This window comes from Fringilla coelebs, assembly GCF_963513975.1.
Source record: "Fringilla coelebs genome assembly, chromosome: 6".
In the NCBI taxonomy this organism is placed as follows: Eukaryota; Metazoa; Chordata; class Aves; order Passeriformes; family Fringillidae; genus Fringilla; species Fringilla coelebs.
The window spans coordinates 21840757-21975018 of record NC_140034.1 but is presented as its reverse complement, the minus strand read 5'-3'; the positions used below and the strand labels follow the sequence as shown (position 1 = coordinate 21975018).

General features: G+C 43.0%; 3 protein-coding genes across 6 annotated transcripts; 1 reads left to right on the top strand and 2 right to left on the bottom strand.

Annotated features, from left to right (window-relative positions):
• Positions 1-16395: 16395 nt before the first annotated feature.
• On the bottom strand, positions 16396-31040 carry ALKBH1 (alkB homolog 1, histone H2A dioxygenase; the record flags this gene model as incomplete). Its single annotated transcript, XM_084208486.1, is given in 7 exon segments — positions 16396-18089; positions 18699-18892; positions 19972-20062; positions 23519-23681; positions 27936-28044; positions 30782-30980; positions 30982-31040. Coding segments are annotated over 7 exon segments (1236 nt in total). The 3' UTR covers positions 16396-17668.
• A 3797-nt stretch (positions 31041-34837) lies between these two features.
• Positions 34838-53073, bottom strand: SNW1 (SNW domain containing 1; the record flags this gene model as incomplete). The annotated part of the gene is made up of 14 exons (XM_084208485.1): positions 34838-35592; positions 35669-35832; positions 36847-36964; positions 37782-37878; positions 39566-39707; positions 40060-40176; positions 41439-41504; positions 42287-42356; positions 42456-42560; positions 43384-43490; positions 43580-43675; positions 49281-49442; positions 51827-51980; positions 52991-53073. The coding sequence occupies 14 exons, from the start codon at positions 53071-53073 to the stop codon at positions 35388-35390; spliced, it is 1686 nt and encodes a 561-aa protein (XP_084064611.1). The 3' UTR covers positions 34838-35387.
• Positions 53074-62505: 9432 nt separating this feature from the next.
• ADCK1 (aarF domain containing kinase 1) lies at positions 62506-134016 on the top strand. Of its 4 annotated transcripts, none has more exons than XR_014616217.1 (12): positions 62506-62548; positions 65390-65527; positions 69832-69915; positions 90583-90786; positions 111158-111316; positions 115128-115286; positions 118504-118620; positions 127351-127500; positions 127731-127928; positions 131538-131731; positions 133051-133799; positions 133901-133970. XR_014616217.1 is itself a non-coding variant. In XM_084207483.1 (12 exons), exons 3-12 carry the CDS (start codon positions 65402-65404, stop codon positions 133220-133222), a joined length of 1563 nt encoding a protein of 520 aa, XP_084063609.1. In that variant the 5' UTR covers positions 62510-62548; positions 64162-64278; positions 65390-65401; the 3' UTR covers positions 133223-134016. The 4 variants fall into 4 exon arrangements, 3 of the variants coding, with proteins under 3 accessions (XP_084063608.1, XP_084063610.1, XP_084063609.1); XM_084207483.1 differs by adding an exon at positions 64162-64278 and having other exon boundaries at positions 62510-62548; positions 133051-134016; XM_084207482.1 differs by having other exon boundaries at positions 133051-134016.
• The last annotated feature ends 246 nt before the right edge of the window (positions 134017-134262 follow it).

Below are 134262 nucleotides of genomic sequence, written 5' to 3'. Positions count from 1 at the left end.
GGACTACCACTGAAGCAGGTGTGCACTTGCCTTAGCAGCAAGCTTTCTTCTCCTGGTTTTGACATGCAGTGAGAGAGAGCCACCAGATCAGATGGGCTGGGCCGTGTCCCATCTCTTGTCTTGCAGGCTGGGACCACGGGGGAGACTGGTGTTACTAGGAAGGGCCTTGGGATCAAAGCAGCAAACACCCCTGCTGAGCACTCGAGTACTTGTGCAAGTGGCCTGGCGGTGGTGTAGGTGCAGTGCGTTGCCTCCCCGAGGCGTGGCGACCTGGTTCAGGAATGGCACGGCGGCCAACCCCGGGCTGCTCAGGCTGTAAGCTCACAGACACCAATGTGGTGGACGGCAAAATGGCGTTTATTAACTGGTTGCATGGGGTTACGTAGCCTGGGTTCACTGCGTCACTTCCCTCTGCTTGTCATAAACCAGGTGTTGCTGGCTAACAAAGGGGGGTTGAGTAACTTTAACTGCTGAGGGGAGGGGTTCTGTCTGCCCCTAAAACATGATATCTTCTGATCGCTTGTCCCTGATTTCCCACAGCAGTGAGGAGCACTGATGGGGAAGAGGCACAGGTGATTTATTTCTGGATGAGCAGGGGAGGGCTTTTGCAGAGTTGAAGTAACCTATGAGGAAACTAATAAATACAATTAAAAAATAAGCAAGAAAGAGAAGTGTATGAGGGGACCACATACTGTAGACTTCCTGAAGTATTTTTTCCCCTGTTGCCATAGTTGGCTCTAAGCATTTTCCTCCTGCTTCCTCTCCCTTTGAACAGAACAGATTGAATTGTACTGACTAGTTTTTGCCATGGGGTGCAGATGGTCCATCAGTCTGCACTCACGAGGCATATGTAGGGCAGCACCCTCCACTGCATGCCTGCCCACCTGCACAGGGATGAGTTTCACCTGCTAATGCTTTACTTCTAGAGAGGATAAGCTGCTTCACCTGCCAGGCATAGAATCTCACTGCTGTGTTATCTGTTAAAGCACAAACCCTTTTCACGTGTAGTACCTACAGACCACTTCATCTGTCCTTGAACCCAACTAACATGAACCCTTTGAATGTGATGGTTTCAGTTTTGGTTCAGGAAATGTAAATAGCATTAAAGGACCTACTGGTTAGCTCATGCAGGACTGTACAGTCTTACACAGCAGCTGCAGTGCTCCCCTACACAGAGGGACCTCACCCTGCCCTGAGCATGGGGCCAGCACAGCCTGGTGTTTTAGGGGCATCTGGTCCCTTCCAGCACAGCGCAGTGGATGTGCTCGCACTGGGGCTGCAGTGACAGAAGAGTCCAGGATATCCATGGAGACAAGTCACAGCACAGGGATGCCATCCCAAGGCACATCTACTGCCACAGGCAGCACCGAACAAATCTCACAAAGCTCCTGGAATCACACCTGCAGGCAACTCTGATATGGCTCTGTGTGGTGCACAAGACACTGTACACAGGTGGCGGCAGCTTGTGCCTCTGGACTAGGCAGTTGCAAAATAGGGAAACCAAAAGAAATCTGAAGAGCAAATTCCAGTTTTAAATTACATTTGAAGTCTCAAGGATACTATTCCAGTGAACTGGCAGAGCAAACTGCCTTTCTCTGTCAACTGAACGATATCAGTATCACCCAATATGAGTGTCAAAAAAGGCAGAGATCCTGATCATAGTTTACAACCATGGGATTGCTTTTTTGCTGTAGAGGTGGGGGACAAATGAGTCATCACTTGGCTCATAGAAGCCTCATCTTTATTTGAGGTCAAATTCCTGGCATGTTCATGTTTGAGTTTGAGATGGAGGCATGAGGAATGAATGCACCAGGAAGCCCTGATCACCAGGCATGAATCAGAGAGGTGAGTTGTGAACTTTGGAGACAGCAGAAGAGCACGTTCCGGAAGGAGTAATTGGGCAGCAGACTTGAACATTTGTGAGCTCTGAGAGAGATTCCACTCAGAACAAGATTGCTGGTCACAGCCTACTGCAGTCCTGGAGAGCTCCAAGGGTCTCACTTAGGACTGCACTTTGTAGGGTCACAAGAGAGTTGGCTTTAGCCATAGTAATTTTCCATCCTGGCTGCAATTCTAGTTACTTTTGCTGTCAAGCTTTCAAAGAAAAAATCACTTGGATTGTTATTCAGGCAAGAAAAGTAAGTTTCCAAAGCTCTTTGTTGAAAAGCAGGAGCTGATTAGATGGTTCCTGGGAGCAGAGAGACTTTCTGATATGCTCAAGAGGAGCTGAGCCCAGGTGCTGTTCATCAAGGCTGAGGCCTGACAAGCATTTCTTACACTGTAGTGCATCCAGAGGTGGGGAGGAAGGGAGCATGCACCACCAGACCTTTCTTCAGACTATTCCAAAGAGCTGTTTTTCTCTAGGCTTTAGTCAGGGCTGACTACCAAGATTGTCCTAGCTTTGCTTGGAGCCTCCTATGCTTTACTTGCTTTTACTTATGTTCCCTGTCCCCAAGACTTCTGTACAAAACAGTACTTACTTAGAAACTGTCATATCTGTTCCCATCCCACCCTCATCAGTTCCATTTTCTGGATATTTAGCCCTCCTTTGGGCAGTGACTTGTGCAGTGTTTTGGAATGGAGATGGCTGTTTCTCTGCAATGGAACCAGGCTGTATCTTATAGCCAACTTAAGACCAGCAGTAACATCCATCCACTTTCACTGCATTTCACCAAGCTGTGGAAAGACGACTGGGGGCAGTATCAGAGGAAATGGAGAGGTTATATTCACAGCCTAATAGAGGTTATAACAGTACAGAAATTATAGAATAAAACACAGTTGCTGCTCCCTGGATGGAATGTGGTTGGTGTGCTCAAAACCTATTCCACGATGATTTCCCACACCCACAGTCTGCAACCACAGCACCTGCTAAGGGGGATGAAGCAGAGGGTGGAGTGGAGACACTTCTTTTGGGCTCTGTTGAAATCCCTCCGGGGTGGGGGTAACTCGATAGCACTTGGCAGCTGAGAAACTGCATAAAACCTGTCAGCCAAGGGAGACAGGAGATGTCCTGCTGCTGAGCCAACAGCTGTGGTGAAATCATGCTCCTTGGATGAACTTGGTTCATTATAGCCTAACTGTAACATTAACACACACCTCCACCCCCAAGTTACCCGCCCCCAAGGTACAACCACCTCTCATGGGGCGTGTGCTCTGTATTTTTGACTGTATGTTTAAAAACAAAGTGAGAGAATTTTACACCAATCAGCAACAAAGATATTGTATGACTGTTGACACCCAAGCTCCACCTAAGTGTAGAGAAGTAGTATAGAAGTAAATTGAGAATGAGGAAAAAATTAGGGAAGTCTCCATCATAACTATCAGTTGATGAGCTGAACCTGTCTTCTCCCCTGTGGAGATACCTATTGGGCAAGAATCAAACTCTATGCATGCTGAATATTTTATTGGGGATTAGAGCTTGTCTGTGCATTGCTTTGAATATGTTTTTGCAGTCAGATACTTTTACCAGCACTCATCAAACTTTAGCCTGTCTCAGCTTTATATTAATAAGGTGTTATTCCATGAACTGTGAGAGTCCTTTGTGGGCACTGAAAGTTGCCAGCAGCAGATATTGTACTCAAACACAGAGAAAGACCCACTGGGTGGTCTCCCTTATGCTGTTGGTGGGTGTCCCTAAGTCAGTGGAACCACCCTATGATCCAGCAGCACTGCTCAGTGAAGGGTCCCCATAACAGGGCTCTGACAGATTGCTCAGGCACAAGGATCTTGGCTTCCCAAGGGTGTTGACAGACAAATAAACACAGAAGATCGAGTAAATCTCTCTACACTAAGGGTTGAGGAAATCTCCCCTTTTCACACGACACTAACTCATTACACTACCTGCTTTTTCTGAAGCCTGAATTTTTGATCTTTGTTTATGCCATCACCCTGTAACTCTGTGGTTTTGTCTTTTTAGGTTGCTTACTGGCACTATTGGGCCAACAAAGGCTGTAGCTCCAGGAACCTTGTACTTGCCACAGAGAGAAGCTGATACAAGTTAATCTTGCCAGAAAAAAAATCATTAGTTTGGTCCTACCATGAAATTCACCTTGTATCAGTGTCAGATACAGTACAGCAGCATTTGGGAATGGAGAAACATGTTTGGGAATGAATGGCTGAAATGTGATCAGTTATTTCATCATTCTTGGCTTAAGTTGCCTTTTGTAAAAGGAAATATGGCCTGACAGGGTCTGATGGCAAGATACAGGAGTACTGGCAGAATGGAGGTGCAGTCAGTGCGTGTTTACTTGGGGTACTAGTTGGAAGCAAGGAAACCTCTGTAGCTTCTGATCTCATATCTGCTTCCTGTGGTGTGTAGTTAATCACCTGTGCTGCTTCAGCTTTCATGTCCATCCTCCATGGACATTCTTTGTTATTCATGCCTGTTTCCACTCAGGTTGGTCAGTGGAAGAGCAGCACACTGGAAACTTTAGGTCTTCAGGTTAGCTTCGGATGGTGCATCTAAGTAGGCCTCCATGGGTGATCAGGGCTCCCCAGCAAGCATTCTTAATGCCTCCATCTCAAACTCAAACACAAACACACTGGGAATTTGACCTCACATAATGGTGATGCTTCTATATCCAAGTGATGACTCACTTGTCTCCCCCTCTCTGCAGTAAAACAGTCCCATGGTTGTAGACTATGATCAGGATCTCTGCCTTTTTTTACACTCATGTTGGGTGGTGTTAAACTAGTGGGTTCATTTTGTTTGTGCCTTGCTTTCTTAGTCCATAAAATGAGAGTAGTGAGAGCATTACTGTCCCCACCCCCCCTCCCCATCCAGGATGAAGTGAAAGGCTGCATCTGTGCGGTATAAACAAAGCCCTAATTTACATGTAAATGCGTGTGATATCGCTGTAGCAGCAGAGTTGTAACTGTGAAGCCCTCCTTGTGTGCAGGCAGCTTATGTCAGCAGAATGAGGCTCTTTTTTGAGCAGAACTTTACTGAGCACCATCAGCTATATCATCAAAAACACTGAATACTAATATAACTACATCCTCATTAGGACCTCAAGGCCCATAGTATTTTAATTTCTAACTGCTTTCTAGGTGCTTAAATACTTTTGAGGATCTGGACCTACCTCTTGGGTCTATGGAAGTTACCCTCTTTCCATCAGAACCCTGGCAAACAGGATCAGAGCAGATGTGGTCTCACTTTACCAGTGGCTGCAGGGTGCTCTGAGAAACTCTGGTTAAGAGCTCGGAGCCCAGCCCAGCAGATCAAACTGCTATGACTGACTTCAAGGGCAACATAACTGCTGCTGCTGCTGCTTCTGACAGTGCTGCTAGTACAGCAGGAGAGTGGACAGGTTCTTCCTTATTCACCTCTTCCTGGGAGAGCAACAGAACTAAAAGTGGTGTTCCCTTCAAAATGTCTTTGTTGATAGTTTTCATTTAATCCTGTGCTGTTACAAAGGTGGCACATGAGAAGACGGCAGAAAAGAGAGAAGAGAGACAGTGAGGACAAGGCTCTAGAACCTGAGCAGTGACCAAACCTTAGCTTGGAGCAGAAGGAAGGAGCAATTTGCCACCTTTCCAGTACCAAGCGCAGTTTTGCACATTTTTATTTCCTACCTCTCTTTAGGACAAAATAAGTGAAGGAAGAAGATGGACAAGTTGGCAAAATACATGGCTAAAGGAGCTTGTTTGTTTTTTTTTTTAAGTGCTCAACTTTCTACTTGCAGAGAGAGTCAATTTAACTCATCCAACAGAAAATTATCCCATGGAAAATTTTCTTCAGGCTTATGAACTGAACTGACTTGGTAGCTGGAGGAAGGTGGCCATAGATTAGACGTAAGGGGAAACTACCCCATCTGTGCAGCAAACTGCTTTTGAATTACAAAAGCTAATATTAGGGGTGATGGGAGCACAGAAAGAACCTGAAGTTCACTTCAGAGGAAAAGGTGAATACAGGAAAACAGAAGGCTGCTGTCTCTCCTTTTGGCAAGCTTATTATTATAGATAGGAGAGAGACAGACTGCCATACAGGGAAATGGGGCAAGGGAGAAATTTAACAGAGCCCTTTAACTACCCATAACTAAGTAGTTAAAAACTTTCCCTTCAAAGTCAAAGGAAGTAAAAGCCTTACTTAACCTGAGGAGATGACAAATGTTAGAGGTTGTGCACTACCAAGAGGGACAATCTACCCCAGGACCAGGGATTGATACTTGGCCTTCGATCAGAGGGACAGTGTGATGCTGCAGGCAGCACTGAGCGCTCACTGCTCACAGTGTGTGTTGCTCAGCAGCAGCCAGACAGGGCTACAAAGCTCACTCTGTCCTTGAGCCTCGACGGCAGGAGAGACATGTCTGTGTCCAATGAGTGTAAGAGGAAACCATGGGAAATGTTTCATGGGTATAAATTCATAGAAAATTCCTAGATATTCATAGGAAAATCACATCTCCAGTGAAGATGCTGGCCTGCGTGGTTGCTGTATCGGGCATGGCCATAAGAGGGAAGTGTGTGCTCAGGCATTAGGTGCTTTCTCTGGGCTGGAGCAGCCCCAGCTGCGTTGGCTGTGGGCTCTGCAAGCACCACGGATCTGCCTGGGTCACACCTCCTCTGCAGGGCTAAAAACAGGGCCGGTGCCTTCGGAGGCATGTGAGCTCAGCCACAGCCAAGTGTGCAGGTATCGATGATGGGGCTGGGGTGAGAGGGGAGCAAGGGTGGGAAAGTGAACTGTCACTTCCTGGAGATAGGGGAGGATGAGATGTGCAACCCTGAGCAGGCCTGAGAGAACTGGAGATGTCTTGTCCAGAGATGATGGGCAGTGAGGTGGGGAAATCTCATTTCAGTTTTCTCCTCACACATATGCAGGTGTCTGGTTGTGTTAGCTGGATCATACTCAGATTAGGGCATTCAGGCTTGAGAATGGTGGCATTGAGGTGCTTTTAGGAAGGGTAGGGGACCTCAGGAAATAGAGAGCTGAAGTCAGCAAGCTTGAAAGATTTACGAAGAGGAATAAAGGTCCAAAAGGATAATGGGCAGGCAACCCTGCTAGGGAGACATTTTGCCTGAAGCACTTCTCATAGCATTTTGTTTGCCATGTGAATAGAGCACACAAGCCATGTAGCAGTAACAAATGGGTCTTGGCAGCCCTGTCAGACTCAGGTGACTGCTACCCTCAGTCATGGGCCATCCCTGACTGCCTGCCTTTGCTACATGCTTGTTAAAACTCACCACTGCACAAGGCAGAAAAAGGACACTTGCACCGTGTAATAATACGGGGCCTGGAGGCTTCACCAAGTCTGTGCCTGCTGACTCCCACGGACCCTGTTAGCTGTACCTGCCCTGTGTATATGGCTGAGGAGTTTCTGCTTGCCTCCTGGAGATCCTGCAGGGACCCACTGGGTGCTTTCAGGACAAACAGTACTAAGATTAATTTCCTGTAGTTACTGAGGAGTTTCTGCTTGCCTCCTGGAGATCCTGCAGGGACCCACTGGGTGCTTTCAGGACAAACAGTACTAAGATTAATTTCCTATAGTTACTTGCCAAGAAATGTGAGCAGCAGGGTCCAGTCGGGAGCACCAAATGACCGGATCACCAGCTTCCTTTGTTCATGCCACAGCATGAAAACAAAATGCATCTAAGAATTAACTGTACAAGAGCTGTGTGGTGGCAAGGCTGGGGGAGACAGGGTGGGTGCATCTTTCGGTGCCTGGCTGAGCATGTGCTGATCTTGTGCTCCCAGAGAGCTCCTGCACATTTTATGTCTGTGCAGTAGAGGGACCTACAGTTGTAGGAGCAGGGACTATCGAGAGGCATAGGTGATATGAGGGAGAGAGAGCTGAAGCAATGTGAATTGCTGAGCACATACGTGTTGTGTATTATCTATGGGCAGCGGTGCTGCCCAGCAGGGATGTGTTGTGTAGCTGCGGGCAGGGGGTTGCTGTGCTGGGAATGGCCGCAAGTAACCATGCGGGGTCACTTGGCAGTTAAATGAGGCGGAGAATTGCCATGGCGACTGCACTCCTCTCCCTGACAGAAGCCAGGCTTCCAAGCAACAGTATTTGTGCGTTGCTCTAAAGCCCCCAAACTCTCTTTCCATCTTTACGGAGAGGTTGAAGACCATGCTGCCCTGTCTCCAGACTGGGAGAATGGTAAGCACCAGGATATGGAGCGGTTTCTGCACATTTCAGGAGAAGAGGCCACTGTCTGGGTACCTCCTGCGCTGGTCACTACTGCAGTGCATAGACAGAAGGGCTGTGGTTTCAATTACTGTGACACAGTGTGGTTCTTGCACTGTGTGTACACTTAGTGTCTTCAGGAGCAGCGAGGCCTGAGGCAGCTGCCAGCCCTTAGGCACAAACTGCATCTGAGCAGAGCTGTGTGTTGGAGGACATCACACCTGTGCTGCAAGAGGTGCTCCAGGGAGAATCACACTGAACAACTCCAATCCTGGTGCCACCAGGAGCCCGGAGCTCACCAGCAACAGGTACTGCAAGACCCCAAGGACAGACAAAATACAAATGTGCATCAGGACATTAGGCCTTTTTGCACCTAGTGTATTCACACCTGCTTTTAGTGCCCACATGGAACATTTTCTCTGTTCTTGCTTGCATCAAATAATGTCCTATGCTGTCTTCCTGGCAAAGAAAGTACAGCTGCATCTTTCAGGTACCACAGGTGTTAAGGTGTGTTCCTCAAAGACTTCTATATTTTATCTTCAGAGACCTTACTCCTTTCATCTTCAGAAGCCTTATTTCTTTCATCAGTTCGCTAGTTCTAAGTGGTCTGTGAGGCTATTATAAATCATATTTCTCCTATGTTCTTAGTGGTTTGGGGAGATGGTTGCTTTGTTGCCTGTGAGGTAAACTTGAAGGAGGAAAGGCTTTGTGGACTAAAAATGTTTGGAGATGCTTGGTTTGGGGAGCAACACAGATGCATCTTTCACAGCCCCATGTGAAAAAACTGGAAAGAAGAAACCAGGGAGATGGTCATGCTGGTCCTGTAGGCTGAAGTGCCACAGGAAACCAGGGAAGTGCTGTAGACCAGCAAGTAAGTCATGTCACTTCTGCTGCACTGGTGTTTTGCAGAGATGCAAAACACAGCTCAAGGCAAAAGTCCAAAGCTTCTCCTCACTGATGTGCCCATTGCAGCATCTTTCCTTGAGTACTCATCTTTTCCCTGTAAAGGTTTTTGTTTAAATCACGGAAAAGCATTCTAAACTCTGACAAACAGGTATTGTCATCTTGCAGAGGGCTGGCAAAAGAACAAATAGCTGCACTTCAATAGAGGTTCTGCAATCTTTCCACACAGCACAGACTTGCTAATTTGCATGGTCATGAGGTCTCATTGGAAAGATATTTTTAAATGAAAAAGCAAGGAAATGATGCAAAATAGATTTGAGCATATTCCAGGAGATAGCTAAATTTTTCATAGTGAAACCCAATAATAGATCAGTTTGTGTGCTATGAACCTCTCATCACGAAAATATATCACAGGAGGCTTCTGCTATCTATTCTGGGCTGAGCACTGACCTTGGCTATTAGATCTCAATTAAGCATGTATGTGACTAATGCTTCTTTCTCTTACACTTTTCTGATGCAGAAAATAATATTCATGGAATCAAAACACAAAGTACTTGCACAGTCACTCTCCAGATGGGACCCTTGGTTTCTCAGTAGGTTTCATGCACATGAAAAAAAAAAAGCATTTCTAGTGTGAAATTCAGAGAAAGGTAGTATTAAACATCTGTGGAGCCAAAGATTGCAGCCTTCAGCACTGAGCCCCTCTGCTTTTCCAGAATGGTGTGCAGTGATGCTTGCAGCTGCAGGCAGGGTTGAGGAGGCCACAGGGACAGAAAGAGCATTCCATATCTTCACTTCTTTATCCTTGCTCACCTGGCATCCTTCTTTCCTTTAATTTCTTCATTATCATTTTGATCTAGGACAAGGGAAGAAGTGCTAGTGAATTTGACAGTGGTAGTAATAGGACTATACAAGACTTGCTTGCATGCTTAAGACTCCTATGCAAGCCAGGGCCTGTCTGCGGACTTGTCCCACTTTCAGCTCAGGTAAAGGCTGAACCATCAAAACAGCATGCCAAACCCAGATCTCTCTTGGAGCATATTTACACTGTTGGGCCAGGAAGGGCTTGGAGGCAGTCATATCCCTACACTCATATTTGACAGGTCTGGGGACTAGAGAACTGGTGAGCCTTACCTTTATGCCTGGGAAGATCTAGCAGAGCCTCCTAGAAGATATGCTAAGGCACATGCTATGCCAAAAGCAAAAGGGATGCCAATTTTTCACCAGCCTTGTGGTGAGGATTTGATGGAGCAATGTCATTGTGAAGAATAAGAATAGAAGTTCTCCTACAAGGTGGAACAAAAGCCTTGCTTTAAAAGGGCCTGAGGTGTGTTTTCAGCTATGTGGACTGAAAAGAGGCTTATTTGTGTGCAGCATTCAGCAGGGTTTAGAACGGCTGCAGATTATTTGCAGTAGTGTGGCAAAAATCTTCTTGACTTGTCATAGCCACCTGACAATCAGCAATTCTCCCAAATCAGGTTTCATCATAGCAATGAGAACAAGCTGACAAACTCAAACCAGTCATCACAAGATTGGCGCAGTTCTCTGACAGCCTTTCCAGGTGCTGGTTATATTTGACAAAAGGTCAGGCTAACCTCTGGCTCTAATCTTAGAGGAATGTTGTCTGAAAAGGGGGAAAAGGCCAGTGAAAATGAAAATGTACTGACTGGAGTGGCAGAAAACTGTATCTCAGCTTGGTCTCAGCCACTGGGACCAGATAAGGTGATGCCAAATCAATTCTCTCTGTTCTAGAAAAGATGGGACATGCTACTCAACACCTGGTAGTGAGGGTGTGTTAGATTTTGGTGCTTGTCTCATATTCATTGTCTGTTTCTTTTCTATTTCTCTGCCTGCCCAGGCTGTGGTGAGCAGTGACACTTTGTCCTTGGAATAAACTATTTCCAAACTTTTTTTTGTTACCACTACTGCTAAAAATGTCTTGATGCTCCACTCAGGTTTACTTTTTTTCAGCTCCATTTCATGATTCCTAGATCTCATAATCTCATAATTAGTCTAAGAAGTAATCCCATTATGAACCAGTGAGTCTTTCCAAAATTTAAATTCTGTCTGGAAACAAACCTAACTCCAAAGCTTTAGCATCAACCAACACCTCTGCCTGGACTGATTGTTTTCAGCAAGAACAGTGCATTGAAAGATGAGTCTCCTTTCCAGGCTCTGTGCTCTTTTTTGGCTACTCAATCATTTCCAAATCAATAGCTGTCTCTGATTGCCCCCCCTCCCCTCTAGATCCTGCTCTTTGCTACCTCATTTTGGTTTTAATCTGCCACAGGAAAATTGCAGTCATTTTTCCCCCACCCTAATTAAGAAACCTATCCGTTAAGGAGAAAGAAAACAAAACCAAAATCTTCTTAGCACAGAACAGAGGAGGAATGATTGGTGAGATCATCACCTCCAGAAAGACAAGGCCTTTATTGATTCTTCTGGCCTTCCTCAGTAAATACAGAGTGAGTTTTTTAAATTCACCTACAAGGAAGCTAAAAGTTAATGTAAAATACTGACTTCTCAACATCAGAGGAGAGATAGACTGTATGTCTTCTAGGCTGACTCACTTTTTATTCTCTATACATAGTTCAACAAGAATATTTGGAGAGTGTTTCATTGTGCCTCATTGATTCATAAAATCATTTATGTTGGAAAATACCTGTAAGATCATCAAGTCCAAGCATAAACCTAACACCTAAGCCTAAGTCTTGGCTGTAGTGGACAGCCAAGTCACCACTAAACCATGTCCCTAAGAACCATTTCTATACATAAGTGCGAATGCCTCCTCACATTATTTCTGTTTCAGTTTCTCCACATTTTGTTATAAACTGGCCTTGCTTCTGAACTTCCAGGGCCTAATGGTCCTGACCTAGACTTTGGAAGAGCTTTGAGATGATGAAGCAGATTAGAAAAGCTGTGATGTGGGCAGGTGGCAGCAGCACTGAGCTCTTGAATTAAGGAAATAAGCATTGAGTGTTGGTGAAGGAGGGCACAACCCCAGTACTGAGATGCATGATTACATGGACAAAAAGGGTCAGGCTACACAGAAAAACTCAGGGGAGAGTCCACTATACATGGGGATTTGGTGGAAGAGGACATTCAACAGCCCCACAGAAGAAGGTCAGAGACAGAATAATCTCCATGGACTTGGTAAAAAACAAGATGGCAAGTGTCCTCACAAGGGTGAAGCTTTCGCTTCTTTGTCCAGAGGAATAAACACCTCTATTCTGAAAAGAGGGAAAGGGGAAATCTGCTACAGGCTTTTCCAGACTCTATCCCAGCTCTCCTTCACCCCTGATCCAGTGGAAATGGTGCCTTCCATGATGCCTATCTAAATAAAAGCCCTAGCTTCAAATAAAAATCAGGTCTGACTCCCTGCTGTACTCCAGAGACTTATTTACCACCTTGGAGAGATAAGCATTTAGCTGATTAACTTCAGTCTCTGTGCATTGCCAGCCTCTTCTAAGGGGGGTGATATAATTGTGGGAACCAGATGGGGATTGCGCTGGACTAAAATGACTCTGATATTCCAGATTGTTTCTCTCCTTTCTGGGATGTCAAGAACAGAATCCTTCAGGACCTGCTACGGAAGTCCAGATCAGCTTGCATTAAGAGCATGAAAGTATCCTTGAGACTGGTTTCCTAAAGGAAGAAAGCATATGTTCTTATGGGTTGTGCTCACATTCCTTTCCAGTAACTTTGAAACCTGTTGGTCTATTTTAATTAGATTTGATAAATTTCACAACAAAGTTCCTGCAGGTAGTAGGTAGCCAGTTAGAGGAGAGGGACCCTATAAATGTCCTGAATCAGGAAAATGGTGCACTGTGCATGTATTAAACTCTGGGGGCATCATGTAGGAAAATATCACATATAAGTACTCATCTGGATGAAAAGCTTCAGTGAGCACTCGATTTTTCAGGAACAAAAATCCATAGGGGACTATGGTTCATTAATTCTGCACCTCACAAAACTACTACTTTTATTTTGTTATGATGTAGATAGGAGGAAAAAATATTTAATTTAGGAAACACTGTAAAAAAGTTAATCTAGTGCATCCAACAGATTTAGGAACTAGGATTAAGGAGTCAATTTGTTTTTGGCTTCCTGATTATAACAAAAACCAGCCCTAGCAGAGAGAGTGGTGCAGCATCTGAAATCAGACAAGGTCCTGAATAGGGCTAAAGTGAAGAAAGGTGGGGGTTCAGGGTACATATCTGGGGAAATGTTATGGTTTCTGGGGTCCTTCTGTGTGGCTCAGAGTAGACTAAGGGGAGTTGGTCTAAGTGTAGATTTCAATTATTTGTAGGAGAGTTTCAAAGAGAGTGGAAGCAAACTCCTGGTAGTAATAGATGGTAAGAAAAAGGCAGAGGGAATGGATAGAGGTTGTATTCTTGGAAAGTCAGGTGAAATTTCTTCAAAAGGTGAATATGACAGCATTGGGCACAGGTTACTGGAAGGAATGGTAGAGTCTCCATCCCAGAAAGTTTCTAAGTGTCATGTAGACAACAGCAGTAATTCCTAGTGGGAGGTTGGACTATACACCTCCAGAGATCCCTTCAACCACCATTTCTGTGGTCCTTTACCTTCTGTCCAGATGAGGATGCAAGAAAACAGCTTGTATGAGCAAAGCTGTTACTTAGAGTGGCAACTTTTATCTCACTTCAACTTTACCAGAGGACATATGAATATATTCTTAGTCATTGTTCAAATCCTTGTATAGAAAAATGGTTTATTAAGGTATTTTTGGTTATTATTTGCTGAGTATCAATAATTAAACTTATTATGCACTGTGCTAGACTTGTGTCAGACACATCTTGTGCCTCCTTGTAGCATATCTATAGCATTATGGTATAGACCAGCTTTGGTCATTAGAATTTATGGAGGCATCAGCAGACCATGGATGACTGTAACTGTTTTTTTCTAAGATTCTTCTTTCATAAAGATTATTAACTTTAACAAAAGGCCTTTATATATGGGTCTTTTGAGGCCTCTATCAATGTATTTTTCTGGATCATTAATGTCTGCAGGGCCATGCACTTCTGTTTAACTTTTTGAGGTAATGTGTTCAGACTCAGGCAAATTTTACAATTTCATCAGAACTATAGTATGCTTAGAGCACACTGAACAATTGCTCAATTAATTTTGTATCCTAATTAAGTGGAAGACAATCTTATCCCTGACAAGTCTCTTTTCTGTGTTAAATCTATCCTGTTTTAGGTGTGATGCAGAGAATAACTTATATGAATAGAACCAGACAAATCTGAGCTGCTGCCTGCACTACAATAGATTCTGGGCAGCTTCACCCCAGCTGGGGCAGTGTGATGTTACTGTTGTCTTGGCAGTCCCTACCCAGCTTCTTTCCCCAACCTCTTGCCTCTCTCCACCTACTAGCTCAGCAGAGCACACAGCAAAACAGATGAGCCTAAGTGCACCTTACACAATCTGCAGAAATATCTGCTGTGAAACGGTGAGGAAAAAATGTCAACAAGCTCTCAAAAAAGGAAAAATACCTAAGATCAGAATTATTCCAGCAGCAGGCAGTTTTAGGGACTACCTTGCCCATAAGTTACTGCCTGGCAACACAGAGCATGCAGTAAATCTGTCTTGGGTACTAGCCAGCAGTCCAGTTGTAACTCTGAACTGTTCTAGCACAGTTCTCTCAAGAGGACTGAGATTTTTTTGTTTTTGCAGGCAGCTTCCTCTTCTGCTTCTAGTACTCATCCCACTTCACTTTCTCATTTAACTGGAGATTTATTTTCCCTTTATTCTTGATTTTAAAAAAGCAGCAATTGTTGGACAGCTAGCTTTATCTATAGATCACATAATGAACAGCGTACATGTGGTAAACACTGTGTGTGCTTCATTTCCAGGTGGCTTTGAAAGAAACACATGCTTATCTTCCTGTAATCAACTCATTACATAAATTTTCTTGCAGAATTGGTCCAGATGTCCTGTTCTTTCCCTCCTCTCCCTCAGAGGAATTACAAACTGCAGAGATTATCTCAACATGCACCTATATGAACACAAGCAATTATTTGTGGTACCTATAGATACAAAAATTTGATCAGTGCTATGGAAAATTCCTTTTATGTCATCACAAACCCAAGAAAATGCCGTGCCAATGTCAGACTCTTGAAAGCTGTGTGGAATAGGTCAATGGGTCCTGAGTACATTACTGGATGCAGCCCAGTACTCCCTGCCTTCTTCCCAGGACTTACTGACTCTTTGAAATTATATTCTGGAAGCACAGTTTGCAGAGCCTGCAGAAGTCCTGTGGTTTGCTCACTTGTACTCCCCTCTGCTCTGGTCACAGAACCAATGATCCTGCTAGGCTGGCAGTTCAGAAAATTCTCTCTTATTGTTGTTTCTCATGGTACATGGATGCCTTTTTTTTTTTCCCCTGGGGTCATTTCCCAGATGTCCATTTCTGGATCATGGACTTTTCATTTTCTGGGTGTCTGATACAGATTTAGATCAGGGCTGTCTTACAAATGCATTAAGTAAAAAGCTTGACTGCAAGTAACTCAGCAAATTCTGAACTCAGTTACATGTAAACATAAGGCTTCGATGGACTGGATACTTCTCACGGCCAATTGCTATCAGTAGTTCACAGCATTTACTACCATTTTTAACTGCAGAGGGTAAACAGTATACTTTCTCATCCTTGAATCACAGGAACAACTGAATCCTGGAATAAGTGATTGCTTGTCATATATTATATATTTATAGGGAACAAAAGACATGAAACCCATGGACTTACAATTCAGCCTGTGACATGAAGAAACCATCTTCACCTTCTAGTTTCATGACTCTGTCTTGTATCACCATCAGAGATGAGTGAGTTGGACAACCTTTGCTTCCTTCTCCAGAGTGAAGAACAGTCAGTCTACCTTCTCAGTTAGGAAAACAGATATTCCTCTCCAACCATCTCCATTTTCAGGAGCCATTAAGGGAATTTTGCTGTTTTCTGAGCTTGACTCAGTCAGCTTTCTTTTCTGGTCATGTTGTAACCTCTCTGCATAATATATTTACTCTTCTAGGGCTCAGCTGTAAATAGACTAGGCCCAGACTACAGAAAGGACACACATCTAGCATAGAATAAGATATTAAAACTCATGTCTGATTATTTTAGACCTTAAGTTACTGGAACTCCTTGCAATTTTGTATAAGGAATTAATTGCATGCAAACACACACATTCATCTCCTATGAAATGAACAGACCAGACACTTTACCCGTGAGGAAAAGCTGTCACATATGTATTAAATTGAACTTTGATACTGCAGGCAACACCACTCTGCAACTGCCCAACAAACCCTGAACTGCCCATAAGCAAAGCAGCCCTGCAGACATATGGAGGGCTCCTCCACAGGAGCTGGCAGATTGCAGAGGGAGTAGATACAAAAGAAGCCTGGAGGGAACCGCACAAGAGATACAGCAGCATTAACAATACACTGAAACAACTAACAGGGAGAAAAAGAAAAGAAGAAAATAGCCAGCCCAAAACTGATAGAGATCTTTAATTTAAAACCAAGTAAGTTTATTCATTGGGAAAGTGCAACAAAATACCCCAGGGACAGTGCATTCCACTCCAACAATTAAAATTGCATTAAAAAGTAGATAGGATGGTCTGAATCTTAAAAAGAACTAGCACAAAAGCTAGTGCTTTTCTTTGTTTCAATATATTTATCTTTGGGTGACAGAGATAGTCACTGATTAATTTTTTAGGTACTTAATTTACAGCTTCATTGCTTTTATTTGCAAGTCATCCTGTTCCTTACAGATGCTAGCTTGGGACTGGAGAACTGTAACACACAGGCACTTAGGAGAGGGCAGTTTTTAAAGAAAGGCGATGTTGGGCTCAGTCACATATTCACTGCTGGGAGGAGACCCAGTTGGGAGCTACCAGATATTCTAAGTAGATATTGCTCCCAACTGTTTCTCTCTAAAATCTGAGATAAGATGTTCAGTACCATTCATAAAAACAGATTCTGCTGCAGCTGAGGGGATGCAAACAGGCAAAAGGAGAGCACTGGACTACAGAAAGCTTACAGCAGGTGTTGCTTGAGGGAGCTGCCAGTTTCTGACCACTGAACCCATTTTTGCTGTAGGAGTAATTATCTTGAAAATGCTGCAGGTAGGTCTTACACCCATAGCAGTCTATTCTCATACATACTTGTTACTTTGCTTCAGCTGAGCTTTACAAGCCCAACAGGATTCTCTATCACATAGCAATTATGTATCTTCAGCTAACACTCTCTGCCCAATGATTTCAAAATACTTAATAAGCATCATGCCTAAAGCTTAAACCAAGCTTCATCAAAAGCTTAAACTATTTAAGCTTAACCAAGCCTGAAGTTCTCTGACATACAGGTATTTTAAAGGAAAAAGAGTACAGTAAACATTTGCAACAAAATGCCAATAGAGTTAATCTTTTGAGTCCCAGTCCTGAACTTATCCTTCTTTTCCTTTTACATTCTTTTTCTCCTCCTACCTATTTATTACAGCAAGAAGGACTACATTTATTCTGCACAAGTTTATTAACCGCAACAGAGACAAGTGACTTCCAGTATCACGTCAGTTCCTAATTCCATAGGGAGACTGCCAGTCTGGTCAATGTCAGTATGATGGCCTGGTCTCAGCTGACTCTGTCTGGTTTGTGTCTTTTGGCTTTGCTGTTCTCATGATAACTGTCTTCAGAGGGTGCTTGGCCCTTTCCATTTGTCCCAGATTCCTCTGGAAATTTCTGGCCCTCAGCCAATACCTGTCGAATAGTCATGTTGATACGGGAGGACTGCAGGTACTTGGCACACACCTGCCAGTCCTCATCAGAACTGTGCTCAATGACTGAGCCAACAGGAAGGTCTGAAGAAAGAGCTTGGTCGAGGCAGGAAGGCAGGGCTGTCCCCTCAGGGTTGGGGAGGACCCGGGGCACAGCATGGTACAGCAGGCGGCTGAAGCCAGACATCACCATGATATCTCCGCTGTGCATGAACATCGCTGTCGGCGCCTCCTCCCGCTTCAGGCCCCCAAGCAAAAATATCGAGGATTGCCCAAAGCTAGAGATGGTATAAAGATGGAGAGAAAAAACAAATTCAGGTAGAGAACAATTTTCTGTACAGTAAGAAAACATTAGTAGTTAAATTCCTTCATAAAAAACACCCCAAGCAATCACAAAAACCAGAGGGACTCCTAAGAACAACTTTTAGGTGGGAACATGGCAAACAGACTAAGAGATCTGGTTCAAGATAGGCAGAGTGTGAGCAATTGCCCTGCCAGGTTTGAAGCTCTGCTGAGATACTTCTTTAGTACCCAAGTGGCACTCTGCTGCTTTAGAACAGACCTGTGCTCTCTGCAAAAGAGCTCTTCACTCCAAAGAACTGTTCACAAAGAACTGTTCTTCTCATGTGACAAGCCTGAAGTAAAGGGACTGAGTGGTCTGAAGCCACATCACCAGGCTCTTCACTCCTATATCCAGGCTATTCAAGCAGTCCTTAAAGAAAAACTATGTCCTTGACCTACAGCATTCTGTTATTCAGATCTTCTGAGAGTGAAGATTACATACCCAATTAGCAAACTACATCATACTGCCTTCCTATAACCATAAGCAACCCTAGAAAAAAGCCATCTATCTTTCCTAACACTCAAGTGTGCTTTCCTTGACTCACCTGAATGATAACAGGGGCCGAGAATGGTCTAGTTCAGACTCATCCACATGAATTCCCAGTGAAGAGTCAAAATGATAGTAGTTCAAGATACCTGCTTGGGCTTGGAAACCCCGAAACCCACAGGCTGCAGCCACTTGTTCTGATAGGAATGCAAGGTCTGAGGGGAAAGGAGTGTGGTGATTTGCTGAGTACTTCTGGAAGGAGAGGGGGAGAGAAAAAAAAAAAAAAAAGCCACACCAAACTCATCAGAGCAGCAAATACACTTGGAAACAAACATTGAAAAAGAACTCAAAATCCTGGCTGATAGTCATGGAGAAGGACATCACATTTACCTAGAAAATGACTACAACACAGGCAGAACCACAGCAAATTTACCTCCTACCATTAAATTCATGGCCTAGGCTGAGACTGACAGAGATTCAATTAACTGTGGAGTTAATCATTATATCTAGATGCTAAACTTGAAATCAGTAAGATTAGTACCAACATCCTGATGATCTTCTCAGTCACAACCTGAAGCTGCCAATGGAAAGACATTCCATAGCTCATAACAGAGCTCCAAAACAAGCACTTTTATTACTTCATTAATAACAAGCAGAAATCAATTGCAAACCTACTTTTTCTCTGTCCATAAGTCATTCTGAGAGGACTGGAAGATAATAACCAAACTTTCATTAAGGCCATCCAATAACAGGTTGATCTAGTAAATAGAAGGCTAGAAGCAGATTTGGTTATCTGCAATATACAGATAAGATGCATATTCACTCTGCCAGTGTTTATCAGCCTCCATCTACCTCAGTCTCATGAAAAAAAGTTTATTTTGATCAGGATCCTCAAAACAGCTGTTAGTTGGTAAGAATGCACTATAGTGGTTCAGATTAATTAAAGTTCAAAATCACATGAGCAGCAGTTTCTTATTGTTCCTGCTCACCCACCAAACAGTAGTTTACCAAAAGTCATACTAGCTTAACAGTTAGCAACACTTTTGTAATCATCCCTTTTGGTAGGTAAAAATGCCACTTACCCTGGAATAGTTGCAGGTTTAGAGCTGAGTGTATGCTGTCACGTTAACTTTCAAAGGAAAGAATGCAGCAATGAAACTCTTCACAGTAAACCAATACAAATTTAAATGTTCTTAAAAGAACAGTTTGTCAGTCCTTTCCTCAAGACTGTCTTGTAGGATCATGAACATTTTATTCCATTATGTCCTTCTCTGTTTGCCATTCTGAGTGCTTTTGGCTAAGAAAAACGGAGAAGAATTTAACCTCAATACCTTAGTATCCCAGTTATAATGGTAACCAAGGGTCACCCAGCGCAGCTTCTCCAACAGGCTCCTGGGCTCCCGTTTACTGGAACCTTTCCTTCTACAAAGACAAAATATAAAGAAATAGGAGATGTGTTAATTTCTGAGGGGTCTTCTGGTAGTGCAGCATACAGTAATGAGATTCACTCATCCATTTCACAGCCTATTAAAACCGATCAATGCTTAACTTTTATTTTCAGTGCCAATACTTTCTTCCTCCAAAGACCCTGAAAATTTAGTTCATGGAATGTGTGCAAGCTATGGGGCCTACTGCCAACTGTTGACAGTTTGAAAGCTTGTATTTTCAAATGTTACCTAAGAGATTATTGGATGGAAACACAATGAGTAGCGCAGATTAAGTAATCAGAATTAAACATGTCCTACTTGAGCACCCAAAAATGAAAGACCAAATCTGAAGATTTGAAATCTGCAAATTCAAGGAAAAAGTATTCTAGGCACTTAATGGAAAATTACGAGAGAAAAATGAGTTGCCTGACAGTGAAGCATACCATGCTGCTTAATATTGCAAAGGATGGTTAGTTCTACTACTTGGTACTTTGATAAAATGTCCTTAGGATGGGCTGACTCACAGTAAGAAAGAAGTAAGACTTCTCTTGACTTCCCAGTGTCAAGAAGGCTAGACTGCAGGTGTCCCCTAATCCAGACTACTGTGCAGGACAAAGAACTGTTCTTCTCACGTGACAAGCCTGAAGTAAAGGGACTGAGTGGTCTGAAGCCACACACCAATGTACATTCTTACTTGTAGGCGATGAAAGCAAGAAGAGGTTTCAAGGAGAGGCTTCTAGGACAGACTATAGAAAAGCCTTTGAAAAATTACAGAGTACAAGTAACTAAATCAGCTAGAAATCTTCATGACAATTACAAAAAGGAAGGTACATGTCTATCTTCTAGTCTACTCATTCCAGCAACTTCAGCATACTTTTCTCAAGGCAAGTCATGTGTTATGGTAAAAAAAGAAAAATACAGAAAAGGGAAATATACTCAGAAGATAAACAGTAGTACCAGACGCCTGGCTCTCATTTACAGCCTCATTAGTTCAGCATGACATGCTCTCTTTTACAAAAAAAGATTGATATTTGTGCTGTCATGGTCAAGTGTCAGCCAAACATGCATTTAATGTGCATTTCTATCTGGATACACAGCTTGTTCCTGCCCTTCAACTATGCCATCCGATAGCTCATAAGATAAACCAGGAACAGAAGTAAAAGGCAAGTTTCTTTACCTTTAGTAATTTTTCTTAGCTCACTGATTACTGAAAATAGTCTTTGCAATTTCCATCTGTCATAGGGTAACAGCAACTGCAATTACCATAAACACCAACACAGCAACTGTCAAATACATGCTGCTTGGAACAATTTGTGTAGCTCACAAGCAGGCAACACAGCATTTAGAAAAGGGAGAGCCCACAGTTTGTTCTTGTACATCTTTCAACTGACAAATGATGTTCATAATGAAACAACTTTAGCATGTGCCTTTCAGAAGTGCCCTTTTTTTGCTACAGTGTTTGCACAACAGCAAGAGCCCAAATGCATGTGGGAAGTCCCTATTCCCAGAACTTGGTATTTTACATGTGATTTCATATGTGATTGCTAAGAAGGGGAAAGTATGAGTGCTGTGTATCTGGAATGAATGAGGTCCCACAAGAAAGCACAGAAAATGTCTGGTATAACTATGTTAGAAAAAGACTGAACAGCTTGGGAGCCTTGGTCTGAAGATCCCTTTTTTCTCTATTTGCTGGTAATGATTGCATCTGTGAAACCCCTCCAGCCTTTTCCTTATACACAAGGATGGACATAGCTGTATATCTATATGCCCCTTGTGGGAATGCTCTATTCCCTTTAATGCTTTTAATTGTCCCCAGTACTCGAGAAAATACTCAGGGCTCCATTTTGTGAGGAATGCATAGCATATATGTCTAGGAATTGTATAGATTCACCCTACCTTGTGATTCCTGCATCCTGAGAAGAACAGATAAGCCATGACCCAAGCACATGCATGCATTATCCTGATGACTTTAAATAGCATTAAAAGTGTGACCCATGTTGGAAGTAGACCTTTTTTCAGTTAAACACTGCTTCTTGCCTCCCTGAAATGCCTTCACTCCAGATATTAGAGAGGCTGGCTAGTTCCATCTGCTTCCTCTAGGTATAAGCACAAATACAGCAGTTTGCTCACTTGAAGACTCAGTTAAGTACTTAATAAAATTGCCAGGGCTGCTGCCAGCCATCACTTTTCTAAACACTGTTTTCAACTGAACTGGATTCAGCTGCAAATTAACTTCTGCTCCGATCATTCTCTGCACACAGCAGGTCCTACTGGGAGAGGCCTGTCAAACTGAAACAGCACCCCACTTTTTTCAGCCATTGGGCACAATGTACAATCCTTTCACAGAACAATTTTTCATTCTTGATGGAACACAAAAATGTTGTCTACATTTCTGTAACTAATTCTGACTGAGCATGGAAAACAGAGGTGAGAGGAGAACTTCTCTCCTAGGTGCAAACAGTTAGAAGTCCCAGTCTTGCTTTTGCCATTCTATATCTTGTAGATGTCAAGAGGTTTTCGAAGAAAGATCTCAGCATGTCAACGTCACTAAGAGACTGAGGTGGAAGATGAGCATTGTAGAGAACTCTGGCTGCACCATCACACAAAATAATCACTATGAAAAATGAGCCGCGAAATCAATAAGGTAACGATAAATCCAGATAGCTAAAAGATTGTGTAATGTAAACAGTCTGTCTTATATGTATTTTTACAGGTGACTTTAATAAAGTCCAAGCTTTTAAAAGACTTTTCCTTTTTCTAAACTTTCTACTTGACTTCAAAACTGGGACAAATTCTCCATTAAATTCCAGATCAGGTAGAGGGAAGGCAGCTACATCAGCCACAGAATTCTGAATCTGATGGAATCTTTCAGATTAAACAAGATTGCTGTTAAAATGGTAAATTTAATACATTTAATTCAATGTCATGCTGAATTAAGAACCACAAACAAAACCAAACCAAAAGAAATACTTAAGAAAATAACTGTTAGATTTGAGGAGTTCAAGAAAGTACAGCTAACAGCATTTCTATTACATTGTACTGGGTCTAAGAGCTGACTGGGAAGAAGTGCTACCATTAGTGGGGAGTTTTGGAAAGGATCTGTTTTGCCTCAGGAAAACTGAGGCCCAGAGGGACTTCACAGTTCCACTCATAGCTGAGCTTAGCAAACTTCAAGCACCACAGCAGCCAGGGTCACTATGTAACAGTTCACCAATGGCTTTAGAACAATATGCTACTAGAAAATCCCACTGAGAATGAATGCAGAGAATTAGCAGGGATGCACAGGAAGCCATGAAATATCCATCTTTAACTTGGCATGTCTGACACCATCTGTATTCTGCCAGCATGGACAGAATCTTCTTCAGCTTCCCTTCCCTGCTCAATTTTCTTAGACCTCCTCAAAGGTGAGATTGAGATGAGTTTTGACCATGAAAGGTGATAGTGAACTCACCTCAGCTGCTCCTTGCTCTGTCCCCACAGGTCAGTGGTCTTCTCAGGAGCCATGTGCAGGTCCAGGTTGCAGACATTGGGTTTCTCAGGGTACAGCTTGAGACACTGCTTCACCCAGTGACGCTGGCAGCCAGGAAGGAAAGGGTTTGGTATGAAAATAAACCCTGACCACAAAGAAAAAAGGAGAGGATAGAGACAAAGTAGGATTAGGCATTTCCCTGGGGTTTTTTTCTGAATCTAAGAGCAAAGGACAGGAGCCAGAGGTAGTGAAAAAAACCCTTAGACATACAACCATTGACTGTGCAGATAAGCTGATGAAATCTCTTCTAGTTAAGTTAAAACTTATTGGGTTTTTTCAGAAAGAACAAATGGTGGCACAAGGTTGAAGGCAGAGGGGGCAGCCAACACTAGTCCAAACAGAAATTACAATAAAGGACATATCTATGTAAGGCATATTGATTACAGGAGATAAAGGAGCAAGAACATGGAAATCCAATTGTTTTGGAGTAAATTTTATTTTTTAAATGATTCAGCAGGACTTTTCTAACTCTAACAGCAAAGTTAGAGCAATTCTGGCCTAGTTTTTCTATGCTTCAAATGAACTTTATCCCTGTCTCTGAACACATACTGTCTTTCTACTGCTACTTCAGAAAGAAGTCCCTGGGCTGAGCAAGTGACTACTAATGAAAAGTGTTCTCCCCTTTTCTTCATGCTTATTTCCAGGTAAGTCTGGTTGTATTCATATTTGCATTTTGATATGGTTAACACTCAGAAATGGGCATGAAAGTCAAATGATATCCCAGACCACTTGTTATTGACTGTGAATACTTTGCAGGCATCGTTAATTAACAAAACAAAATGAACATGCAGCTATTCTGCACATTCTTGCAGCCAGGCACCTCAGGCAGGGCTCAAGCAGCAGCCCGTATGAGAGATGCTATTAATCTGTACTGCACCTACTCTGAGAATCAAGGCATTCTCTCAAAGACTGTCAATTCAATAAGAATCACCAACACAAAATCCACATGTAAAGAGAGATAAGGGTATAAGAGGAACAAAGGAAAAGGAGGTTTTAGGGTTTTGGCCTACTGCGTCTTTTTGAACTTCTCAGTCATATCAAGTTAACAAGAGACAAAAATAGGTGAAAAAAGAAGCAGCAAAGCTAGGAGTCTCAGGAGGATACAAACTTCCCTTGTGGCCTAATGGAAGTGGTAGTAAAAGCACAAAAAGAGCTACCTGCCAGCATACCTCAAAGACTCAAGATTAAAGTAACTGGTTGGAAAGAAAGCCTTCAGTACATTAATTAGATACGGTCATTCACTTCACTCTGTTCCCTGCACTTTCAGAATACGGCAGCCTTCGGATAGGTTTGGCTACAAGAAGTTTCTTTGCCACAAGCATTCTATTTACTTTCTGTTGGCATCTACACAGAACAGAATAATAATACTGCCCTTCTTGTCTACAGCTTTTGATTGGGGGGGGGTTCTTGAAGCACTTTACTATGTTCATGAAATTATACTCTACTATGTATGTGTTATCCCCAGGTATTAATGAAGGCATTGAAGCCTGGAGAGTTAGTTACAAGCAGAGATGAGAACAAGAATCCAGATTTTATGGCTTTTATGTCACAAACTTAGAACATGCTTATGTCTCTCCAAACCTTCCCTTGACCTAGGTTTCTCTTAAGAAACTAGATTGGTCTAGATTTACAAAACCAGTAACTACCAAAAAGTGGGTTACTACTATGCTTATTATGTCAAGAAAGGCAGAAACTGAATTTTTAAGAGTTGCAGAGTTTTACTATAAAATTCTGTGCAAACATAGAACAAAGACTCATAGTGCTAGAAATCAGTGACTTACACGCATAGGAGGGAGAAAAGTAAGAAATAAGAAATATTTCCGTAGCAATCTTTCTCAACTGCCTGAAGAACACCACAGACAAACTTTGAGGACAATATAATTGAACCTCTTGCCCTTGAAAGATGTGGGGGGAAAAGGTAAAAGAATTATTCTTTGTGAATCTGTATACTAAAGGAAACTGCCCTGAGGAAGGAGGTGCAATTCTCTAACTGCAGTACTATCTTGCTATGTACTACAAGTTAATTTGCACCTAATGAATGTGGTCTCCAACCTCAGTCCAAGGAAGTATAAGACATGCAGATGTCTAATAACAAGAAAAACCTCTCATTAAAAAAAACTGTGTCAGTTACAAAGACCCAAAGACAGCATCACATGCTTCTCACAGAACTCAGGACACCACAATAGAAATTCACCCAGATTCCTTCATCTTCTACTTCATTGCTTACTGTGGGGACAAACCCAAAGTACTTCCTTTCCATTTGCTCACAGAACAACTAAAGAAATTCTTACTTCACTTAGAAGGCTATTGGGACAGCTGGTTACACATCTCCTACTGTCTTAGGATGCCCAGATAAAGGTAGCTGAAAAATGATAAAACACTATTCTCCTCAAGTCTACACATGACTTGATTCTAAACAGGACAGATAATTTGTCAATGTATTTGCATTTCATTTCAGTAAAAGGTTTCCTTTGCCAAAGCAGAAGAGAAATGCAGTTACGTGGAACACCTGTGATTCCCCACACCCCCTATGTAATTACCAGGGAAGATATTTAGACAGACAGTAAGTGACAAGCAGACCAAGCAAGGGCAGCTATAATATGACAGATAAGTGGAACAAAACATTTATAGAGGCAAGAAGAGGCAGAAGCCTTTCTCCTGAAATTATTAAATTCCCTGTGTATTACACATGCCAGATGGGTAGCATGGCTGCCTCAGTTTCAGAAATGCTAGGCTGGCTTCAAAGCAACCCATGCAGAAACTGAGGTCCCAATGAATGGAAAGAAACATGAGAAAAAAACATAATTAATCAAACAAAAATTCCTGAAATAAGAAGGATGTGGGGAACTACAAACTTATCAACCTTACCCAAACTCCTGATAAAATTATGAAGCAAACTTTCATGGCAACAACTTCTAGACACATGGTGGTTGGAAACAGAGAGCATGGGAGGCAAATTTTGTCTAACCAGCTTTACTGCCTGCTAGAGTGAGATATTCAGACAAGGGGAAAACAGGGGATTATGTTTACCTTGGCTTAAGAAAAGTTTTCCCTTTGGTCTTCTCCAGCACCATTGGAGCCAAACTGGGAACCATAAATTTTTTTGGCAAATTGAAAAAGTAAGCAAAAGCTGGATGGATCACCAGGCTTAAAGAACAGTGATTTGATGATTCAAAGTCTAACCAGCAGCTGTTATGAGCTGCATTCTTTGATCCTGGGGCAAAGATAAGTACATCTACATCAACAACGTGGATGATGGGATGTTCATCCTCATATCACTTACAGATTACACTGAATTGGGGCAGCAGTGGATCTATTGCAGGCTAGTGCTGCCACTGAAAAGGACTCTGACAAGTGAAGAATGGGCTAAAGAGACCCTCAGAAGTTCAACAGTGGTAATTCTGCATCTGGGGCAGAATAACACAGTGCAACAGAATGGCCCAAGGTCAAGAGCAGCTCCAAACCAAGGCCAGGCTGCCTTGAGGACAAACTGTGAGCAGCAGTGAGGGCTAGTGACACATCCTGGAATTGGTGAGCACCACCCACAAGCATGAGAGAGGAGGGGAGCCCAATTCTTCTCAGATTTGCACAGCAAGATTGTGAGAGACAACGGCACAAGTAACAGCAAGACAAATTTCATTAGATATGAGGTTTAGGAAAAAAACATGGCCAAACATTGGTACAGGTGCCCAGAGAGGGTGTGTAATCTCTCTCCTTGGAGATTTCCAGAATTTACCCATACAAAGCTCTCAACATCCTGACCTAACTTGCAACTTCATCCTGCTTTAAGCAGGGTGTCGGCCTAGACCTCTGGAGGTGCCTTCCAACCTAATACCTCTCTGTGACTGTACCAGGTAAACTGCAAACCTGAAACACATTTCCACTTCTGAAATACCCTGCCTAATGAAATTACTCTGCATATTGAATAGGCCAAAGGGTTCTTATTCACTTACTGTACTCTGTGTCCTACACTGACAAGTAGATGCCAGATTTCAACTGTGAAACTACTGTATTTCAGCCATGTACCCAATGAGCATGATGTATATTAAGGAAAAACAGATTATACAGAAATGAAGTTTCTGCCAAAGGAACAGGAGTCCATGAGCTATGGTCTGGCTGATCTTACTATGAAACAACTGGCTCTTCTCACCTTTATAAATATTGCTGGATCCCACTCTTAGCTGATTTGTTTGTCCTCCTGCACTTACAACAACATTAAATTACACTTAGGCAAACCAAAATAGCTTTTTCAGGCAGGACAAGAAAAATGAGATTGAAACTGCATGAATTCAAAGCAATGAGGTTGTGTTTAATTTTTCTTGAAATCAGAGGTACTTACCTGGATACCCACTGAGGCCATAAGCTTTCCACTGGCTAACTGGCTGTAATCCTGCTCTGTAGGCATCTTGATCACTGACTGAAGAAATACTGAGCTGTGATCTGAACACCTGGAAAAATAAAACAGATCTGCTTAAAAAAAGAGTGAGAAACACAAAACTCATCCAAAAATAGCATCTAAAAGGAAAAGTGCTACCATGCTTGAAGGTAGCTCTCATGAAAATGCCAAATGTACCACAAAACTACTGTCTAAACAGCTGTAACTGGGACAGTGCAAACAGAGCCAGTACACAACGAACATAAGTATCAAAGGGTACTTACAGGTTTTATCTAGGGATGAGATATCCCCACTCATTAAAAAACCCAAACAATATATACCAATGAGAAAAAATTCATCATGATTTGTCCATTTTCACAGTACAGCCTCATCATTATAAAATATTCTGCTATCAACCTCCATTAGAGAGCAATATACTCATAACACTTTATATTTTCCAAATACAGGTTGCCCATGATCCTAGACAGTAGATTACTATTCTCATCTCTAATTTACAGAAGGATAAGCAGTACAGCAATGAAGTAGCCAAAGCTGTCAGATATGAAGGACTACAGAAACACTGTCAATTCTGAATGCCACCGTGCCAATTCTGTTCCAAACAGCAGGATCAACAGCTCAAGGCTTGGCAAGATGTATTTACCTGACATACTCCCTTATGTTACAACAACGCACGTATTTAAGCTAACATTTGCTGAAAAAACCCACCAAACTCATTCTACTGTGTTCCCACTCCCTTCTTCCCTTAGGACAGGGAACTGTCTTGAGGAGGACAAGGCAGAAGCAAGTTGGCGGTTCTGGCTTAGTTCTCCAGTCCAGGTCTCCATGCAGCAGTGGAAAAGTACAGCTCATATAAGGAAAGAGATGGCCAGGCACAGAAAGAATAAACAAGCAGAGACTGCAAGACTTTGTCTATGACAACTTAAAATGTTAATCAAATTAAGGCCTTTGCACACAGCCTCTGTAGTGGTGCTGGTGTAAATCAGACTCTCTGCAGCTGACAGCTCTGGTTAACATTTTCTGAATAACAGAACTAAATTACATTCACAGAATTTCTAAGAAATTCTGAACTATTGCTGGACAGCATCTTTTGGCAATATAATAAATTTCACCAATTTTTCACCTCCTTGGCAAAAGCAGCTTTGTGAGAACCAGCCTTGAGCTTACTTCACAGTCCTGCCACAGAGCGTCCCCAGGAAGTCTCATACTCTGACCAAAACTCTGCCACCTCACTGTCTGCTCAAAGTGCTTCCACACCAGCTATTGCCTGGGCTTCTGGAGAACAGGAGGTGTTTCTGAGCTGAAGAATTACATGTGCTGAGTCAGTTAAATAAGCCTGGTAACAGGGCAGATGGGGTATGTCACACTTTGCTGAAGAGCTCAACTGCATGAAGCAGTTTTCTGAGAAAAAAGAAGCAATGCTATCTAGGCCAATCTGCCTGGGCTGTAGGTCTTAAAGAGAAACAGCAGATGTTTTTAACCTGGTGGAAAGAGGAATAAAATATGTTTTCACTAGTAAGCTGTTACCCGATCTTTGAAGGTAACAGGCACAAAAAAGAGTAATATTGAAAGAAGACGTATCCTTGTGATGTTCTCAAATTGAATTCAAAATTAATTTCCCAGAAGAGCCATAATGCTGTAATCCTTTACCAAATACAGGATTCCTGCAAGCTCAAGAAAGGCTGAGATGTTAACAAGTTCCTTAGTTAATTCTAATGCTCTGAACAATTTCATATGGGTCGGGTTTTGTGTTTCATTAGCAACAGCAAAATTATAGTCCAAAAAGATAGAAAAATAAACTGCTTAATAGAACACTAAAAAGAAAAGACTAAGCATTAAAACAATGAAAAATTAGGCAAAGTTTCATTTTAACTATATTCCTCACTTCTTTTTTTGACATAAGCTCAGAAGTAGAAAATCCCTGGATAACAACACTTTAGCAGATTTGTGTCATTCTTTTGTGAGGTGACAAAACAGAAGACAAGTTTTAAGGATCATTTCTTCATCACTGAAGACATGGTCAACTACTATGATGGCTACTACTTTCAGCTGTGCTGATGACTGTATTCCCCAACCCACTGTAACAGCAGAACTCATCCTCATGACTAAGCCAAGCACTCATTATACAGGCGGGAGAAAGGAGAAGAAACTTGACTGGGGGGAAGGTAGTACAGCAAAGGGAAGCTGATTCCAGCTCACCCAGGTATTTCAGGGCTAAGACAAGTGCTAGCAGGCCCAAGAAACAGTGTCAGTTCTGAGAAAGAAACTCGGCGTTTTTTATATCCATACGTTCTGCTGCTTAAATACCACGCGGTTCTATTAGAGGCTTTGAAGATCCCCAACTGCAGTACAGGGAGCTAATTAAATATTGTGAAAGTAAATATAAGGAAAAGTAGTAAATTTGTGACTAGGCATAGCGCTGGCCAGGAGCGGCTGCACGGCACCCTGTGCCCTCGGGCAGCGTCCCACGGCTCAGGGACACCCCGGGCGAGCCCAGCTTTGGGGCCGCGGGCAGAGGGGCCCGGGCCCTGCCCAGCTGCGCCACCCGGGTCACGCTCTCGCTTTTAAACCAGCACAGTGACCCGTAAGAGGCTCAGCGCTCGAGTGCAGCGTCCTCTAGACACAAACGAGGCGGCACTAGGGATTCGGCGTCGGGCACGAAAGGAAACAGCAGATGGAGAGAGGAGGCTGCAGCGACACCGCCGCAGCCCCGCACTGAGACACCGCGCCGAGGGCGGAACGCGCTCCGAGCCGCTCACCGCGGGGCACGGGCAGAAGCAGCCCAGCATTACCTGGCCCCCCGGCGCAGAGAAGTCCACCACGCCCCGCAGGTCGGACGCGTCGCGCTGCCGATAGAAGCGAAAGAGCCGGCGGAACGCATCTTCCCCACCCTCACGGGTCAGGGCCGCCGCCGCCATTTCGGGGCGGCCGGGGTGGGGCCGCCCCTCCCTCTCTCCGTCCCTCCCTCCCTCCCTCTCACCGCAGTCCCGACATGGCGGCGGCCAGTGCGGTGCGGGCGGCTGGGCGCCGCTCCCGGCGGCTCTTCGACATCTTCGTGGCTGAGATTCCCTGGACGGTGTCGAGCAGTGAGTTTGTGCCCCCCCCCCCCCCCCCCACATCGCTCGCCGCTGCTGGAGCTGGCGGGGTTGGGAGGCCTCGCCGCGTGTGCCGGCATAGGCCGGGGTCGGGCTAGGGCGGCGCGGCGGCTCCGGGCCCAGGTAATCTGGTGCGTTTTCCCACAGAGGAGCTGAAGGAGTACTTCTCCCAGTTCGGGTCGGTGCAGAGGTGCCAGCTGCCTTTCGTGAGTACCCGCGCGTCCTCCGGGCCCCACTTCGTGTCTTCTCGGCGAAGCGGGGAAGAGCCGCTGGCTGCTCCTGCGGCTGAGGCCTTGCCCCGAAGCAGCTTCCCCGCTTCCTTGAAGCTGCAGTCTGGACCCCTCATTTTGAACTCTAGTGAGGTTTTCAGCGCTATCTACCCTTAGCTCCTTCTTTCAGGAGCGCCACTACTTGTCTGCCAGCGCTCGGCCTTATTGAAGCTTAGTGGTTTCCATTGGCTTTACAAAGTACATCCTTCAGCATCCTGTTGATGCTACCATTTCTGAATAATTAGTCTAAGTGCTTTGAGCTTCTCTATCATCGTGTTGACATTCTTCTGACAGAGAATAAAGTTTTTGTGTGCCTGGTCTTGCTGGCCGAAAACTAAAGATGTGGGTATGAACCTACCAAAACCTTCTGTGGATTAAAACCCCATCCAGAGTGCAGGGCTAACACAAAACCCATAACCTCTGCAGGGTGCTGCCAATGCCTCTGCCGTTTAGGCTGTTTATCTTCTGAGTGTTTAGATCAGGGATTTAGTATCTAGTGCACTTTTTTAAAGATGAACAGTCAAAAAAAAGTGTTCATTTGCAGGTAAATTGCAGACCATTGCTCGAAGTGTAAAGGTTCTGTCTGCTTGTTTCTCCATTTGAAGTAATCCTGTTAAATTAAGCTCAGTGTGTAGTGAACATCAGTTAGTGAGCTGATGGGTTCACTCTGTTGAGGATTAGTTTGGCAATAGACAAAGTTTGAAACAGGCTGGTTGTTTTGAATACTTGAAGCTTAGGTGCCTGCTGTCACATTTTTCCTCAAGCCCAAGTCAGACTGCATTGTTTTGTTGCAGTCTGGTAGCTTACCACAAACCCACCTCCATCACTGGTTCAAGTGATGCATGTGTGTACATTCAGATTCAGTGAATACTTGAGGAGTTTCATTACTACTTAAAACCCAGAGGTACAAAAATCACCAGTGTAGGACAGCCTAATTTAGACATCACCGTGGTACTGAAACCTGGCAGTACCGTGTAGGTGGTTTGGAAGTGTTGCCAGTTATGCCTGGTGATGAGAGTGGCTGAGCTGTTGTGAGCTCTGAGTGGGATCAGCAGAGGGACAGAAGGCACTTGGATACACCTGGCTTTTCCTCATTATCACCTGTTTATTGACAACTGTCTTTTCTGACTGGCGAGTTATTTCTAAAAATAACGTTTTTCTTTTCAGTGCAGTTAGTGCTTGTCATTCTGAATGGTACTCAGCTTTCTTTGTCTCTTAAGCAGCTGCTTTATCTTGCTGAATGTTGTTCAAGTACTGTGGCCATTTAAATATCTGTTCTGTTGTGACTGGCTTATTAGTAGATAAATACTGCAGTTTGAAACTACTGTCTATACATTATTCCAGGCTTCAACTATATCTTAAGATCATGATTTTAGACCCCTCATGCTGTCACTGACACCAAACGTCTTAGTCTGAAAAAGGCTCCTGAAACACCAAGTGTGCCAACTCCTCTGACAATTTCTGAATCTTTAATATCTGTAGAAAGTTTTTAACAGCCTATGTGAATATTTCTTGTAGTAATTGCATTTTGTTTTTTTCACTGGTAATTAGAACAGAGATACAGGCTTTCACAAACGTTATTGCTGGATTAAATTCTCAACTCCAGAAGAAGTTCAGAATGTGTTACAGAAGGACCCCCACATCCTTGAAGGTTCCAGGGTAATGTGCTAATTCCTTTATTACCACATTCTTTTAAAATGTGGTTAAGAATTTTGTCACTCGATGTGCTTTTAATGTTTTTTAAAACGTCACCACTTCTGTTTATTCCCTCCTGTCAACTTGAGTTGTTAGGGGTCAAGATCATAGAGATACCTAAGAGATCACACTCAAGAGACCAAAACCTGCTATGCTAAAGTAATGTCAGTGCAGTAAAACTGGTTGGGATGTGCTGTGCAACTAGTTTGTAGTTTGTCATGCAGGTTTCTGCAGGTGGGTTCCAACATCTGATCTGGATGTTGAGTGGCAGGGAGAACATGATAAAGAAAGTGATGCTAAGCTTCAAATTTCAGTGAAATTTATGTTTTCTCCAGCTGTCATTTCATACAGGAGAAGTTAACTTCTTGCTTTCATGGGTTCAAGACAACTCTAAAATCGCTTTAGTGTAGGGTCTTGTTCTCTCCATCTGTAACATTTTAAATGTTAGTAACGCAAAAAATAAAACACTCTGGCAATCTCAGTGCATTAATGCATGGCATCGAGACAGTGTAATGGTCTCCTACACATACAAAAGTGTCTGTCCTTGACTGGTCAGTTAGAGCCAGACAACTGTATCCTCCAGCTCCACTCCAGCATAGAAACGCAGCAAAGCCATCTCACCACTTCCTCAACATTTAGTGTGCAGTGGTATTGACAGATAAGGAATAAAGAACAGTGAGTCAATGGCTGCCCAAAGCCATTTTATTAACAGCTCTCATATCAAAATAATTAGAAACTCGCATCTGGTATGTTCCCTAAATAGGGGATTTTCTTACAGACTTAGATGTGCTTCAGCTGATAAAACTACTCAGACAGCGTAGTAGAGAGTGAAACCATGAGCAACAGGCAGGCTGCTGTCACAGACACAATCAGTTCAAGCCTTTGATTAATTAATAAGAATTCTTCAATATCCTTTTGACAACTAATTTCTTATTTTGAGACTTTAAATGCTAAGAGATAGTAAAAGGAATTGATGATAGACTTCAGTGATGCAGTATGTTGATTGTGGTAAAGTATTTCACTTGCCATGGTTTATATTACTACCTAAGTCATCATTGGTTGTGGTTACTTTGGTACCTATTCCCAAGACGAACGAACCTGCGAGTTCCAACCGGTACAAAAATGGGAGCAGAAATTAAGACTCCTTAAACTGTGATTACGTTGGCAGTAGATTCATCCCTCATAAATTGTGCTGAACTAGGATGTTATCTGTATGCAATTATCAAATTAGGTACTAGAAATAACATAGCATTTAGTGGCAATTTCCTGGATTTTTTTTGCTGCTTTTTGTTCTTAAAGCTGTAAGGATAGCCACATGCACTTAACTGCCTATGCTTCAAAGAAACTCTCACAAGAGGTGCATGCTAAGAGGCTTCTTTATAATGAAATAAAAAGCAGAAGGCAAGCAGTAGTTATTTTCATTTCTTAAAAAATGCAGCCTTCTCTAGATTACATGAGCACTTTTCTCAGTTTTTCTAGGCTAGGTTTAGACAGTTACTTTTTATTAATTCCAGTTGAAAGCACAAGCTTTTAATATGCATATTGCTGGTACAACTAGCAATTGCTGTGGATATATATTCAACTTGCGTGTCAGGCTTGAGGCTTATGAAACTGCATCGGTTGTAAATGTATCTTATACTTTCTATATCAATGTTCTGGGTGATCAGAAATGAAAAATAACAAACTTTCTTGCCTAGCTAATATCAATAATTTTCGTTGTTTTCAGCTCGCTCTCAAACAGCAGATCCGTAGAAGACACAGTCAAAGAAAGAGTCAAAGTGAATGAGTGGTGGAAGGAGGCTTTATTTCACTAAATGTAAAGAAACTAAAATAAAGATTATTGAGAAACTATGAATGAGTGCTTGTTTTAAAACAGGATCCAGCTGTTTCCCCTCCCTTGTTCAAATAAACTGTATAGCCACACTAAAACACTGAATTATTAACACCCCAGCATCTGTTACAGCATAAGATGATCATTATATACAGCAGGAAAGCTCTTAACAGATCAAGTCAAAGCTTCAGCTATCTACAAAAACTAAAGCTGTAGGAAGGGGGCTACATTCTTACCCTGAGGTGCTGGGCGATGGGGAATCAGCAGTCAGAACTTGCTAAAGAATAACTGATTCCCTTATGAAATGTTTCAAAGTGGTCTCCGTGTCTTCTCTCTCTTCAGGTAGTTGTCCCATGTAGAAGAGTTAGTATGTGTATGTATCCACATGGCCAGAGTTGTGAACTGCTGTGATACAATGCCATCCTCCAGTACACCCAATATTAAAAACCCTTTTGCATGAAGTCCAAGCTTGCAGTCCATTTCCCTACCTCTCAAGGAGCAGAGGCATTTAGTCCTTCCTCCTCTTCTTGCTCTCATGCTCGTGTTCCTTAGGGCGGCTGCTGTCTGATGGCCGTTTAGAACCACCGTGTTGCTTAGCTTCCTCCAGAAACTTGTCCAAACCAAATGGATCCTCCTCGAATTGAACTGGTCCATCTCTGCCCCTGCCTCTGGTGCTACGATCCGAGTTAGAAAACTCTTTGTCAGGAACAAACCTGCAGGAGAAGATTATACTCAGTTGACTACCTTCAAAGTACTAATTAAGAATATTTCTTAAATTTATTTCCTTACCTGTTGGTCTTTATTCGAGCCTCTAGATCATCACCATACATGTCCTTATCCAGATTTTTACTTGGCCTGTAGATGTTTTGGGCCATATCCTTGCCACTTCTCCAAGGCTGATCATAAACATTATAAATTTCATCCTCTCCTCCAGCAAAGCCACTATCCATACCCTGTGAAGAACAGCAGAACGGCACAAGTTAATCTACAAAACATCAGCTAACTTATTTTATCAACAAAATACATTGATGATGTTACACAGTTACACAAAGATGACATGGTGTGATTTACAATTGATTTCAAATGAGTCCAAGCACTCAATGAGGATGTGAGTGGGTCTGGGTCTGGGATTAAGTCCAGAGAACATCACATTACAAGGCTCAGTCCTACTCTTCCAGATAGCAACTGGAAGGATTACAGGCCATCCGCATTTCAGAATAATGGATCGTTTCAGTCTGCCCTGCAAGTACAGCTGTCTGTAATAGCTAAATACGACCATACAGAAACGTGTATTATTCAGAATTTCTGGAAAACATGATTTAAGCTGACTGATCCAAATCACACAGAGGCTTATATAAACTCTGAAAGTATAAGTATCTGCTTGTTCATTTTTGGTTCATCAGCTTTCCCTCCTTGCCTGCAAGTCTTTCACTGGAGACATGAAGAAGAGTGATTGACAAACTGCAGGTCTATTGAAGGATTTGCTGAAGCCAAATCTATTTTATCATCTCTGAATAGTATAAAATTCAGGGAAAATAAATGTTGCTGTTAACTCTTTGTATCTTTAGAAGTATTAACACAAGCAGTAATGGGAACAGAAATTATTTACTCGCTTCTCTCTGAAAGCAGATTTCCTATTCAGTCAGTACATTTGTACAAGAGAAGAAAATGAGGTCACTGCAGCTTGAAGGCAAAATAGTTTTTCTCACCACTCCCCAGTGAGAAAAATCACAACAAAAACATTTTAATCCAGCTATACACTTAAAATATTCTTTTGGGGTTTTTTTTGCATAGACTCTGGATAAAGGAAATCAATAGCTTCCTAAACACTTATGTAAAGAATTTTTTTCTGAATTTATCCACACCAACCATGAGAACAGCCTCTCTTTAATATTCTGTCTGTACCCACAAAGGAATGATAAGCATGTTCTCATAGAAAGCTACACAACTGTGAAAAGGTATTTTACCTTGCTCTGGTTGAACAGCCTCTGGTCATATTGGATTTCATTGGATGGCCTGGGGTTTGGTACCCCCAGGGCAATAACTTCACTGATATCTCTGTTCTCATTTCTTTGCAGCTTTGACCTGAATTAAAAATTTGAAAGTTTTATGAGGTCAGTAAACCATACTTGTTGACACACTCAATTGCAACCCGATCCTGTATTCCCCACTAATGATTTGCCTCAGGAGCCAGATTTTGACTGTTGTTCTTCCTTACTAGGTAACATTTAAAATTTGTCTCCTGGCAAAGGAAACATTTGGAGAAGTTATGTTCAGCTGGGCATGACATTTAAATTTGCTTTCAACTATCTGCAATTCACATCAAGCTGACTTGGTCTAAAATGTCGTATTTATTTTTTGCAAGAATTAGTGTAGTTATTTTCTGGAAAGGCCGAGCAATCCAATGTCAACATACTAGAGATTTTAAGCATCCAGAAACCATATGCACTCAGAAATCTCAGTGGCTTCAGCTAATAAGATACTTCAGCCTACCTTCATAAATCTAAGCTTACTTAAAATTAACAACTTCAAGAAATAAAGCCACTATTGATAACTCTGGTCTCACCAAAATTAGAAGATTCAGGATTCAATCTTTGCTGTCAACATGTTAATTAAACCTGAATGTAAAACATTAAACCTGAAGTCCCACTGAAGAAAAATCCACTCAAAATCAACACAGCACACTCCTCTTTCCCATTCATGTGGAAGACTTTACATTTTAAAGAAAGTAATACAGTATTTTAACACAGTAATACCTTTTCATACAATGAACAAACTATGCTTCATACCAGTGACGATCTCCACAAAATACAACTCAGGCACTTATATCAAAAAAAGGAAAGCCCAGTAGTAGGTTCCCTGTGCCAGTACAGGAATAAACCAGCTTTTTTTGGTGACTCACCTTTTATCAGGGGCTGCCCGGGAAAGATTTCTGTCATGCTGCCTCTCTTTGCGCCTGTCATGTCTGATTTCGTCTCTTTCTCTAGCTTCTCCATCCTCTGAACAAGTAAAGATTGTTCATTATAGACAAATATTTGAAGTTTGAATTAATTATTCCACAGACATTGGCTTAGTAATTCAATTCAGTATTATTTCACAGAAGAGTAGTAACCCTTAGCATTATTTAAAATGTTACACTTACAAATAAACTGAACACACGAACATCACAGCTTTCTTATGCCCCAAGCAAGTGACTGTTCTTGGTAAGTCAAAGCAGACATCCTAACAACTATGTTCTTCTATCTTTCAAGAGCTTAGAATAATTGTCTGTCTAGGAATTAATATCCTAAAACATTTACAGATCATTATATCATAATGCTAAGCACAAAAGTATCATTGAAACGTGCAGGGATTTAAGGGTTTTGAAGAACATTATGTGATGCAATATCAGAAAATCACTCAGGTTGGAAGGGGGTCTAATTCAAAACCTGCTATCAATGCTGAATTCAAACCAGGTTGGTCAGGGTTTTTTTCCCCACTCAGGTGAGGAAAACCTGCAAGGATAGAGACTGACAGATTTCCTAGGCAACCTGTTCCACTGCTGTTTGTCCTCATGGTGAAAATTTTTCTCCTGACACATAGTTGAAACCTCCTGCTTCAGCTCTTGACCACTGTCTCATTCTTCCACCGTGCAACTTGGTGAAGCGCTCTGATAATCATTTAGGGATCACTGTGTTATGATCTTCTGGGTAACCTTCCTATTATTTGGCCCCAATGGCAAATCATCTCCTAGCAGAACAAGACTTATTCTCTCAGCATCTCCTGAACAGGCAGTTACCCAAGCTCCATGACCATTCTGATCCCCTTTTACTGAACTGACTCCCATTTATCAATGTCTTTCTTGTACCTGGAGGCCCATAACTGCACATAGTACTCTAGATGATATCTAAGAGGTCACCAATAAAAGGAAATTATTACTTTCCCTTGACTTACTGATTACACTCCTGCAGATGCAGCTTTGTATGCCCTTAGCATTACTGTTGCCAGGGCACACTGCTGGCTTATATTCAGCATATTGTCCACTACAACTCCTGGGTCCTTTCCAAAAAAATGGCTCTCCACCTGGCCAGCCCCCAGCCTTTTCCTAAGAGGTTAGTACATCCCAGCAGCAGGATTTGGCATTATATGACCATATCCCTCCATCTTCTGAAGAGATTGTAACTGCTTTCTAAGTTCATAATCTTGATCTTTGAAGTGTAATTTCCATCAGAATAGAAGACATCACAATGGAGACAATTTAGTTAGGTTGGCAGCAGGGCTTTTTGGGGCCTATTGGCCAACAAAAGTGCAGTTCTGCAAGATCAGTTACAGCAGTGCAAGAGCCAGAATATTGCATTTATCACCTTGTTAAAGACGGTTTAGTTCTTCTACACAAATCTGCCTGCCATCTGCAATAAGCTTAAAAAATTAGTTAGAACTGTCCATGAAAGCCATCACTTGCACTGATGCATTATTAACTTCAAAATTCTCAGTGTCCTAAACATGTATACACCAACATATTGATGTGAGGTTCAAACCTGCATCCCATCAAACCAGCCAGTGAATTAACCAAAAAAGACATGAACTGATGTCATACTTAGAAATTTCAGCTGGTATTTAGATATTTTAAGTTCTCAGCTTAATACTCCAAACCCACACTTATGAGTATTAAAAAAGCCATAGCGTCTTAATGACAAAGAAATGTACCTTTTTCAACATGGGTTTTGATCCCTGCTCTTCTCTCCCTGGCTTTCTGAGCCATTTCTCGGAGCTTTTCCTCATGTTTCTCCTTTTCTTTCTGAGCCATCTTCCTCTCCACCTGGGCACGCATCTCTACTGCCTCCCGAGCCTGCACAAAAAGACGTGGTTAAAAATACAGAAAGCGTAGCATGTGGGATACATGCCGATCTGTCACAGAGTCAGCCAGTAAACAGGACACAAATAAAGCCAAAATTAGGAAGCTTAAATCCCATCAGCCACAGCAGTTAGAGCTGAGAGACAAGACCCATGACTTCCAATAACTGAACCCACACTGAGCCCATGATTCAGAGATAGTGGTTTAAGGCCTTAAGTTTTAGGTTAGCAAAGAAGCAGGACAAATTAAAAAGCTACAGCCTACTCACAGCTGATTTTCTGAAGGAAATTAACATACAAAGATGGTAAATCTATATGGAACAAAACAGTGTGAAGAACTACCTGACCTTTCTGTCAGCAATATAGAGCGCCTCAGCAAGTTTGGCAAAGTTTTCATTGATATGAACGGTCTGCAGTCCTCTGCCATCTGCAGCCAGACGCTTATCTAATGGAATGGTGTAACCCTACAGTGGGAACAGAGAGGCAGTTAATCACAGAAACAGTATTTGTAATAACAAGCATTATTATATTCGTTGTGTAAGGAAACAAAAATACACACAAAATTCACAGCCCATCATTATCGTGCCTCAATGGATCTCCTTTTCATATGTACTTCAGTTCTTGCCAGGTAATACAAAGCTTCACTCCAATTCCACCGCCCACCAAATCCAAATCACAGCTTCCCTTCAAGGTTCATCTTAGGACAAAAGACAGTTTTCAAGTGATACGGTCCACTTTTTGCTTTGTGTTAAGAACTGCAAGTAATAGTTTCTCCAGACTCTGTTCTACAATTTTTTGCTTAAAAATTGTTTTATCTAAACTGTTTTCATACCTGTTAAGAGATTAGCTGATTCAAAATGAGAAAGTAAGTGACAAGGCAGCCAGCAAAAGTAAGACACACTAAATGCCAATTTTGTTTTCCAAAGCTGAAACTCAAAATTATTTATAGATTATATTTAAAGATTTTTTTTAGTGAGCTCTACAAAATTTTTGCTTTGGTTTTAGCATCTGTAACCTAAAATTTGATCCCCTAATTAGCATCAGTCCCAGTTAGACAGCTGTGTTGGCGTAGGAAAAAGTGACATCCAAACATATAGCTTTTCCTTCCTCCATTTGAAGAGGCTGTCTCAGGACAACAGTTTAGTACATTTCAGAATGATCAGACCAGTTATTGCAGCAAATAAATTCTCCCCTCTCTAGGAACATAAACTTAATAACTCATAAAAATCCAAGGGGCAGTACATACTTACTTAAACAAGGAGCAAAAATAGCTAGCTGACCAGTGATAAAAATTAATTAATGAAAGAATGCAACAAGGAAAGCTTTCCAGAAATACGGACTGCAGTATTATAAAGAAACATGCTTGGGTCTCTGATAGTCTGCTGTTTTTCAGTTTAGATGGCTTTACTTTGTGACCTTGAGAGATTTTGACTTTGGACTGCACTATTATGAGGATTTTAACTAATATAAATTTTTCCTCTCAAAATTTATAATCTCTGTCATGAAGTAACATATTCACCCTCAGTTCTACACTCTCAATTGGACATCCTTTATATGCCAAACTGAAGAAAAATGAACTGTATCATGATGTGTTCTCCATGCTGGAAGCAGCTGATTTACCTAACTCTAGATGTTTAACATCAGTATTATTCAAGCTTAAATCATTCACTTAAGTTTCCCATCAGGGTGTAGAATTAGCAAAATAAATTTATGACAACTTAATTACCTTTGCATTTTTCCAGTTTGAAATGCATGGAGGAATTTTCCACTCTTGCTGCTCTTTCACAGTCATCTGATTTAAGAGAATAAGCAAAGTCATCTTCAGATTTATAGTAAAAGGAAATACTGTTTTCTTTCTCAAAGGCAGCTATGAAACTATTGAAATAAGTTAGAGTAGTTCAGGACTCCACAACAAAACCCCAGATCTTCTTAGCAGCACTAAGATTACAAAATCAAGGAATGGTTTGACTGGAATTCACCTTAGAGATCAGCTGGTTCCTAACCCTCTGCCATAGGATTTATTTTTGCACTCTATCTTTGCCAGCAGGAATAAAGTCCTGACAGCTCTTCAGCATCCTCTTAAGCTTTCATCACACAGGCGGTAACTCAGAGCCAGCTTGTTAACATCCACACATTTAGCAGCTATTCAAGTTGTACCAAACTGATGAACCACCACTACACTCATCTCTCAGAAGGAGCTAATCCTTAATGACACAAGTCAGTGCTATTAAGGATTAGCTTAACAGCAATGTCTAAAAGAAACATAAGAATACCCAGGCAAAAGCCTTGGTCAGCTCATTCATGCCATGAACAAATTCAGCAATGCATCCCTGCATAAACTGTATGAGACATCTACTCAACCTTTGACAAGATAAATGAAAAGACAGCTACTTTCAGAACTGCCCAAATGAAAAAAATAAAAAAACAAACAAAAAGACTGCACTGGGCACCAAGTTTACATCTTCACATCAGAAGATCAGTAATGAGAAGGTACACAGAAATGAACTAGATCAAAGAAGAATTTGTGGACCCAACTTAGCATTCAAAACTGAGAACAGCTATGGCATTTCATACCTTTCTACTTGGAGAGTGCATTACGGGTGCTGGAGGAGATGGTGGTCCTCGTGGAATCTTCTTGTTAATTCTGAGCAATTAAGAAAACAATTACAATTACAGTCAGCATGTTGCACAGAAATACACTTCAGAATCTTCTATTTGCCCTGAGAAAGCCATGAATACTTACTTGAATCTTGGAGGCTCCATAGGGTCCTTCTGCATTTCCACCATCCGAATAACTCTCTGTTTTGCTCCAGAGTTGAATGCAACTCCTTGCTGAGATGGTGTGTACCTGAACAAAACACAGTGCTCAGCTCTCTGCACACAGCTAGATATTTCTTTGCCACCTCCATTTTCACTCAGTTCACTGCTCTAGCTGTGGTTTCATTTTATCCACAACAGTTTAAGACTACCCACTATGAATGACAGCAGCAGGTAACTGCAAAGATGATACTGCACTGAGTGCAGACTCAGTTACACCAGACAGAATGTAACTTCTCTTCAGGACTATATTCTCCTATTTCAACCTAGAGTCTGAAATAAAAGAAAAATAAGTACAGTACACATAGCTTGTCACAATACTCGCTACCTATGTCTGTGAAGTCCTGGTGTTGTCTTACTGTTCATTAAGAACCTCTTCACATACCTTTTTTCAGAATTAACTTCAAGCCAAGTGTAACCCTGTCATGAAAATTTTCCATGTTTGAAACAGAAAATCATTGTAAGTAAGTATCAGCCTCCTCATAATTTCAATTGTTTCCAACTACTCATTTTCTGTGAAGGAAGAACTTTATTACATGTCTTGTTGTGGCTTGAAACTTAGAGTAAATATTTTGCTTTCAGGGCAGCATTATTAATAGTGATCCCTGGCAAATCTGTGGTTTTTTGCTAAAACAATAACACCTCAAAAGTGCCATAACTCATGACATGTTAAAGATATATTTCTACACTATGTGATCATTAGTGGGTTAATTCAAAATAGAGAAGGCAGTTTCATATTCCTTACAGAAGAATAGAATTCAGGAGGAATTTCTGTTCTCAGAAATTCAACCAATATGCCAATTTTAATCCATTTCATATATCACACCATTTTACAGAAAACCAGTGCTACATACCGAATGTACTGTGCAGGAGCTAGTTTGTCAGCAGCTCGAACTGGCATGGCTGCTGCAACTTTTTGGGAGACTGATTTCTCCAAGGCTGCTCTTGTCTTCTCTGTTATCTGAAGAAAAAAACCACAGTGTACATCTTATCCCATTGCAAAACATAAAGCATACCACTGCTAACTAGGCACATCAGTGCATACAATACCTCTCTAATTGCCTCCTCATCTGGTCTTTGCAGTTCAGGATCATCCACATTCATGACCTCTTTTGGCACAAGATCTGTGTACTTGCTGTAAATGACCTGGAAAACATTAGATTCTACTAGTGCTGATGAACAGGAATAAGTGTACATATAACAAAGGAAATGTTTCAGGCTTAGACTATACTCTGGATACTAATTAAAATTAATATACAGCTATAAATGCATTATGATTACATATTGTTCAATTAGAAGACCTGTTTACATATATACTCTGGACCCCATTTTACAGATGGAGTAATTGAAGAAATGAAGCAATCTGATAAATATAATTATATAAGCTGCTCTCAGAACTAGCATTAGACAGCAGTTTTCTGCCTCCCATTCCTTGTATTTTCCTTTCTTAAGGACCCCAAACTGATAAAATCCCACACGTTTTTACTTCTGTTTTCAAGGATTACTCAAGAATTTGATACAAGTATTTTCCACAAGCTGTATTTTTTTCATTTCATTATGTTTACTGGTTTCTTGAAAAAATAAATACTTGAGAAACCTTGACACTTTCCCTTATATAGGTACTTGAGTTTTCACACAACCTGCAGCTAGCTCCTGGCAGCTCTAAGTCCCAATCTTAAACACAGGGAAAGAATACTATTAGATGGCTTCAGGGAAAAATGTATTGTATTACATGAATGCTTCACATGTATCCAATAAAATAGGAAGTTTTAGTTCTAAGGGTTAAAAGTCAGGAACTATTATTTCAAGTTCATTATACAGTACATGTCCAACTACAAAATTAACCTTTGGCTTCAGCATTAATTAACCACATAAGAGCCATTTTCTACTTCTCAGCCTTCACTCCTAAAATTTAATCATTTGAATTAGTATCAGTAGTATTCTAGCTTCTCAGGTCCTGAATGAAGGACATTTGAAGAGAAATGTTCCTCTAAGGTAATTAACTCATAAGTCCAAGTGTCTTGCTGAAGAAGAATATGAAAAACAAAGTAGGCTGAAGGAGTTTTAGAGCATCCCAAAAGACAAAAGAAGGAAATAAAAAAAGCTACTTCTTGTGGTGGTCCAAGAGAGATCTAAAAACTACTTGACACTGAGGTATAAATGATCTACATGAACTATTTAAGCTCTGAAGTATTGTATGAAATTGGCAAGAAGCTTTATTATGGAAGAAATATATAATATAGATTCAACTATCCTGAAAATACAAACATTTCTGTTGCCACCAAAAACTTCATACACTTGCATGTTTTAATTGTAGTCTTTTTCTGAAGTGATAAAAAGAGGCAGATAATGAATTTACATTTATTTTTGTTGTTTTTCTAGACATTTATCTTGTTTCGAGTAATGTTAAGATATTTCACTCATCTAAGCTAAAGAAGAGACTGGGATTGTTTGATATTGTACTATGCCCATCCACTACCATTTTTCAGTCTACTAAATTTGAAAGGAAACATGAGCCTGAGCAATCACTCTGATTGCTACTGAAAAGCAGAATCTCCTTCTAGGCAGAAAGAAAAACCTCAAGTTTTGCTACAACTACATGATTGCGGGGCTGGGGCAGCCTTAACAGGCAGCAATTAGAAATCTGCATGCTGCTACAGTCGGAAAGAGAATAATATTACCTAACTGGCTAAGACACTGTACCACATGGCAGGGTTTAGACATCAATCACATTCACAGTCTCACAAGGCACTTGATAGTGCCAATGTCTTGATAGAAATTTCTTAATTTGCTACACAGAAATCCTCAACATATTTTGTTCTACATATCTCAACCAGCCCTCTACAGTGCTCATCAATCCTATATGTCAATCAAGAATTTACATCAAGCAATGCAGCACGAATGCCTTCCTGGTCAAAGAACAGTTTCTCCATATGAAGTACACAAAATTTAAAAAGTCATTAAGATTACCAGGTTGTAAGCCTGTTACACACACCAGAAAACAAACTGGTAGCAGACTGTCAAACCAAGCTCTGCCACAAAGGCAAATAAGTTGCGAGTAAATAACACTTTTGATTATTTGAGTTAAGATTCATGTTCTCTTGACCTGTCCCATACCTGTGACAGGACTTCCTTCAACAATGGAACTACTCTCTTGTAAATGTTTTGATTGAATCAACAATCTTGGGAATAAAACCTGTAAATAAGCTTCATGATTGTTTTTTTTTCTCCTTTAACAAATAAGCCACAGCCTTAGGCCATGAGGAAGAAATCAAACTCCAGCATATAAAGTTATTCTTGCTGTAAAAAGTAAGGGACCTAACAGTTCCATTCCTTGATGTCACTCTTTCTTCCATCTTCATAAAAACACCGGATGCAATTACATGTTCTTATTTTCCTAATAAAGGGACAGCAGCAGTCTCATCAAAATATATCACTATTGATGCATTATTTTAGTCTAGCTTTAAGTAATATAAGTAGAGAAAGTATTGAAAGAATTTACAGCAGCACAAGAACTAACCACACAGCTAGGCTAGAAATCCTTCATCTCGACAACCAGATGGAACTCCATCCACAGATCCATAAGGTCATGCATCCAGGCCTGTCAACGTTATCCAGCATTTCATGTCTAGCAGACTTTCTGCCAACCTCAAACAGGAAGCTTGTCAGACTATCACATTGATGTCAGTATTTTTCAAGGAACATACTCTGAAGGCACTATTTTTAAAATACATAAGGGAACAGATGCAAGGGAGATGAACCACTGCAATAGCAGAAACTGCTGACAAGCCATCTCGAGATAGGGGCTGGGTGATGGAACTGCTGCCTCTACAAGAAGGCAGAATACTAAATTCAACTTCAAAAAATCCATAAGCTGTAGCAAGAACAAAATTTGCTTCCTAACTCAGACCAAACAAGTAGCTCCTAGAAAAGGTTCATAAACTCATCTCATTTCTGGCAGGCTGCTAAGTATCTGTTTCATTTAGCCCTAAGTATTAAGATCGAAGAAATACTGAATGATGGCTGCAGCTCTCTGGAAAATAAGACTTCTGCATCTAATCCTACTGACCCTGTACTATCAGAAGCTCTTTAGAGAAAATATTCCATATTATTCAACTCAACACAGATCACTGAAGAACCACTCCCTATGACATATCTGGGAATACTTTCTCCTGCAAAGCAAATCAAATCAAGCAATACTAGTTCTGCCGTTTCCAGTGAAATTGTTTCAAATAGCTGTTGCAGCACAGAAAGCCAATTTTATCCTGAGCTACATGAAAAGCAGTGCGGCCAGCAGATTGAGGGAGGTGATTCTGCCCCTCTACTTTGCTCTGGTGAGACCTGAGCTGGTGTGATGCATCCAGATCTGAGGCCCCAAACACAAAAACAACCTTGATCTGTTGGAATGAGTCCAGATAGGGCCACTAAGTTGACCACAGGGCTGCAGCACCTCTTCTATGAAGATGGGCCGAGAGAGTTAGCGGTGTTTCAGCCTGGAGAAGGCTCCTGAGAGACCTTACAGTAGCCTTCCAGTACCTAAAGGAACCTACCAGCTGGAGAAGGACTTATAAGGCCATGTAGTGACAGGACAAAGGGGAAGTGCTTTAAGCTGAAGGAAGGCAGGTTTAGATCAGGATTCAGAAGAAATTCTTTACTATGAGGGTGGTGAAGCACTGGAACAGACTGCCCAGAGAAGCTATGGACAGCCCATCCCTCAAAGTGTTCAAGGCCAGAATGAATGAGGCTCTGATCAATCTGGTCTGGCAGAGGGAGTCCCAACCCAAACCATTCTATGAATCTGTGATCTAATCTTCCCTCAGTTTTACTCCCCTTTGACTCACAATACTTAATCTTTACTCTCAGCTTTTACAGCCTGCTGGATGCAATCAAGATCAACCTGACACAGAAGGCAGAGCTCAGGATTTAGGAAACCCAGCTCTACAGTTCTACAGAGCCTGGTTTTAGAAAAGTCTCACATCTCTTCCATCTTGGTGAATGAGAAAGAATATTACTGCCTTCATTATAGACAACATATGGAAAGTTAATGAAAGTACAGATCTTCATCAATCAAATATGACAAACATTAACAGCTTAAATTTAACTCTATCTGTTAAGAAGCATTTTCCTAACTTTAAACCAAATAAGACCCAGTGAAAGATCATGGTTGTTTCTGCCTCAAGCCTACTATCATATCTAATTATTTTTCAAACATACTAAGATTCCAATCTGAACAGTTCTATTACATACAAATTAAAGATAAACTGACAAGTAAGTAAAGATGTATTTGACAAGTTGTAAAAATGAGGGTTTAACTACACAAATTTTTTCTTATTATTTGGTTCGCAGCTTCCCCAAAATTTATATGATTACTTCTTGTCTAATTATCTGCTTGAAATTATTTTGTATGCTTTTGACAAAGTAGCATTTCTATTTAGCATGAAGTATCAAATATTTAGTAAAAAATTTATTCTAAAAGAATTAATATTTTAACTCCTTCCTCTTGAAAAATAATTCCAGACATTAGATAAAGTCTAATGGATGGAACTTCAAGAAAAGTCCCCTCAATAAAAATATTGCCACTGCTGGTTTTTTTTCTTTTTAGTTTAACTACTTTCTTCCACATGATGGTATGCAGTCCGGTTTGCACTCACCTTTTTCAAAGGTGCTGCACAGGATGAGGATGTGCAAGATGTGATGCTTTGACACTCAGATATTAATTAAATATAAAATCCTACTGGCTGTAGAATCTATTTAAAGCAATAAATTAATCTGTAAAGTATTTTCCCTGATATTCTTAGAATGCCCATCCTATTTTTTTGATTGAGAGGTAAAGTCTGTATTTTGGTTTCCTCCCTTCCTCAAATGTAGTAAGATATGAGGCATATTACATAATCATAAGCTTTCAAGACACCCTAATTTAAAGCCCAAGAAGTCAAATTATTTTGACACCAACTATTTACATCTATTAGCTAAAACACTCTTTGTAGTTAACACTGTTTATACTTTCTTTACAGAAGATGCTTGCTGGAAAGAGCAGCTGGTCACACACTCATCACCCTCAACACCTGCTTTAGAGAATTAAAGTCCACAGAGCCCACTTGGCTACACTTGAAAAGGCAAGTGTAAATACTCCTTAAAGAAGACTTAGGAGACCCAAGTATGTGATCTCCTTGAAATTATTTAGGACCTGAAGTGTCATCTCTTGGTTTTAGAAAGGCTACTGGATACACGAAGTTGAAGTTTCCCCTAAAAACTCCGTAAGAATCTTGCTATCTCTGAACTCAGCACAAAACTTTTGTAGTATAACCACTGGCAATACTTTCTGCTGCACTTAAATAACAATAGCAAAAACAGAGACCAAAACCACTGAAAACAACAAGAAGTGTCAAATGTTGGATCAGTAAGACACAAGGTACAGTGTTCTAAAGGCTGACTTGTGTTTTCTGTCCATTTTTTGCCCCCTCTCTCTACACACTAAAATGAGGCTGCAGAACTGTTTTCACTTTCTTGCCTTCCTTGGAAAAAGATAACTGCTAAGCCATCAAGTGTAGAGGTTTTCCCCATTTTTGCCTTATCATTTAATTACATTATAGAGAAGAACACGATTTCTGACATTATTTTAATTCTTAAATAAGAAAACAGGACACAATCCATGAGGCTAATGCCAGACCAATGAGTTCAAGGATATGCAATGTGTACATACAACTTTTCCAAGTATATATGCCAGCTGACATACTGGAAGAAATATTACCTTGTCCTTTGACTGTCCTTGTCGAGCAATTGCATCATATTTTATTTTTCCTTCTGCATCCACCTGAACAGCCAAAGCATTGGACATTTTCTTCTTTCGGCCCATATCCAATGGATATTGGGCCACATGAATTTCTGGGAAAGCACCCCCATCTCCAAAATCCTACAGAAAACAAAAAGTGGTGAATGTCCAAAAGACAAAAAAATGCGAAATAGAATGGAAAAGCAGATTGATTTCAACAACTAACGTGCTAAAAATGTTCCAGTAACATTATTCTTTGGTAACATTTTCTCTGGTAAGAAAGCAATTAATGAGAGAACTCACAGTTATTAAAAGACACTGAAATGGAGAGATATCTTGCAGTAATTATTTCCTGCACAAACTAGGAACAGATATTACTGACTAGAATGTGCAGCCAATACTATGCTACAGACAATAAAAAATTAAGTATCTAATTCTCATGTCAGTTATTAATCAGAACTTCAAAAATTGATCTGAAATAAAGCAACTGTGGATATGAAAATTATAAGAGCAGCATTTTTATCAAGACTTCTACTGGTTATTTTTTGCTTTTCACACTGTAATGAAGAAGATAGATAAACCATTCCATTCTTTTCAAAGCCTGTAGCTCATAGCTTTACAATGTGACATGTGTCAAACATTCCCTTAATTTATGCATAAACACACTGAAAATTGGGCCAGCACCCAACAGCACAATATTCTTACAGTTTATTCCTCTCTCCTACAATGTGTTGGTGTAAAAGCATTTAATAAACAGATAACCAAAAGACTTCTTAAAGCAGATCACCCTGGCTCAGTACCACAGAGGATGCAGTGGTACTATTCATAAAACAACTTCAGGCTACAGTTTCAAATGCAACACCTTAGAGGAATCATTAGCCTAAAGCAGTGAATGCTTCCTCCAAGGGAATGCGAAGGGATGAGCATCTATCCCTTTCTCTGTTGCAATGGCAAGGCTAACATGGAATCTGGTAACAAAACAGATCAAAAAATAAGAATGGGTGTCTTGAGCAGACCAATCTCCCTCCATGCTCACCACGTGACCAAGTAGGTACCACCACTGTGATGGAGTGGACTGAGACTGGAAATGACCAAGCAGAACACTTCCAAACAAAGACAGTGTGCTTATCCCATCTGCAAATGCTTCTTGAAACACAGTTTCCATTACCTGAAGTTTTCCACTGGATGTCCAACATTCAACAATTAGTTGTTAAAGTATTAGCCAAAACCAAATTCAGTCATTCTTCAATTTTTAATTTTTTTTTTTTTAACTCTTAATGTATTAAGAACAGGTTTTGTATTTTCCAGCATTGGCAGCCAAGGGTCACTGGACAAAGGTTATGCTTTGAAAGTATTTACTGCAATTTGCACTTGTTTATGAAGCAGAAAGGAGCCCTTAACAGGCTCTTTGGGATGTGTATTAATTTGTGGTCAAGTGGTGCTGGAAAGTCTTCGCAAGCCTTCAGCACCCGGCTTCTTAAAAAATTTATTAACATGAAGAAAGAATAAGCACTAAAACATTAACTTTAATACTCAACAGCGTAGGAAGGGAAACTTACACTGGATATAATAAAAGTATAATTTTTGACATCATACATATGCAGCATATGACTAAATGCTGAACCCACATAAGAATGCTTCCTTTCAGTGAACTACTATTTGAAGTACATGGATCACCACAGAACAGTGTTGCATTTACAAAAATGGCACTCAAACATAAATGAGGGCAATGTTGTTACAAGTTGATGAAATTATGGTATTTGGAAACAAGGTAGGATCATACATGAAGTACTGTAATAAAACTTCAACAGCATGCTTGTTCCAAGAGCACTGGCTTGTGACTCATCAGAACAGGTCTCAGAAGTCACTGTCAAGGATCACTTCTAACTGCAACGTTATTCTGGCTCACAGTAAGAGACTGTACTAAAACAGTTTTGTTATCAGATCACATCTGTATTTTCTTTCTACCTTTAGCAGTTCCAGTTTAGATTACATTAAACTGGCAAGGGTTACAACACATAACATTGTCCAAAACCCTTTAGCAGTAACATACTTAAACAACAAATATTTTACTAATTTTTAAGTTTCCTTCCAGCTATAATAATTTTGTCCCCCAATAGCAGCTATCTTTTTGAACAGAACACATGAATGTTCTCTTCTTTGATACGCACACACTCACCTATTTCAGCTATAATCCAGAATGTGCATTTAACACTAACAGAGGAAAAATATGGATGTCTTTCCCAGGGGAACCTCGTCTTCACAGATGTATTTCCACGTTACAACACAACAATCTCTGAACAGAAGTAGACATAGACCATCCTGTTTACCATCAAATGTTTTAAAGGAATCTGGTAAATGAAAACCTCTCCTAACACAAGACTATCAAGCAATCTGGGTGATGTACGTTGTAAGGCTTTGCACAATCCTCAGCAACATTCAAGGTGATCAGAGCTTATTTCTACTCCAGAATTTTTTTTCCCCTTTAGCAGACACATTACTACTGCATCAATTTAAATATTTACCTCTAGCACACGCGGTATCCATCCTTTCCGGTAACCATATGGGGGAGGTTCCCTTCTGGAAGAGACCAGAGCAGCCTGCCTGGATCTCTGAGCTCTTGCTCGTTCTTCTAGTTCTAGCTGATCTTGGGATAGCTGCGTTGGAGCTGGCAAAAAACTGGACATCCATGGAGAGCAACCAAAGGAAAATGAAATAAAAAGTTCATTCCAGTAACTTCACTCATGGACACTCAACTATGTTTGAGTCAACTTCTTGCTAAGTTAATACTTTCTCAACAATCACTCTCTATAGATTAAGAAACAATTTATGAAACTTGAGCATTGCACTCATAAATGTGAGAGCAGCTTCTGAGATTTAGTAACTTCTGAGATTAGAGTGGCAATGCGTGCTTTCTCAGCGTTCTGGAAGATTCCTACAAAAACAAATGCTAAATTCACACACATTCACATCTTTCTTGAACAGAAGAGTGGAAATGCCCGTTTTCCAAAAGGAATGTCACGTATTACTGGTATTCTTTACACTACCATGAAATAAGAAAGAAATATTATGTTCCTATGTCTCCAGTCCCAATGATTCGCTCTTTCTTCCTCTCAACGCAAACACCCACAGGCAGATGTGACAACGATCTCTCAACGCCTGACACCTCCCTGCCAAGAGTAAGTCGAATCCAAATTTCTTCACTTCCCCCTTTTCAACTCTTTTTGTCTACACAGCCCTTTTATGTATTTACTAAGAAAGTATCCAGAGAAACTCGGGATTCCGGGGCAGGCACCGCAGCCGCACTCCCATTCCCTGAGAGAGACATTCATAACAAAGACCGCTCGCCCTCTCTGACGGTGAGGAAACCTCTACAAAACCCCAGGGACCCAACCGAGGCGGAGGAGCTCCTTCCACCCGCAGTGAACACGCGAAAGAAGCAGAGCCCTGAGCAAGGGCCAAACATCCGCTCCCGCCAGGGCTCCCCCAGGCCCCACCGGCCCTCGCCGCACTCTCTGCGGCCGCGGCCCGGCCGCCGGGCCTACTGCCCAGGAGAGGCCGCGGCCCCTCAGTGCACTCCCTAACCGCGGCCGCTCCCGTCAGCGGAGCCCCCCAGCGCGGCGGGGAATCCCCGGGCCAGCCGGGATGTCGCATGGCCCCCACGGCCCGGGTGGGCCCACCCGACCCACCTGGTGAGCGCCATCTTGACCGCGTACGCCGTCTGCTCGGAAGCGGGCCGCCGAGGAGGGGGAAGGCGGTGACACCTGCACATGCGCAGTACCCGCAGCGTGTCCTGGGAGTTGTAGTCTCCATGCGGTCACTCGGGGCGCGGCGGCGCGCGCGGTAGGCCGCAAGGCATCCTGGGAGGTGTAGTTTTACAATATTTCTTCAGCCATCCTACTCCGCTCCCCGGCGCTATTCACAGTCTTCAACAAGTTCCGTAACTTCACAGTTCATCCAGCTGAATATGTCCAAGTAAAAAACAGAAAATATAGAACAAGTGGACCGGAATAAAATTTATTCTGATACCTGCTGCTTAGAAATAATTGAACGGGGACATGAGAGTGAAGGGAAGAAAAGAGACATAAAGTGGTGCAAAAATATTTATTTAAAATAGAAAAACATCTGCATTAAAAAGGAATTGTGCTGTCTATGTTGAATTGCAATCCATCTATTACATAGAAGTTCTTTAAATCAAATCAAGAGATGCACTATTTAGAGTACAATTAAAATTTGAAATGTGGAAAAATACTTCTCAGGGAGTTGTAATACATGGGAACTAGGCAGAGCTTTACATAGGAAAATCACTATTTGAGTTAAAGTGGAAATATATAGCACCATATATAACCAGAGACGGTTATTAATTATTAGTAGCAATTGTTACATTGCATCTAGTGAATCAAAGGCAGAAGAGTCTCACTGAGCCAGGGACGGTTCATCTAGAGAGAAACAGAAGCCAGACAGAAAAGAAAAAGAGTAGAATGACTAAAGAAACAAACATGGTCTATCAGAGATTTTAGAAATCATACCATAAGAGGCAGGAATATGATACGGCAGAGTAACTCTCTTGCAGCCCTCTAGTAATTTTGTCTGCTTTATCATCTCCTAATCTTAAGGGTGAGCTACTCCTTCAGGCTAAATTAATCTGCTACAGCTTCTAGGACTGGGGAGATTTGGAGGAAGGTAAGGACAATCCTGTGCAGTCCCTCTATGCCTGAACTCGTCATCTCCAATGGGAATCAGTTTTTGGCCTAACATTGTGATGACAGCAGCTCTGTCACCACAAGCAGTATCTATCTAGGAAGGGAAGAATCTATCCATGAATGACAGACACTTCCCCTTCTCTCTGAGATAGCTGGTGTCTTATGAGCAATTCATACAAAGGTAAAGATACAAAACTTTGTCACCTACCATTTATCAATTATTTTACTAAGCAAAACTCATCTGTCATCCCTTCTACCCAATTCTGTCAGTCATTTAGTAACAGTATCGCTGTTGTGACATCTGGCAATATTGCCACCTGATTCAGGAGCCTTCTTTCCCCCTTGGAAGTTGCCAAGGCTTCTGTGCCCAGCTGTTATAATAGTCTCAGTGAAAAAATTGTTTTATCCCTTCTACTTTGACATTTCTCCTCCTTTCTTTGTGGTGGAGTATTATTTGATGCTGTATGAGGGGAATGCATCACCATACCATTACTTCTGTCTTCTGCTTATGATGATGTTTTGATTAAAGAATTAACACTGTGCAACATTTGAAGAGGTGTGCCACTGGGGTTGGGAAGTGGCTGGCTTTTCAAACTACAAAGGAATCATCAGCAGTGGATCAATGCTGCATGAGGTATTTCTGAAGAAGTTACAGAGGAAGGCACATACTATGATTTATACTAGTCACCATTTTCATCAGCTTGCCATCAATATGAAATTGCTATTCATAAAGTCTGTATGTTTCAAAATGAGTGGCAAAATGTTCAGGGATACTGGGAGGAGACTCATACAGTGTGAGCTATGTTATGAACAGAAAAAGGGTTATCCATTTTTTTAGATTGCAAAGCTCACAACTGAAACCAATAACTGCCAAGTGGGAGTCCTAACTATTAATGGTTTATAATTTCATGTCGTAATGTTCTGTTAACAGTATACTTTTAACTACCTGTTCTCCAAAGCTGCTAGACTACCCCGGAGTGGTGGGGCCCGACCCCCACCTTTGGTGCGGTCCCGCCCGGGCCGGGGATGATGCGGGAGCGGTGGAGCGGCCCCTCCCCAGTGCGGGTCCCGGCGGGGCCGGGGGAGCCCCCACGGGCGGTGTCAGCGGGGACCGGCCCGCCCCGGGAACGGCGGGCTGACCCCCCCTGGGGCACGGGTCCCACCTGAGCCGGGAAGGGGGCACCCCGGGGATAGCACGGAGGGGACAGAGACCAGCCCGAGCCCCTCTCCTGCAGGGACAGCTGCTGGGCGCAGCCCGCTGTTTCCCTGGGATGGCACCCCGACAGATTGGTGTGCTAATGTGGTTGTTAACACTGTATTGTATCGGTATCACCCTGCCCGGGACAGGTACATGACTGTTTCTCAGACGGTGAGAAGGGAGCGCAACATCAAGAGACATGTAAATGAATCCCAGACCCAGGGTGCAACGGGGTGAAAACCTCCAAACTCGTCTAATAAACCCCCAAAAGCAACGAGTCAAATCAAAATCGAGAGATTAGAGTGGGGTCTAGATGTCAAGAACAGAGTTCCGAGACTGCAGGGACGCTGGAAGCGTCGGTCCCCCCTCACCCTGGCTAAAGACAACAGCACGAGTGAGGACGCCTGGACTCGCTGAGTACAAGACAGGGGCATAACTTGGACTGTCGTAAGGACAGGACCCCGAGTTTTGCCCCTGAGAGTACGAAACTGCTGCGATGTCCTCCTTCTCTGAGTTACTCTTGGGAGTGGTGACGGTGAAACCGCGGACCTGGCGGGTGCCCCTACCTTGAGCTGATCGCCTTTAATAAAGGCATGAAGAGGAGAAAGATCTGCTGCCCATTTATTTCAAGCTAGGTGACTTGGTAAATCGAGCCTGTATAAATGAGCTGTGTTCCAGCTTCACGTTGTGCAAGCTCAAATCTGTAAGTAAGGAATGTGGGGTTAAGTACAGGCTGTGCTGGGGACCAGTGACTTTGAAAAGGACCCACGAGGGTTATGAGAGACAAACAGCTTAGAACAAATTTCTTGTGCTATGAAGTAACACAAAGTCTCATGCAGGCCATGGATGTAGAAGCAGGGATATGGTGAACTCTAGAGGGACTCTGGTCCAGGTCTTCAAGTTTCTAAAACAATTCTGGAAGGTAGAACAGGTTTAAAAGACTACTACAAAGGTATTATAAGGCTATGATTAATTGGAAGTGTAGGGGGAAAGCAATAAGTAAATTTGTTTTGTGATGAAGTTTAAGAGGTAAATGTTACTATTGCCAGATTAGAATGAGTTTAACTCCATTTATCTGTTCTTTGATAATTAGATTACAAGGAAGAATTGCTGAGTGAGCAAATGAAAACATTTAGTATATTTTCTCCATTACAAAAAATTGAGAGGAGATTTGACCATCTTGTATATGTACCTGTGCAAATTAGAAATGCAGGATATTAAGCCACTCCTTAATCTCATAGAGGAAGGCAAAACCATAACCAGTAACTGGAAGTGGAAGTTAGGGAAATTCGAATGAGAAATTAGGTTGAAATATTTAACAATGAGAGTGTTTAACCTTTGAAAAACTGTGGGAGGTGCTCACTTTTCTATCCCTTATTATCTTCTAATCAAAGCCGAAATCCTCTGGGAAGAGATAATTTCATTATTACCAGATCAGCTTTAGGCAAGCCTGAGCAACCAGGGCCCACACAGGAACAGTCAGAAGTGGTCACAGCACCAAACCTGACTGAGTTCAAGGAGCATCAGGGCAATGCTCTCAGGCACATGATTCTTGGGCTGTCCTCTGCAGTGCCAGGTGTTTGACTCAAGGATCCTTGCGTGTCCCTTCCAACTTAGCTTATTCTGTGCTTCCCAGAAAAGAAACATTAGGCAAGGAATGGTTCTGAGAATCTAAGATGTATTTTCCTTAAATATAAATATCTCTCTAAGACAAAAAGAATCAATTCCCTTCTGTTTTTATCAGTATATTTTGGACAATATCTTTCTGGACAATAATGATATCAGGTTTCCACATGCATCTCTATTCACAAAATGATTGTGCCAAAATGATCCTCGGTATGGTGAGCAAGGAGTTCAGGCTCTGTGGAGGTTTTGGCATAGCTGGGAGCAGGGACAGTTTTAGTTTGATGAGAATATCACGGCTGGTTTTAAGAACATATTTCTGATGCATTCTGAGAAGTTTTTTGGGATAGGTTTAGACTGTAAAATCCTCTGTACCTTTTTTATGTACTTCAGCACTTTTCACATTTGCAAATCCAGAATTAAATGGTTCATGAAATACTTTGTAACAAATGAAGATGATGATACAAAGTAATGGAATAAGCGATTGTTAATATCAGACACCTGTATGCCTACCAGTCGCTGCACATAGTTGGATAAAAATGATCAAAATAAATAACTCTTCTTAACTCAAGGGATAAGTTATGGACAGGTAAGATGCTAAACAGTGAAAGAGAAGAGATTTAACTGGATGGAAAGGTTCAACCTCATCAGCAATCCCTGTACTTCACATTCCCTTAGGTGTTACGGGCAGCACTCAGAAGGAATAATTATAGCTGGGAGAAGAAGACCACAAGGTTTATTAGTGCTTTTGTAAAAAAATCTTTACATTCTTCAAGCTATGCCTATGTTCTCTGGAACAACTGAAATGAAGGCTGGTTTAATTTGTTATTTGTTGTATATAGTAGAAAAGTAAATTTTCTCAGGCAAAAATGTTCTCATGTTCTTCTGTAAAAACCACAGACTCTGGGGGTGTTTTGCAAAGGTCTTGAAGCATTCTACTTCCAGGTGATAAGATCATTTCACACAGGACATGTTGGCTCACTGACATTTTCCAACAACGTGCAAGAAAGAGTGGAGTGCCCTTTAGGCATCAACAGCTTTAGCAAATAAAGTAAGGGGAATTTTTTTGCCAACAGAAATTATGAGAGAGGTATGGAGGTGGCATGCAATTGCCTAAACTGATACCACACAACAAGGTTGAGCAAAGGCTTTGAAGGAACAAAATACTGGAAGAAGTGGATTTTGCTGCTCGTGTAAAGCCCTGCTCTCCAAGGAGCACATCAGTTTCCATTGTCACATTCAGACTTTGGTGACTACTGAGTCACAGGGGCTGAATGACCCTGGGCAATGGTCATGTTTTTGTCAAGACATGTTTTATCCAAATATTCGCTCTGTACAGTATGATTGGTAAGAAGATGCTATTTTAAAATTTTATGGCTTCCAGAGTCAGCTCTGAAGTTTCTGTTGCTGATATAAAGGCAAAACTTGCCAATATGCATTTAAGTTGGACCAAGAATGGAAAAAAAACCCCATAGGATCACCTGCTTTCTGGGACTGTTTTGTTCTCTTTTCCTATGTCTTCTCTCCATACATGAGGAATATCTAGTATAAGTGGCCTTTGGAGATATCTTGTAATGTTCTTCATCAAAGTGAATCTGAAAAAGACATCGATTCTCAATAGGGAGGGCTGATGCTGACCTTCTGTCCTCTTCAGGCAGTCTGGCTGCTCTTGCTGCTCCGGTGGTGCTTGGGACAGAGAGGCTGAACCTTTGGGTTTGTATCTGCATTGCATGAGATTCACACCTGGGATGCAAATGTCTTCAACAGGAATGAAAAGGAAACGCTTTTCACAGTTTGTCTTTCACAGCAATTTGGGGTAATCTGAGATTTAATTTATTCACCAGTTGAAAAGGGAAGGGAAATCAAGCCAGCATCTTTCTTTCAAGCCAAGGTTTTTCTTGCATAGCCCCGTGCAGGCGCACACAAAAGAGCTCTGATCACTCTAACTAGGTGCTTGTTCTAATTATAGAAAGATTTAGCGTTGGTTACATAATTGCCCACTGCACATCAGCACACTGCATTGTTATGCTACAAAAGCCTCTTTTTTATTCCTCTCTCTGCAGCAGACCCAGCGTCAGCCTGTTTAACAGAAAGCTGCAAGGAGCAAAATAATTCTGAAGAAACCTCCCATAGCTTTCCCAGGAGAGGCCAGCAAAAACCAGATGCTGACCTGCTCCCTGTGCTGGGAGCACTGCCAGCATGTGGGATCTAGCCATCAAAGCAGAGGATTGATAGCCCGGGCAGCAGTCTTTTAAGCATCCCGGGTAGAAGCAGTGGGCTGTGGTCAGGAATCAGTGGTTGTGCTGAGGTTAGAGTTGCTATTTTTGATTTTTATATGCAATAGCACAGTAGCTTTAAATGGACACCCCACTATTATGCCCACTGTCAGCCTGAGCCATGGAGGCTGTGAATTTGCAAATACAAAAATCTATTGCAAAAAAAACCCTTACATATGCTTTAGCAGACACAAGAACAGTAGAGCTTTTCCCTGTATTTTTAAGCTTTTTAAATTATTTGATTCAGAGTTGTTACTTCACGTTCAACCTGTATTTATTTCTCTAATTTCCTCAACAGTACATCAGGTGCACATACCCCTGACTTTTTAATTTCTTCCTCTTTTCCCTCCAAACCGTGAAGCTTCCTTCCAAAAAATAGTCTTTCCTACATAATTTGTAATCGTCCAAGACTAAGCTGCGATGCTTCACTGCCCCCCATCAGTTCAAAAGCTCCCATCTGTCCTAGAAGGGAAAGAAACTTATGGGATTGCAGCCAGTTTAGCCATCATATGGCTGATGCAGCAACTGGCCATGTGGGCCCTGGTATCCTCAGTGTGCTAGCAGGGTAATCACCCTTATCTCTGCCCTTCATAATTTGTAGCTGCTTTGTTTCTTAGAGATGATATTTAGCAGGAAGCCCTCACTGTGCAGGCATTGACATTCAGGTCTGCACGAGAGTACAAGTGAGGAAAACAAAACTGAAGTGAAGCTGGATAGAACCAAAAGGGGTACTGTGGCAGCTTGACTCCATCTGGATGGCATGTGCCAACCAATGCTGCTCTGTCACTCCCCTCCTCAGCTGGACAGGGACAGACAACAACAAAGGCCTCATGGGTTGAGATAAAGACAGGAAGAGATCACTCACTAATTAATGTCAGGGGCAAAACATGGGGACTGCAAAAAATGAAATGAATTGATTTTTAATTTATTACCAATCAGATCGGAGTTGGATAGTGATAAATAACCCCAAATTTTTAAAAACACCTTTCCCAACTCTCCCTTCTTCTCAGGCTCAACTTCACTCCCAATTTTCTCTATTTCCTCTCCACCACAAGAGCAGGGTGACAGGGAATGTGGGTTGTAGTCAGTTCATCACACACAATGATGTATGTTGCTGCTCCTTCTATCATGGGGTGGAACACCTCACACTCCTCCCCTGCTCAGTTGTGGGGTCCCTCTCAGAGAATTCTCCACAAACTTCTCCAATGTGAGTTCTTCCCATGACCTCCAATTCCTCATGAATTTCTCCAGCATAGCCCCTCCACAGGGTCACAAGTCCTGCTAGCAAATCTGCTCCAGTGTGGGCTCCTCTTTTCAGAGGTCCGCAGGTCTAGGGGGTCACAGGGTCACAATCTCCTTTGGGCATCCACTTGCTTCAGTGTGGGGTCCTCCACACGCTGCAGGTGGACATCTGATGGCCCTCCATGGGCTGCAGGGGCACAGCTGCCTCATCGTGGTCTTCACCACAGGCTGCAGGGGAATCTCAGGTCTGGCCCCTGGAGTATTATGACCCTGGGATTAGCTCAGCTGGTTAGAGAATAGTGCTAACAACACCGAGGTTGTGGGGTTGATCCCAATGTGGGCCATTCACTGAAGAGTTGGACTTGATGCTCCTTCTGGGTGCCTTAGGATATTCTGTGATCTGAAAATAGCCACCTTCTGCCTCTCCTTCCCCACTGACCTTGGTGTCTGCCAGAGCCGTTTCTCTCACATATTTCCACTCCTTTCTTCTCTGACTGCAATTACTTCTGCACAATAGCTTTTCTTCTCTTCTTAACCACGCTATTGCAGAGGTGCCACCACTGTCACTGACAGGCTCGGCCTTGGCCAGCGTTGGGCCTGCCATGGAGCCATCTGGTGTTGGCCCTGTCAGACATGGGGGACGCTTCTATCAGCTTTTCACAAAAGCCACCCTGTAGCATCCTCCACCCCCCACAACAAAACTTAGCCACACAAATCCAATAAGGTACCCATCAAATGTTCCCAATATTATGTTGATCTTTTAGGAAAGTATTTAACACACCACTGTCCCACAGACAGGGAGAAGGGAGTTAAATCGCCTTTACAGCACTTTTCTACAGGGATAAAAAACCTATTCATACAGGAAGAGAAACTCATCATCAGGATGTTTTCTTGAATGCAATGTCATGGACTCCTGAGCTAGAAGATAGGGACAGGGAGAGAATAGGCCCCCTGTAATCCAGGAGGAAGCAGTTAGTGACCTGCTGAGCCCCTCAGATGCTCACAAGTCTATGGGACCAGATGGGATCCATCCTAGGGTGATGAGGGAGCTGGCAGATGAGCTTGTGAAGCCGCTCTCCATCATTTACCATCAGTCCTGGCTCCCTGGGGAGGTCCCAGATGACTCAAGGTTACCCAGTGTTAACCCATCCATAAGAAGGGCCAAAAGGAGGATCTGGGAAACTACAGGCCTGTCAGTGTGACCTCAGTGCCTGGCAAGTTTATGGAACAGATCATCTTGGGTAAAATCACACTTCACCTACAGGATGCCCAAGAAATCAGACCCAGCCAGCATGGATTTTGAAGGGGCAGGTCTTGCCTGATCAACCTTATTTCCTTTTAGGACCAGGGAACCTGCCTGGTATACAAGGGGAAGGCTGTGGATGTTGTCTGCCTGGACTGGTGAAGGCTCTGGAGCACAAGTCCTATGAGGAGTGGCTGAGGGAGCTGGAGGCATTTATCCTGGAGAGGAGGAGGCTCAGGGGAGACTCTAAGACTGCCTGAAAGGAGCGTGTAGCCAGGTGAGGGGTGGCACCTTCTCTCAGGCAGCCAGCAATAGTACAAGAAGACACAAGCTGAGTAAGGGGAGGTTCAGGCTGGACATTAGGAAGAAGTTCTTTGCTGAAAGGGTGATTAAATATTGGAACGGGCTGCCCAGGGAGGAGTCACTGTCCCTGGAGGTGTTTAAGAAAAGACTGTATGTGCCATGGCCTAATTGACAAAGTAGTGTTAGGTTTGGACTCAATGATCTTAAAGGTCTTTTCTAACCTAGTTGATTCTGCGAAATAGAATGTGAAATTTAATCTAAGTGTCAAATTTAATTAAAGTGTGAAATTTTTTTAAGAGCGCAGAGGACAGGTTTTCTGGGAGCGGCACTGACAAGGTGAGATTGCGTTACCTTGCAGTTACCGAAGAGGAGCAGGTAGCAATCCTGCGATCGGGGTGTGAGCTGCGCCCTTCCCCACAGCAAGGGCGGAGGCGTCAGCGCACGCCGACCCCCATCGAAGCGCAGCGCTCCCCCCGCTAGTCCCCCGTGGGCTCGCCCAAGGGCCGCCCCTTGCAGTCCCACCGCGCCCCCGCCCCTCCGAGCTGCCGCGAAGGGAGACTACGTTTCCCGGCGTGCCGCGCGTCCAGGGCCGTACCGTGTGCGAGGTGGAGGGGGGAGCGGCGTGGGGCGCGCGAGTTGAAGTGCCGGCGAGGCGGTCGGTAAGTGCCGCTCCGAGCGCCGGCGGAGCGCCCGGGCCGCCCCATCCTCACAGCCCTCGCGGCCGCCTCGGCCCGGCCCGGGGACTCCGGGCCCGGGCGGCGAATGCCGCCCTCAGCTGCGGCCCCGGCGGCGGGGAATCGGTTGTCGCAGGGCTCGGCGAGGCCGGGGCTGTTCGTGGAGGCTGGAGCGGCGCGGGGCGCGGAAGCTGCTCTGAGGGAGCCGGCCCGGCCTGAAGACGAAGCGAGAGCAGGCGGCGCCGGCCCCTTGTGTCCTTCACGGGCAGATCTCGGGCGCGGCGGCGGACGCGGGCCTGGCGGCCGGAGGGGCCTGGCCGCTCCCACTGTCCTCGGGGCGGTCAGCGGTGGCCGCCGCTCCCCGGGCCTCGGCGGGTGGCGGTGGGGTCACCTTCGGGGCTCTGACAGGGAACCGGCACCGTCCCGGCTGCCCCTGCTGGGAACGGGAGAAGCCTGGCTGTAACGTGGGGGACACTTAGGTGCGCCAAGTTGTGTGAAAGTCAAAGAAGCCACCTCACTTAGGTGAAAAAAGAACTGGAGGTGATCTATCAAGGCAGGGCTTAATAATGAGAGGCAGTGACATCCCAAGGCTTGTTTCACAGCTGACAGGGCCCTTAAGATATCCCTAGGGGTGTCATAATGGCTCATTTACATGGAAAAGGCTCCTCCATACCTTATGCAAAACTTAGAAATACAATTTACTTTAGAGAATTCTATTTCTGTACCTCTTATTGGAGGGATTTTAGTTATTCCCTTTTTATTGCTACAACACGCTAAGCATGAAAGCAGGAACTTTCTTGCTGAAAAATTCAGCTGCCTGTTTATTTGCTACCTAAAGTTCCCATCTTCTGTTTGTGACGTACAGCTGGCGGGTATGGCAATAGACGTGATGTAACAAACTGCAGATTATAGCTTCAGGTAGGAATAAGATGCAAGAACAGATGGACCTGCATCCTGCTTTCAATAAAATGTTCTTTTAGTAGTTGAGAAAGTGAAGGAAAAAATAATGAAAAAGAGAAGCATATTTTCTGTTAAGAAAATGTCACTGCACCTTTCACTTTTCACTAAATGAAATTTTACAGAAATATACAAGGATCACAAATTGTTTAATTAAAATACTTTTCAAAAAATGACTTTTGAAGGTGACAGAGGATACGAGAGATCTCTGTATAAGAAAAGATTGGTCCTGCTGGAAGAAGCCCCAAAATTTCTAGAATTCCAGTGAGGCAGGGGAAGGAGGGCAACTTTTTTTTGGTGAAATGCGTGTACATTTGGCTGCTGTCAAGAGCCCAGGTTTATTTTCTGTTGAGTTTGATCATAGATTCAAAGGAGTCCTGGTCAGCCAGCTACCCATTCTAATAGGAGAAAGAGCTGGGTTGTGCAGGCACCTGTGACAGGCACTGACAGAATATGCCTCAGCTTTTCTGCCTCACAGTTACCTAGGGTTTGTAAGGAAATAAAAGGAAATAATAAAGTTTAGCTAAGGTGCATGTACAAAGGTCTCTTGTGTTATATTAGCTTATTTTGTTGATTGTGTTCTTGTGAACTGTTTTTGAAAGACTTGACCTGTGTCACTGCATGTGTTTTTTGGTTACAAGGCTCCGAGAGGAAAGGCACAAGCCAGACTGACCCTGCTAAAGCTTCACAATGAGAAGCAGGCAAGTTTCTCAGTCAAGCCTAGGATTGGGAGGATTAGTAGACTCCATCTTGATGGGGTAAGAGCCTGCACTGTGTTAAGGGTGCTCTTGAGAGCTTGCAGAGAAACGACAAATACCTTTTGATTTGTGGTAGAAGCAGAAGGAATGGTCAATCATACTTTCTGCCCAGTACCAGCCATAGGGAAAGGAAAGAAAAATGTATCTAATTCCTTGTTACTTTTTTCATATGTGGGTCCTCTACAGTGACATAAAGAAATGGAAAATATATAAATTAACCTGTAATGAGTTACATGTTTATACTACTTTATATGCTGCAAATAATGAATGTAGTGATCCAAAGTGCTTAGTGTGGGAAATGTGTTCATTCCCCACCCTTGTCCCACAGAAAAAAAAGTGGTTGAGAAGTGCTCACCCCAGGCCTGTATTGGGCCTGTGAGAGAGTTAGGAATAGGATTTAGATTCCTGCAGATGACTGTTCTGCCAGTACATTCCCTGTCTGGCACTTGAATGGGATGGTGATAATGAGAACACAAATCTCACTCGGTCCCTGATCAGGTCCCTGTGTGCATTCTCTGTGGTTGTCTGGCACTGGCTGCTGGAGTGGCATACATCCTCCTGGGATGCATTGCCTCTTCCTAGACCACTCATCAGTGTGGAACTTTTAGAACTAGCCTGGCAGAGTTTCTAACAAGCTTTGGGTGTTCTTGATGTTGCAAGAGCTCTTTTTAAACCTGGGTTTTTTATATCATCTGTTGTTCCCTTAAAATCTGCCTATGCTGTGATGTCTTCAAAAATTTGTGTTGAAGAAGTGCCTGTTGATAGGATCAGGACTGACTTATGGTGATCTCATGCTTCCTTCTGTCTGTCCACCTGTTGTGTCTCCTTGAAAAGCCTTTGAGATCCTGAACAAATGTTTTGTTGCATTTATGCAAGGTCTAGCAATGAGTTACTTCTGGATTTGTGGCCTGTAGACACTGTTAAGAATAGCAATGAACAACTTACCCTCAGGTGCTGGGTGATTGCTTGAGCTCTTGGCTGGGGACAGTGCTAGCAATGGGTCATTAGGAAAGGAGCAATTAAAACTTGGATTGTCAGGTCTCTGGGGCTGTGGGCGTCAGATCACTAAGTCCTTATCAGATGTTACAGTTGCTGTTTTGTATCTTGGCAGGGTTCATCAGTCATGGCACTAAGAGCCTTGAAATTTGCCTCATTGACAGCAGCTGCTTCTGGCATCTATCTGTATGGAAACAAGTTCCTGGATCCTAATGATTTTGGAGTTGTTCGTGTGGGCCGAGCCATTGCCACAGTAAGTTCTACCATAGCAATGTGCAGGAAGATTCCTAGATGGGTAAGGGAAGTGAAGTTAACAAGAATTTGGGATTTTCTGCATTCCCTGTCTGCATTTTCAGCTGGCTTAGGAAATCAGAATGTCTATGGGGAGCTCTTCAAATTCTTGACACTCTGGGGAGAAAGGAGGTGGAAGCCATGTAAGGGCTACAGCTGTTGTTAGCACATTTTAGAAAGAGAAAAATGGAGATACTGAGAGCTGTGTCTGCTTCCCTGCTTCCCTGGATAGGGTGGGACCTTCAGAGCAAGGGCTCACTTTGGGCCCACATTTTCATCAGCTGCCCTTCAAAGTCAGTCACCCAGGTGCAGTGTCCCGCTGTCTTTTAAGAGTGACTTAGGCCAAGCCCTGTTCTCTGCATATGCCAGTTTTACATTTTGTTATAAGTATCCTGGCTGTGTTGATAAACTAGGGTAACCATTGCACTATGACCCTTGGTATGAGATTTGGGGAGAGAAGGACTAGTGTTTTGAGGATCATTCTCAAAGCAAGGATGGGTGTTTACATACTTCTGAGATTGGAGTGGTTTCCAGATGTGTAAAATGAAGGCTATATCTGCCTAGCATCACTGATATTTCTCATAAAACTGGGAATGGAGACCGCTGCCTTCTCCTTGCCAATGTTCACTGATGAATCCATGAGCAGCCAGGAACATGGAGAGCAGAGACTCTGGAGGGGGTATCAGTCTCCCTGTACCTCACTTGCATTATACATCTGTCACTTCAGGCCACAATATCCATCATTTACAGACCCCCAGTGGTAAGCAGCTGTCTATCTGCATTTTCTGTGACTTTTAAGCACTTTGTTAATGAGTTTTACAAGGAGTTGGCTCCTGAGGGCAGATGCAATAAGAAACAAGCACTGTGGGTTGGCTCAGGTGCCATGTGTGTGCAGCATCATAAACTGTTGTGAAAAATGAATGTTTATTTTGAAAGGGTGAAGGCAGAAACACAAACTGTAATCTTTCCTTCTTACTTAACAAGTGCTAAGCTTCATGCTCTGTCCCTGACCATAAGGTAGTGCTACCTGGTGGCAGGGAGCAGCTCTTTCCCTTTTAAAGTGCAGGAAATTGAGGCATAGAGAGGGAACGCAGCTTCTTGTTGCTGGAGGAGAATCTGTTATTCAGGGTGTTTGAGTTCTCCAATGTGTCCTTGAGTTCTGCCTGCTTGACTAGTGTTTCTCAGTCTTTCTTAAGCCACAGTTTTAGTGGTAATCTACTGTTTAAGACAAAAATAAGTGAGAAGTTCCAGTGATGAGGCTGTGTTGGTCTGTGTTTTGAGTGATGGTAAGAGATTACTTTCCTGAAGAACAGGAAATAGGGGAAAGGAAATATTCTTTGCTTTAGATGGTGGCAAATCACAGACATGCCTTTCATGTTCTCTGCCTTCAGGGAGGTCACAAGTCATTGGCTATGAAGCGCTTCACCGATCCTGCTCTTAAATGCTTTAGAGGGTTCTGCATCCATACCTGCAAGCAGTGATCCCAAAACCAAGTTACCAGTGCTCAGTCTTCTTTAGGTGATGGCAGCATGTGTTTAAATCTGTGTGTATACTTTTAAAAAAGAATGTTCTGTCTCTTTCTGAATTCTCAGTTTCCTCTGGTATGTATGACTGCATGTGTTTGAGTTGCTTCTTTGAGATTCTTTAGTCTTGCTGCACCAATGACCTCTGCCTTCCCTGCTCATTTTTGGACAGTCAGAAGTCAGTTCTCATCTGAGCACAGGCAGCTTGAACTGCTGTCATTCCTTAGTCATGGACCAGGTGAAGCCAATAGAGCAGATGTTTACTTCTAAGAAGCTCAGCTTTGGGATTATTCTTTTTGCAAATGAAAGATAAAACTCTGTAGCAAACAAGTGATTTTGGATATTAGTGACATCTACATAGACCTAAAGTATCTGTCCTTCAAACTAGCCCTGCCCTGGATTCTTACCTGGATGCTTGCTTTTGTCATTGAATCATAGCCAGGCAAAAGCAGACTGTAATGAAGAGACTGCAATTCTTAAGAGCTAATAAGTTCAGCAGCAGCAGACACAAAACTTCAAGACAAGTTACAGTGGGGCAAACAAAACAAAACAAAGGAAAAGCCTGGAGAAAAGAACACATGAGGATCAAGGAACCTGACGTACAACTATGAGACTCTGGACAGGTTTCATTTGAGTTTGTTTTGAGAGATTTGAGTCTGGTTGTATTTTAAGTGTGTTGGTTCAGTAGTTCTTTGCAGACTCCATAAGAAACTTGATGAAGCTCACTAGCAGAAAATTTCTTCTTAAGCCTCTGTTTAGGGGACTGGCTCTTATGTATGGGTAGACAGCTCTTCAGGGGGTACATTGTGCTATTACTTGGTAAGATCTAAGGATGGATTTAGGAACAGTGGAAGAGTATACAGTGTTGAGAATTCATTAATACCAAGCGGGATATTTAACACTGGGCCAGATGTAAGCTCAGTGAAAGTAATCTGGCATTTGTAAAGGGAGGGATTGGTTGATTTTGTATATCTTTTTATAACTCTGAGCTTCAGTCTCACACTGTAACATGAATGACAGCACTAGTCTTGGATGAGAGCAAAGTCAGTGGTGTGGGCAGCGTCACGCTGCAGAGCGTTTCTGTATTCTGGTAAAATTAGAAACTGGCAGAGCCGTTGTGCATTTGCTGTATTCTTTTGAGAGTATACCAGTTGTTTTGGTTATGTGGAAGGAACATTCTGTGCAGTAGCTAGACACTGGGAGGGATTTGGCAATGTCAGAGTTGCTTATCAGGATCATCATAATATTAATTTAGTGTTTAAGATTACAGTGTAATTAGCAACCGCTTAATTAATTCCCTCTTCCTCTGTAATACAGGCCAATCTGTTAGCTGCTTCGTTTTGAGTTGGAGGTGATAATTACCCTTGTGGACCAGAGATAAAATAAGAACCAACTCAAGCCTTGATGCAAGACTGATTCGAACCTCCCTCCACTTCAAAGTTGTTCTTTGAGTTGTAAAGTTGCTTTGAAAAATTTTTCTTCTGTATGGTCTCTGTAACTGTGCAGCTCCTCAGTTCACCAGGTGCAAGAGAGCCTGAAAAGCCAGAAAAAAAAAATTTGCTGTGTTTGGTTTACAATTTGGAAATCAGCAAACATGAGAAACCTAACCTCCACAAGGAGGGAGTGTGTCTGTTTGTTACTGATTCCCAGCTTGGTCCATTCTTGGATGCATTTCTGAGTTTTTGACTTTTTTTCCCTATTGTCAGTTCTGCTGGCTTTGTCTCAAACCAGGTTTACTTCCCTTGCCTCCTTGGCTTTCATGATACATTGACTGTACTTTGTGCCCTTCCTGGACATATTTATGGTGAAAGGTGGGGCTAGTATCCTGTGCCAGAATGGAATGCTACCCCTTCAGTAGGGAGATGTGAAGAAAAGTGCCTTTCAATGGGAGTTACACAAATGGTTCTTCATGGCAAGGATCTTGAAATTCAAATGGCACATTAGTGGACAGGCTCCTCTAGGTGTATGTTCCTTCTCTCCCTCTAAACATGACCTGTATGTTTCTCTCCCATTCACTGATGTCCTGACTGTGGAAAGAGAGGGACTTTAGTGATAGGAACTGTGAAATTCCCTAGATCTATTTTCAGAAATCATGAAGTCACTTAAGAATATAATTCCATTGTCCTTGGCAATGTCTAACTAACAAGCTTGAGCTGGATTCCATTGAGCTGGATCCTGGTTTTGTAGTTGGATACTGAACCCTTTGGCCCCACAGTCCTTTGTGCAGTTGAATATCCCCAAAAGTACTGCTGCTTGTGCTAGTCTGAGTTTTTCTTCAGTCACTGTATTCCCTGCCGAGCCTATACACAGAGCAAGCTGGTTAGGCAGTTTGGAGCTATGAAGCTGTGGGATAACTGATGGGGCACAGAGTCTGGATGACCTCTGTTACTAGCAGCAGACCTTACTGTGGAAGCCCCACACAGCTGACTGAAGATGGGAGTCTGGTGTGCAAGGTGCTGTACAAAGATTAGGAAAATGCTTTGAGCATCTCAAATAGAAGATAGTATAGGAGTGTCAAGTGTTGCTTACATCTAGCTACATATTAATGAGGCCCCTGCACTTCTTTTTATAAGTGTTCATTGAAGTTAAATTATTTTCATTTAATTTATTTATGAGTCTTTTGCCATAGGCTTCACTGTGGAGCCTGAACTTTGAAGCCTAAGGTACATGCATTCTCTTTAACAGAAGTCTTATTGTTTTGATAACTGTAGAGCTTGCTCAGCATTTCTGGTTTCATTTGCAGACAGCAGTTATCACCTATGACTACCTCACCTCTCTTCGGAGTGTCCCGTACGGATCAGAGGAGTATGAATTCCTCAAATCACAGGTAGGTAATAGCACTGAACTACATTCCTTGGAAACTGCAAGGCACAGGTGTGTTGCTGTATTGCTGTCATCTTAATAATTCAATATGCTTTTTATCAGATTGTTAACAGCAATATTAGATTGTAGGAGGATAGAATATAAGAAAATAAAGATAGTGTAGAAAGTAATCTTACCCCTAAGGGGTTGCATCTAGGCCTATTATCAAAGATTTGGAACAGGCCTGACTTTAACAGGCCGCAGCTGTAACCAATGAGAAGAAGAGTGCTATAAAAGAGTGGGTTGGCTGTTTGAGAAGGGACCTGGAGTTAGCTGGCTGTTTTGTGAAGAAAAAAGAGTTAGTGCTCAGAGGAGCAGCTCACCAGAAAACACCAAGGCGGTATGACACTCTCACAATAAGGAGACAACATTATGGAACCCCCTGCAATAAGATGACAACATTAGATAACATCCCCATATTAGGACTTGCATTGCCCAATGGAGAAGATCCGTTGTCAAAGGTAGCTCTATGCCTTAAGCCCAGTAGAGACTCGAGTCCTTGGTGTATGCATTTGGGCTCTGCTGCCAGATCTCTGCTGCCCGGACTGGTTGTGTGGTGGTCAGCTGCTGAGAGTGGCCTGGTGGTGCTTTCTTACTCTGCATCTTGTTTGGTAATGGCCATAACGTGAAGGCTGACTGATTTAAGTAAAAGGAGCGTGTTGAAAAGGAAATAACAGAGATGAATCTAACTTGCAGATCTCTGAGGAAATGAGAATTTTGCAAAGTAGTGCACATCTCATTGCAAGACATGTTGTGTTTTGATATCAGTAATTATCATTAATTACTTAACAATAAGCAATTAAAATAACAATAGCAAAAGCATTTCTAGTGAGAAGGAAGACAAGCACCCCCACTGCTTCTCTCAAGTCTTGTGCCGCATCTTTCATCCAGCCCGTAACACTATAGTTCATTGAGCTGTGGATGACACTTGGTTTTAGTTGCATGCTTTGGAGTGGGAAGTACAGCTTGTGCCAAATTAGGCCAGTCTACATAGTGTGTTTGAAGTAAGGTCTTTAGCCTAATTTTTCTTCTTGGTGCATACTGCTGATAGTGCCAAAAGGTCTGAATCTGGCTTTTATGCCTCTGTCTCCAGGGCTGGGGTGCAGGTGCATATATGTCTGTCATGTGCTTGCAGGTGGGAGTGGAAAAACACTTTTTTCAGTGGATCTCTTCCTGGTACTCTGCATACTGGTGATGCTACTCCAGTGAAAATAATGCTTAACTTGTTCTCCATGGATTCCCAGTGAGACATTAAACTGGGGTCTCTAAATTACCCTTGGCCTTGCATGAGAGATGGCCAGCTGGGAAGGTTCAGTGGCAGCACCAGTGCCTGAGCCTACTGGGGCCAAACAGGAACATAGTCATAAGGAAACAGTTAAATGCAAAGCAGATTGAGAAGGAAATGGGCTCCCCAGGGACTTTTAGCCAGGTTCCTGCTTAGCTCCAAGGAATTATCTTCAATTTTACTATATATTTCTGTCCCTTGTGGACCAGTTTTGATGCTAATACTCTAAGCTCCTCAGTTCCCAGCTTTTTTTTTTATGGCTAGCATATGGTCCATACTGTTGTCAAAGTTTTACTACTTTCCATGAGGTGGCAAGCAGTAGATGGGAATTCACAGGTGTCGTGAGGTTAGTTTGCCTCTCCCTGGATGTCCTGTCAGCTAGGAGATATGAGAATCCACTTGCCAGATGGCGCACATTGCTGTCCCTCAGCAACAGCCATTTTTCATTCCTGCCCCTGCCTGAGGCAGAGTTGAACCTCCTTATGTGCTTGGGCTTTATGTCCTCCCCAATGGTTGCTTCATTTCTCCCCTGATGGCTCAACCACATTAGAAATTCAATATTTTCCCCTAAGTTAGGGGTCCTTTCCTGGTGTGTGGGCCCTTTTCCTGCATCTGGTGGTATTGCCAGTGTACTGATGTCAAGGGCAGTTGTCAGTGCTTGGCTCCAAGACATCATATGTCTGTGGGTCTAGTGTCAGGAGTATTAGGGGAGCTATGACCTCTCTTCATTTCATGTCTGTTTCATTAAATGATTCTGGACATCTTTGCACACGCAAGCTTGGACATTTCATTTCTACTCCTGCTTGCACTGGGCCAGAGGAAGAAGGAGGGCAGCCTACTCAGTGCCATTTCCTTACCTATTGTTTTCTTAACAAATCATTTTATTCTATAGAAGGCTACATTTCTCTGACATTATTCTGCCTCGATGAATGCTGGCCCTTCACAATGTTTGTCTCCTCAGTACCAAGTCAGCCTACTATGGGACATTTCCAGTGGTGTTCCTCTCAGTGTAGCATCTGAATATCTTGGCTGATACTTCTTCATTGCTGACATCAATTTCTGTTGATTCTGCTGTCAGTCAGGAGGTGTGTCACAACATGCAGTTTGTTCAAGGGCTGGTATCAATGGAATTCTGTGTTGTCAGTGTAGTAAGAGGGTCAGTTGTCTTTGGTTTGGGCAGATTTTGGCACAAGTTGGCACAGTTGAAAATCTTGAGCAGGACATCTTTTTGTTGTTTTCCTCTGTAATACAAAAGATTGCGGCTGTGAATTTTGTTTTTTTTTTTGTAATGAAGAGAAGACAGCAAGGAGAAACCTTGACCACAGGTCCTTTATCTCAGAAGACAGTGGGAATCCATTCTTGAATTAACTTTGTTGGCTACAAAATTGCTTTGTCAGGGGCAAGCCATTTGGGAAGGTTAATTAAATGTCCTCCTTTTGAGAGCAGAATGAGGATTTTTTTGTCATTCAAACTTATGGTTATTGGGCGTCAGTACCTGGGCAAATATTTGGAAAGTATAACCTTGTGCCATCATTATACAGAATACAATTTCTTGCTCCTTGGATGCTCTTCCTGGCTTTGCTACGTTTACTTCTCACAGTGGAGTGGGTATTTTCAAAATGAGTTTTATCTCACCGTGAAGTTGCACAGTGGAACGATCTTGGAAAGAAGCGGAACGAATGTATATGTTGTGTGTTTTCAAAAATAATCTACAGTTTCTGGATAGCTCAGACCAATGAAATAGCCTGTGTCTTTGGACTTCCATTGTGATTCAGTAACAGCATGTGCCTTAAATATTAAGTGATGTCCTAAAATAGTTTCTTCCTGATCGAAGTGGACTGCATCTGCAGAGAGAAGTCCTCAGAAACTCTCCATGGCATTCCTTCAAAAAGGCAGCTGTGAATGGGGACTGTGGGCTGTTCTCCACCAGCCAGTGTGTGCAGTGGTGGGTCTACTTGTGCTTCAGTCTCTGATGAACTGAGGTGAGAAACAAATTAACTTTCCTATGGGACACAAAATAGCCATTAGGTGGCAGTGACTTTCTGTCACCAAACTAAATGGGAACCAGTAACAGAGATTAAGAGCTTCAGAGCCCATCCACAATCCCTGAGTTGATCATGTTTGGTTGCCCTATTATGTGCTTCCCATGATATCTCTTCATCTAAAAGGCATGGTCAACACTAATGCAATCTAAAAAAGCTACTATCAGGGCCAGCTGGTGGCTTGATGACTCTGCATTTGAGCACTGCTGTCGAGCAAACTTCCTGCCAACACATAAAGCATGAAAGCTTTGCACTGAAAACATAACAAACTGTAAAATAAATCTTGTGTGACACTTTCTTTTCCTCCTTGTGCTTTCTGGAGTGGTGTCAGCTGAATGCTCTGGCCATAACATCTCTAGGCTTTAATTTTGTAGCATTGAAAAGGTCCATTTTTTGTGGGATCTGTGCCTATGAAACTATAGGTTCTTCAGTCATCTGCAGTGATTTATTCAGAGAAATGGCCCATCTACTGTGACATTTTTGAAGGAGGAAGAAGGAGGGAAATGAGGGAAAGGAGGCAGTTCCTCATGTATTTCATGTTTTTTTCCTGGCTGTGCATGCTTGTCCCTGAAGTGCTTTGCTCCGGAGCATAAGTGTGAATTGTCATGCACTCAGCTTGTCTGAGCCGTCTTCTCTCAGCTTCCCAGAAGGAGTGACACAATATGCCTGGGGAGCATTTAGCTCTCTCTCCTCCAGGTGGGGCTATCCCTTTTCAGTTGAATCCCTGAGGACGTCATCACATTGCTTCTTTAGAGCTGCTGGAGGGGTACATAGGAGCAAGAGTAGTGTCTGAAGAACATCTCATCTGGTAGAATGGGGAAACCATTAGGAAGCCCTAGGAGGATGTAGGCTGCAAGGAGCTTGCATAATAAGAAACATTATAAAAGGAAAAAATGAAAAGTGAAGAAATAATCAGGTTTTATATAGTGTTTGACTATGCCTTGTGTCCCAGTGTGACATGAACACTCAGCAGTGCAAAGTCAAGAGGTATGGCAAGAGATGGTATTTTCTCTGAAGAGCTCATGGTCATAGTTGATTTGCCTAGATTTTCACCCTAGATGTGAGTGGTGCAAATACATGCAAACATGTGATTTCTTAGAGGTCTTTGTAAAGAGGGAAGGAGACAAACAGCAGACTGTAAGTCACTTAACACTGATCTCACTGATGTTGGATCAGGCCCTGATTAGGGATGTTTTCTTAATGAAGGACTGTGTGGCCTTGAACCACTGGCCAGTTTATATGGTTCCCAGAACATAGAAACAGAATATTCTGAGTTGGAAGGGACCCACAGAGATCATTGAGTCCAACTTTAAAGGAAATGGCCCATATGGTTGTTGGAGGCCACCTGTAAAATCAGTAGAGCTGACAGGTAGCCAGTACTTAATCTATTCTAAGAACAGGAAGACAGCTGGCTTGAGAGTAAAAATAATCTTATCTGAGGCTAGGAAAAATAGATACCTAAAAGTTTTGTTGGGGATAGAGATGTGTACTTGCCATGTCAAAGTGGGCTTCTAACTGTTGTTTTGTTTGCCCTTTGAGTCCTTAGCAAGACCCATCTTGTGGATTCTGGTCACTTTTCTGAGGTTCTTATAGTTAGCTTGCAGTGAAACACTATCTTGAAAGCCTTCAGATTAGGATTAAAAATGAGATGTAAAATCAGGGGTGAAGGGAATAGGTGGCATGCAGAGGATATTTCATGTATCAGTCCAGGTTGGAATTTCAGAGCAGCACTAAATATTGTAGATTTGCTCTGCTAAAGCAGTGACCTTATCACATTCTCCCCAAAGTGGATCTGATAAAAGAATATGCTGGAGGGCAGCTCACAATTACCTTACCTGTCAAGAAAGTGATTTCATTTAGCTAGTTAAGTCAGTGGTGAGGGAATTGTTGTAGTGGGTGGTGTTGTGCAAACACTCCTCTGGACTTGTTTGTAATGTGGGAGGCATCTTAATAGGTTCCAGGCAAATCCTTTTAACATATGTGGGGGCTACACTGTTTGCATACTTGAGGAAAGGGTGTTTCTGAAAGGAACTGCTGTATTCTTCCATCTGGTGTCCTAGGGCCAGACAGGGCACTTGTCAGGCCTGAGGAAGGCCTGTGGACTAGGAAAAAAAGGAAGCTATATTTCTCTTGCACTAGATGATTTAGTTCTAGGAGTAAACAAAAAAGTATTGTTCAATGTCAGGTTTTAAAGCTACTCCTTGCTTTATTTACTAGTGTTCAGGTGCTCTGCCTAGAAATGTGCATTTTTGTACATCTGGAGAGGCTCATCTGCTTGCCTGTAGACATATGGCAGTTTGTTCAGGTGGGAGTCCTTATAATAAAGTAGCCATTTTTGGAACAGAGTCAAAGTTTCAAAGATGGCTTTGTAAGAGTTAATCCAAGATGGTAATCATATTCACTGCTACACTAGTTAAGCTTACTTTTGGTCCTGTAGAACTGGTTCGGGGTGTCTTTATTTTTGTTGGGTTTTTTGTTTACTGGTATCTTTTTTGGCTTGAGAGTTCTGTCTCAGTGGCTGCAAGTTCTGCTGATGGTGCACCATTCAAGGCAGCTTGCTGCTCCTTCCTCTGCAGTAGCATCATTTTGGCAGGTCTGACACCAGTAACAACTTGTTTTTGTCAGTGTACTGAGCCAATGTGACATGGAAGAGGACCACAGCCAGCAGATAAACAAGGGTTGTCTTTATAAAACCTCCACACTGTTCCGAGCTCCACTTTAACAAAGAATTTGCATGTGAGCTTGCACATACGTGAAACTGCCCAGTATTTTACGAAATGCCTTCTGCCAATCCTGAATCCATTTACTATGTTGATAGTTTTGCTGAATTTAGAGGTAAATTCACTGAAAAGGTCACTAGCAGAATTGCTTTTCAAAAAAAGCTCCATCTCTTAAAATGTCTTTACTGCCTGTGCAGTCTTTGTTTGAAAATGTATTCATTTTGAGTTGCCTGTGAACTCTGTAACTGTGCAGCCTGTTTGTTATTGTAGGGCTTTTCTGAACACAAGTTGTTTTTTACAGAACTGCTGAAGGGCAGCAGGTTTTGTTTATCGTAGGACTGTTGTGTGAAGAGAAGTAGGGAAGATAAGCTTTTCTCCCTCGGGGCCTTTCCTTTGCATTCACAGTCAGGCAGCACAGACAGGCGTTTCCAGAGCTCAGCAGGAGCTTTTTCATCTCTGCAATGCCCTGGTATTGGCTGTTCTCTCTTCTTCCTCTCCAGGACAACATCCCTGCTTCTATTTCTTGTAGTAAGCTGAGGTTTTTCTGTGTCAGTCTGAATTGGGAGTTACTCCATGCCAATATACAGAATGGTGATCCTTGGCTGGGGAATGTTATATTGAAATCCTGAGTGATGGGGATTGAGAAACAGCAAGGCTGTTAGCTGGAACTGCACTTTCTTCATTCTGAGCTGGTGCTTGTTCAGGACTGTGTGCTTGAAGACAAGAGGTGACTGTAATCTGATGAGCTCCCAAGAGCAATACCAGCTCCTGCCACCCTGACTGGCAGGGTTGTATCCTCTGCAACTTCCTTGACTTCCAGTCTTCCCAAAGTGGACTGAATCTGTACCAGAAGTGAAGGTGATGTTTGATTCTTTTAAACCTATGTTTTGATTTTAGAGTTAACAAGTGTTTGGTAATGTGGTTAAGTACTGAACAAAATGCACACAGAAGCAGCTTCATGCATGTATCTCTCCTGGTGTATCCCCATCTGAATGCATGCAGCTTCCCACAGTGGCCCTACACAGCTGAGCTCTCTGTTCACTTCTACTGCCATCCTGTACTAGGCCTGAACCAGCTTCTTGCCTGCTCCAGCTTTGCCCTTACCTCTTCCCAGTGATGCCTCAGCCCTGGCTGCCACCTCCCTGGCCTCTGCCCTGGTGGCAGATGGGATATAGGCTTAGCCCACCTAGCCTTGCATTCCTTGGTAATTCATGTGGGGAAGATTTGCTGCAATCCTAATTTTCTGAGAATTGAGACCCAAGTGCTGGGATGATAAATTTCCAAACCCAGACAGGACAGCTCTCCCAGTCTGTGGCTTTGCACACTTGTGTCAATGGCAGCCAAACCAGCAGCTTTCCCCTTCCCAGTCCCCCTCTGGAGTAGGATTCCTGGCTTTGGCACAATTTGGTCCTCATCTGAGAAGATGAGCTCCACAGTGTGTGTGCCTTAGTTTCATTCTTCTGAATCTCACTCCAGAGACAGTAGGATGTCAGGCTTCACAATATGCTGAAATCGAATGAGCTAACTTCCCAAGGAACTCTGCCATTTACAAATAGCCTAAAAACCCACTGTATTTCCTATTAGTATGGATGGAGTGAAGCAACTAATGCAGACATGTGAATTTTGTTTGAAGGATACTGCATTTAAATGAAGTAACAATAAAGAGGTCAAGCTCTGTCCTTTTGCAAAATCTTTGAAATGGTGGGATATGTGGGTATCTAATAAAGGAAAGTTCCTTTAAATAGTGCTCACTGCTTATAATTGTTGGACTTATGTGTAGTAAATTAAAGAAGCAATGTATTGATAAGACCATTTACCCACAGGACCCCCATCCCAGTGACAGATGCCTCTCTTTCCACCTGCATTGCTTAACGAATTTTTTCTCAAGAGGGGAAATGAATTCTCAATAGCAACGTGCCTAGTAATTACCCACACTGTAATTCTGATGTGCAGTGCTGTCACCCACCATTAGGTGGGAGTGGAAAAGGCACTGCATTTTGTTGATGGTTGAACATTTGTTTTCCTCATCATTTTGACACCAGAGGTAATTGCCATTCCTGAAATATTCTCTTGCTACCATTACAAAGCAACTGTTAGGGACAAACTAATTATGAAGAATCTTGTTATGACAGATTAATAGGCCAACAGAGGGGATTTCTTTTTTTTCTTTCAGGCAACTGAGTAGCAAAATCTAACAGCTCCCATATAACTGCTTGAAACACATGCTTCTCTGTAAGCCAACAGATTTTTTCTTGGAGATGGGAGATTTGAAATACTAGGACTAGAGTGCAGAATGGGTTTCCAAGCTTGCTTTTATTGAGCTTTTGGTTTCCCAACATTATGTGCCAAAATGATCTAGGGCAGGGGCATTGCCATATGGAGGGGAGGTCTTCATGGTTGGTATTGGACCAATGCCTTCTATCTTGGTTGTGGTTGAGCAGCATCATCAAGGCTTGAAGTGAAGAATGCTGGACTTGTGAATTTTATGGATTTTAGAACAAGACACAAAGTCATTATCTGGACTGCTTTATTGCCACTAGGGGTTTTCTGTGTCAGGGAGGCCAAACTGATGTGCTGGTTGAATTCCAAGTGGCCAGTGTGCTTGTGTCCCTCAGGAAATTCCAGACTACCTGCTCCAAATTATTCTTATGGTATACACTCTGGGAGTTATTGTGATGTGGCCCAAACATGTCTGCTTTCCTGTAGTAGAGGGGACTGTCGCACCTTGCCTCCCTGTGACTGAACCATTCTGTGAATGCTCAGATGAGGAGGACTTTGAAATATTTATAGTTCTCATTGCTGTCTTTAAAAGCTCACACAGTGTATGAATAATTTGGACAGCAATCCATGTAGACTTGGTAATTGTACTTTCAAAGGCGCAGTCAGGCAGTCTCGTGGCTGACTGGCTACTATGGGTACTAGTGGATGCCAGGTGCTGATGAGCAAGCCATTAAGAGGGAGCCAATTATAGACTTCAAAATAGAAATCATATAGATTTAAAGAAGCTCCTGGATGGGGTCTGTTCATGTTCTCAGCTTTGCCTTGATGTCTCCCTCAAGTTGTCATTGCAACTACAGATCAAAGGATCTCTGTAGTTGGAACTGAGTCCCCTCTTCCCATCTCCAGCCAAGTGTTTGTCCCTGCAGCACTCTGTCCAGAAAAGGAGCAAATCTTCAGAGGTAATCAATGCACAGCCCCCATTCATGCCATGATCTCCTTAATGAGAGAGTAGGGAAGCTCCATTCTTTCCAGAAACTGAACCAAGACAATGTTTATGTCATTTTCTATCTTCTCCTGCCTGCTGATGTGAACTCTCAGTAACTTCATTCTTATGGGATCTCTGTGTGGAGTATGTAAATGCTTTAATATTATATATTTGAGGCTAGAAGTCATGGATCGTATTAGTTTTGGATTATTAGCAAGTGCTTTAATTTCTTTGCTTCATGTCCATCTTGTGTTGTGCAAATTCTTAAATGTCCTTTTTTTTTTTGCCATGCAAATGTTGTCTTTGGGAACATACACAGTGATTGTACTTGGCCAGCAAGATCTGATTCTTTGGAGGATCTTTGTCAGTATTGTCATTCTGTCAGGTTTTGTACCAGTATCTTTTCTCTTGAGTTTACTATTTGCCTTCTAGCCAAGGTTTGACATTGGCTATCTTGACTAGCCTGTTGATGGAGAAATGTTGAATATCTAGTTTTACATAAAGATGATCTCAGCTTTATGCTCTTCACAACCTTGGTGAGCCACAGCCAAGTGCAGGGGAGGCATGGACAATATTGTTCATTGTGATACCAGCTGTCGTAAAGGCACTTGCCTGTGATACTGCTGGAGGCAATTCCTTCTGCTTTTTGTGGGAGCAAAAGTAATCTACTCTGGGTAACATGTGGCCTCACCTGGGCTTTCCTTTTGTTCATCTCAGTTTGGTGCCATGTCAGATATTTGTGTTTTACTTCATTAAATTGCTATCTCATGCCATGTTGCAGTGGCGCTCTCATAGTCAATATAGGTGCTCTCTCTTCCTTGTGTTCCTAGCAGCCAAAAGGATTCAGTAACCCAAATGACCTTCACTGGCACCCACATAAGCCAAATTCTGCTTCTACTGACACCTGCAGAAACCTATTGTTTTCAGTGAAAGACTGACTGCAAGAAAGGATTGGACCTTCTAATTGCAGTTTAACAAGTCTATTGTGTATGAATCAAAGAGACACCAGCTCAGTCTTCCATACTGGTGACATTGATGGGACGCTAATAGACACCAGCTGCCTTTCTTGGTGAGGAGCTGTGTGGTGTCAACTAGATGAAAAAGCTGGAGGTATTTATATATATTTTTTTTTCACTGAAGTCAGCAACTCTGACGGATACCCAGAAGGGAATAGACCTGCTGAGTAATAAAAGGACATTCCTTGTGTTTTTTTTTTTTTTTTTAAAGATAGGCGCTTTTTTCCACATAGAACCGCACTTTGCCATTGGTGATGACTTACTGGCACTGCAGCCACTTTCTCTGTTGGATGTGGTGCTATGACAGTCACTGCAGGTTTTTGGAATTGACAGCGTAATCCCATGGTTGTTATCTTTCCTGACTTCCTCGTCAATCCAATTTAATCACTTGTAGGTATTTCATGTGTTACTGTCTCTTTCCTCTTCAGGCATCCTGTTCCTGTGGGACGAGGTCTGTGCTTTAAAGGTCAGAGCTTCTCAGATTAAAGAAGGGGGAAGGAATCTGCCTCTGTCATTTTGGTAAGGGGCTGTATTCTCTTTAGAGCCACTGCAATAAAAACCCTTCTTTCTGGGGTCAGTCACCAAGGTGAATGCTGGTATGTCTGCATGGCTGTAAGAGAGGGAGCAGGCTTGCTCTGCTCCCCTGGCTGTTAGAGTGACCTGCCAGGAGAGAAGTTACATATGTACAAGGGGGAGAAGCTGCTGTTGCACGATTTAATTGCCTGACATTGACTCAGATAGGTCCTGACGGGAGGTCAGCTGTGACGTGCAGCTGGTAGGGTGGGATTCGACTGCTGGGAAGAGAAAAATGCCAGCCCAGATTCTTCAGCGTTGACAAAGTGGATGTGATGATTTCTCCCCTCCAGCTGCAGCAGCTGCCTCTGTGCTTCCTACTTTTCTGCACACCCACAGTAGGAGAGCAGACTCTGAAGCTACCCTGTCTGGACCCTCAGCTGAACTACAGAGACTTAGCTGAGCTTTCTCAATGGTGCTTGGGCCATCCTTCCTCATAAAACTTACCTTTCAGCATGCCTTTCAGTCTGTCTTCTGCTTGTTGCGGCTTCCTGTGGAGTTCATGGCTTTTCCCGCTCTATTTTATTGCAGGATTGAGTGTGGGAAGTCAGGGAAGAGGCTGTCATATCTCCATCTTGGATCCTGCTGCTAGGATTCTTCACTTAGCTTTGAAAGTGTAGCTGAATCTGTATGAGTTTGAGTGACAGCTAATGACTACTGTGGCCTTGTTTGAGCTCTTGCCCCCCCATGGTCCAAGACCAGCCCTCACTTTCCGGGCCACTGCCTTGACACAGTCTTCTTACATGGAAATTGCTGTCTGGGGAGTGTTCTCCCTTCCGGTCGTTTTTACTGCACATCTTCATCTCTTGCTATTCCATCAATAGTATGTGCTTTCTGCAGGGTGTGTCAGTAGCTCCTGTTTAGGGGAGGCTTCTGAGTGTAATTCACGGCTTAGTTGATACTGTTGCTTACAGCAACTGGAAACAGGGTTTCCTAGGACTGATGGGATGGTGTGAGAGCCCCCCGCAGCTAAACACAAATGTAAATAACGTGGTATCTACAGTTTTCACTGGCATCACTTATGGTTTGAGGGATGCCAGTGAAGCTGAAGTGAATTAATTTTGTTAGCCAGATTTTGAGAGGTGCTGTGTCAAATTTATTATCATTTCACCTGCCTCCGTGGAGCTGCAGGCTGTGATCAATGGATCAAGACATGTGCCTCATTTCATTGTGGCTTCTGTGAATGTCTCCGTGCCTTCTGCAGACATGCTGTTGAATTACTTTCTATCCTCCTTGGGTCCTCTGCAATGAAGCACAGGACAGATGTATTTGTATATCAGCTGTCAGGACAATAAGGCACTGAATGCACTTTTATGAACCTGCTGTCTTTGCAAGTACTATATGTTTGTGTATACATGGGTCTGAACCTTCTGTCTTGGGCAAATCTGCTCTGACCTTATTTTCATGTGTAAGTAACCATTCACGATAATGTATGTGCCCCACAAAAGAGCCTGTGTGAAGGACCTCTTGAATAGTCACAGGGTAAAACAGCCTCAAGAGCAGAACCTTGTTTACTGGAGTTAAAGTCTGTGGGTGTAGGGAACTCGACGCTCAGATTCCTACTATAGACACAGAAGTTCTACAGCACAGTTACTTTAGCATGTTATTTTCCCTTTGTCTCTGACCAGCCCTTCCCTTTCCCTGGCTCAGGAGACGTACATAGAACAGTGCATTATGTCACAGGGGTGTCTAGAGGGGAAACAGCTGCTCACTTCAGATTTTTATCCTGAACTGCCCCACAGATAACTAATTGCAGCTCAGTTGCTTCTATTAGCTATTTACCTAAAATTGAGCTGGCTAATGAAAATGTTTCTAATTAATACGAGGCAGATTAAAACTCATTACAGCAAGGTCGTCAGTAATGAGAGATAATCAGAGCACAAATGACCGAGCTTGGAGTAAAATGAAGATGGAACACAAGCAGGCAATCGGTGTTGGTTGTGCCTGCACCAGCCAGCAAGGGCAGGGTTCAGCAAGGTGACTGCTGGTGCTCTGCCCTGCTGTTGAGAAACTCTGCTTTCTGCTCTCCAGAGCAGCTTGAGGAGCGACTGGCCAAAGAGGTGGACCTCAATATAGTGTAAAAATGTTTTCTGAACCAAGTGGCATCTCATACTAGTGGGTTGTTGCTAGGCCAGCCTTTAGTCACCTATATGAACCAAGTTGTGAACAGGGGTTTTAGCAGGAAGGCTTGGGAGTATATGTGGTACAGGTGGGGTGTCAGCACTTCTGTGCGCTTGTATGTGGAAAGTCAGAGTCCTGATGGCTCAGAAGGTGTGAGCTTGCATATCTGTTCAGTTTAAAATGTGTTTGCCTTGGTTTGGAAGAGTCTGTTGTGATCTCCAGGGAAGTTTTGCATGAATAATGAAATACTTGCTTTCATTTCAGCTACCTGTCGCTCTACTGATACAAGGCCACAACATCAACATTAGATTTCAGCTGTCTGTAGGCCTACTGTCTATATTCCATTAGTACTGAGTTTACTGGCCATCCTACTAGTTGTGTGACTCCTTGTTTCTGTGTTTATGTGACTGAGAAGCTAAGAAGTTGCCACTTTAGTCAGGGGGATCATCTCCATCCTTAATAATTTCCAAACTAGTAAGCTTTCTTTCTCACTTCCTTTCTGTCCCACTGGCAACCAACTATTGTGCCTGAATTTCTGAAGGATCGTACTATGGTAAACATAACTCATACAAATAACGAATTATTAGGTAGTGAGGTACATTGCACCAGGACTTATTCCAATTCCAAAGGCATGAATCTATCCATCATCAGCAGTATGATCAGTTAGTGTTGGTATAAGGAAGCATTTGAATGGCAAATATCTAGTGTGACTAGGAATGAGCTTTCATAAAAGGTAAGTAGGAAAGATAATGCAAAAAGCAGGCAATAACAATCCATTTAGAGTTGTGTGTCTTCCTGCAGCATCCTTGCTGCCAGTCAGTTTGATTACCAGGCTGCTAGTGTCAGTGAAGGCTGTAGTAGTTTGTATTTACTGTATGCTTATTCAGATTAGTGGAAAGAGGAGATATCAGCCCCTTAGACAGAACTACACTGTCACTGAAATGGGTTCTGTGTTTTGTATTGCTGTTTTTAAAGCACCCAAGTACCCTATTCACATCACCAGTAGCTGTATCCTCCCTAGGCATCTTTACAGATCTTTTGGTGTGGCCACTGATTTCAGTTTCTCAGTGTGTTAAATTGAAGTGGACATCTTTTCATTTTTCTCTGGTTTGTGCTGTCCTGGGTAATCTAAAGCTGTTTCTACAGTTCTACTAGTCTTGTGCATATGGCCCTGTCATTATTGGGGGTGTAAGAGAAAAGGACTATGACCAGATTTCTTTCCTATGTTCTCTGACATGTCTTTTCTCCCTACCCAACTGTGTTTTGGAGATACCCACCACAGAGGTGATGACATCCTTTTTTCCCTCTGTAGGGAGTCCAAAGGACAGCCTGGCTCTTCCAGTCCAGTCTCCTACTGCATTTCTGGAAGAGTGTTCTTGTCCAGGATGGCTGATAGCATATATGCTTGGGATGCTTCCACCCACTGTATGCCACAAGTTTCTTCCCAGCATCCCAAAGGCTTACTAGAAAGACCATAAGCAGCAGTTCTGTTCTGTGGAAGGAAGCAAGAGTTCATCACCAATGTCACAAGTCCTTTGAATGACAGGTAATTTAGTGAATATGGAAGATTCTTGGAAACAGGTTGACCTCAACAGAAGATTTAACCAGAATTTGGGAGCTGGACACACCAAATAGGTTCTCTAAAGGTTTTAATAATGCACCCTGTTTGCATTCTCTCATTGTGGCCAGACAGTAGGGTAATTTTTATCTTGATGCCTTGAGCAATAGTGTTTAAAACCCTTTAGACATTTTATTAGCTGTAATGTTCTTATGAGCCTGTAAAATGGAGAATACTGGTCCTGAGTTTTGTAAAAAGCTTTGTAAAAGCACTTTTAGAGATGAAAAGCTCCATATAAAATCAGGTATGGTTGTTTTATCATAAATATCTAAAGCCTTTCTGAATTCCATTAAGCTCTTGGCTTCTCTATCCTCTGACAGTGAGTGCCACTGGTTAATGCTGTATTGTGCAAAATGGGATGTAAAAAAAAAAAACAACAAAAAACAAACAACTTAGATGGTTGTTGTTTTGTGGGTTTATGAGAATTGGAAATAGAAATGGGAGGTTTTTTTCATTATTGCATACAACTTTTCTCTCTTATGTATCAACTCTCTGTAATCTAAACAGTTTCCTAACATTTCAGATCGCCTTTTTAATAGACTCTTTTATATGACATGGTCATATTTCCCTAGTCTTTCTCTGTCCTTTTTTATTTATTTATCTACCTCTTTTTTTGTGATAGGATGTCTAGAATCCAGGGTGAGGTTGTACATTAAATTTTTACAATAGTGTTTTGATATTTTTAACATTTTAATCTTTTTTATCACAGTCAAACAGTTGTTTTTTTATTTTCTTGACTCACTCACAGCCTTGAGCGGGCTGAGCCATCCACAAGAATGTGATCCAAGTGCTGGATGGTTCCAGTGAGTTGAAAGCCCAGCAGCGTGTGCAGTGAGGGCAGACTGCACCTCCCAATATGTGTAACCTTGCAGCCATCTATGCTGAGGGTGAGATCTCTCTGTGTATTGATTTTCACCTGTCTTTGGTAGGGACTTGGCAGGCCTGATTTTTCCAGTGGTAAATAATATCTCTTACATCTCATGGAATTTTTGTCACTGCGCTATTCTCTCCTTTGCCGGATCACTGGCAGGAAAATTAAACTTTGGTGTAAGAACAGGCATAATGGGACACTTTGCTGTTTGTTTTTGACAGTAATGCAGGTCAATCCTTTTATGGTAGACAGCTTCTGCCTTCTGTGCATTCTGTGGACCTCTTCCCCATTTCATCATTTCTCTGTTTCCAGTGCTAGTTCATCTTCCTTGGAAGTAACAATGAATGCAGGTCCTGAGATAGACAAGGCTTCTGCAGGGTTGTCTGATTTAAAAATGCTCAGAGCAGGTTGAAATGAAGCTGTGGTGAAAACAGCACTAAATGTTGCAACCTTGTCCTAATTGGAGTGTCTTCCATGGCCGCTGTCTGTAGTGCTGGGCTTCTGAGCTGGAAATGGAATAAAATGAGCAAGTGATGTTCTTGTATCTCCAATAATTACTGAGTTTTCCTTTCATTCTTTGTGAGGAAATATATTGAAAGTCCCAGTAAATACCTCTTTTCTATTGGCTATTGTGCTAACAAGCTCACAGTATTTTGGTGGACTGGTGAAGAATTATTTTTTCCCCTCAAAATCCCTGTTGGCTTTTTGTCAGTCATATCACATTTCGCTAGATGATTTTTAGAACTCTCTGTAATTATTGTCTCAAGTAATTTAGTTGATACAGAATTAAAGCTTGCAGGACTATAGTTTCCTAGATTTGTCTAGATTTTTCTTAAAAACAGGGCAACACTTATTGCCTTTCAGTCCTCTGCAAGTTAACAGTTTTAATATGAGATTTCCCTTTATTATGGTTATTAGCATCTCATCTAATTTTTGAATTAATCTCTAATTTTTATGTGATTGAAGTTTTCCATGTGTTTTCTGGAGACACCTTTCTTGAAATACTGTCGTGGAGAGTGTATCTCCATTGTAAGCAGTGATGGGCAGGCTGTTCTCTCTGCTTTCCTAACCCTCATTTCACATTTTGCCAGCTAAGAGTATGCTCTGCACAGTGGGATATCTTTTCTGAAGGATTTCGTATGAGGAGTTGCTTCCACCACTTACTTTACTGTCTTCAGTGGCCTTTCTGAGCACTTTGCCACCAGGTCTGTCACCAGATATCAAATACTGAAATTCTCACTGGTAGATTTTAGTCTGAGTATTAATTTTTGTCTAAATTAATTCCTTTATTTTTAAAACTAGATTAACACCTGCAAGTTCATGGCATCTGTACATTTGATGTACTGATGAGCAGTTCTTTGCCAGTAATCTGTGTGAGTAAAGGCTCCTTCAAAAGCAACCAAATTACTTGAAAAGCCAGGTCTGCTTGTAGATGAAGCATAAATTAAAATATATCCCTTTGCAGCTCTTCTTTCTGAGTATGTGCTTCATCCCAGAGTTGCCTCTTCTCTATACCTAAGAGTTGTTACTATCACAGTTTTAATAATCAGTGTTAATCCTAGTCTAACAAGGGTAAAGCAGAGGAGTCTGATAGCCATGTGGACCAATGCAGAATTTGTCCTGCTGAAATTTGGAGAAGGGATTTAAGACAGAAAGAGATGCCCATGTGGACTAGGGAAAGAGCTGTGTACACAGACAGAATTTGTGATCTGAGGGCCTTTCTGACAGAAGCTTATTCTTGATATTCCTTGGTACATGAAATGCTTCCTTTCTTTGTAGTGTACTCCCAGGGGTGATGCATACAAGTACATCTATGTAAAACTAGGTATTGTTTCCAGTTCTTGCCTCTGATAAAAACAGTCTTCAAAGTATTTCTTGGGCAACAAAGAGCAGTCTCTTGAAGAAAAGTTCTGAGCCATTCTGGGGATTTCCATTTACCTTGCATTTTCTTTAAGGTGGAAGAGAAACATGGGCCTAATGGACACCATAGTAGGAATGTGATGATCTTACTTTGTTTATGATTAGGGGAAAGTAGTCTGTCAGAGGAACAAGTGCTGCATCTGGACTGTGACCTATCTTGGGGAGATCCAAGAAAATAATAGCGATCATTAAGAAAGTCTTCTGCTAAAAAACCTGATCTGGTTGATAAGAGTCCTTGGAAGCTGCATTCACAGTCCTGCTTCATACTCAGAGTACTTCTGCCTCTAATGCAGACTGGAGTTTTGTAAGATGTAGGGATACAGATTTACTTTTTCTGAGACAAGCTGCTTGGTAATCTTGTCTCTCTAGAAGTGCAGGAGCTGTAATTCCCTGGTCCAGCCAGCCAGGGCATCTATCTCTTAGGAGTTTAAGCCAAGCCGGTCGTGAGAGCATTGTGGAGGATGCTTTGCAGGGGGTTTTGTTCTGTTTTATTCCTGGAGACTTCTGTAAGGATCATCTTGTCCAGGATGCATTGCATTATTGAGGCCAGCCAGCTTCTCAACAGTGTGGATAAATTTGTGAGGGCAAAAATTTCCTCTCCTCTCACCTTGTGCTAGAGGAAAGAGGGGCTACTGCCACCTCCTTCCCAGCAGTGACCCAGATGTGAAGATACACTCTGTATGCAAGTGTGTCTACAAGCAGTTGCATTTTTAGCTACATGAGTTTTCCAGCCTGTTTTTTCCGTCTCCCTTGGGAATCCATGTGGTGTGGGTAATGCATTTGAGCCAGCACCTCAGCTACCCTGAGCTGGCTGCTTGTCCTGACACCCAGCACTGCACTATAGCCCTGGGTTGCTGCTGCTCTGCCCTGAGTCATGCTGCAGCCTGGAGTCATTTGATGGGCTCCTGCTGTGTGTGGGAGATTGCAGGACCCTGTGCTGGCCAGAGCTCAATGCTGGGAGCTCAGTTCTGGGTTTCTTGGAACATATCTGTAAAGAGCCTTGCCCCTGTTTCCTGCCAGTGCCTCTGGCTATGGCTGCCCAACACCTTGAGGTGTGCTGTTGGCCACCATTTTCCTTCACTGCTGGCAGGGGTTCTCGTCCACAGCTGGAGGCAGTGGGTAGAAGGTGACTACTGGAGCTGCAGAAAAGCTGTTTCTCTGTGATGGACTGCACTCCCGGTGCTGTGACAAACAACCCAGCTGCACTGGCTCCCTCTCCCCCTTTCTCTTCTGTCCCATTACTCCCACCCTGGTTTTCTTGCTCTCTCATCTTCTGTTACAGCTTCCTTTCCTTGTTCCCTTTTGGCCTGCTTTTGTCCTTCCTGCACAGAGGGGAGGAGAACGGGGAAGAGCCAGAGCAGAGCCTTTTTACAGCAGGAGCTTCAAAGCTGTTGTATAAAATGCGGGGGAATGATGTGGGAGACTTGAGGCCTACTCATGGGTGTTATTTGCAGCCTATACATGTGGGAGTGTTTTTGAGCCGGCGGTGTGCTGGGGGAAGCTCACCCACCTACGTGAGTTACACTTGCCTGTATGTCCCCACTTAGGAAAATGTGTGTGTATGTGTGTGCGAGCACGTGTGCATCAAACTGTCGAGTCTCACACTGAAGGCAAGACTTGCACATTAGGCTTTCTCCTCACACTCCCCTAGGCCTGTGTTTCATGCACTTGCAGCTCAGCACTGTCTGCCCCTGACACATTCCCAAATGCGAGACACTCAGCCTGTCCCATGATGTGACATGGCACTGCTTTGCACAGAGAGCAAAGATAGCTACTGAGTGGTGTGGGTGTGTGTGGTGTTAATGAATATTGGTGGAATTGTTCCTTTTTGTCACGTATTTCAAGGCATTTGATGGAGTCCATCACCACAGGATCTTGTGCAGATGAGGGCTGTAGACATAGGATTTGACCTTCAATGATGTCTGACTCAGAAGCCAGAGGAATGAGGAGACTTCATGCAGATTGGTGTCAGGCGTTAACAGGAGATGGGTGCACAGTTACTTTTTGTTATTGATCTGTGTAGGTTTTATTAATGTATCATGGTAAACTTATATGAAGTTCATTAAATATTATTCAATATAGCTGTGTCCTTGGCAGGAGGCTTTTCTAGTGACAGTAATAAAGAGAGAATAAATCATTGTCACTGAAGGATGTGGTGGCTGGTATAGTCTTGAGGAGCAAAATGAACCGAAAGGGCTGAAATACAGACCAGGCAAGTGGTTGGCAATAGGTTTTGTCATTTGGTAGTTGAATTTGGCCACTGTGAGCACGGCTGGCAAGTCTTCTAACACTTGGTTGCTCAAATGACTGTCATTGCAGACTTTGTTGGCAATGTAAGCAGTAAGACCCAAGACCTGACTTGACTGGAGGGCTGTAATTCCCCTTGTGCATGTAAAAGTGAGGTGAGGAAGATGGACTGCCTGTATACTGTCCTCCTCCCTGCCAAGGAGAGATCTTTAATTTTGATTTTTAACAGACTCTTCTTCTGAGTCCCTGTGTCGCTCTGGTTTTTTGAGATTCTCTAAAGTCTTCTGATGTTGACATTCTTGTGGGGAACTTTCTCACTTTCTGTAAACAACTCATTGTTTTTGCATTCCTCTATGGAGGAGGAGAGAGTTGATAGACTGTTGGTTAAACCAGTGTCTGTGGAGAGGTGTCACTGTCACCCTCCAATCCACTGTCACCTTTGTAAAACTATAAATGTTGGAGTCAGAAAATAAACTACCTCTTTTCTTCTTCACCCTGAGAAGCAGTGTGTGCGTGTGTTCTTTCGTGTCCTACAGCGACATCCCTGGAAGTCTCTGGGATGGTATCTATGGCTTTCTTCTCATTTTAATTCACTGCACTCATGCTAAGACATAACGTAATGGTTGAGGTCGTGATTTTTGTCTTTTGACAAGGAGTTTCCAAACTGTGCATCTATAGTGCAGAATCAGTGACAAACCAATGCTGCCCTATGGCCAGACATTTTATTCTGTGCAAGGATGGGCTAAAAACTAATGTGCTGTTACTGATCATGGTGCCTATACAAACAAGTGTTGAAGCCCTTTATATTCTGGAGCATCTTGTCCTGGTCTGGTTCAGACACTTTAAATCCAGCCAGAGTCCTAATAATGAATTGATATGTTAGATGATGATGCCCAGAATCAAGAAAGGAAATCCTTGGTCTGCTTAAATCCTAGTCAAAAAAAGATATGTATGTGGACATGTGTATGTAACAGACAGCAAAAGGACTTGACTGATGTTCTGGTTTCTTCACAGGTGCACCTGCGCTCTGCTGAGCGCCTCCGGGAGCTGTGCTGCTCCAACCGAGGCACCTTCATCAAGGTGGGACAGCACCTGGGAGCGCTGGACTACCTCCTGCCTGAGGAGTACACCCGCACCCTCAAGGTGCTGCATAGCCAGGCCCCGCAGAGCACCAGGCAGGAGATTGAGCAAGTTATCCGTGAGGATCTGGGCAAAGAGGTAGGAGCAGCCGTAGCTTGTGTTGGCTTCTCAGGCCTCAGCAAGCCCTGGAAAGCTAGAGGAAGGAAAACTGCTGTTTCTCAGCTGTAGGAGATACCAAGGGGAGATACCTCTTCCTTGCTTCTGGGTGAAGGCCGTGTGACTTTTCTCTGTCCATTAATGGGCATTATTGGCAGGCTTTGGTGAGGAGAAGATAACAGAGGAGTCAGGGTGTGAAAGGTGCCAGATGGAAATGGCAGGATTCAACAGAGCAGTGTACTCTGTATGCCAAGATGAACAGGGTTGCTGGAGGTCAGGATGGAGTGCTGTCTGCCACACTGAGGAGTGGGAGCTGGAGGTATTGATGTTCAGGACGGAGATGTATTGGCAGAGCTCTGTGAGGGATGACTGCTCTCCCCTGGCTGCACTAGACCAATTTCAGCTACCACTGACAGCCCTTTACTTTCTCGAGCCCCTAATTAACCCCCAAAGAAAATAATGGCATAAATCACTTTTGGTGCTGCAGTCAGGTAACACAGTAGCTCAGGAGTCAGTGCCATCATTAACCCCCAGCAGCCCACAGCACTGAGATCAGTAGGTAAGTGACTGTGTTCATTAGATATAAGGGAAGTAACCATGGTAAATTACAGAGGGTGTTCTGCTACTTTGCATCTTGCTCTTTACAAGATGTCCCCTCGCTCTGTAGCCCAGATTGAGGAGAGGCATTTCAAGGATCACAACAGGCATGGTAAGGAGGAAGGCAGGAGGCAGCAGTGTGCAAAGGTGATGGTAGGGAAAGTGTGTGTGTGGGGGGGAGGAAGACAGAAATGTAGAAGGGAAGTGGTGTGTACATCTGTTGTTTCTCACATATAGATGTTTTGGGGCTGTTTTCCTTGTTCTTGCCTGTCTGACTGTGTGGTAAGGAGGTGTGGGGGAAACATGAGGTAAGTGAAGTATTTGCACCAGAGTGTGTATTAAGGGCAGATTTGAATGGGTTGAGTCTGCCTCTGTGTAGTTGAAGGGTCTACATATTCTCTAGCCAGGAACGACCATTAGTATTTCCCTACAGTTCAATGGCAGGGTTAATGTCAGCTCCCAGTCTGCAACATGCTGCCTCTATCAACATTCCATCCTTGTAGCTAGGCTGGCGCTAGCTGTGTTTCATAGCTCAGTGGATAGTTGGAGCAGAGCAGGCTGGCTGCTCCCTGCAGGCCTCTGCCTCTATGGGCTTCTGTGTGTGAATTTCTTTTCCACAGGAGCTGTGGAAAGCCACCCCAAAGTTTACCCACATTAAATTACCACACTAGGTGCCTCTGGCTCAGTTTGTGTGGTGTCTCTTAAAGGCTGTAGTTGGTGCTTGGAGGTGGGACCTTTTCTCTCAAGTATGTGTTCAGCTGCCACTGATAATCCCTGATTTCTTTGTGCTTCTTGGGAGCTAGAAGAATGCTCTGTGCCTCATTGATTCCCAGTGAAGCAGCTCGAATGCAGTCTTCCCAGCAACCTTACCTCATAACATTCACTTCTTTCACATGGACAGTGCTGGGCAATATTTAATTTTGAAGTTACAGGGGAGGGAGGGTAAAAAAGGTAGAAATGGTTAGAAAGTGATGGAGAGGAAATGGTAACAAGGGAAAGAGAGCAATGATAAAAGAGATAAATGAAGAGAACATATATAAAAATAAAGAACCTTGTAAAACCTGGCAGTATTAAAAGCTGATGTAAATGCCTGTATCAATATTTACAAAGTATTAAATCAAGATATTTAAAATGAGAAAGGATTTAGGAACCTAATGCACCAAAGCTGTCATTGCTGGAGCCTAGAGGGTTTAATAGGGTTGCTTCAAGAGCAAATTTAATTCCAATGTAGCTAGATCCTCAGTATATTTTAAATATTATATACTTATCTGAAATATAGGTAGCAGAGCAGCAAGGTGGAGTATCAGGGCCGAGAAGAGTGCAGAGAGGGATCCTGAAACTTTCTCTCCTGGGGCCAGCATTACACCTGAGAACTTGCAGATTAATTCAAATAGAAGAGAAAATGGCAATGACGGAACCTTCTCAGAGTGCCTGGGCCTAGTTCTGCTGCTCTCAAATTCAGTGGTAAGACTTCCAGTTCTCCCATCAGGCCCAAGAGCAGGGCTCTTCAGATGAATCTTAAGTGTAGGCAAGAGGGAATTACATACAGCTTGCATCAGTGCAGAACAAATGGGACAAAGAGCAACGGGAAATACAGAGATAGCTAGGGAGGAATGTGACTAACAAATTAGGCAAGAGCTTGCAAAAGGACAGGAAGATCAAAAAAAGCCAATTTCATGTACAGAAGCGTTGTATTTTCCGTCAATTAGAAATGGACTGCCTTTTGATGTGACCTACTCCTGTGAATCTTATCACGGGCTTGGGTGTTTGACAGATCTTTTGTGGGAAAACTGGCTTAAATGGAGACCATGCCAATGGGACAGATATTTGAGCAAAGACAGAGCATTTGTGAGGTGGATTTATGGCAGTTCACCATGACTTTGTTGTCTCCACACAAACCTACTTGGTACCCTGCTGATGGGGGTCTCTCATTTAAGGCCAGTGTCATGGCTGGAGACTGGGAGCTGCTTTGCAGGTGTAAAGGTGAATGGCATGTGTTGATTTGACACAGAAGCAGAAGCATCATATATGCTGACTAGTGGGTTGTCCTGTGCAACCCTATTTTGAGTCCAGGGCCAGTTTGTGTACCTATCATGGATCATGGGGATAAAAATAATCAGTAGTGAGCAAATGCTGGCTTTTTAATCTCAGTCGCAGTGGTTTGGATGAGTGATGGTGGGAGGTGATAATTCTCTGGAGTGTTATGCAAGAAGTTGAGGTGGGTGGGGTGGGATTCACAGGGTAACACAAGTAGTAGCAGTGGGAGAGGCTGTGCAAAGAAATCTTTACAATAACTCCTGGAAACAATCACCAGTGAGATCACAGAGCAAGAATCTTTTGGGGAGACAGTGGAGATAAATTGGGCTTGTTCTGGGTATATTTCTTGGAGCAGTTGGGAAAAGCTGTGTTGATAAGAATGGGTGTTAAGATATGAATGAAAGAGTCTCTCCTACCTCTATTTTTATCTTCCTTGCTTGAACAAGATTCTGAAAGTGAAAAGGTGTCAAGCGTGGAAAATGAAAGCAAGCTGAATATGTTCTTTCTCTGCAGAACTATTAATGACAGAGGGACAGACAGCTGGTTCAGCTCAGTGCTCTAGCTCAAGGAAGTGCATGCAGAGCAGAGTCAGGCAACTTCTGGTAAGATGTGGACTCCATGCATTTAGGGAGAAAGACTGATGAGGAGTTCTGGAAAATAAAACTTTCAGAGTGGGTGCACCTTAAAAGCACAAAATCTTTGTGCTTAGAAACTAGGAAAGGTAGAAGAAATTTTGACAGCACTGGGATTAGGGACATTTCCTCCATCTGGTAGTTTTGTTGGAAATGACTGTCATGTGGCTGTGGGGTACAGGGATGTTGGGGAGGTGATGCCACTCTGTCCTAATTAAGGGCATATTGCAGCATCTCTTTTCATAGGATGGGGTGGTTGCAGAAGGACTTGTCAGCTTTTACAACCCTGGTCTTGCAAATATCCTTTGTGCCTTTGTTGCCTGGCTCTACTACTGGCCAGTGCATTTCCTAATATGCATCTCCCTTCTCCGCTGCTGCACAATGCTGTCACAGTTTAGATGCTGGGACATCTCCTTTCTTCACTGTGTACTCTTCTCTACACTAACACACACTTCTACCACTTTCTAGTCCCAAAATACCTCCTCATATTGCACATCCCAGTAGGCCACAGCCTCGGTCTACCCGCTAAGCACCACTGTATTACTTCTCCTGTGTACATAAGCTGTCACTTTTCACAGCCTATTGCTCATCAGCTTCCAGCCCATCCTTACACACTGGCATTTTTAAATCAACTTATTGACCTTTTCCCTAAAGCTTCTTGTTCTCCCTCTTGATATGTTTGTGTAACCCATACTCTACCCAAGCCTTAACTCATGTTGGAGGTAATTTTCCGTGGTGGGAGACACTCCCTTCCTCCCCATTTGTCACTCTCTCCTTTCAGAAATATCCCAGTTCCTGCTCCTTCCTGGCAGGTTCCTGTTGGGCAGGTTCTCTAGTCATTGCTCCTGTCTCTGGTGTGAGGTTGTTTGGTTGGGGATTAGGGCAAGGATAAAGTTTGCACTCCCCCAACTGAGGGTGATGTGGTCCCAAGCAGGGTCTTTCCCATGTTGAGGGGCTGCTTGTGTAGTGTGGCTGCCCAGGTGCTGTGTCCAGGCTGTCATTGCTTGGGGGTTGACAGGCTGTGAGGCATGTGACTAGCCATGGGAGGAGTGTCTCTCCTCGTCTCTTGACTTACCTGCACATCTAACAGTTGCTGAAACTGTTGCAGAGTAGAAATGGTTGAAGCTGAGCAGTCTCAGATGTTATCAAAAGATCACGGGTTAAGATAAGAACAATTTACTGGAAACAGCAATGAGATAAGAAGACAAACAATAACAGCAACAATATTAATAATGAAAGGTATAAGACAAAGAAGCAATTTATGTGAAAAGCCCTTGACAATAAACAATATCTGACTGTTCTGTCCACCCTTTAACTCGATTGGAAGGAACCCCTTCTCCTTGGAAGAGAGAGTCCCTTTCTCCTGGCAATGACATAAGGTGGTATCAAGTAACTTTAGGGTCTTGGCCACACCCCTCCCAGCTATTGCAAAAAGTTAACTTGGTCCTGATTGGAACTAGGGCACTCCCCAAGTTCCCAAAGTGTTTTCTGGGTTGGGTACATGAAATATTATTAATCTGTTTTTGAAATGTACCCATATATACCTGTGAATATGGTCACTGCAGTGATCTGCAGTGATGCTGCATGGACATTTGACAGGGAGGGGCAGAAATTGTATGCCATGCGTACTGTCATGGGAAAGACAGAGAATGAGACCATAGCAAGGTGCTAATCCCCAGTGCAAGATATTTCCCTGTCCTCATACTGCTATGAGAGTATGAGAAATAGCACAAATATAAAAAACTAATTTTGCTCCTCTTTCTTTATGAGTTCTTGGTATAGTATGGCAGCCTTTGTTGTGCCAGTGACAGGGAGAAGGATGGACTTGATTCCCTGATTCTTCTGGAATTGTCGATGAGCATTTTAAGCTCTGGCAAGACATATGCTTATTTCTGATTTGCAGAATGATTCAAGTAATGCTCAGCCCTGTGGGAGAAGAGCAAGGCCTTCAATAGGCTGTTTGGTATTACGCTGCATGTCCTACAGCATCCAAGTTATTCCCAAGGTAAAATGAGCCACTTTCTGTAGCTGGATCCATATGGTGCTCTTGAGAAGTTCCATTTACTATGCTATATCACAAGGCCTTCATGTCATAATGAAGTCTGCTTCAGGTTCTGTTATGGCACCAGAAGGCCTTTTCCTGGGCGGGCAGTGTTGTCTAACCCTTCCAGGATGCCAGGATGTGTGCCTACTTCCTGCAGTGTTGCACAGCCTTGTGGTTGAGTGCTCTGCCCACAAGCACTGATGTATGCCACAGTGCACAGTCCCTCTCGTGGTTGCTGGGGGCTGTGGACTGATGCAGAATGGCTTTGCTGAGCACCCAGGTCTCCTGTGGCTTGTGAGCCTGGTTCTGCCCTAATACACCATCTCCAGCAATGCTGTGCTGTGAATGGTCTGCAGTGATGGTCTGTGAAGTCCATCACTGTGCGTCACATCACTAACAGACTCTGGGCAGCCAGATCTAGGTTAGCAAGAGCCTCTTTGCCTGCCATGGGTCACAGGAAATCTTCTCATTCTGCATTACCCTCCGATACCCACCAGTGTGGAAGCTGAGCTGTGGTGGCCATTACTCTGACAGTGTTAGGGGCTGGAAAGTGGGATGGGAAGATATGGCCCTTCTCCCACCACTCTGAGTCTCTTGCAGTACACCCAGCAGAGCTTCCAAGCAGACGTCAATAAAAACCACATTTTTATTAAAACTGTAATGACAAATAAAAAACCTTCACATTTCTTTCAATAACTTGGGATATAAAAAAGAGATTTTTATCTATTATGAAAAGGATTTTGGCCATAAAAAGGTAATTTAAAGAGGCCGAGATGGATGGCGAATAGCATTAATGTCACCCAGAACAAATGGTCTTGCATTACTCAACTGAAAGGCACAAGTGGCTGCCTGTGCAGGTCCTGCTGCTGCTGCAGCCTCTGCTGTGCTTGTCCTGCCTTGTCTCTGGTAAGAGGCCTCAGTCACTGGCAGATCCCACTGCGGCTGCCTCTACACCAAGCCCTTGTGTGGGCAGCAGCTGTCCAGAACTGCTGCTCCAAGGGCAGATAGGGAAAGCAAACAGAGAGCTTTATGTGGCTCAGGTAGTGAGACTTGCGTTGTTTCTTGTGTCCCTGCTCACTCTGTATGCAAGCTCCAGTGTTACTGACCCTTACTGTCATGCCAAGGACAGCCTGCTGTCCTTACTGCTGGGGAGCTTTTGAAGAGGTTACTGCCTCTTTCCATGGGTTTTCTCTCCACTCAGAGCTCCTGGGAGAATTTGGCTGGGCCCTGCTCATGGCAGCCTCTTCCTGGGTACTCTAGGCCCCTTAGTCTAAGGGAGGCAAGGTTTTGAATATAGATTAGAGGATAACCTCTTCTGACTTCTTTCAAATTAGTAAGATTTACAGTATAGGAAGTTGGACAGGAGATTTTCTGAAGGATTGTTTGGAGGGCCTTCTGTAAGGAAGAGAAGAGCTTCAGATAGGAAGTGCAATGGGGAACGGCCTGGTAAAAATAGTTCTGAATTGGATGCTTAGTGACATTTTTTGCCTTCAATTTACAAATTCTTTAGGTGCCTGGGGGTTGGTGTATGACATACCTGCATGGAATTTGTTGGCTCAGTGTCTGTGCAGACGGTAAGCTGTGTTCAGTACAGTTTTTTCAGAGTTTTGATTATACCTGAAGTGTTGCTCTGAAACAAATACATCTTGGCTCACAGTACATATGGCAGCTGTGTCAGGCTGTATTCAGTGTCCACATCCTGCAGAGGTGGGGCATCTGCTGCACAGCAATGCTTAAGCCATTGACAGAAAACTTTTCAGCACTTTTCAGCATGTGGGTAATCCTTCTGATTTCAAACAATTGCTGGAAATGGTAGTCTGTAACTGGGATTAATAGTTCTTATTCTTGCATATGGAGACCTTATTTTTTTAAATGTGCATTTCCCTTGCTCGGCAATCTCCAGGCATTTCTGGCACAGCAGGATCTGTGTAGGGGCAGGAACATTGAAGTGCTATGTTGAGGGACTGGCTTCTGTTTCAAAGCCCACTGCTGATACTCTCTGAAATATTCTTGATGCTCTGATCTTGACACAGGCTGGGTTTACTATGCCTGATTTTTCTCTGAGGGAGTGAAGAATTCCATCATCTGCCTGCCCACTGATCTTTTAATATCCTACTTGATGCTGCCTAGTTATTATCTCCTAATTTCTTTCACAATTTTACATCTGCACAGATGGCTTGGCTCTTGACCCATCAGAAACATGAAAACATGATGCAGTGAGTCAGGAAACTTTTGGCAATAGGTTATTTGTAGGTGAAACAAATGACATAAGATGAAATAAGGAGTTCCAGGGCCTGACCTTGTCATATCTGTATTATTCTAACACACAGAGTAGTCACATAGAATTTTTATGAATTTATAAGATGTGCAGTGATCTAATAAGTTTTGTTTTATGGTACTTCTGGGATCTATCTGACAGGCAGCTCTTGATTCTATGGAAGGATGCTGAGCCATAAAAAACATTTCAACTCTGCTTGCAAGTTTTCTTCCATGTGAAAAAACTGCTAGGAGCATTGGAAATTCTCCTTATGAGAAGCCACACACTCAACATGCTTTTATGTTTTGAGAACTGATGCAAAAATTGGGATCTAAGGTGTCTGAACATTCTTTACCATTAGTCAGCAAATTGTGTTTGTTCCTTATAGGCAGACCAGCCTGAGGAAGTTTTGTTGTGTTGTGTATGTGAACATTAGGCACATTTTGCACTTATTTTCTGTAAGCTTTGCAGTATTTAGTTTTACAGGATGTGTAGTTCAGAGCCAAACCTCTGAAGCTGTCTGTGACAACTGAAGAAGTAAATTCATGTGACCTACTGCTTGTGCCAGGAGAGCTCAGCTGAAGCAAACCTACAAGCTTCTCCCTTGCAAAGCTCACATAACCACTGCATCTCTAATTGGCAAGTTCTTGGAAAAGGCTCTTCAGCACCAATCCTTCCAAATTTCAAATTATTAGTAGAAAATTTACATTCATTATCTCATTTTGGATAATGAATGAAACTGAGGTGGTATCAGTTGTGCATGGAGAGCAAAGCTAATTTTCTCAAGCACCTTATTGGTTGTAGCTGATTGGTTCAGGTCTATTAACTGCTATTCCCATTTATCAAGAAAGGGCTAGAAGGAGGCTAGAGCAATTAAAATTACCAGGGCTTGTTAAGAGGAGCCGTAGTAAAGAAATCTCTCCATGTAACTTTTCCCGCCTTGCCCTTTGTAAACTGCTGATGTCTTAGCCCTGCCTGCCAAGAAAACCTATAAACCAATGCCTCCCTCCCAGTCCATCTTTTGTCCTTTGGACCATAACCTAATCTCTTCCTCTTTCCTCTTCTATTTTTTTCTCTTTTGGTTTGAAAGAGGTGTGAGGCTGTTTCTTAATGGGATATCCTGGCCAAGGCCTTTGCAGTTCCCTTGCAGCTCAGGAATTACAGAATGGCTGCTCTGAGATAAACATTTGAGACAGTGGGTGGTTCTCAGTGAGTGAGCAGGAAGGAATGGAAAGGTATGGAGCAGACTGGGTCTGTGTGCCTTCTCTCTCTAATGACTACACAACTATAGCACACTGATCACAATGTGTTGGACTGTCTCCAGTGACATAGTATCTTGTACCTGATGAGGGAGAAAGTGCAGCCTGACCACTCTGGGATACTCTCTCCTGGCCTTGCTTTCCACAGGACATATCTAAAGTGGATCTCAGTACTTGGCCCCTCTTTGGTGAGGTGAATCCTGAGTTCTAATGAGGTGCTTTTTGAGATGGTTACAATAGATGGAATCTACCAAAACGTTTATCTTCATCCACAGAAGCCCAAATATTTTGAAATATAGGAAACAGAGCGACATACCAATTAGTATTTGGAGGCTTTCTGTCCCACTCCTATTCCAGAAGATGACTTTTTTTCTCATTTTTTTGAGCTGCATCAGCCTGAGGGAAGGAAGAAAGGCAGTTGGATTCTGGCTTTAGAATAGTGGGTTGCTAGATGGCTTGGAAATGCATGTGAATTAATCAAAATAACCCCCCTAGCTTTGTTTCCATAGCCCACTTTTGTCCTGGTAACAACCTTTAGCAGTACGCACTAGGGATACCAGAGGAGAACTTACATTCAAGCTGTTTCCTACTGCCTCGTGGACTGTCAGCCCTTCCCTTTGCAGTACTTGTCACCCTGCAGTGGCAGCAGCAATGCTAAGCCTGTAAGTGTAGTTGATTTATGTTAACTGTTGAAACAATAATGTTTAATCTGTAAAGTGCTAATCTATTTTTTATGTTGATTATGAATAGGCCAGCTGTGCCTACTTTCCTATTCATAGAGTTTAGTGAACAAGCCCGTTTCACAGGCTGGGTTTGGAGGGTAATTTACATGAGAGCAGACACTGCTTTAAGGAAAGTAAAGCAGCTGGGTTACACCCTTGAAACAGGGATTTGGCAGCCCCTGCACTAAGATCTCGGGGCAAAGAAAAAAAATATGGGAGGAAGAGGAGGAGGACAGATAATAAGTGAACTGTGGAAGGGGCAGACAGATCAGAGCAGACATGTGAAAAGTAGGGGAAATATGGTCAGGAGAAGAAAGGAAAAGTTGATATTCTGAGGAGAGATTGACAAGAAGGAAACAGGACAGGATGTGGCTGGTTTAGCATAGGACTTTTCTCTTTGCATCAGTGCAGAGAGCTCAGGGCTCCATGGTTTGTATGACTGGTCATTAGGGATGATCTAATGCATGGTGCCAGTGACACTATTGGTGAAGTCAGTTTAATTTGTTGTGCAGTTATCTCTCTTGAGGAACTTTTATTGATCTCTGTATGTTTTTTTTTTTTCCTGAGAGTTGGCAGCAAAGGATACAAACTCCAGGGCCTCATCCAGACCTCTTTGTAAGTTATTCTACCTCAGCCTCTGTGTAGTTCCTGCACCTCAGTCTATGGTGTGGACTGCTGAATATCTGTGTCTTTCATATTGACTTGTTTGCCATGTCTGCTGGTGTTTCAATACTCATCAAGGCACAGTAAAAACCAGTAACTGGTTTATGAGCTTTGCATCTTCAGCAGGGCTTTACTACCTTTTAAGTATAATTCTTCTAAAATAGTGACCTTATTATATCCCTTTCTTCATACCAGTTCAGTTCAGGCATGGCTGTCCACATCTGCTAGACTACATGTACTTCCAGATCCACCTCAGATCCTTACTCCTACTTCCCTGTTCTATTAATCTGGGGCAGTGTTGTGCTTCAGTAAGATTCAGATTTTATCTATGTAATTATAACCAAAGCCAGAAAAAGGATGTAACTGGGCAGAATCTCTCTGGGACTGGGCTTTGCCCTCTGCTTGTCATCATTGTACTGTGCCTCTGTCCACCCTGGTGACAGGCTGATGGATTGTCCAATGTTGCTTCTGTCATTCCTGCTCTTTGTCCCAGGTGATGAAGATCATCAGAGGGCTGGAAAACCTCTCCTGTGAACACAGGATGAGAGAGCCTGGAGGAGGACTGGGGGAGACATCATAGCACCTAAAGGGGACCTACAAGAGAGCTGGAGAGGGACCTTTAAAAGGGTCTGGTAGTGATAGGACAAGGGGGAATGACCTCCAACTGAAAGACAGTAGATTTAGGTTAGATATTAGGAAAAAAATCTTTTCTGTGGTGGTGGTGAGGTACTAGAACAGAGAAATCGTGTCTGTCCCATTCCTAGAAAGCTAGGCTGGATGGGGCTTTGAGCAACCTGGTTTAGTGGAAGGTGCCCCTGCCCATGGTAGGGAGGTTGGAACTAGATGTTTAGGGTCCGTTCTAACCCAGACTATGATACTGTGAAACAAAATGCAGTCCTGTCCTGCACATACACTGCAGGAGCCCTCCACTCCTCCTGCACACCCTGCCTCTGCACACACAAAATACCATCCTGATCCTATTCTTCATTTGCCTCTCTGTGGATCAGTTTTGCCTACCATTCCTCATGCCATCTGTATATACAAATGCCCTGCTCCATGCTTCCTTTTTAACTGTGCTCAAGCCCTGGCACAGCTTCACTTCCTGACTGAGTCCTTGTACCCGACCTCTTCCAAACATCCCCTCATCACATTCTGTATAGTCACATAAAACTGCCCATACTTGTTCCCCCCCCAGCCATCCTGCTTTGTTTTATATATTTCTTGAAGCCCCCAGGCTCTCAAAGCTGAATCAGAGGCATTTAAGATGAGGCACACGTGATGTGTGTTTCTCAAGGTTGCACAGGTGATGTGTGTCCCATATATCCTCAGGCCCTGGCAGCTGGTTATTTCTCACAGGAGTGCTGCTGTTGTGCGGGCTCACTGCTGACAGGGCCCTTGGGGCATCTCTGCAGTCCTCTCTGAGCCTTCCCCTGCCCCTGTGACTAACATGGAGCTTGTTTATTCTGGCTCCTTGATCCTTTCCTACACAGGTTTCAGCCAGTGTGTGGCAGGAATGTGTTTATATCTGGAATCAAAATGGTCTTGGAAGTTCATTTGCTTCTGGGTGTTTTGTTAAATCTAACCTTCTTGCTTATGTGGCAGCTGGCCTCATCTCTGTGGCATTTCAAGTGAGGCTCTATCTTGGTACAGGTAAGAAATATTTTACATTGAGAACTACCAGTCATAGCAATAACTTCCCCAGGGATGTGGTAGAGACCTCATCACTGGAGATTTTCAAGGCTGCCTTTTCCCATGAAAAGTTAGGCCAGGTCATCTTTTGAGGTCCCTTCCAACCAGACCTGTTCTGTGATTTGATGATTCTTTACAAATGCTCTGTCTTTGCACCAGGCTGCTGGCAGCTGTAGGGGTGATATGTCATTTGGGAATATGTCTTCAGGAATTCAGCCAAGGCGTTCTGTGTATTGGGGACCTCCACATATCTTACTACATGCATTGCTCAAGAGAAATTGGAACTTTGAGGGGATGGGGGACATTTGGCTTATTTTCACCTGTCATTTGTGAGCATTAGCACTTGATGTCTAGATTCAGACCTTAAAATGAGGTCATTGTTGATGATAAGGTCAAAACTGTAGGTATGCTTTACAGAAAGTTAGTGACATTGTCTGTTGTGATGAGAAAGGAGATAGAAGGGATGGCTTGACTGAGAAGATTAGGAACTCTGCTTTAGCTTTGTTGAATGTGAACAGAGATATGACTGAAAGAAGATGACTGAGAAACAGGCTGAAATTGTAGTTTGGCTAGAAGCAGGCTGATGTAGAGTACAGAGCCAGAACTACAAGTCAGCAGAAAGGAAGTGGGAATTTTATGTGAGCTATTATCCAGATGCAGTGGTGGGGGTAGAGGTTGTGAGCGGAGCTTTGTGTAACATCTCCAGAAAGCTGGGAAAAGGATAAGCCAGCTGCTCAGATATACTAAGAGAGCAATTAAAAGAGCAGAAGGCTGAGGAGACTTTTCCCTTCCTTAGGAGCTACTGGGGTATTCCTGCTATGTTAGCACTTTCAGCTTTATTGCTTGGGAGCTGAAGAGCTGCAAAGAACACAGCCTTGAAAATCTTAATATAAAGGGGCCACTACTGCTATACCTCAGCCATGGTATAAGAATCCCTTTGGGCAGATGAGATGCAGCAGAGTTGTCTTCTGCTGTTCTTCCACTGTGCACTGGTGTAACAAATGAGACCCTCCTTTGTTAGCAAGGGGAGGAAAGAGAAAGAATACTTTCAATTGAAATACAAAAGATGGCTGGGAGTGGTGTCACTGTGTACTCTTGAAGGACTGTGATTCCAGTCTGTCTGAGCGACTGACCAGTGTGGCTCGATCCTCACAGACAGGAGAGATGCAGAGGAAGTAGTATTTCCCTAAAAAGAGAGAAGAGAGTGGATTTAATGAGCATTGCTCAATTGGGGGAAAGATAAAAGATCAAATTAAGTAGGGCATTTGTATGTGCAAGGGAAGAGCTGGGAAACATCTGCCCCATAGCCTGCACTGTTGGAGTGAATAAGTAGCTCACAAGTCACTATTTCTTTTTTTTTTTCAGCATGGTGGAATGGAAAGCAAACAGGATTATATAGGTATACCTTTGCTTTATTTTGCTTTGGTCTGTGCATTTTGTATGGGCTATAAGATACTTATGTCATGCAAAATAGAGTGCAGTGACAGTGTTTACTGTGCACATAGAGAGACTGCAGTTTTACATCTTTACGCAAGCATAGTTGTTGGTGGACTCTTGCTTGACCATTAGGATAAGGAAGCACAGGCTGCTGTTGGAGGCCAGTCACAGACAGGCTGAGCTGCAGAAATGGTTTAGGTATCAGGAAGATGACTAGCTGCACAAGATGTTATGTTATTTTCTGAGATGGAAAGAAGCGCGATGCTGAACAGGTCACAGGTCATTGTGCTATTTAACTGGGGATAGAAAATAAGCATTTTTTCAATGTCCATGCTAGTGTTAGAGGGACTTTTAATCTCTTTGTTATCACTTGGGGATTCTGAGGAAGTAGTTGATTCAGTCATGCAAGGTTCTTCCACCTTCCATCTTCTCCACAGGGAAGTGAACTGGATTTGCAGCTTAAAACTATGATGTAGCTTCCAACAGCAAAACCTTTCCCTTGGTAATGGACATTTTTGAGAAATAGAATTTTTTGGAATGTAATTCTGTGTATAAGATTATAAACATGAGGGAAAGCTACCTGTATGTAGTACTTTGACCAGGAATAATGTTCACACACACACGTGGATGGATTAGAAACTTATTTGCAGTTTCCTTTCTCTGGTTTCATCTATATATTTGTGCTACCAAAGATGTTGTGCTAGCCCTGCAGATGATGTCTGGACTCTGCTTTCTTATACTTTAGCTTGATATCTGCCTTACCTCAGAAGTATATTGTGCATTTTCTCTGCTTTCAGTGTGCTTTGTGAAACCAGCACCTGGACAAAGAACAGAATGAAACTAAACATGGGAGAGGCTGTGGTGAAATTCTATTGGAAAACCTGTAGAACTCCCATCAGTTGAAAGCATCTCTGGGTGCTGAGCTAATCTGTTAATTTTAGCATCCCGTGTCTCTGGAAGGCAGTAGGACATCTAGTAGCTTAATTGGTGAAAAACATTTATCTCCTTGTGCTGGTCAGGATGATGTTCCTGAGCCAGTTATGTTTGAGTCTGGCCATCACAATCCTTGCTTTTGTTAGGCTGAATGTTGTTTATTTGTTTGAGCTATGGATAACTGGCTCAGCTTTTAGAGAGATGGGAGATGAGGTCCACCTCACACACAGGGTCTCAGAAGACATACATCTGCTCTGTCTGCTCATTCCTCTTACTGCCTGTTGTAGCTGTCACCACTGAGATCCAGATTTCGATCTGGGATGAGTGATAGTCTCAGACAGTTCTGCCTTGTCTTAAGGATCTGACTTACTCAGGAAAATAAATGAAGCTACTATGAGTGTGTCTGAGCACAGATTATTATGCAGGAGCCATCAGGGATGGAATAAAAGGTGCTTTTTCTCAAGGTATAGCTCTGTAATAATTAAAGGTGCTATAGCAAGTCAAGGAGACTGATACTATTGCTGCACAGCTCAATGGGTGGATGTGATGAGTTCAAGAGTGGCTTCATGTAGGCTTTTCCACTGCTTGTCTAGCCAAAAGAGACTACAGAAAAAAGATCATTGATGAGCAGATCAGGAAGTAGCCAGGATCGCAGGTATCAGACAATGAATGAGTGAGTGAACATTGGTCTCTGGCTGAGGGGGATCAAGGACTCTTCCTTTAGCAGAGTTCATTTTCTGTAACACTAATGCCTTTGTAATTGAGAAATGCTGTTGGTAGGATCCCAGAGAAGATTCTCAGGGTTTAGCAGGTAGTGGGCTGCAGAGGTCCAAAGTAGTACAAGGTAGAAATAACAGGAAAAAGTGAACTTCACACCCCACCTGAGTCACAGCCCTTTTTCTGGAAGAAATGCTGGTGGTTGATGGACAGCCCTGATTTTGTGCTATTGTTGTGCAACGTTAGCAGTGATTAACAAAGCCATGATTGGCATGCCAGGAACAAATGTGTACTATTGGCATGTAAGTGACATGTTTGTGGAACTGCTGTATATGTATTATAAAGATAGCTTTTTAAAAGCAAAGCTAAGAATTTGGTCCTTATAAATTAGACAAGGGCAGATTTCTAGCTGTGTTGACAGCCCTAATTCTGCTCACTGAAGCATGAGTGCTGCTACATGGTGTGGCCCAGCATTACATGGGATATCAAGGAGAAACAATGTTAGACCTCAGCTCTTCCAAATTCTAGGCAGGCACCTTATTGCATTTCTCCCCCTGAAAAGAACCACCTTACTTTTCCATCTTGTGCACTGAAAGATGTAGGGATTTTCTGCAATAAGCCATAGGTAATTGTTTCAGTGCATGAGAACACACAGATACCTTTACCTGCATTCATTTGGATGCACCATATACCTCTCTATATATGTGCAAATGTAATAGAAACACCAGTGAATCCATTGAAAACAAAACCACTGTTCTGTATACATCTACAATATTATTAAAAATATTGAATTAATAAATACATGTTCTTGACAGATGAATTTAGGAACCATCAATTAAGGTTGGCATTCATTAGGTGGGGAGAAGTCCAATCAGATTTCACTGACTCAACAAAGCCGCCTATAAATTGTGGGCTTTTTGTTCTGATGTTTGATGAATTATTCTTCATAATCCACTGCCTACTGTGATAAATCTAATCTTTCAGTTTTTGTTGTCTTAATAATTCTCAGAGCAGCACTGTGACATTTTGTTTTCGTAGAGGGGATAGGCGGCTGGGACGATGGAAAAAAACCCTCGCTGTCTGGGAAGTATATTGGCTCTACAACAAAGTAACGTTATTCTCACACTTAGAGCTCTGGTCTTGCAGACTTGCAGGGATCACCGAGCCCTTGGCGACATGAGCCATTATGTGTATCTTGTTGAAAAGATGACCAGCCTAGAATGAGATTCATGTTCCTTAAACTGGGGGGGGGACACTCAATTTAAGAGCAATAGTGTTCTAGTGTTGATAAAATGAATTCCAAAAGACCTGATGCCTTCTGCTGTTAGTGATCCGGCATCTCACTGCTCCCTAAATTTGTCTTGAACAAACTGCTGAGGCATGGCCAATGTTCATCACAGTGGCAGAGCAGAGCCACTGCATCTCATGTAGAATGATGTTATATAATGTTGGGCTGGGGAAGGGATCCATGACTTAGGCTCCTGCTCCAGAGTACCGTGCTAGCTGCCCTTCAGGAGAGGGAAGAGAACATACCTCTCTGTGAAATGGGCAAGTTGAAACCAGGCAGTAATACTCCATCATTTGCTGCAAAACATGGATATAAAAAGGTTGGGATTAAGAGGCAATATATTTCAAAAGAAATTAGCTAGCAAGACATGCACATTTAACTTTCATGGTTTAGAGATTAAGATATCAGGCTGGAACTTGGGATATCTGGGTTAAATCCCAGCTCTGTCAAAGATTTCTCAGAACATGCTAGGCAGGTCATGTAAGGTAATACTTTCAGAAAGGACTCAGGATTTGGGAGCTTAAATTCAATTGATTTCAAGTATCTTCCTAAGTGTTTAAGGACAGGATTTGCAAAAAATACTGAGGCATCCTGGTGCCCAGCATTGTGGCATCAGGTGGTATATGCTGCAGGCCTTGGGAAGAGCAGCTGTGCTTTGGGAAAGCACTGCAGCATGTGAGGAAGCCTGTAGCAGACATCTGAGAATTCCTGGAAAGCATGAGTTTGTGCAGGGCCCATGGTGGCTATGCGTCTCATACCATGGCACTCTGGGCTTAATGTGGTCTCAGGTGCAACCTCAGCATGAATACATACTAGTAAGTGTAGAAGTAGATAGATCCTGTTAGAGCTTTTATATCAGTTCCTTGAGGTGTGAATACTCATACCAACAATCATGCTTATTTTGCATATTTAAAATTAAATGAGCTTCATTCTTCAGAAGTAAATAGTCAGGGCTGTGTTTCCAGCAAGTACAGCACACATTTGTTTGCTGATGGAGCATGTGCTTGATGGGGATCTGGCTTGCACAAGGAGCAAGGGAAACCACTGTGTGCAGGGACACCGCTCACCTGTACGGCTGTAAACCTACAGCTGGCTTTCCTGTTCCTTTGAAAGAGCAGCCCTAAAGTTCCTTTTAGACCTTTATTAAACCTATTGGGAAACAATGCCTGTTTCATCTCCTGCCAGTATTACAGATGGTAACAGTGAGTTTGATGAGGCCATTTGAGACCAGCTGTAGGCTGGAAAAAACTTGAGAGTTTCTGAAGTCAGGTGAGCTCCAAGACTGTCCCAGACCTTTGCTGGCTAATCATCCATTCTGGAAATGACAGTTTTTGTTAAGGGTGCTTGTGAGCAGTAAGAGCCTGCAGCCTGTTCCAAGAACTCCCTGCTTCCATGAAATGGGTGCAGCCACCTTTCCTTGGAAAGACCCCACTCCCTGACAGGCAGTGTGGGACCTAGGCTCGCCTCTTCTCTGCTTCCGTGTCACACTGCCTCTTTCTTGCTTTTGTGTGTCTGGGACACACAGCCTGCAGCAGAGGCATTAGCTGCCTCCAGTGAGCTGAGAAAAGACAATTCCATAATGAACGAGGGTCATTTGCTAAGTGGGGGGTCCTGGAGCCCAGCCATGATTGTGTTTCTGTTTTATCTCGGCCTCACACCTGCTCATGTAACGGCTAGGCTGTGATCTGCTCCCTCCCCCTGTGCATGCTCTGCCCTTCTGCTCCTGGGGTATCCATCAATTCTCTGTCCCTATTGCCTTGCTGTCTTTGTCTGCAGCCTGTGACTGTGCACAAAATTGCCCTGGAATTGTGGGAGGGCCACTGAGCTGGCTTTATCAGACATGACTGTTAACCTGACTTCCATGTCCAAAGTGGCAAGATTTTAAATGAAACTCTTCCATCCAAAATAACTCCTAGACACAGCTTTCTTCAACTATGTTTCTTTAGAAAACTTAGTCACACGATAATGAGGTATATATTATTCCTGCCAGAGGGAACATGTGCAGCTTTTTTTTCCCCCTGCATGCATTCAGTTCTTGTGAAAATGGCTGGATTGACAGTGTAGGCTATTAAGAGGTTTTGAAATCCAGAGCAGATGGAATTTTATCCAAGTTATATATAATATTACTATAAATGTACCTCACTGGATTCAAGCCAGTGAACTCCCAATTCTGTGTTTTAATCTTTGGGGGATGTTACCCAGCTTTATGACAGTTAGAGTAGTAACCACTTTGTAAAGGTAATGCAAGGATGTAGGGTAGTGAGAGAATTGAAGAAAATCCCAGCTCGACCTCATGTGGCAGGTTCTCTGTTTGCATTTTTTTCTTCCTTTTGGGATCTTACAGCCCAGCAGGCTCTTGGCCACCTTAAATCTTTACCCTTAAGAGATCTTTTCTTCAGGGAATACATAATCTTCACATAAAGGTAAAAGTCCCTGTGTCTTGAACACATTTTCTCTTGAGACACAAGTGTCAATAGGTTTGAATTATGGACCTGCTGTAATTAAAAAACACGTAACTAGTTGTTTTTAAATGCAGTTGTTTTACTTAATTGATTTTGCCGCCAGGACCAAAGGGAATTAAATAAATAAAATGAACCTTCCTAGTGAATTACTGGAGGCAGCTGAGTTGGTACCTAATTACTGCAAATGCTCCAGTTTGTTGCTAGCAATAGTTTTCTGTGGAAGGGGCTGGGAGAGAAGAGCTAGGGTGGTGTGGGAGGGGGCTCGTTCCTTGGCAGCTGCAGGAGGGAACAAGCTGCTCCTTGTAGTATTTTTCTTCCTTTTCAGCAAAAAGAGTATTCGTTTAAGGCTTTGCATGAAGACTTTGCTTAGAAGGTCTTTATTCATATTTAATTGCTAGGTTTGCTGCAGCTCCCATCTTTAATTACCTTTTAAAAAGCAGGTTATAAAAATGCCCTGACATTCTTTTTTTTTTTTTTTTTTTTGTGTTACTGCATAAATTACAGGCTTCTCAACTGCTTACTTGAAATCAGTTGAGCCTGCGAGAAGGGTAGGACAGGTTCCTTTACTGACTTCTGGAAACCTCAGAGCTTATGTTCACCTTGCCCTACAGAGCAGGACGAAAATCCTCAACTAGCATTACATGAACTATGCCTGAAGCCGCATATCTGTGTTGGCCCTTCCTGTGAGCTGACTGACTGTGTGGAGGGGCCTGGCTCATCAGCTAGGCTGAAATCACACTACCAGGGTTAAAGTGTTTACAGAGCCTGTGCTGCCTGTTGCTGCCAAGAGGGTCTCTAGCAGGGTGCTGTGTTATGCAGGGGAGGGGGGACTTTGCTCTCAGCCATGTCTACCTTGGATTTTGCTTCCGGGACCTGCTCCTCGTAAATCTACTTCATCTGCAACTTTCCTTGTAGTCCAGTCCTGAATTTCTCAGCCTGAGCTTCTAATAATTTCCTCTCCTGCTTGTCAAGTGCTTTGCTGTCCCTGATTGGTGCTTTTTCTGAGCTGAGAGCCCTGGTTACTTTTATGGAAGGTGTGGCAAAGTCCATCACATTAAACACATTTTCAGGCCAAGTTGTCATGGTTGAAACAGCAACTTTTATCCCCCTGCCCTGAATGCAGCCCTTAACCACTGCTCCCCAGTCATGTGCTAGCTTTCACCAAGTAAGCTTGCTGCTGCTGTAATGCACAGGAATGCACACTGTCGGGTTTCAGGGATGAGGGGGGGTGGTATTAAATATCTGCAAAAGGAATACAAGCAAAAGAACAGCTGTTGGCTTCTGCACCCAGGATGCTGACCATAATCACTTCAAGCCATTTTTAGGACAGCCTGAAGAAGTCACACGCTGCCTGGCCACTACAAGTCCGAGATGAAATGTGCTGTTGGGACTCAGTCACAGGTTTCCATAAGCAGAGTATCTGCAGGGCATTTGTGTATTTGGCAGGCTTCACTCAGAGGCCAAACAATGACAAAGCTAAGAGGGGGGACAGAACAACTATGAAAGGGTTGAGTCTGCCCAGCTTTGGGACATGAGCTCTCTGGCCTGTGGGCAGGGCTTTCTGGAGCATGGCCTCTGTTACCCCAAGCTGATGCCTCTTTCTTTTCACTTGGCAGATAAAAGAGCTCTTTATGAGTTTTGAGGACACTCCCTTGGGAGCAGCATCACTAGCCCAGGTGCACAAAGCAGTGCTGCAGGATGGGAGAACGGTGGCAGTGAAAATCCAACACCCCAAGGTCCAATCTCAGAGCTCCAAGGATATTTTGCTCATGGAGGTAAAATTACATGTTGACTTCAAACTTACAGAATAATTGCCATTGAAGTGTATGGGGACCATGTTCATCTACGGTGTAACCAGATAGAACAACACCAACCTGTGGTTTTGAAACCTCCACAGAGACCAATGCTGTCTTGCAGGATTAATACAGAAAATTGGTGAGGATTGCATTGCTGGTGATTGTATGGACGGAGAGACTGAACAACAGGGTAAGAGGGAAGGAGGGCAGAAGGAGAAGACAGGTAAAGATTAATGACATTATAGTAAGTCCATATAAGACTTAAGTAATAGAGAGTGAGTCCTGAAGTCTTTTTTCAGCCTGTGTGCCCATTAACTGGTCTCAGGGACCATTAATTGATCTCTTGTAATCAGGCCTGTGTGGTCAAGGAAAATCATTGTTCATGATTAGTATGTTTTTCAATTAAATTCTGGTGTGGATTCAACAGTGAATGAGGTTGCTATGATTCAATTTTGTTTCTTGATCAGCTCCTTAATGCTGAACTGATTAATGGTAGAAACAAAAACACTGAAATACTGAGGGTCCCCTAACAGGGGCAAATACACAAATGAGGGATTCAGCTAGGAAAAAAGTTTCAATGCCTAGCTCCTGTTCCTCTCCTGAATGGTAGGTACCACTCTTACTTCCCAGTGCAGTGCTGTAGCTTTTCCCAAACTTCTAAGTCTAGCCACGGAAAGGAGGAAATGGAAATAAACTGCAGCCCTGTACTTCATAGCAACTGACAAAGATGCCAGCGATATAGTATTGAACAATGGACAGGGCTGTGGTGGAGGAGATGGGAAGGATTAGGTCTGTAAGTGCTAACACTAAAGCTTATTGCTCTCCTAATAAAGCATATATATATATATGTATATGTTTGTATATACAGTAAGTGCACATTAATTGGCAGACAGGTAGGTCCATGGTAATAAAGAGGGGAAGCTTAAGCTGAGGAGTTCTGATGAGTGTTTGGAGGGTATTGCTGATGCAGTAACACAGTTCTCCATCACAGAAGATCAGAAATCAAAGATTCTGCCAGCAACCTCTCAGAGCACCATGTAACTAAAGCTTCTTTAGGCAGTTAAAATACCCTGCTTTGAGCAATCCTGGCTAGTCTGCATAGAAGCACAGCTGATTCCAGCTGGGGCACATAAGTTTGCAGCTGAGTATTTAACTTGAACTCATAATGAAAGAAACTTTTGTGTTCCAAAGAGATCTCCCAATAAGATAGGATCAGTCTGTTTCAATGCTGGTTTGAGAACAGAGAACTGTTTGAACTGGCTTTGGGTCTAGCTCTAGATTTGAATTTGATTCAGATCTTCTCCAGGACTCACTGCAGGGTTCTGCCCAATGGATTTGCTTCTGTGAGTCATCACGTGCACAGCACTTCTCAGGGGGCTTATGACATCCTTGTCTCCCTCCCAAAACATGATGGCGGACAAAGAGCAGTCAGGGATTAAGGATGAGCAGGTAATGAAAGAGTATGGGATCAGGGTAATGAGAGGATTTTGTGTGAATGACCCAAAACCTGTGTTTACCTTGAGACGTTTGCCCTTCTAATAGTGAATATCATAGGAACATACCTCCTCACACCATGTTGCTGTGATTGCTGATTATACTGGAAAGAGACATTTAAACAAATTATTTTAGAATGTTTCCTGTCTTTTCTGGCTTAAAACTATTCCTTCTGGGAAACTTGGAAATAAACCAATGTATTTTCTTTTGGTAGTTTGGTACTGTCTTTCTTGTGCAGACAATCTGGTTTACCATTCACATCTTGTATACACAGGTATGGAAATGTAGCTCAGAATGTGATACATGCAGTTTTGTTTTTAAAAGGTCTCTCTTGTGGAGTCTTGGCTTACATGCATCATTGTATCCTTGTGTGAGACTGTTTTTGTGTAGACTGATAGAAAGGTGGATCACGTGTGCTAATGTTCCTGGTCCTTTAAGAATCAGATGGACATTGCAGCTAGGTAAAGAGGTTGATTTTAAATATTGATGGAGATGGTCTTATCTAGAGACTGATGGGAAAGAATCTGAAAAGAAAAGATAGCTGGAAAATTCCTAAATTCACTTGAGGTTTCATAGCATCAATGCTGACTCTTTAAAAATCAGTACAGCATCTGATAAACCCAGAGAGAGATATCTCACTGCTCTCTGTATATCAATAATTATTTCAAGACAATATGTAGACAGGTGTCAGAAGAAGGGTAGGCAAAATACTTGTTAGGATGTCCCTGCTGATGGTCAAGTTGGCAAATTGATTGAAAAGAGCATTTGAAAAAAGTGAAAAAAATGCATTAATTTTCTCACATCAGGCACCAATGAAATAATTTTGGAGACCTTATGAAGTTTATGTTCACGTTCATGAAGATCGCTGGCTACATTTCATTTGGGTGACATAAATTTGAAAGGATTTATGTCTCTAATATAATAGTAAAAAATACAATTCAATAGTGTCTGGAACCTGGTGATTACATTTTTAAAGGAACATTGAGTTTGCAACTGACATTTAGATAAGAGAAGTTGAGATGGGGTGGAGAACAAATGTTGTCACACAAGTGAACAGGAGCAGTGATGGTTCATAAATTTATTTTTGTCATACATTTCAATGTTAGCAGCTTCCTGTGTGTACTTTAAATGTTCATTCTGCAGTGCAGGAATTCCTGCCCCAGTGGTGGAGATCGAGAAGGGGAAACAGTGCAATAACACATACTTAAAAGCCTGTTTCTGTTTCCAGATGAATGTGCAGAACAGGTAAAATAAAGACAGCAGAGTGCATTCTATTCTATGGAGTTTTTTTACTTGTTTTATGACTTAGTTAAAAACAGAAAAAAAGAATTCCTAATGTGTGGTCCAAATTGTCAGCTTGTGTAAATTTGTGACTTTGGTGGAGAAACTGTCCCTTTGTATGAACAGAAAGCATACTTGGCTGTTGTGCAGTTTTGGTTATGCCATCCAATTGTGTAATGTTGATTCATTCACCCCTTAAACATTGCTTCAGTCAAATGTTTCAAGGAACTTTTTGGCTGGGATTTTCAAGGTGCTGTGTCTCTGAATAGCCAATCTGTTTAAGAAGATGAGCATTCCGTGTGGTGAATATATGATACTTGGGAAATACCTCCTCAGCCTTCTGAGAATGGCTTTGCCTGATGCTGAAGAGCAACTTGCCCTCTGAGCTCCACCAGAAATGTTATTAAAAGATCTGTAGCTTACTTACTGTATCCAAACTCCACTGTCTTCTTTGAACTGCCCAGAGGATTTTCTGTGCTCAGCAGTGGAAGAAGTAACATAGAGGTGACAAGTATTACTTTTGATCTTCCTTGTCTACATTATCTAAGAGCTGTTCAAATGAAGTCAAAGAATGAATTGTAGAATTATAGGACTCAGAAGATCTTAACAAGGGCAACACCCTTGGTGAGATCTAGCCACAAGGTCTCTTCTCCAGAACTTTGTTCTCTTGCTTCTAGGCAGCAGCCAGCTGCCCTCCCTTTGATGTGTGGGCTATCATTGAACTCCTAGATGTGCCTTTCTCTGTGGAAGTGTAGGCCAGAATTTGTGTTACATGACCAAGGCATGACACTGTGTTGTGATACTGCAGGAACCCTAAAAGCACTTGTTTTTTAAATTTGTAAATAGTTGTAAATATAAATATTTTTATTTGCAAGTAGTTTGTAAATAGTTATATTTGTAAATGGTTTATTTGTAAATATTTCCATACATGGAATGATCCTATCAAAACAGAACTGTGTGTAGCTGTGTGGCTTTGGAGTCAGGATGCAACTGATTGTCTGTTCCTTGTTCTCAGGTTCTCCTCTTGGTTGTGAAGCAGATTTTTCCAGATTTTGAGTTCATGTGGCTGGTGGAAGAAGCGAAGAAGAATCTGCCCTTGGAGCTGGATTTCCTCAATGAAGGCAGAAATGCTGAGAAGGTTGCTCATATGCTTAAAAACTTTGACTTCCTGAAGGTGAGGAAACACATATTTCTCTCTATGTATGTGCATTAATAGTCTCCTCTGTGTCTTATGCCTCTCATTTGCCAAGTAGAGGAACTGTAAGGAGGGAAAATGAAGTTCAGCCCCTCTGTGTTGTTCATCCTAGACTGCTCTCTTAATACAGACCAGAAAATGCTCTGAGACATGCTTTCTCCTTGTTTGTTTCCTACTGAATGCACTCTGTTGGGTCAGGAGTGGTGGCTTGAGACCAGCAGTCTCTGGAGCTTGCTGCTCATTTTCCCAAGTTTTCCTTCAGAATTTCATTTAAATTTTCTTTTTGAACTTGTCCAGAGACTGTGAATTTGCCATTCTTTACTGAGCCATCTAGTGGTGCCTTTCCTTGGGCTCTATCTCAACTATGGGCAAGAAATGGACATAGAACAGAAAAGCTAGACTGACACTGATGGTGTCAAGTAGTATTGAGGACATCTTGTATCTCAGGAAGAAGCATATTCACGCGAGTCCTTCCTACTGCAAAAAAGCACATTCTTACCCTAGAATTGGACATTTATCCTTTATACACATCTATGGCTAGTGCATTCATGTTACTTCACACAGAAACCAAATTGCACTCATGTGTGGTCTTCCCTACTGATACTTTTAGCTCACCTCCCCTGCCACATACTCAGGTCACTGGTAAATATCTCAAGTACAACCAGACTTGTACACATCTCAGTCTTGGAAATACATAAGGCCACATCTTCAAAGTCACACATTCAGAAATCTTTTGCTGACATACAAGAGACACAAGCCTCCAGTGTGTGCTTTCTGAAACACACATAGTGCCATGGTTGCAGTCACTGATGTGACTCTGCTCATGACGCATACAAAAAGGCAGCAAAAAACACATCCTGTGGACCTTTGTGGATACACACTTCTAAAAGAGCTTGTCCCCTCCTGTTTATGCAGAAGTCCCAAGATAGCAGTGACAGAGGTGTGAAATAAGAGTTTTTGTTAGGCTTTACAGGCTGATCTATCCATTTTTCCTTGCTCCTTCCATGTAAGGGATGTAATTCCATGTTGCCTAATGCCAGCTTTGGAGCAGTCCTTTTGAAGCCCAGTGGCAGCAGTGGCCTTTCCATAGACACAGACAGGTAAAAGCCACCACATGGAAGGCCAGAGGCCAATGGTTTCGCTGAGTGGGTGCTTATCAGAAGTGATGCACCTTAGAGAGTGTATCCGTTGCAGCTGTGAGAAGCATACTGTGAAGTAAATCCCCATGGAGATGGCCAATCACCTCTTGCTGGGGTAAGGAGCTATCATGATATCAATATGTGTAGCAATAACAAATGACTTGAGATGGCTAAATAATGGATTCTCCCGTCTAACCTGCCAATTCAAAGATGTGTTCATCACCTAAAAGCAGCAGAAGAATTGGGCTTCTGTATCATAAATTTTCCTAAACATGCCAGAAAGCTGAGAAGGAGATTTTGTGCTGTGAACCTGTTTGAGCTTTTAAAGCCAGAGATAAATTATTTCCACACACAAGCATTACAGCCAAACATCTGTGAGTAATTAAAAAAATCACTGAAGAATTTGGCTGTGATTGAGAGAGGCATCTCTGACAGCATGAATAGCGCTTTACAAGCCCACTGACTTGCCCGTGTAAATCCTGAGACAAGACTGAGTGTCATCGGAAGTGAGCTAAGGGACCAGTGAGCTACATGGGATTGGGAGCCGTTAGTTTTGGAGTTAGCAGGCTTTCTCACCAATCTAACTAAAGAATGGGCATGCAGGTAAGCTGGGAAGGCTGTGAGTGTCTGAATCTCCCTTGCTCATAGTGGATCTATGGCATCAAAATCTAAGCAAGGTTCACATGCAAAGTGTAAGCAGGGGTGTTGAATGATAGGACTGAGGGACACTAAAATTGCTCAGCAAAGGAGGCTTTGATCTAAAGTGGCACACACATGGTAAAGTAGAAGTGGTCTCTCTAGGACAGGAACAGGAGGAAAGCAGCTAGTTTGTAAGGGACTGGGATATTGTCAATAATTAAAAGCAACAAATGCTGCTTGTTCAGGAGCTATGATGAGCTACAGTGGCCTGGCTGCTCATCCCCTGGTTTTGGTCAGTTGATGGACAACACCTCTTACCTCTTCCTGTCTTGCCCTAAGGTGCTGGTCCTGAGTCCATGGCTGGGTCAGGAGGGTGAGGAGAGGGGACTGCACAGCTGGCTTACTATTTGTATGATCCAAAATTATTATGTCTGTCATAGTAATGGGGGACACAGTAATGAGAGTGAGTGGAGCTCCCTTATGTCGTTGCTAAAATGTACATATGTGGCTTCACCCATATGCAAAAGCAGATTTGGGCAGATTGAGGGTTGGTCAGCACAGTAACATGAGAAATTTTGAAAGGGAATTCAGCAAAATGGCTCTTGACAATAGAGACTTCAGCACTGGAGAAATTTGTCTGGAGAGGGAGGCTGGAAAATGGGGAGCCAGCCTGAGCGACACTTTTGTCACTGCCTCCCTGGATGATACCAGACCTCTTCTCTGGTACCTCACTCAGCTTGATCTACCACAGCTTGAGTGAAAACTGCTTTGACATTTTACACTCATTACTGTGTTGTTGGCAATAAGATAATTAAGGGTCTCGCAGGGTTTCTGTGACAAGTCCCTTATTTGTGACACTTGATTTTTCTCCCAGTTCAATTGCAGATGGCCTAAGTATGCAGGGTTTGTCAGCTTAAAGGCATTTGTGTTCCAAGGGGCACTGTGGAGATACAATTTATGACAATGGCTTATAATTTTTAAAGCTGTGTAAGTGGACGCTGTGCTTAGCAAACAAGATGCAGTTCCTGTCTAAAGGAGCTGAGTGGATGATTCAGAAACTTGCAATAGGTACTAGTTAAACAGCCCAGCTAGAGGAGCTGCAGAGGAGCTAAGAAAGGTATCTCAGACATCACTGGGAATGGGAGGTGGTCAGAATCCTGTAGAGCATGATCAGAAATGTTGCATGAGATCAGATCCTACTGTAGTTGAATTGGTGTATTATCTGTATTATCCTTCTACACATTGCTGCTGTCCTGTGGAAAAGTCTGATAGATGGATTTACCTCCCTTTGTGCTCATGAAAAAAGCCAAGTTCTTACTTCGGCTGCTTCCATTTTTACTCCTTTTCTGGGATTTGTTGATATCTTCTCCTTTCTTTCCCAGCTGTTGCCTGACCTAACCTATCTGTTTCTGTTTCAGGTCCCCAGGATCTACTGGGAGCTCTCCACAAGGCGTGTCCTTCTCATGGAGTTTATGGAAGGAGGACAAGTGAATGACAGGGCCTATATGGAGAGGAATGGCATCAACGTCAATGAGGTAGCTTCTCAGCCATCTTTGAATTGGGTGTGCTGAGCAGTGTAAAACTGATTTTAATGTTCATGTAGAATGGGGGCTGACAGGACAGGATGGGCTGTGACAGAGGAATAAATATACACAAATGTGAAGGGAGCAATCGATCTGAGATCTCTGTTCTTGTGCTCTTTGGAAAGGTACATAATTGCTTTTGAGGAACACTTTCCTGTAGGCTGCAGAGCTAGGAAGATCTTCAAAGAGACATAGTGAAAGATGACCATGCTCTTACATTAAAGACACTCATAGTTTGTTCCAAGATGGAAGTTCCTGTTACCCTAAAGAAACAACTTCAGTTTCTGATTATTTTTATCTCATGGTCTTTGTTATTAACAGAGATTTGAAAAGTTTTGTCTGTAGCAAAACATGGTCAGCTCCATTCATCTGGACAAGTCAACTGGTCCAAAATGAGAGAGTTGTTTCTTTGATTGAATTTATCTTATACTTCTGCTATAGGCAGAGGTGAAATCTAGCCCACACACTCAGATAGAAGAGTGAATATTCCTCAAGTCTTGGGAGTCAGAAGGGCTTGTTTTGATGTATTAACACAAGGGCTCTTGAGCAATAGGTACATTTAGATTTTGAGGTGGGCTTCCTTATAGATCTCAGGCAGCAGGTCCATTTTGAGATTGAGGTAGTTAGCATAGTGTAGCTCCCTGGGATTTTCTTTGAATTTTCTCAGACTGCCGGAGATAGTACAGTTGTAGAGAAACAGCTAATTTCAGTTTTTCTAACTTGCAGAGGCTTTTGCTTGTGATAGGAGCAATGTAGGGTGAAAATTTCTGCTAATTTTTTTATTTATCCATGCCTTTGGGAAGGTAGTTTTGTGATGACTTGGCACAATATATCCATGCAGCAGTGAAATCATGTACTTTCCTGAGGCTGAGCTAGTCTAAGTAATAGCTAAGAAGTCATTTTTAAAAAGTTGTCAACAGACTTCTACTACTGCAAAGTATAAGCCTCAGAGTTCCAGCCATCCGTCAGGTAGAGGATGTTACTCAGCTCTGTGGTAGGACTGAATTTTTGTTCTTCCTTTTCTCTCCCCACCGCCTGAAATGAATGATTAACTTTTACTGATTGCCAACAAAGCAAAGTAGAAAGGATGGAATACTGAGTCAGTCAGAATAATGTGATGGGAAAAGAGATCTGTTATTATGGCCACAGTAAGATGAGGTAGGGGCAGTGCACCACCCCAGACTTATCTTGTGGGCAGGGTGCAGCAGATGAGGACAAATATTGCCTAGGTTAATTACTGGCTGCTGCTGTTGTTGTCCTGGGTAAAGGACTGCATGGCATAGTGGGATGATGAGCAAAAGGCAGCAGACCCTGAAAGGAGCATGAGGAGGGGGTGGCGACCCGGGTTTCAAAACTGTGACCTGGCTTATAATATGGCAGCAATCTTGGCTTTCAAGAGATGCATTAGCCCCCTTTAAATCACCCGAATATATTTATTTTATCAGTCCTTCTATCATTTTACTCCATTTTGTTTTATGGTAGGGAGGAAGAGGAGTCTTCACTAAGCAGGATTTCTTTTTTGTGACAATGCAGCCTTGAAAAGCTAGCTGAGCCTCTCTCCTCTAAATGGAAAGGATCCCTGAGGTGAAAGCTCCCTTCAAACCAGGTTACTGACATTTACTTAATACCGTCTGTAGCAGGATTATCATTAAAGCTGCCCAAAAGCACATTAATCTCTCTGGATCCGTCCAAGTGCTGGATTGTAATGGCATTTAATCAGAGAAGGCTTTGATTTCTAAAGACAAGTGCAAACATTGAAATATCTGCCTGTGGAACAGTTACTTATTCATGTACAAGTGTACTTGTACACTGTAGTGTAGCTGAGGAGGAACATGCAACTGGGATATTGACAGTGAAAGGGAAATCTGGAGAGGGGAGTTACCAAGAATGAGGAATTTTAATGGAAGACTAGAACATGGCAGGTCTGAGGAGGGGGCGTCTGGATACTGGGCTCTTCGTATTTTAAAACACAATAACATTTGCAGTCTTGGTTGGGAAGGTATATTTGGAAGAAGTGGGTAGAGCAGGGAAGAGAGAAAAATTAGACTGAGGGGCTCTCAGGGGGTTTGTAGCATACTGCATACAGGAGGAAGGGAAGGGCAGCAAGGCTGCCTAGAGCATAGATTTTTGAAGAAGATCCCAAATGGCACAAATGTACCTTTTGTATCCATTTTGTTTATACCTGATTCATTTGTATTTGTATACAAATTTTAACATTATCTTTGGTCTGTCACATCGGTTCTTCATGTCCTTCTTTGTGAGTTTTCTGCCTGTCTCTGCAGAGGCTGCTGTATCAGTGGGCTCTAGGACCTGTGGAGCTTCCAGATGTGCTCACGGCATGTGCTGTATAGCCTCAAACTAACCAGCCAGCTCAGGTAGCCAAGTGAAGAGTCCCCATGATCAGCCTGATTTGGATTTGAGTCAGGGAAAGGAAATTATGCCATGTACTTCAGCTTTCTAAGAGCCTGGTCATGAGCCATGGTTGATTCAGAAGTAAGAAAAGTGTTTTGTCCAGCTGAGAATTGAAAGCAAACAGCTAAGGTACTTAAGATGAGCTACTGTGTGCAATTATTGCCATCTGTTACTCCATCCTACTGTGTTGTTTTCCTTCTTTCTGTTACTAAATGGATTCTGCACTGAAACAGTATCTCTTAGCTTTATAAAGAGCCTGGTATCTTCCTGTAGCTGATGGATTTGCAACTTGAAATAGGCTTTCAGTGTGGGATTTACCCTTCTGCCGAGAGTCAGGAGCTGGAGCTGTGTAGCTGCTAAAATTTAAGTGGGATTTCCCAGGGTGGGATCCTTTTGTCAGCAGTGGAAACCTCTCATGTCTGAAGTATTTGTGCTTATAACACTCAAGTGTTAGATGAAGCAGAGCATAGAAAAGAACACTGTTTCTAGGGAAAATGGCTATTCTTGCTCTTTGCACTTACTGAGTTAGTCTGGGGAGAGGTTTCTTTGCAGATTCTCTTACATTTCATCTTGTCTGAAGCTTAGTGAAATTCACAAGGCACTGATAAGCAGGAGTAGTGACCTCCGGTATTTTCAGCTTTTGAACTGTGCACAGACACCAGGTAAAAGAGGTAAATTACACACAGACCTGTTTCTTACTGAAAGTTGGTATTGAGCATCGATGTCAATCAATTGCTTAAGTCTCAACAAGATGCTTTATCTTAAATCCAAGGAAATACAACTGCATTTGGAACCAAGGGAAATGATCCCCACGGTCATTTGGGGTCTGACAGAGATGCAAGGAACAATAAAAAAACAATGACTAGTCTTCTCTAGCTGTGCCCTTTTGAGAATCTGTGCAAATTTGACGAGTTAGTCCCTCAGTTCCCTGGGTGGATGAATCAGACTATTTCTCCCCACTTGCATGCCATGGAAGATGGAGCATTGAGCATGAAAATAATTTCCTGAGTCCCCAGCAGAAAATACAGGGCATACTGGGAGTGCGTTCCAGGAGTCTTAAAAACTATTCCTGTATCTTCAGGACATCAAATGTGTTCAGACATCATCTTGCTGTGATGATAGATCACTGCATAGTAATACTGCTGCCGAACAAACCACTTTTGATCCTCACAAGTGGATCACTTAGTATGAAATCAGATCTCTTGTGTGACCACCCTAATCTACTATGGATCAGAGCCATTTCAGAGCAGAGGCAGAGAAGTCTTCAAATTGTGGCTATTCTCCATCCACACCCTTTGCTAATTTGACACCAGTTTAATTGGCCAGAATTGCCCTAGCAGGATTAAGCAAAACCTTAGACAATGGCTGTAATAACAACAATGAAAGCAAGCAAAAACCCAATACAGTCTTCAATCCAATTAACCTTCGATTAAGGTTCCAAAATCAATGCTATTATTTTGGCTGGAGGAGGTAATATTGAGCCCTGAGAAATGAGCTGCACAACGACCTTTACTTTTAATGAGATCAATAGAAGTTAGTGTCGCCATCTCTTAAAATAATTGGCAAATATTACAGCCAAATTAAGGCCAGAGACTAGTATCTGCTCCTGATCTAAAGAGACAGTCACAGATGGAGGTGGGATGGGAAGGGATGATGCCCTATCAGGCAGTTTCATCTAGGACTTCTCAGGGGCAGGCAGCAAGATCATCTCTACAGAACCATGACACAGTATTTTTTTTCTTTGCTTTTCGTCTTCATGTCAGTTAGAGGCATAGAGCCAGAACCACTCCAGCTTGCTCACAAGTCCAGGAAAGTATCAGTGACTTTCCCCAGATAACCCAAGCTGGTTTGTTACATTGCATTATATTATGCTACCCATGAGCATGATATCTATGCTCTTTACTGTAGGAATACTCATAAATTTGCATGCCTTCTTTCCTTTCTGAGAGGTTTCTTGGTAACTCTTGTGTATGCTCAATTGTGTTAAACTTTCTAGAGTTCTGTTACTGTCACGTTGCTCTGTCAGCGGGTGTGCTGATTTGTTGAGGGAGAGTTGCATAGAGGGGCAAGCGTGACAGGTTGTCTAGGCTTTTAAAACTGATAGCAGCAAGATATTGTGGCTGTATATATCGCTGCTGGTACCTGCACATAGCTTGGGATCCTCTGAGTTAGGTGACAGAAATGCAGTAGCTGTACTTGTTAAAATATTTGGTATACTGGATATGACTCCATTAACAAGAAAAAGTGGGGATTAGTAGGGAAATTGCAAAGTAGGTAAGAAACTCATAGAAGCAATGAGATTTGCTCTACAAACAGATCTCATTTAACAAGTTGGTGATGACCTCAACACAAACAGAACCGCATCAAGGAGATTGTTGATCACACCAAGCTGGGAGATCTTGACATTGTAGAGGAGGACCAGAGTAGTAGTAGCACTTGTTGGCCTTGAGGACTGAAGTGGTAGAAAGGAATAAAAAAGAGCAATGTCAAGTGAAAAGTCAGATTGAGTAGGTAAAATCACTTCATGTGTTTAGGTTGCTCAGAAGTCCATCTGTTATATATGTATCTGTCACTCCATTACTTGATTGTTGTCAGCAATCTGTTTATTCCTCAGCTCTGTTTTTTTTTTCCAAATGAAAACATTGGGCTGAAAATGTGTGGTTTGCCTGACATATTATGTGACATGGTCATGTCACATAATTTGGCAATGGCAGGTTGGTATTTGCATTGGCTGGCAAAGGCCACAGGCTCACTTGGTGACTGTAGTCATCATGTTCTGCTGCAGCAGATAGGCAAATTTAGCTTCTTTTAGGCAATAACACTCCTTCTGGCAGTAGGCAGGGACATGCCTCTGACCAGACCCAGAGCATGATGTCATCCTGATATATCAAGCTAAGCTCTGCTTGCTGATCAGCATAGTTTTTGTTCTTATGTGTTACACCTAAATTATGCCATTCATGATAACACCTGCTTTTGTCTGGTTGTATTTCTTGTAGCACATACAGAACTACAGGTGCTTCCTTGCTATTCAAACGTCCTAACTGGTAGACTGTTCCTCCTCTGCCATTCCTTAGCCAACTTTGGAACTTCAGCTCTTTTAATCTTTATCCCAAGTAAATGCCTCCTGCATCCAGCTCATCTATTTGCGTTTTCTGAACCCCCTCTGTGTAGTCTGCATCTCTTGAGTTAATGAGGAGACTGGAAGTGAATGCAGAAGTCCAAGACTGATTATTATTTTTTTACAGCGTGCAGCAGAACAATGCTGGGGACACTGGTAATGATAAAGACCTTGTTTTGTTGGATGATAAACAGGGAAAGGACTGATGACCTCTCTGTGTCATAACAAAAAGCCTGTGTGTTAACTATGGTCTTCTATAAATCATTGCAACCTTTTTTCTAATTTGTGGTGCACCTTCACCCTGAGGTCTTATATAGTCTAAATGTGTGCTGAATTCCTCCCTTGTCCTGAGCAGAGGTTTTCATAAGTCTGTTTTCTCATTTCACCTAGCCATGTTCTTCCAAAGTGAATTCTGTAGTTATTATTTATCCAGTGGCCTTCTCAATAAGGGTGGAAAAAGGCCTGGAAGTGACAAGGCACAGTACTGAAGAGTTAATGTATATAAAAGTTTCATGGTTTTTTCCCTAAACTTTTTCTCAAAAAATGTGAACTCCCTTTGTCTGAATTATGATGATAGGTTGCTATTCACATACTACAGTTTAAGACCTAGAATGTAAAGTTTCCTATTTTGTTTAGAATTTGACAGTATTTTTGCTTTCTGTCTTAATTTATTTTGTATCCTATTTTAGAGGTATGGCAACAGACAAAATTATGTGGAAATACTTTAGTGTGCACCACAACTCCATGGTAAATTTTTTCTGAAAGTGAAGACTGTTTATATGCTTGCATCATAAATCCCTGTAACATATCTTCTGTATGCTAATGTAATAGTACAGAATACATTCATATGTTATAAAGTTTAGTTGAAGATACTGGAGATACTCAAGGTTGTATGTTGGGGAATTGGTAAACATAAGAACAGCAGAGAACAGTGAGAGGATGGGGATCTTGCAGTGAACATTGTCTTCTTCCCATGACCCAGCCTGTGAGTCTGACCAGAGCTACGACCCCTCTGTTTCATGGGAGGATGGATCTCAAGCTGCTTTCGTGTGTTGCACTACGGGCTGCAAGAGGCTATGACCATAGATCTGTTTAGTTGCTTTTCTGCTGATGGTGACTCGGGGCGGGGGGGGAACCATCTCTGCATCTGGAACTTGCTGCCATATCATAAGATGCTGTTAATGAGGGTGGCATGGATAACCTGGTGATGAGAGGCGTTTTTGTTGGTTCCTAGAATATTTGAGTTTGAATCAAATCTTCTAAGGCATGGTCAGTTATGAGGTCAGACCAGCTTACTCAGGGTGTTAGCCAGTCAGATCTGTAAAACCTCTAAGGATGGAGGTGGTGCAACCCCTTCAGCCATGACCAATCAATAGATTTGCAGAACTGCCAGCCCTTGTCTGGACTTGTGTTTAATGGGTACGAGGCATCCTGTTGGGCCCCAGATTGCCCCCAAGTCCTCATCTTCTAAAATTCTGTGTTTTTCCATGCCCTTGGAGGACAAACAGCTGAGACAGTGAGGGCCGAGTGTGGTTAGCCCAGTGTGTGCACCAGTGTCAGGGCTGATGCTGTGATCGGTCATAATGTCTGAGTCCATTCCTTCTGGTGTATGGGTCCCTGGGAGGCTTTGTGAATGAGTTATGTGATGGGCTTAAAACAGACTATTTGCCATGTCCTTGGACTGTCAGCAAGGGCTACTCAGCTCTTATATGAGATCACAGCACCTGGTACCTTGGTCCTATCTAATTTTAGAGCTTGACAATCAAGGAGACTTGTAAGGGTCACTTCATGGCTCTGGTGATCTCTGCTGGTGATTCAGAAGGGAAACATCACTCCCCTCAGTCAGTACTTAAAATAGCACCTGCATGGTACTGGGGAAGCTGCAGTACAGGACATCACAGGGCTGTGCTGTTCATCTGTGTGGGTGATTCATCATGGGGCGGGCGAGTATTCATGTGATTCAGCAGTGGTTCCAGGTCCCACCTGAGGGACAGAGGATGGTTTCACCTGATCCTACCACTGTCCCTGCTGGTGTGCTGCAGGAAGGGTTCTTGTTCTTTTTCCTCATTTGTAGTTACTTGGCCATTCATAGTGAATGCTCTTCTCAGAGGTGGCCATATTTCAGAGGGGGGTAAAGCAAGCCCTTGTCTGTATGGTTTTCCGCAGGATGAGCTGTCATTACTATCCCTGTTACCTCTTCTACCACCTCTGCTTATGGGGACAGCTGCCAGTTTGCTGCTTACAGAGTGTGTCTGGAGATATGCTTGGAATAATTTATAACAACTGTCTTTTAATTGCTTGTTCAGCACTCTGCTGTGGAGCACTGTGCCTCTTGGGACGGCAGGGAGGGCTGGTGGTGGGATGGCAGGGCAAGGCTGCTGTGTTAGTGCATGGCAAGGGACTGATCTCATGCCCTGGGGATGTTTGCTTTCTCCTAGGAGGTTGTTAACTTTAATAACATCTCTTGGTGATAAGGAGCAGTAGTAGGGAGGGACACAGCAGTCACAGGATGTTTTAAACAGCTTTTCTGTGCTTCTTCATCTTCACAGACATTGCAAATCAGATTAGCATGGGTCTGAGGAAAGGAAGAGGAAAAGTGGGGGACAGTGTGATGGAGGGAGGGGAGAGAGAGCCCATGTTCATTCTGGTGGGCAGACTGACTAGCTGAGTCTCCCCTCACCCCTTCTCCACCATGTCCTGCTGCCATCCATGGATGGAAACACCTGAGTCTTCCTCCAAGCAGTCTCACCCACCCCAGCAGCAATTTCCCTGCCTTCCCTGTGAATGCATGTCTGCTGCTGTCTGCTGTCCCACTTTCCGCCTCATTACTAGAAACCCCATTCCTACCCACAGGTACTATCTCTTTTTTTTTATGCTAGACAAGTGTCTTTAAATAACCGTGATCCCACAAACACCTTCATGGTGCTCCCTCCATGGATCCTTCCCTGAATGCCCTGGAGCACCCTGCTGCCTGTAGATGCCTGCAGCCACCCTGTGCCTCCATCAGTGTGAGGAGCTGCAGGAACTCTGCGTGGGGACATGAGCATATATAGACCCTTGCTTCCTGGGCTGTCACACAGAGGCTGCTTCCCCTCCCCGGCAGGCACCCTACTGTGGGTGGCAGTGTGTGACCATCTCTTGTCTCCTCACAGATCTCTCGCAACTTGGGGAAGCTCTACAGCGAAATGATCTTTGTGAATGGCTTTGTGCACTGTGACCCACACCCAGGCAATGTGCTCGTGAAGAAGTGCCCAACTTCTGGCAAAGCTCACATTATCCTCCTGGATCATGGGCTCTACCAGGTATGTAGGTATGAGGGGCTTCCAGGGCATTGTGAAGCTGCCTTTGGGCATCAGGCTGCAGCCTTGCCCCTCTAAGCACTTATGAATAAGTTTTTCCTAATACTTCCATAACCCTCTAATGATATTTTATGACTCTGAAATGGAGGATAGGGCACAGGTAAGGGATGGAAGACTTTTCCCCCTGTTTCCTGTCCTCTGTGGGCTTCTGGGGACCATGTCTCCCTTCCCAGGTGCTGAGCGAGTCATTCCGCATGGACTACTGCCGCCTTTGGCAGGCCCTCATCAAGGCTGATATGAAGAGGGTGCAGAAGTACAGCCGACGGCTTGGGGCAGGGGATTTGTATCCTCTCTTTGCCTGCATGCTGACTGCCAGATCTTGGGAGTCTGTCAACAGGGGCATTGACCAGTCACCAGTCTCTGCAAGCGAGGTAGGTCTTGTGTGTCCTTCCCAAATATGTGCCCTTGCTTCTCTTCAGTACCTTTCTATGTTGAAATCACTTGCACCACTGATAGTACAGCGGTGCTGGGCAACCCCTGGTAGCTCTGTAGCTATTTCTGCAATGATAGCTGATCTAGAAAAGAGCCAGGACTCCTTCTGCAATATGTTTTATAGTGGCTGAATTTAATTTCACAAATTCACTTGTCATGGGCTGCTTAAGTTTTGTGTCATATTTTAATACCTAAGTATTCATTATTTCTGGAAATATCAGTGGATTGTCCTTTTCTTAAAAAAATATTGAATGCAACTGTGCAGGAAACCATCAAGGAGGCTAGGATAAGGTACAGGAGACATAAAGGTTTAGTGTGAAGACATGAGAAGGATAATGCATTATCACTATTCATGTAAATGACTATCAGCACTGATATAAACTCCTAAAAAAACCTGGAAATTACCTCCCAATCAAAAACCCTATTAACTTGGAGTCAAGGTTGCTTAACTGCAGATCCTGTCAACTCAGTCACTACAAATCTGGGAAATTGCCACTTATATTTTCCACCCTTTCATATCCACACATGCTGGGATCCTTCTTGCACCTCCTTGCACACCTGATACACACAATAGCCCCCCTTAAGAATAGTAGCAGCCCTGCCAATTGTGCTGTTTCTAGCGAAGAACATGGACTGATGTGATTCAGCCAATGGACAAGTGTCTGTAAGTAGAAGTGTGTTGTATCCTATGGTTTGCTTTTATCTGCACACATCTGTAGTAGAGCGGATGAAATTAATTTAAGTGGCGTTGTAATATTGTCCTATTAAATTCTCTTCCCAAAGTTGCTTCATTTTGATGGATGTGGCAGAATTTGCTGTACTGGCTTGCCATTATCCATAGCAATGAGTAGGTCAGATACCTTGGGTAATGGACCCTCTCCCTCCCAGTTATCCGAGTTCATTTTCTGCATGTCAGAAATAATGTAATACCTATCTAAAAGATCTTGCTTGATCTGGTGAGTTCTGGAGCTGGTAGCTCCAGAAGAAAATTCAGAGGTGCCAAAGCAAATTGGCACAGCATTGACTCTAATACTACAAGGCCAGTGTTGAATCTGAGTTCGTGAACAATGTTTATTCCAACTTGCTTGCGAAGGTTACACCAGAGGTGTAGCTGCAGCTACATGGTACCCTGTGTGTGCTAATGAACTTTGTCATTGAGTTGAATTGCGTGTATGGAACCAGCTCTGTTGTCTTTGCCTACATGACACAATTAATGCTGAAACTAGATAATCCTGCAGCAGATAATGGGGAGCTGAGCAGATTTGCTGTGGCATTAGGAAATGAGCTGCTGCTTGCCCTTACTTTAGAGGTGAATTTGAAAGATTTTATCAGCAGCAAGAGCTGAGCGCTGTGTAGGCAGGTACCATCAGTGAAGAGCTCCAGAGAGTGTGCCTGAGGATGTATCAACATGACAATAGCCTGTGAGACAAAGAAACAACCTTCCTGAAACAAAATCTTATCTGTAGTGCTGTACTCAGTCTGGGCTGTTGCATCTCGAGCAAGGTTTGATGAGACTGGGGCAAGTCCAATAGGAATGTACAAGGACTAGTGGCCAAGCAGATGCAACCCATGAGGTAAGTCTGAGCAAGTTAGTTCAGAAAAAAATCTGGAAAAGGCAGGTCAGGAAGAGTTGTAGAAGTGATTTTCTATCGTCTTAAAGAGTGCTGCAAGCAGGACAAGCAGTCATGGGTTTAAATTCAGCTGAACATGAGAAAAGCCAGATCTAGGAGCAAAGCAGCGAAATGCCAGTGTAGATGGTCTGGGGAGGTTTTGATTCACGTTAGTGGAGAGTTTAGGTGTAGGCTGGGCAAATGTAAGAGGATTGCCATAGGTATAGTTGTTCCTGCCTTAAGCCAGGGCCAGGCAGCTGGTTGCTCAGGGTAGCTGCTAGCCTCATCTCATCTGATTTAATGATGTCTTTTGCTGCATCCTGCAGCAGTTGCAGCCAAGGGGCTTTTCTCAGGTCCTGTGGCTTAGCTTATTTCTTCCTCTGCACACAAGCTTTGCCCTTGACAGAAAGTGACAGTTCTGATGACTGATCATGTGGTTGTTTTGTGATGTGGACAAGCAGCTGGAGCTAAAAATAAAAGGAAAAGAAATAGAAAAGAAAACCTATGTCTGGAAAATAATGTAAGCTCTGCAGTGATGCTGGCTGGAGAAAGGCATAAGAAATAATCAGGGAGGAATTTTCTGCCAACAAATAATGGAACAAAACAACATTTAGGAGAGCTAAGCATCTTCTTGCTGAAGCCTTGTGTATCTGGTTAGTGATGGAGGCAGGAGGACCCAAGACTGGTTTGTCAGCAGCAGCCATGGTGGTGTGTCAGCTGTGTACATTGCTGACCATCATGACCTGCACACTCAGTTTGTGCAGGCCTGTTCCTTTATAATAAGTTTAAAGTTCACTAAGAGTGTGAGATCCCATGCCATGCAATATAAACCATCCCTCATTCCAAAGGAGAGAAGGCTTTAGAGCTGTCATTTCCCACAAAGGAGCCTCCTTCCTGTATGAAGTTATTTACTGTCCCCCTGCATGTGTCCTCCTGGATTTTGTAGATTTCAGATGTTTCAGAGACTTGTATTTGGAGTTCATGTCACGGCCTCTGTAGGAAGAGGTAGGGACAAGGTATGCATATAGGATCAGCTCCCAGCTACACTGTGCTACATTTACTGGGATGGTGAGGGAACTCTCAGATCTAAAAACATGAAGAGGCATAGCTGACTGTCTTGCATGCTCTGGTGGCTTGTATTTGGAGAGGAGCTCATCTTAAATGGCTCAGGCTGTAGTCCCTAAGTTATCACTGGGTTCTTTCAGTAGGCAATGTGTTTATTGGAATCTGCAGAACTAGAGAAAATGAAGGATTGCCTCGAACTTACACTCTTTCTTTAATTATCTGCTACTGGCTGCTGTCATACAGGATATAGATCTAGATGTGACAGATGACAATTTGATGATTTTTATCTCTTGGGTTAACATGGTGCTTAACTGCATAATTTTTTTCTCACCTCTGCTAAATTGTGTTGAGGACAGAGGACTAAACTAGGCCTTGGAAATGGCTTCATCGATATAGCATAGAGCCATGAGTTGCATGGGGCAGTGAAGAGCAAGCAGCTTGGTTGTCTTTGCAGCATGCCTCCACCTTCCTGAGCAATTCTGCTACCTGCAACTCTGCCGGTTTTGGGGCTGGTGAGGTGAGACATCTCCAAGGGCAGTATTGAGATCTGGTTGCTGCAGGCTGCCTAGGACTAAGAACCAAGACAGCAGTGAGTGGCTGTTCTCCTGAGAGGCTATTAATCCTGCCAGTGAGGGGATGGGTCCTTATCTCACCGAGGGGCAGATGGGATACGGCAAGAATGATCTGTGCTATGAGTGCTGTGCCCAGTGTCTGCAGGACAGCAGGATGGACCTCTGAACCTTCTGGCCTACTGTCATGGTCTGTTAAAACAATGTCTCTTCCTGGCAAATCTCAGCTGCGTCTGGACCTGAATTTCCCATATACTCTCACCTTCTCTCTCCTTTCTCCCTGACATGACCTGGCTGCCCACAGGACATGGAGATCCGGTCCAATGCTGCTGCTTACTTGCCCCAGATCACCCAGCTCCTCAACAGTGTTCCCCGCCAGATGCTGCTTCTGCTGAAGACCAACGACTTATTAAGGGGGATTGAGTCAGCCCTGCACACACGGGCCAGTGCCAGCTCCTTCCTCAACATGTCTCGCTGCTGCATCAGAGCTGTTTCCACGTAAGTCTCTTACCCAGGCATCAGGGGCCAGGCAGGGAGCAGCAGGAGCTGCAGGACAGACCCTGAGATGGTGGTTGGATCCAATCAAAAGTTCACAGGATAAGGCAGAATCCTGGTGATGGAGCAGGTCTAAGAACGAGCCAGAAAGTCAATCTGTAGATTATGTCTGGTGGTTGTCAAGCAGGTCCATGGTGACAAGACAGGGCTGAGGTCAAGTGAAGAGGTCAATATGTGAGTTGAGGTCCAGGCCATGGGGCTTCACAGCAGGACATGAGCTGAGGACCATTCCAGTGTAGCTCAGGCAGGAACTGAAGGTGCAAGTCTGAGATGAACTGAAGTTCCTGGGTCTATGAGCAGCAAGTTGGGGGTGGTTCCAGGCTAGTCAGGGCCATTAAGGCTTATTAGGGCCCCACTCAGGGGCCTGACAAGGCTCTGACTCAACCTCTTGACCTATTATTGTTAGCTGTGGATCTCTTCCCCTCATTGTGGTCCTACCCCTGCTCAGTTACACATCTCAGCCTCTGTCTGTGTTGTTCTGACACCCGTTACCCTCTCCAGAGGACAAACCTGTCACGCTGAGGCTTGAGACAGGGGTAGAGTTGGAGGCCTTAGGTTAAGGGTTTAGGATTTTTCCTCCAGAGGAGGGGAAGGGGCTTCTTGCCCATACAGGCATTACCACCAGGCAGTATTTGTGAGTAGCATAGATCTGAAAGTTCACTGCAGCCTCATTGAGGGGATTGGGCTGACTGAAGATCAGGCTGATGTTTAAAAGCCAGGAACAGAAGTTGTGCAAGTGATTTCCTTCTGTAAGTCTTATGCATCAATGCACTTCAGCCTCAGATTCTTCCTCCTTGTAGATAAAGTAACAGTTATTTCTTGGGGTGATGATGGACCTATGAATCCAAATTAGCCCCTGCTAAAGAAAGTGGAGAAATACTTTTCCTGGAGTCTGTGTGTCGGGATTGCTGGACTCTTAAAAGTGTGCTAGCAGTAGGAGTGTGCACCTGTGTCTGTGAGCTGAGATGAAGGTGGGCATAGAAGCAGAGGAATGCCATGACCCCGGATCACTATACACAGTGGGAAGAGAACTGAGTTCTCAAGGGAGCAGGCTGTCTCTTCTGCCTGATTCTTTCTAAGAAAGGTAGTTCCCAGCTTCTCAGAAGCACTGCTTAGAGAAAATCCTTGCTTCCTGGGGATTCTCCAGATGGGGGATATTGCCACCCCTGGGGAGGGTCGGTTGTGCAGAAGATGTGGGACAGGCCTCCTTCCTCCTGGGCTGTTTCCTGCTGGATCTAATGCAGCTGTTTCTCTCATTCTAGGTACCAGAGAAGCAAGAGTCACTCGCTTTACAGGAGGGCCCAGATCTCACTCACAGAAGCCCTAAGCCTGTGGCAGATCAACTTATATGAACTCTTTCTGTGGCTGAAGGGGTCCCAGCTGGGGAACTGGGTCATTGCTCTCCTGAGACGGATGCAACATTTCACATACTGACATGAACTGGTGGGAGAGGCCTGGGTGCTCCCTCCCTCCCTTCTGCTCTCCATGGCACATTTGTCTTTCTGACTATTTCTGTCTATTTTTGGGTCTTACTCCACATTACACACTGCACTGTCCTTTTCTTTTACAGCATTAACTTTCTCTGTGGCACAGAGAGATTGAGTCGGTACCAGAGCCCTATTATTTTGTGGTTTAGGAAAAGTAGGTGTGTGATACCTTGTGCCAGGAAAGACAGGAAAGGATACCTTCTGTCCTCATTTGTGCAGGTTAAGTTCCACTCAGATTCTAGTGGGATTGTGCTGGAAGCAAATGCCTCTTTGACTCTTTCTTAAGCAATCTTAAAGAATTTAAGAGAATCCCAGCCCTACTTAGAATGCCCCGAAACATTTCTCAGACCCTCAGAGGTGGTAAGTCCCTTTAAAATGCAATAGGGTTTATATTAGTTTGTGCAATCTCCTTAGTCTGATTTCTGTTTAGGTGTGCAGAAGGTTTCTCAGAGGAGTGAGACCTAGGAGTGGAAAGCTGTCACTAGGGTTTTCTCTTTCAGCACCAGGGAAAGAGGACTCAAATGGTGAGAGTGGTGGACTGGGAGTCCAGGTTTCTAAGGTTCATCTCCAGTCCTGTCAGCAAGTGCCTCTGTTTTTGGACTTTTTCTGGCCTGTTTCTTTGCAGGTAAAATGGGAGAACGGAACAGTGATCTTGCGCCTCTTCTGAAATTCCAGGAAGGCAGTAGGAATGACAGGTCAGGGTTCTGAAACTGCTGGTAATGTATGTGTACTGTACAATACTTCCACACAACAAAATAAATGTGTTGTATTGAAGACCTTTGGGGGAGAGATGCTTGGCTGTGCACTAGAGTTATGTTTTGGCCTCTAACCTAAGTCCTGTTTCCATTTCTTCACAAGGGAGTGATGGCAGGCAGTGCTGGCAACTTCTTGTAAGCAAAATGTCCACTTGGTCTTTTCTTTGTCCAAGAGGTTTGTACCACATCTGAGTCCTCTGGTAGTGCACCAGATGTGTGTTGGGATGGAATG

Bases quoted from the DNA above. Each gene is read 5' to 3' on its own strand.
- ADCK1 (XM_084207482.1), top strand. From the start codon at position 65,402: ATGGCACTAAGAGCCTTGAAATTTGCCTCATTGACAGCAGCTGCTTCT. The intron at 65,528-69,831 runs GTAAGTTCTACC...TTTCATTTGCAG, and splicing joins TGGGCCGAGCCATTGCCACA to ACAGCAGTTATCACCTATGA. The intron at 90,787-111,157 runs GTAGGAGCAGCC...TTCACTTGGCAG, and splicing joins GTGAGGATCTGGGCAAAGAG to ATAAAAGAGCTCTTTATGAG.